Source organism: Coregonus lavaretus, assembly GCF_964263955.1.
Source record: "Coregonus lavaretus genome assembly, chromosome: 2".
Lineage (NCBI taxonomy): Eukaryota > Metazoa > Chordata > Actinopteri > Salmoniformes > Salmonidae > Coregonus > Coregonus lavaretus.
This window is the reverse complement of record NC_139989.1, coordinates 28,566,138-28,696,880: the sequence shown is the minus strand read 5'-3', so window position 1 is coordinate 28,696,880 and position 130,743 is coordinate 28,566,138. Positions and strand designations below refer to the sequence as shown.

The window sequence follows — 130,743 nt, the reverse complement described above, 5'->3', positions numbered from 1 at the left end:
AGACTGACAGTTGGACAGTGAGGTTTGTGCATGGTCGCCTGTTTTGAGTAACAGGTGTCATTGAGGATTCTGTAACTCTCCAGACATGCCCAAGGCCCCTTCCCCTCTTGTTCAGTATGTAACTCATATGTTCATCTCTTTATCTGTGTGGATTAAATATTAAACCTATTTGTGCGCTGAGAACCAGAGGCTATGTTGTCTGTCGTTCTCTTCTCTGTTGGTTGACTTATTTTCAACCTTATTAGTGATCTTTTTTTTATTTGACTTTTTGAATTAGGACCAGGATTCAATCTGATTGCAAGGCCAACCTATGCCGCATATAAAGATAATTTCCCATTGGCGTTTGCCGTGAATGCAGTCTCCGTGAACGCGGGAACATTACCTTTAAAAGGTGCATAGCCGACAAAATGCGATCAGATTAAGGACTCAAATTAATTTGTATCACAGATTGTGTGATTGAAATTTAAAGGTCATTTCCGATTGAGCAGCGTTTACTGTGAATGCGGTCTCAGCTAACGCGGGAACATTGCCTTAAAATGTCTATTTTAAGAAACTTCCGAGATACAGATTGAATTGAAAGTGTACAAATAATGTATGAAATGGCATCCTGTGAGACCAAACCCACTTTAAGTAACAAGGACAGTGGTTCAGATTCGGAAGAGTGAAGCTCAAGTCCATTTGGAACATTCCCTGTCAACTTTAGGCACCTTTAACAAATCAAATCAAATCAGAATGTATTTGTCACATGAGCCGAATACGATAGGTGTAGACCTTACTGTGAAATGCTTACTTATAAGCCCTTAACCAACAATGCAGTTCAAGAAAGAGTTAAGAAAATATTTACTAAATAAACTAAAGTAAAAAATTAAATAAAATACAAATAAAAAGTAACACAATAAAATAACAATAACGAGGCTATATACAGGGGGTACCGGTACCGAGTCAATGTGCGGGGGTACAGGTTAGTCGAGGTAATTTGTACATGTAGGTAGGGGTAAAGTGACTATGTATAGATAATAAACAGCGAGTAGCAGCAGTGTAAAAACAAATGGAGGGGGGAGGTGTCAATGTAAATAGTCCGGGTGGCCATTTTATTAATTGTTAAGCAGTCTTATGGCTTGGGGGTAGAATTATTTTTTTTTCTCACCCATCTACACACAATACCCAATAATGACAAAGTGAAGACATTTTTATAGAAAGGTTAGCACATTTATTGAAAATTAATTACAGAAATATTACATTTACATAAGTATTTACATGTTGCAGGTGTGGTAATTCAACCGCTGCAAACCCTCCCACTTGCTGGCCAACGGATTTTCTCATGGAGTTTTCATTCAATAGGATTTTCAGTACATTTATCTTAAGCCATCCCTTTAAATTCGGTGTACCTTTTAGTTTGAATTTTGTCGACAGACTCAATAGAATATATCTAGTTATATATATCGGGTTCAGAATATTAGGGATGAATGAAAGAAAGCCATCTAAATATATGCATATTCGTCTCCGTTTCAGCACCAATTGGTAGATTAAAAAATACTCTGATATTGTACACTGAACAAAAATATAAACGCAACATGCAACAGTTACTGAGTTACAGTTCATATAAGGAAATCAGTCAATTGAAATAAATAAATTAGGCTCTAATCTATGGATTTCACATGACTGGTCACAGATACCTTTAAAAAAAAAAGGTAGGGGCGTGGATCAGAAAACCAGTCAGTTTCTGGTGTGACCACCGTTTGCCTCATGCAGCGTGACACATCTCCTTCGCATAGAGTTGATCAGGCTGTTGAATGTGGCCTGTGGAATGTTGTCCCACTCCTCTTCAATGGCTGTGCAAAGTGGCTGGATATTGGTGGGAACTGGAATACGCTGTCGTACACGTTGATCCAGAACATCCCACACATGCTCAATGGGTGACATGTCTGGTGAGTATGCAGGCCATGGAAGAACTGGGACATTTTCAGTACATTACATTTTCAGTACATTATGTACAGATCGTTGTGACATTGGGCCGTGCATTATCATGCTGAAATATGAGGTGATGGCGGCAAATGAATGGCACGACAATGGGCCTCAGGATCTTGTCACGGTATCTCTGCATTCAAATTGCCATCGATAAAATGCAATTGTGTTCGTTGTCCGTAGCTTATGCATGCCCATACCATAACCCCATCGCCACTCTCTTCACAATGTTGACATATGCAAATCGCTCGTCCACACAACACCATACACGTCTGGCATCTTCCCAGCACAGTTGAAACCGGGATTCATCTGTGAAAAGCACACTTCTCCAGCGTGCCAGTGGCCATCGAAGGTGAGCATTTGCCCACTGAAGTCAGTTACGACGCCGAACTGCAGTCAAGACCCTGGTGAGGACGACGAGCACGCAGATGAGCTTCCTTGAGGTGGTTTTTGAGAGTTTGTGCAGAAATTCTTCGGTTGTGCAAACCCACAGTTTCATCAGCTGCCCGGGTGGCTGGTCTCAGATGATCCCACAGGCATAGCCGCGGGATGTTGGGTGCTGAGGGTGATGCAGCACCCCCTGAAAATCAGAATATTAGTTTTTTCTTCTTTTTAATCACGAAAGTAGTACACTGGGCCTTTACTAGTATTAGCGGACTGAAATAGACATCTGTAGTGCAGGCAAAAAACATGTTTTCATCATCTCTGCATTATAATTAAGAACAGTAACTTAAAGGATTCAATAGTTGGAATTGTAAGAGTTGTTGCCCTGTCCCATTATCTGCGATTGTCATTCTAATGGAATCCAGAGACAACGAAACCCTGTCCTCAAACATTTACATCAAAAGGTGCAAAGTTATGGGCAAAGACACAAAACTTCCACATCAAATTAAATATTTTTCTTGATCAAATAACATGGAAAACAACCACTTTTTGGGTAGTATTAATTTACCATCCTTACAAACCACTTAATGTAAATTTACATGACCTTTTTTTACATAGGCTGGTCATCTAGGTTTGTACCTGTAGACTTTTCATCACCATGAAGAAAAACAATGCACAATACAGTAATTGAGCACATTCAGACATCAAGTGGTTTGTGATGATGTGATGTGATGATGTGGCTCAGTTGGTAGAGCATGGCACTTGCAATGCTAGGGTTGTGTGTTTGATTCCCACGGGGGACCAGTATGAAAATGTATGCACTCACTACTGTAAGTTGCTCTGGATAAGAGCGTTTACTAATATGGAAAAGGAATGAATAGACCAGTTCAGTTTTCACATAGAAATAAGCTGCATTTGCAAAGTATTTCAAGAAACTGGAAAACATAGTGTATTCAGACCCCTTGACTTTTTCCACATTTTGTTACGTTACAGCCTTATTCTAAAATGGATTAATTCATTGTTATGATGAGTTTCTCTGGTATCAAAGGAATTCAATATGCAAGAAGATATTTAACACTTAGATGGAGAGTTGATACAATGTATTTAATAGGTACGGTACCGGATTCAGCATAACAATCTGCATGTGGGTTGCCTATTGCTATCTGAATGATAGACATAGAAAATCTCTCAGTTTATATACTGCTTTGCAATCCAATTCTAGCCCACAGTTGCCAACCATTATTGGGTGTCACTCCCAACTACAATAGTATCATCTTGCAACCCAGTCAGCTTGCACCCCAGTCAGGACATTCCATCATGTGCTCATTCTAAAATTAACACAAGTGGGCCCCCTAGATCTCCTGGCTGGCAGACCTTCTGGCACCCACCAGTGACATAAATAAATGGAATGTCCTCATCATCAAAATCCTATGTAACACGTAATATCAAACACATTAAGAAATCCTGTGTAAAACACGTCATATCAATCTACACACAATACCCCATAATGACAAAGCAAAAACAGCTATAATGAAATATCAGTATTCAGACCCTTTACTCAGTACTTTGTTGAAGCATCTTTGGCAGCGATTACAGCCTCAAGTCTTCTTGGGTATGATGCTACAAGCGTGGCACAACTGTATTTGGGGAGTTGCTCCCATTCTTCTCAGCAGATCCTCTCAAGGTCTGTCAGGTTGGATGGAGAGCGTCGCTGCACAGCTATTTTCAGGTCTCTCCAAAGATGTTAGATCGGGTTCAAGTCCGGGCTCTGGCTGGGCCACTCAAGGACATTCAGAAACTTCTCCCGAAGCCACTCCTGTGTTGTCTTGGCTGTGTGCTTAGGGTATTTGTCCTGTTGGAAGGTGAACCTTCGCCCCAGTCTGAGGTCCTTAACTCTCTAGAGCAGGTTTTCATCAAGGATCTCTCTGTACTTTGCTCTGTTTATCTTTCCCTCGCTCCTGACTAGTCTCCCAGTCCCTGCCGCTGAAAAACATCCCCACAGCATGATGCTGCCACCACCATGCTTCACCATAGGGATGGTGCCAGGTTTCCTCCAGACGTGATGCTTGGCATTGAGGCCAAAGAGTTCAATGTTGGTTTCATCAGACCAGAGAAACTTGTTTCTCATGGTCTGTGAGTCCTTTAGTTGCCTGTCATGTGCGTTTTACTGAGGAGTGGCTTCCATCTGGCCACTCTACCATAAAGGCCTGATTGGTGGAGTGCTGCAGAGATGGTTGTCCTTCTGGAAGGTTCTCCCATCTCCACAGAGGAACTCTGGAGTCTGTCAGAGTGACCATCAGGTTCTTGGTCACCTCCCTGACCAAGGCCCTTCTCCCCCGATTGCTCAGTTTGGCCGGGCGGCCAGCTCTAGGAAGAGTCTTGGTGGTTCCAAACTTCTTCCATTTAAGAATGATGGCCACTGTGATCTTGAGGAACTTCATTGCTGCAGAAATGTTTTGGTACCCTTCCCCAGATCTGTGCCTCGACACAATCCTGTCTCGGAGCTCTACGGACAATTCCTTCAACCCCATGGCTTGGTTTTTGCTCTGACATGCACTGTCCAATGTGGGACCTTATATAGACAGGCGTGTGCCTTTCCAAATCATGTCCAATCAATTGAATTTACCACAGGTGGACTCCAATCAAGTTGTAGAAACATCTCAAGGATGATCGATGGAAACAGGATGCACCTGAGCTCAATTTTGAGCCTCATAGCAAAGGGTCTGAATACTTATGTAAATAAGCTATTTTTGTTCCACAAGTATTATCAGATTAACTGTTTTGTACATATAATAATCAGACAAGTTACAAATGCTGGTAAACACTCAAATACATTTAGTTTAAAATGTTTTCACAAAAGTAGTGTTCTGGGGGGCCTTTACTAGTCCTGTATTAGTGGATCAATATAGACATCTTCAGCGCGGGCAAAAAAATGTGCACCACCCCCAAACTACTTCCCGCGGCTATGCCCACAAGTGAAGAAGCTGGATGTGGCAGTCCTGGGCCGGCGTGGTTACACGTGGTCTGAAGTTGTGAGGCCGGTTGGGCGTACTGCCAAATTCTTTAAAACGAGGTTGGAGGCGGTTTATGGTAGAGAAATTAACATTCAATTATCTGGCAACAGCTCTGGTGGATATTCCTGCAGTCAGCAATGCAATTGCACACTCTTTCAAAACATGAGAGATCTGTGGCATTATGTTGTATGACAAAACTTCACATTTTAGAGTGGTCTTTTAGTGTCCCCAGCACATGGTGCACCTGTGTAATAATCATGCTGTCTAATCAGCTTCTTGATATGCCACACCTGTCAGGTGGATGGATTATCTTGGAAAAGGAGAAATGCTCAATAACAGGGATGTAAACAAATTTGTGCACAGCATTTGAGAGAGAGAAGCTTTTTGCACATATGGGATATTTTATTTCAGCTCATGAAACATGGGTCCAACACAGCAATCTGGCCCGTATGATGCATTTTGCATCATATGATGCTAAATGCATCATACGGGCCAGATTTCTGTATTTTCAAAGTCAGATATCTTAAAAACTTGATTGCTGACATGCAAAACCTTTTGGGACTAGAACAAATACCAAGACATAGTTTTTCGGTGGAGTTTTTCTTTAAGTTCAAGGTCAGAATAAGCAGAGAGAGAAGTGCATAAAAAGTGAATTATGTTCCATTTAAGAGCTGTATGCACACATGACTGTAAGTCGCTTTGGATAAAAGCGTCTGCTAAATGGCATATTATTATTATTATTATATTATATTATTATTAATACTTATCCAAGATATATCAGTGTTGTATTTTTCATGAATATTTGTACATATGTTAGAATTTCTTTCACTTTGACAAAAGTATTTCGTGTAGACCCCCCCAAAAAAAGAAACAAAAAAGACAATTAAATCAATTTTAATCCCACTTAGAAAAACAAAATGTGGAAAAAGTCAAGGGGTGTGAATAATTTCTGAAGGCACTTGGGTGGTCTACAAGTGGTGTGTGTGTTATCACTTGTAGATCCAGTGTCTTTGATAACTTGTGGGGTTGATATGACCCACAATTCAATGCAAACTGTAGTCACGTGTCAAACTCCGGTGGCCGCGAAGTGCCAAATTGACTCAACAGGGCTGCATTTTTGGCATATGTGCCAAAATTATGATGCTAGCTTGCTAAAAAATATAGATTACATTGATTTTAGCGTTGGCAAATGGGGAATGACGCTCATATTGGCTTAGTCTTGTGAGGAGCCTATAAAACTTAACTAGCTTCATAAACATATTTTGGGGAATTTTGAAATGTATTGGAATAAAATAAAACTAGCTATGGGTAACTGTAGCTAGCTACGTACATTAATAGCTTTAGGTTGGTTGAGTTTAAGCTCAACTTCAATACATTTACATTACATTTTAGTCATTTAGCAGATGCTCTTATCCAGAGCGACTTACAGTTAATGAGTGCATACATCTTTTTGTGTATTGAGTGTATTGAGTGCAAAACATATTTTTGTCTAGACAAGAAGGAGGTGTTTGGTGAAGACGCAGTAAAGGCATGTTTCTGTCTTCCGACAAATCGTGCACATTTATTGTGTCATTGTGTGAATTGTTTAGGCTACCCTTTGTTTGTTCATGTTGATCAATTCCCCGTTATACACTGCTCAAAAAAATAAAGGGAACACTTAAACAACACATCCTAGATCTGAATGAATGAAATAATCTTATTAAATACTTTTTTCTTTACATAGTTGAATGTGCTGACAACAAAATCACACAAAAATTATCAATGGAAATCAAATGTATCAACACATGGAGATCTGGATTTGGAGTCACACTCAAAATTAAAGTGGAAAACCACACTACAGGCTGATCCAACTTTGATGTAATGTCCTTAAAACAATTCAAAATGAGGCTCAGTAGTGTGTGTGGCCTCCATGTGCCTGTATGACCTCCCTACAACGCCTGGGCATGCTCCTGATGAGGTGGCGGATGGTCTCCTGAGGGATCTCCTCCCAGACCTGGACTAAAGCATCCGCCAACTCCTGGACAGTCTGTGGTGCAACGTGGCGTTGGTGGATGGAGCGAGACATGATGTCCCAGATGTGCTCAATTGGATTCAGGTCTGGGGAACGGGCGGGCCAGTCTATAGCATCAATGCCTTCCTCTTGCAGGAACTGCTGACACACTCCAGCCACATGAGGTCTAGCATTGTCTTGCATTAGGAGGAACCCAGGGCCAACCGCACCAGCATATGGTCTCACAAGGGGTCTGAGGATCTCATCTCGGTACCTAATGGCAGTCAGGCTACCTCTGGCGAGCACATGGAGGGCTGTGCGGCCCCCCAAAGAAATGCCACCCCACACCATGACTGACCCACCGCCAAACCGGTCATGCTGGAGGATGTTGCAGGCAGCAGAACGTTCTCCACGGCGTCTCCAGACTCTGTCACGTCTGTCACATGTGCTCAGTGTGAACCTGCTTTCATCTGTGAAGAGCACAGGGCGCCAGTGGCGAATTTGCCAATCTTGGTGTTCTCTGGCAAATGCTAAACGTCCTGCATGGTGTTGGGCTGTAAGCACAACCCACACCTGTGGACGTCAGGCCCTCATACCACCCTCATGGAGTCTATTTCTGACCGTTTGAGCAGACACATGCACATTTGTGGCCTGCTGGAGGTCATTTTGCAGGGCTCTGGCAGTGCTCCTCCTTGCACAAAGGCGGAGGTAGCAGTCCTGCTGCTGGGTTGTTGCCCTCCTACGGCCTCCTCCACGTCTCCTGATGTACTGGCCTGTCTCCTGGTAGTGCCTCCATGCTCTGGACACTACGCTGACAGACACAGCAAACCTTCTTGCCACAGCTCGCATTGATGTGCCATCCTGGATGAGCTGCACTACCTGAGCCACTTGTGTGGGTTGTAGACTCCGTCTCATGCTACCACTAGAGTGAAAGCACCGCCAGCATTCAAAAGTGACCAAAACATCAGCCAGGAAGCATAGGAACTGAGAAGTGGTCTGTGGTCACCACCTGCAAAACCAGTCCTTTATTGGGGGTGTCTTGCTAATTGCCTATAATTTCCACCTGTTGTCTATTCCATTTGCACATCAGCATGTGACATTTATTGTCAATCAGTGTTGCTTCCTAAGTGGACAGTTTGATTTCACAAAAGTGTGATTGACTTGGAGTTACATTGTGTTGTTTAAGTGTTCCCTTTATTTTTTTGAGCAGTGTATGTACATCACCACCAGTAAATGTTCACCGTTAATTCCCGCCTTTATAATATACAATGTTGATTTGCGATAATTTCTGTCAATGCAATTCAAACTGCTACTACACTTGATCAACAAGTTTTGTTTTATTTCATAACATTTACAAATTTTGTCAATTTCTTTATTGTCTTTTGTTTGCATGTTTGCATGTCTTTTTTGACTGTCCTGTCAATGTTGAGTGATCATGCATGCATATAAGTAGGCTACTTTGCCTGTTTGCAAATGTGTGCTAAAAGTGGGATGTTTCATAGTATTTCTGATTATCTTAACTCACCACCATCAATTAACATATATATTTTTTACAGTAAACCATGGAACCACCACTGCAATAGGCCTACACTCTTAGGAAAAAAAGGTGTATCTAGAACCTAAAAGGATTCTTCCGCTGTCCCCATAAGATAACCCTTTGAAGAAGCCTTTTTGGTTCGAGGTAGAACCCCTTTGGTGCCTAGGTAGAACCCTTTTGGGTTCCATTCCACAGAGGGTTCTACATGGAACCCAAAAGGATTCTTACTGGAACAAAAAATACTTCTACCAGGAACCAAAAAGGGTTCTCCTTTGGTGATAGCCAAAGAACCCTGTTGGAACCTCTTTTTTGATGTGTCCTGTGTCCTCAACAAGTTCAACCTGTACTCAACAAACATCTGCCTGGGATTCAAGGTAACATGCAACATAGCACCACCACCTTTTAAGGTTTTCGTCAACCTCTGCTCAGATTTAAATAGCAGTTCCAAGAACCTCCACCAGGGTGACTGTAGCATCCTCAAATGGACAAAAAGGAGACACAAGAGGCCACCCCACACTAATTTTAGATCTCAAGGGCCAGGATCCGGCACCTCTCAGTTTTGGACTCGTTTCGTTCTGGAACCCATTTGCCAGGATCCGGTCCCTCTCGTGGCATGATAAATACTTTTCACTGTTTGCAATGTAAAAAAGGTATAATAAAAGCATCAGAGTTAGGCTAATTCAAGTAGACTCCTCTGTAATTCTCCTCGCTGCCCCCTAAAAAACCTAATCTTAAAACGTGCCTGATAATTGATTTGTGTTGGGCCAGACCGGGTTTATGATTTGCCCAACATTGTAGCCTGTATAGACCAACGTGTGGCCATTGCTGTTCTGAGAGAGAGAAGCGTGCCTGTATCTCGCACAGAACTAGAATGAGATTCACTTTCTATGATATCTCTCCCTCTCTCTACTCTGATAGACATGAGCCTGCAACTCTCATCTCTCAAGCATTGCACTTCATCATTTATTTCCTTATAGAATAATAGCCGCGCGAAGGGTTCTGGAGGTGCAGCACCCCTGATAAATTGAAATACATTTGCCAAAGTTATAGAATTACTGCTGTCTGTTCAGAAATAAATGAAATAACTCAGAATACTACACCAGGAGTAGGCCTATAATTTAGCCACAGATGATCAATCGTTTATTTTTCTAAAAATTGCCTAGCTGTGGATTGTGTGTAGCCCAATCATGAGGCATGCCTACAGTCGGGAACACGCGACAAATCTGTCAGTGAACAGCATGCAGCCAAAACAGGCTTTTACCAAGTAAAACAAGAGATAAGCTTTTGGCACGAGCACAATGTGCTTGAAGATTAGGCACTTGAATTTGAGGCGGCATTTTGAAAATTGGCTGCCGCCCTCAGGCGCCCTTGATTGGCTGCTACACCGCTGACAGCACCCCAGCCACCAGCTCATAGCGTTGCTGCAGTTCCCGCCCTCACCCCATTCCCGCTTCTCCCGAAGTTCACTCCCACTATCCTTGGTTGCTATGGTGATGTGTGTGTTTATATGGGATTATCCAATTGTGAAACATTAATAAAAATTAATCTGCCAATTAAATGATTGTTTTGTTTTTTATGTTTGTGTATGACGAAGACGATTAGTGATTAAGGCAGTAGCCTAACCTAGCCTGTTAATGTTTGCTAGCTACTACTAGTGGATATAATTTTAACTAAAAGTAAACTATAGAGATCTGAAACAATTTGCTACCATGTCTAAGAGATCATCTATCAGGAAGCGAATATTTTAAAAAACGAATGAGAAAAGAGCCACAGTCTTTAAACCAAAGAAATTCACTGCTGAAATGTATCAGCGTGCAGCAATGTCCATCAGCTGGTGTGGAGAATGACAAGCCTCCGAGGCCATTCATTCGCGGAGAACAACAAGCCCCTGTTCGCTGATTCTAGCAGCGAAGAGGGCAAACCGTAGGAGTCCGAGCCATGCATTTCCACAGATGATGACAGCTCTCTGGCTGGACAAAAACAGGTGGTTGCACCAGGCCTAGCCACACCTCCAAACAATGCCGGCGAAGACCCTACTATCTTGGACCCGGACTCAGATTCATCGCTCCCCGTCCCCGATGACAGTGGTGGTGCTGCTGCTAAATCCAACTCCCAGACAAAAAACATAAAAGATCCCGGTGAGTGGCCAAAATATATGAATGGATCTTTACGGGATATGTTAGTGCAGGCTGGGCCACATCAGGATTAAGAGGGGAATTTTCCAAGAGATGAGGGGCAACGAAAGTTTTCGGTGGCCCACTACAATAGGAGGATGGCGAACGGGGAGAGAGTGGTGTGGGGATCTATTCTCTTACAACTAGATGTGATGCCTAGCTTAGAAAGAATACATTAATGATTAAACATAATAGGTTTGTGCTGTACTGATATAGATTGTTTAACATAACAAGCTGTAATTGATGTGAGTAACCGTTAGGGGGTAGGCTGAGATAGGCTTGTGACTCACACACACACACGCTGCCTCTTTGTTAAACTGCTCAAGGACATGTGTACTGCTACAATGAAGAAGAACAAACTATGTCTGAGGTTGCTGACTCGAGACAAGTTGTAAAGATAACAACTAATGCCCGGCAACAGTGAAGCGCCAAGGGGCTGGGACCAGCCTGAGCGCCAACGATAGGTTGGGTAAGTTTAAACCACACCCAGCCTCTATTCTGACAGGCCCAGCAGGGAGCGGGAACTATCTCTGTCAGAGTATTTAAAGAAGAACTTATAACAATAGCTCAGTTCTCTGACTGCCCTGCGTGGTGTTTCAGTGAGCCCGTATATACGAACATCATATTTACCATTCAAGTGTTTGCATTAATTAAAATACTAGTCTATTTTAGAAGACGTGTATTGACCTCTTTTTGTTCCTATACCAGATTTGAATTGACGCAATTTGACAATTGGTGACCGCCGACGTGATCTGGTAGAAGGGACTTCGCTGGGAATTGTCCGGCCGATTGGACATCGCTGTCATTGGACGGTGTGTTTCACAAAGAGTCCAGACAACTAAAAACAGGTAAGCAGACACCTATTGTTATATAACTAAAGTTCTGCACATTGGCTTTATCCAAATTAATTTTGTGAAACACCTGTTTAATGTAAATGAACTAAATTATGAATTATTATACGAATTATTATGAGTAGATAAGCACCATATTGTGACATGCAAACCTTTGGTGAATGTGAGTGTTAAACCATGGTACCATAGAGTATTGTTCCACCGGCAAGGTCCGTAACTACGAGGGTACGGCTAGGACCAGGGAAATACTGAAATCCTCAGGCTAGGACCACCAGGGGAGGGAGCTGGGGGTATAGGGAATTATTGGATTAAAAGTGTTGCGCTACTGGCAAGGATCAGAGGGACACTTAAAATGTTAGATAGTGTTGCGCTATCGGCAAGGTCCGTAACTAGTACGGCTAGGATCGTAGGAGCACTTTAAAGTACACTATAGTGTTGCGCTTCGGCAGGGAGTTGTACTTGGGGGTACAACCCAGATCGGAGGAGCACTTTAAAGTATAGGGTGTTGTATGAATGAGAGTGTGAATGATCCCAGTGTAATAAAAGAGTGATTGCAAATGAAATAAAAGAGTGAATGCGGGTTATTAAATTTAATAAACCTGTATACCTTGATAGAAAACTAATTAGGAGTTAAAGAAGTCTGTGGTTGCTTAAACCGTATAACCCGTTAATAACAATTGGGAATAGATATACTAGGGTAGAGAAATTAAAATAAAATCTATATTAAAAGTGAGACATAGAATCATAGCCTAAACATTTTAAATTTCTAAAATAAAGATAAAAAGAAAGAAGTGTCGTGTACATAAATATGGCGGGACACGCAGAGGCGGAACTGGTGCTGAAAGTACTGAAGTCCACCCTTGAAACAAACGGAGGAAAAGATGGAAAGGAATGGAGCAGGCGAGGAGAGAACTCTATAAGGAATGGATAGAAGATGGTTGTATACTATCCCCCGATGGAGTGCCTGTAGGAGGCGAACCAGGGAGAATACTGGAAACGTTGAAGCGGAAAACCCAGAAAACAGAGGGGGAATGGAAGAAAGAGGGAGAACCCAGAAGGGGTAAAATCAAGGAAGCAATGGAAAAAGCAAGGCTGAAGGAAAGAATAGGACTAGCAGTGTTGGGAAAACTTAAGAAAATATGGGAAGAAAAACAGAACAACGAGGAGAAGCAGGACAAGAAAGAAGAATCCAGATTGCCTACGGCTCCACCCCCGCCCAGATTATACCCAGAACTGCCTACGTCACCACCCTCATACGAGGCACCAAAGCTAATGGCTCCAACACTGGATATTGTGGGGAAAGTCGAATATCATAAGCGACCAGAAGAGGAAGAAGGAGAAAAATGGGTGAGGGCTTGCGATCTGGGCGATCGAAGACAGGAAGTAGGGGCACTGCTAGAAGCAGCAAGAGCTATACGAGACGGGGTTGAGAACATGTCCAGATTACAGGAAGAAGAAAGTCGTATGAGCCTGACGGGTGACGGCGACAGGGGAGGCCTGGTGCTTGGTGGGGGGTGGACCCAGACCAGCGAGTTAGATTGAGCTGTAAGATTTCAAGTAGAGGTCTAAATACTTGACTGGAAGGCAGTGCTTTGATAAATTCTAATTGTTATTACTTTATTCGATAGGTTGCTTAACACCAGTGGTGTATGCAAATAGTTGGTGAATTCTAGAACGATAATTTATTTTCGTTACGGGGACCAGGGGATGCAAGGAGCTTTAGCTATTATGCTGAGGGAATAGCACCAACCTATAGTGGGTTCTAGATTTGTTAAATAAACAAACTTATATTTTAAACTAAAGTAATGCAATAGGCTAGAATTATAACATTATCAGAAAAAGGCACAATTTAATGTGAAATAGTTATTACAATTATTATTAATAGTTATTACAATTATTATCATTGATCCAGTAATGATAGAAGGAGAGTAGAGGAAAGGCAAGGGATTAAATCTCATTTAGGGAAAGCAGAAGAGTATGAAGATATATTAGGGAGAAAATACCATTAACTTAGGGATATAAAACGTTTAGCTGAAAAAGACAACAGGAATAATTTACCTTACACCCTAATATAGACATTAGACCACACCAGAAGTAGAGATGGCAGGATCACCAGTAGCAATCATGAAGAGAAGGTTCCCAGAAAATAGTGAAGATATTGGTAATATCTCTAACAAATGAGAAAAAGGACCAGAAAGATAGTAACTAAATGGCCAAAGGAGGGAACATTTGATGTAACCGTGATTGTATTGGCTAAAAAATGAAATATGACATTTACAAGGGGGACAGGAACAATAGAAGGGGAGACAGATTTTCCTAGGGGGTTGATCAAATAATTGATAATGGATCATTTGAGATGAGATCACATGTAGCAGATTTAGGGTAATCAATTAAATAATCATTGTATACTCGAGGAATTTTGAGTTGTTTTATGGATTAGTTATGAGGAATTAGATTGATACAAACAATTATTGATGGGTTAGGACTGGGGATATCTGTATCATGTTTTGTGTGTACTACCATCTTTAGATTACTGATGGTAATTGAAGGTTAACAAAATGTATAACCAGGAGAAAGAGATTAGCTTATCTCATTGGAATGTTGCCCAGGGCTAGGGGGAGCAGTAGTGAAGTTAGGCAGTATTTAGGTCATAAAAGTGAGCTACCAAATTAAGTGGGGCCAGGCTATTTGTGGTTGTTGTTTTTCAAATTGGGTTTTTCAAATAAAAAACAACACACCTAGTATGATGGTTATAAAGGGTTGTTATGTTAAATTTAGAGGGTTTGTGTTAAGTTTGAAAGATTTAAGTATGGACCTGTCATGACCAACCATCAGTCTTCAGGTCAAGCCCGGGAGAGCCGGGGTAGAACAGAGTTTGAACTAAACATGAGTGTTTTTACAAGATAAGGGATTGATTGATTGGATTACTATTGATTCTGAACTGAATGAAAGTCGAATTTAGCCGCCATAAAAGACAAAGGAAGTGTGAGGAGCAATGAAGAAGCAAGGGACAGTCTAAAAAATAAGAATAAGGGATGGCAGTGTCGACGAAACGGCCTGGACCGACAAAAGCACCTGCGGATGGGCCCAAACGGCGGAAGATGCTACCTATCTCAGATAAAGTTAAACTTCTGGACATGCTAAGGGAAGGTAAATGACAAAGCCACAAAGCGACGATGAAAGAGAAGAGGGAGAAGAGGACACGAGAGATGAGGAGGAAGGACTAACGCTTGGTCGCTTAGCAACCATGGTGCGAATGGCCACTGAACTTAAGCGAGTAGCTGAGGAATGGGACCCTTTGATGAGCCGTTCATTACAGTTCTCCAACGTAATCGATGGTGGCATGTCGGTGTACAAGGATCTTTTTGCAAAGAAGAAAAAAGAGCGACAACAGCTGCCTATCACTATGTTCTTCTCCCGAACAAACACACCTGCACCGCGGGCTTCAGAAGAAGAGAACACTGCAGAGCGCAGTCAGGATGCAGCGGCCCAGTCTGAAGAGCAGTGAAACGGCCTACACGTGAGTCACTGTATTTGTATACATGTAATAGTTGCTAATTGTAAAAAAAAAAAGTTTTCTATTTCGCGGATTTCACTTATCGCGGGTCATTTTCGGAACGTAACCCCCGCGATAAACGAGGGATTACTGTATATACGAAGGAGAGGACAAAATAAAAAAAATAAAAAAAAGAATTAAATAATAAATATATACAAAGGAGAGGACAAAATACTTTAAAAAAAAAAGTTTAGATACAGTCTAGAAAGAGAATGCAGTCAGAAATAGAAATTGAGAGCTGAACACGTGTGAAGATAGTTTATTAACCACACCCGTATGTCAGAGTTTTTGTGCCCCACAGGTGAACTAAAGGAGAAGGTGACCCACTCTATCTAACCAGGTGACTGGTGAGCATCCAGTCCCTAAAGAAGAAAAACTGGAAGCAGGCCTGTTGGGAAGGGCCCTATCAGGTTATATTGGTCACTGCCTTTGCCATTAGAATAGCAGAAAGAGCAACCTGGGTCCACGTTACCCACTGCAAAAAGGTAAGAACACATGCAAGCACCACTGAACACATGCAGAGTTAGAGAGAAGAACTGGACCAATAGGGTCTGGGGATCACCTCTGTTAACTAAGATCTCCTACCCCGACCTATCATCACTGTAGTGTGTTCTCAGGGTGTGAGTATGGGGTAGTACCAAGCAGAAAGACTGAGGACAGGAGAGGGTTGGCGGTTTTTGGGAATATGGATAACTTGAGTTGCATCATAGTCTCGGTAATGGTCTTGATATGTCAAGATCCACCACCAATTGTGCTAAGCCCTTACCATTGTTAAGAAGTAAAAGAGAAGAGAAGCGACCCGACATACTGACCGTCAAGGACGAGTGGCCTACAAAATGGGAGTCAGAGAAGGGCAGACTGTCAGATTCAGAATAAGGGTTAGGGACGTAGCCAATGGGTGGGGTACATGTCAATAAGCAAATTGGGATTATAAAATCCCATTATATTCGTGTTCGGCCCCCACGGCGGATTGTTCCTAGACTCATGTGTTTAAACACACTTGGGGATGGGGATATGAGACCGGGCGGGACTGAACATCCAGATGGGGGGTAAAGAGAAATAAAGACATCACCAATTATCAATTGGAGATAGTAGTAATGTGACAGACTTAAGTTCGGAAGCACAGGAGAGAATTTTGAACCTTACAGCCCCTGTTACCGATGTGTGGTGGGCGTGTGCCAGTAAAGGCAGTATAAGGCAGAGAATTCCAAAAGGGTGGCTAGCTACGTGCGCCCTGGTTCTACTGGTTCAGCTAGTTAGAATTAGTCACCAGGAACCAAGGATTAAACAGATGTAGGAGGAGTTTTAACAAGAAGGAGAATAGCCCTATTTAGATGGATGCGATTGGGATATCAAGGGGGGTATCGGATGGATACCGAGCTATGAAACAATTAGGGGAAGGGTTTACTACCACATTCTTTTGATGGGTGACAAACAAAATTGTGGATTGGATTAATTATATATTTTACGACCAACAACGATTTATTGGCTAGACTAGGGATGCAACAAAAGGGATCTTTGAACAATTATCCGCCATCTCACTCTTATGACTTAGTAAAAAGAGGTTGGCTCTAGATCAGGCAGAAAGGGGTGGTGTCTATAGAATGGTAAGCCATTGTTGTACGTTTATCCCGAACAATACCAGTCCTGACGGAAGTATCTCTAAAGCCCTAGTTGGTTTAGATAACTATCAGCTGAAATGAAGAGCATGGCTGGAATGGAGGGAAACGGACTGTTCTCCTGGTTGGGGGAGTGGTTTGGTAAGTATGCTGCACTGGTGGTTACTGGATTTCTGACCCTAGTAGTTGTGTTTCTAATATTAATGTGCTGTGCTGCCTGTGTAATTCCTTGTTTGAGAAAGTATGTTACAGATGTCGTGCATACGGCTGGTATGATGCCCCTCCTAGGGGCTCAAGAAGGAGATGCAGACACTGAGATAAAGCTGACTGAGGATGACCCTTGGTTTGCTATTGGTGAGGTGGTGGAGTGACACCCTAGTGGGTGTCTAAAGGGGGAATCAAAATTCCCTGTTTGTGTTTTTATGTTTTATAAATCCATTTTAACTATTGTGAATGTTTGTCTTTCCTTATGTGAAGGTTTGAAGTTCCTGGGTGGCTGGTAGCCAACCTAGTACAAGTTAGGTGTAGATGGAAGGACTGAAGGCCTTTTTATTATCATTATTGCCTATTAATAAAAGTGTGATTATTTTTGTTTGTATTGTATTTTAATGAGTGACACCCTAGTGGGTGTCAAAAGGGGGAATCCTACATTTCCCTGAAATGTCTTATTTTGGGTTCACACCCACTGGGTGTGAAAAGGGGGATTGTGGGGATCTATTCTCTTACAACTAGATGTGATGCCTAGCTTAGAAAGAATACATTAATGATTAAACATAATAGGTTTGTGCTGTACTGATATAGATTGTTTAACATAACAAGCTGTGATTAATGTGAGGAACCGTTAGGGGGTAGGCTGAGATAGGCTTGTGACTCACACACACACACGCTGCCTCTTTGTTAAACTGCTCAAGGACATGTGTACTGCTACAATGAAGAAGAACAAACTATGTCTGAGGTTGCTGACTCGAGACAAGTTGTAAAGATAACAACTAATGCCCGGCAACAGTGAAGTGCCAAGGGGCTGGGCGCCAACGATAGGTTGGGTAAGTTTAAACCACACCCAGCCTCTATTCTGACAGGTCCAGCAGGGAGCGGGAACTATCTCTGTCAGAGTATTTAAAGAAGAACTTATAACAATAGCTCAGTTCTCTGACTGCCCTGCGTGGTGTTTCAGTGAGCCCGTATATACGAACATCATATTTACCATTCAAGTGTTTGCATTAATTAAAATACTAGTCTATTTTAGAAGACATGTATTGACCTCTTTTTGTTCCTATACCAGATTTGAATTGACGCAATTTGACAGTGGCGAGACCATGGCTTGTCTATTCCAAGCAAAACGATGCAGCCTTCTGTTTTTGCTGCAAACTTTTTTCACACGAGTGCAAATCTGCCCTGGTCAGGGATGGAACCAGGGAAGAATCTGTGCCACCTCCTCAGCTCGCATGAGAAGTCGCATGACCACCTAGATAGTTTCCAAAGGTGGAAGGAGCTGGAGTTCAGGCTGGTGTCCAAGCAAACTATCGATGCCCAACGGGCTTTTGACGGAGAGACTCTCCACTGGCAGCAGGTGCTGCAGAGGCTCATAGCCCTGATACGTGTAATGGCCACCCAGAACATTGTGTTACGTGGGACCACCGATAGGCTAAACGAGCCAAATAATGGGAACTTTCTGAAGTTTGTGGAAATGCTGGGTATCATTGATGGAATCATGAAGGAGCATGTAAGGAGAGTACAGTCCAAAGAAACACATGTGCACTACCTCTGTAAAAGAATCCAGAACGAAATCATTGACATGCTGGCACAAGAGATCCAGCAGACAGTGTGCAGTGATCTAAAAGCAGCCAAATATGTTTCTATAATTTTGGACTGCTCACCAGACAAGAGCAAAACAGAGCAGATGACCAATGTGGTGCGTTTTGTTTCAACCGAGGATGATGGGTCAGTGCGCACGAGAGAGCGCTTCCTGGAGTTTAGTGAACTGCTTGACGCAATGAGGGCGGGCATGACCGAGTTGCTCATCTCAAAACTACAGAAACATGGCATCGCCATCATGGACATGAGAGGGCAGGGATATGACAACGGGGCGAATATGCGGAGGCGGCACAGCGGAGTTCAAAAGAGAGTGCAGGATATCAATCCGAGGGCTTTTTTTGTAACATGCAGCGCGCACTCGCTGAACCTGGTTCTCTCTGATGCAGCATCGTGTTGTTTGGAGGCGGCTGAGTTTTTTAACACCATCCAAGAGATTTATACATTTATACAAGGTTGGAGGCAAACAGCATTGCCGCCAAGATGAACAACTTTGGCTTCATGTGCGCAGTGGTCATTTGGCATGACATCTTGTTCGAAGTGAACATCACCAGTAAGAGTTTGCAGGCGGTGAGTTTTAACATTTCACTAGCAGTGGAGTACATATCCAGACACCAAATGGCCTCCTTGTATCCCGGAGAGTTCTTCTCACACTCCCGGTGACAGTGGCAAGTGGAGAGCGCACATTCTCCAAGCTCAAACTCATCAAAAACTACCTGTGCTCTACTATGAGTCAAGACAGACTCAATGGACTCGCCACCATATCATTTGAGCCCGAGTTGTCTTACAAAATCAACCTCCAACAAGCAGTGCATGCTTTTGCTGCCAGGAAGGCCAGGCGAGTCAACTTGTCTTTGAATAAAAGGTAAGCGTTGATCATACACTCACATTAATTTCTAAGATTACTCAATTATCTATCACCTGTTTACTTTTGTATTTTTTAGATTTAAATAGACTACATCTTAATCTCGCTCTCTCACTCTCTTTCTCTCTCTCCCCCTCTCTGTTTCTCTCAGATGATTTGATTTCAGGACCATGGACAGCTACCGAGAGAAAACATCGCTGGAGAGGAAAGAGGCCACTCTAGGCGGAGACTAAATAAATAAATGCTGAAACTGATGTTGGACAATCAAATTCGCTATGTAAATAAACGAAATTCGTTAAGGCTGGGACATTGACATAAAGCTTATTTTACACTGCTCCAGTGAAATGAGGCCCGGCATGCATTTATGAAAGCACTTGTTTCTAAAGCTCAAATGATCTTACTATTTTTTACAGTTCTACAGGAATATTAAAATATATGTTAAATATGTTATATAATAGTGTTATTTTTATTGTAATTGTAACAATTGTGGGATCGTGCCATGTGGGATAACAGGTGGCATATTATTGATCAGAAACTCGGTTTCCTACTATAGGTAGTTGGCTGAAAAGTGATAGCAACATTGTAACTCTCCGATGCAGAGGTTAAAGTAAAATTCCCTTCTGCCAGGTAATGTCGGTATAGGCAAATACTCCAATACTGTCGCATGCACTGATTAAATACCTCGGCTTGGTGTGTTTGTCTATACCGGGCTCGAATTGAGTGAGGGTATCACATACCCTTTGTTAAAGAAAAGGGCAAAAAGGATATCTATTGTTTGCTTTATATTTTGAAATAAATGCATAAAACGTATCCAAATTATATCAAGCATTCTATAATAAGGATGCTTAACTCGGTGATGCTTTATAGTAGAAACAAGCTCTAAAATGCCTGCGAAAGACGTGACTCCGATGCATATGAGGATATATTGATTCCTCTCTATGACATTCCGAAGCTGAGCTGCAGCCTATAATATTTGAGGAGATAAAAAAAATTGACATTGAGAAACATGGGGGGAGAGGGGGGCATATTTTTTTCTCGCCTAGGGTGGCAGAACGTCCAGGGCCGACCCTGGCTGAGCATCAATGGGTGAGTCAGTGAAACTGGAAAGCTTTTTTAGGACTATAATTGTACAATATGTGTGTCTCCACACACCTACAGTAGGTCTAGGCTATTGATGTATTGAAGACAAGGTCGTTTTTATTGATCTCAGATTCTCAGTTTGTTAGTGTCAAATTAGCCTGTCATTTCAATCATTTGTGAGTTATTAAAAAAATATTCTGCTAAAGTCTCCAGTCATCTAAAATTATGTAGAATTGCATGAAATGCATTTATTAAGGCCACATATTTCCCGAACCCTAGGCTATAAGCATTTTCCCCATGTGTGCAACTTCTGCAAGCGCCTCTACTGATCTATGCTGGTATGCAAAATAAATGATAATGCATGCAATGCTTTATTTTAAAGTAGATTTTTTTTATGCGTTCTGGTACCTCAGCGCACACTGGCTCACCCCCCTCGGGCTCACTTTTTGTTCCAGCACCTCCCAATTTACAAATTAAGCACTGCCAAGGGGTCTTTATTTTCATACGCTCTCACTCACATCACTATCTCCTTTTCCATCTTCCATTTATGGCTTTTCAACATTGACACAGAGGGGCACATCACACTCATGTATTTTCTGGGAACTCCATCCATAAACACACACACACTACTGTAGCATCTTGTTTACATTTATCAAATTTAGGCACCCCATTGACATGGGCACACCGGTATGTACAGTCCTTTTCTGTGTGGCGGCAAATTAGTTGAACAGGAGAAGAGGATGTGATTGCTTGTGGAGGGAGAGTGGTGGGGGTGGTGGGTTGAACAGCTGCAGTGAAGCTGATTGGTTGCTCTAGCTATCACATCGTCTTGACTAAAAGAAAGACAGATTTAGAAATTAGTTCGACATTGCCATAGTTCAACAGCTGAAAAGCCTTCATTAACATGCTCCCAAAGATAGCAAGACATTCAGTTTTCACTGAATGAAGTAGCCTACCCATCCCCATTTACGATTTCATTCTTCAATTAAATAAATGATACTATAGCACATTCAATGACTCATGATTATTATTGTAGACTATAGCCTACTCCTGTATCTACCTTGTACAATACTGTAATCATTGAATGAAGTGTCCATCCACATTTTATTGATCAATTAGATAAATAATGCTAGCACAGTCATTATTGTAGAATAGGCTACTGCTGTATCCACTATAATAGGTTACCGTTATGATACTGGTGTGATTTTAGGTCTTCAATCGAAGTTGTATGTTGTACCTCGTTTCCGTCCTTCGGTGAAAAGTAGTTATGCATCCCCCATTCAATTCAGTGCAGGTGTGAATGTCCCATAGCTCCAGCACACAATGGCATGTAGGGGTAGTGTATTACAACGTACCATTTGTTGTTTGAAGTAGGGCCTTGTAAACAAAAAGAGAGTGATGTAGAGATCTACAGGTCTTTAGCGAAGTCCATCCAACCTTTTGACACAGGATGCAGTGATAAGTATCAAAACTGTCACCTGTAACAAAACCAAGGTCACTAAATGATGGCATCCCAAGGTTTAAGAGTAGTAGAAGCTGCACTTTGATAAATAATATAACCATAATCAAGAACAGATAAAAAGGTTGACTGAATAATCTGCTTCCTACTGTTTTTTTTCCCACCTTTATTTAACCAGGTAAGCCAGTTGAGAACAAGTTCTCATTTACAACTGTGACCTGGCCAAGATAAAGCAAAGCAGTGCGATAAATAATAATAATAATAATATGCCATTTAGCAGATGCTTTTATCCAAAGCGACTTACAGTCACGCGTGCATACAAACAACAACACAGAGTTACATATGGGGTAAAACAAAACATAAAGTCAAAAATACAACAGAAAATATATATACAGTGTGTGCAAATGTAGCAAGTTATGGAGGTAAGGCAATAAATAGGCTATAGTCAAAAATAATTACAATTAGTATTAACACTGGAATGATAGATGTGCAAATAGAGATACTGGGGTGCAAATGAGCAAAATAAATAACAATATAGGGATGAGGTAGTTGGGTGGGCTTAGAGAAAGGCACAATCTGTTTTTAAACGTCAAATCCATTTCAATCCATATGCCTAAGTATTTATATGTGGGAACAAGTTAGATTGGAGAACCATCTAACGAGTGAACATGTAGTTAATCGGAAACATTCTTATGTGTTTAAAAACATGTATTTAGTTTTGCCCGTATTAAGCACAAGGTTATTATTTGATCTAATATAAGTTTCGTAATGCTTAAATTGTTACGAGTGTACTGATATGAGTAGGACACGTGACATCCCGACAACTTTGATAAAAAACACGTTATATCGGAGTTGACAAGATGACTACGCATATTCATGGCATGAGGCTAGTAGCATAGCATCTCTCTCCATTGAATACAGGCGATTGACATCAACAACCCTCATTGAATATTCAAAAAAGGATTACAATAATGAGATGTATCCACCAATCCAAAGTAAGGCAGGAGCTAGACAGGCCGCCGTGCCGCTTTATGGGCGACTCCCAATGTTAGGGCGGAGAGACATGTACAGTGGGGAAAAAAAGTATTTAGTCAGCCACCAATTGTGCAAGTTCTCCCACTTAAAAAGATGAGAGAGGCCTGTAATTTTCATCATAGGTACACGTCAACTAAAACAGACAAATTGAGGGAAAAAAATCCAGAGAATCACATTGTAGGATTTTTAATGAATTTATTTGCAAATTATGGTGGAAAATAAGTATATGGTCACCTACAAACAAGCAAGATTTCTGGCTCTCACAGACCTGTAACTTCTTCTTTAAGAGGCTCCTCTGTCCTCCACTCGTTACCTGTATTAATGGCACCTGTTTGAACTTGTTATCAGTATAAAAGACACCTGTCCACAACCTCAAACAGTCACACTCCAAACTCCACTATGGCCAAGACCAAAGAGCTGTCAAAGGACACCAGAAACAAAATTGTAGACCTGCACCAGGCTGGGAAGACTGAATCTGCAATGGGTAAGCAGCTTGGTTTGAAGAAATCAACTGTGGGAGCAATTATTAGGAAATGGAAGACATACAAGACCACTGATAATCTCCCTCGATCTGGGGCTCCACGCAAGATCTCACCCCGTGGGGTCAAAATGATCACAAGAACGGTGAGCAAAAATCCCAGAACCACACGGGGGGACCTAGTGAATGACCTGCAGAGAGCTGGGACCAAAGTAACAAAGCCTACCATCAGTAACACACTACGCCGCCAGGGACTCAAATCCTGCAGTGCCAGACGTGTCCCCCTGCTTAAGCCAGTACATGTCCAGGCCCGTCTGAAGTTTCCTAGAGTCCATTTTGCTGATCCAGAAGAGGATTTGGAGAATGTCATATGGTCAGATGAAACCAAAATATAACTTTCTGGTAAAAACTCAACTCGTCGTGTTTGGAGGACAAAGAATGCTGAGTTGCATCCAAAGAACACCATACCTACTGTGAAGCATGGGGGTGGAAACATCATGCTTTGGGGCTGTTTTTCTGCAAAGGGACCAGGACGACTGATCCGCGTAAAGGAAAGAATGAATGGGGCCATGTATCGTGAGATTTTGAGTGAAAACCTCCTTCCATCAGCAAGGGCATTGAAGATGAAACGTGGCTGGGTCTTTCAGCATGACAATGATCCCAAACACACCGCCTGGGCAACGAAGGAGTGGCTTCGTAAGAAGCATTTCAAGGTCCTGGAGTGGCCTAGCCAGTCTCCAGATCTCAACCCCATAGAAAATCTTTGGAGGGAGTTGAAAGTCCGTGTTGCCCAGCGACAGCCCCAAAACATCACTACTCTAGAGGAGATCTGCATGGAGGAATGGGCCATAATACCAGCAACAGTGTGTGAAAACCTTGTGAAGACTTACAGAAAACGTTTGACCTGTGTCATTGCCAACAAAGGGTATATAACAAAGTATTGAGAAACTTTTGTTATTGACCAAATACTTATTTTCCACCATAATTTGCAAATAAATTCATTAAAAATCCTACAATGTGATTTTCTGGATTTTTTTTCTCATTTTGTCTGTCATAGTTGACGTGTACCTATGATGAAAATTACAGGCCTCTCTCTTCTTTTTAAGTGGGAGAACTTGCACAATTGGTGGCTGACTAAATACTTTTTTTCCCCACTGTATCTTGTCAGTATATCCATAATCTTTGTCGTAGTCAGCCAGGTGACTGAAGAATGCTTGATGGCGCGCCCTCTCCTGTTCAGCCACGAGTTTCAAAGTCACCCGGACCAATTTGTCATCTATCATGCATGGAAGTGGAATAATAATTGCTTTTACATGGGTGGGAGAATAATAAAAACTATCTTAACCCAGCCATCCAATGAATCCGGTTTAATAAAAACTAAGAGTGCCCATTCTTTTCACAATGTAGTATTATATTGTAATATTCACAATACAAACACACAAGCATCACATCACAATATGCGTAAGAGTCACGTGCCAGTTGTGGAAACCTTACAGCAAGCTGTCACTCATGTCCATCTGATGATCCAAATTCTTTCTATACAGAATAATTGTTAAAGAAGGCTGATATGAATGTAAAAGAAACGGCTATAGCAGCGGTCCAATTCTCTACCCTTCTCCTGAGATGTGCACTCTTACACCCCCTCATGGATTTAAAAGGAATGGATTGGTGCAAAGGATATGGTCGAAACTCCCTTCATCCATGCTTGCAACATTTCAATGCTTTTGGACGAAGGGTGTAGGATCTATCCATGTTGACATCACAGTCCCTTGTAGGTAACCTTTCACCTCTTTTCCTCTTGACCCCTCTCTCACACTGCTGTCTCCTCCTGCCTCTCCCTCTCTTTCTCCTGACTTCTGAAGTACTCTTTGCTTAGTAGGACATCCCTCTTCAGGGGTAAGGTTGGTTCCTCAGCCGCCGCCCCTAGTTCATCTTCCTGCCGCTGGGCGAGGAGCATGGCACGGAGCAGGGGCGGGTACGACACATAGCGTATGGGGGGCTCGGGAACAGGGTTGTAGAGTTTGAACTGCTCCTCCTTGTGTTTGGGCACCAGACGCCAGTCATGGTACATCACCTTGTCCATCTCCTTCGATTCACTCACCTGCTTGCCTTTGGAAAAAAATAATACACACAATGTTGACTTGGTCATCTTTTCCTAATCTCTTTTCACAACCACTGCTGTGATAAATGTCAAATCACAGTAATGCGGAGAGAGCCTCGCCCACCAGCCAGCTCTCTCTGTCGAGACGGGACTTGACTGGGAGTCTATGGCAGGAGCGGCGAAAACAGTCAACGGTTTTAATTGGCTGATTGGCAACTCTTCCCCAGGTCCTTAGTGTACAAGAGAAAGTAGTACACTGTTTTCCGTCAATATACCCGGTAAAATAATTGTTAATAAACAACTCTAAGCCCTATAAAAAAGTTTTTTTCCCAAAATTCAGTTTTATTTTTCCTGGTATTATATTTTGTTTGTTTTTTACTCTCAAAATTACAATTGTTTGGGGCCTCCTGAGTGCAGCAGCGGTCTAAGGCACTGTATCGCAGTGCTAGAGGCGTCACTACAGAACCGTGTTCGATCCCGGGCTGTGTCGCAGCTGGCTGCGACCGGGAGACCCATGAGGCGGCGCACAATTGGCCCAGTGTCGTCCGGGTTGGGGAGGGTTTGGCTGGCTGTGATGTCCTTTTCCCATCGCGCATTAGCAACTCCTTGTGATGGCCGGGCGCATGCACGCTGTCTTCGGTCGCCAGCCGTTATAGATGATTTTCAAGTACATATGTTGTAGAATTAAACACCTATATGCCTTAAAATGTTTATGGATTGAGAACCAGTTGAAGGGTTAATACAGAGCAGGGACATTTATGTGTTTTTCATAAACTCCCTGCAGCTGGTCTGGGTATGTCAATGACATGTGATGGAGATACAACTCCTCGTGATGGCTGTGTGGAGATTGGAGTAACAATGGAACTAGTGTTATCATTTCTTTGTGCTTATGACCTTATGACCTGACACATGGCCACATGCACATAATCTCAAGGGCCAGGGAGGATGGTAAATGATAAATGTTTAAATGTATGTGGTTGAGAATGGGTTATGGATGACATGTTTAAATCATGTTTAAGTATTAATGGTTATGTTTTATAATGTGTTATGAAATGATAATGGTGAAACAGAATGAACATGATTGATACTTTGTACTCCAGATGCATGCCTGGATAATGAATATAGTCAATACAGAGGGTGATTGTTCTTTAACGTACGTATGTACATAATTTTTTGAGTCATGCCACTAATAAGATACAGAGGCCCCACTTAGAGAAGCGCAAATAGCCCTCGTGAGTAGCCAACATGTGATACTGAAAGATGTTATTCATTCACATAGGGAGGAACTATCAGCTGTATCAGTGTGGCTATGCATGTGTCTGTATAAAAAGGAGCACTCCGGTTCAGGACAAGCAGTTGTTGCTCCATGGAGCAAGCTCGGCTTTGTTATGCAAATAATAAGAGTCTAAATTCACAAGTTCCAGTCTCTTGAGAAATATTTTTAAGTTGACTACTTTTTTACTTTTTGAGTCAAATATTTCTACGACATATTTGGCGAGCTTTGCCAGGAGTTGACAACAGGGGCCAGAGACAGTGTACACCTGCAGTTGTGAAACGGCTTGGACGGACCATACAAACAAAAGCGGCCGCTTTTAACAGGTAAGCCAAGTTCTTACTTATATAGTATAAACGTTTGTGTGGTCCGATCCGTGGCACGGCATCAGCTGCAGAAATACCAAGTAGGTCTCTCCAAATTTAAGAACCAGAAAATTTGAGACTAGGAGCTTTTGAATTTAAGAATACATGTCAATGTCACTCTGTTGTTTGTCTGAACCGTCTGTTCAATTGATTTGATTCATTTGATTCATCCTGCTGATCGCTTTGTCTGGGTCATTTCGGCACGGGCGGTTGTCCATCTGGTTGAGCGATCAGACAATAACATGTTAAGTCCTGCGAATACCGCTATAAACGTGTAGCGGAGGTGTATCGTTTATAGGCTGCTTAGGTAGGCAGAAATCCTGTGTAATACCGCTTCTTTTTCTGTGTCGAGGAAGTGTAACAGAAAAAATAGGGCAGAATTTACAGGTCGCTTAGGAAAGCGTAGTAGAAGTCCAGGTGTGTTGAGGAAGTGTATCACCTAGGGGGCTAAATAAATAGAAATCCTGTGGATACCGCTTTGGAGAGCTAAAATTAGCGCTCCAGAGGGCTGAACGGGCAGGTGGCTAGCTAAATTTGGGACCTACGGTTACCGCTCTAATGAGGAATTCATTGTTAGAGGTCTGCTCAGGTAGGTGGGGCATCATCCTGTGTTGTGGTGATGCCAAAGTTAGGTAGGGTCGATCAGGTAAAAAAGTTAGGTCATCCGGCGTAGGTGACAGCGGTCATCCTGAGTAGGTGAACGGGTTAAATAGTCACAAGGGCTTCAAAATATAGAGAAAGTGTTAAATAGAGTAGGTCTGCTCATCTTGTGTGGTTGAGTGGTTTGCTTGGGCGGCTGTGAGTCATTCAACTGTCTGATTCATTTGGGCACAAGTGGCTGTTCATCTGTGTGAGTGAGAATAATAAGAAATCCTGCAAGTAAATAGCCTTCCTGTAAGGAAAGTAACAAATATTTGAGGTCGTTTGAAGCTTCTGTCTGATGGAAAAAGGGCGTGCCCAATCTCACATTAGGAAAGAGAAGAATAAATGGTGCGTGGATATTCATTGACCAACTGAGTGTAGAAAATTCACGTTACCAGGAGGGGTAGAATAAATCCTGTTGGAGGAACAGGTCACGTGTACCGGTGTGATCATATGACGTCTATGCATTATATTTTGATCAATCTTTTAGGGTATGTTTCTGACATTATATTTAGAAACTTTAGAGGTGATGTAGTATTATGATAAATTGACTACAGTAAAATAATAACTAGGATAGGGTTAACATTCCAAATTTGGGCCCTTTGATAGAATAAAATATTCCTGTAGGTTATACAAATAGTAATTAAGCGCGTTTGAGGACAACATTGTATAAATATGGTATAAAAGTGGTATAATGGTGTAAATTAGTCGCACTCTGAAGTTTGAATGATGAGATATAGAGGTGTGTATGATAATTATATATACGTTGGAATAACATTTTCTTGTAAATGATATCTTGGAATTTTGTACAACAATGCCTGTCATAGAATTTTGTAAGATCAGGGAATAGTGACCAGCATATATGATTCTGGGAGGATTCTATGACTGAGGGGAAGGATTTGGGTAATTTGTTGTTCGTTCCGCTGAGACTAGATTGTGATCAACTGATTTGTGGCAATAAAGAATCATTAGAAACATGAATGGTTTGGTTGATGTGAATATATTAGAATAGAATGAATTTGATGGGAGTGTAATTTATTACAAGTCATTGGATAACATTATAGGTGTTGACTTGCACGCCCAAACACGTACAGACGTACGTGGGGATGGGAGAAAGTACATAGAGCATGTGGTGGAATTAAGCATTATAATAAACTATTATTTCAGAAGCAGAAGTAATATAGTCAAGGAATTTTAGTATATTAGGGGGAAAATATAATTCATTTGGTTAGGTCGTTAGATCTGTTTCCAAATCAATGAATGTGGGGTTTGACTCGTTGACTGCTAAGTTGTTTACGTTGAGCGTGTGAGATCTGTGTCCTTCAAAGCTATTTTCTGATAAAGTGTGGTATGTGCCAGATACTAAAACTACTGACCATTATCATTGAAATAAAGGAGGATTAACTTGTCTTTTCAATAAAGCATAGATTCTGCATTGCTGATCAGAGTCTAGGTTTTCTAAGTATAGTTTAACTATGGTTGTGGGTTGTTTAGATTGACGGAACAGTCAGGATAAGACTGGACGATTTAGCAGCCTGCGTCTTTTCAGACTGAAGGACTCACTTATTCAACTGGAAAGAAGGAGGAGTGTCTATAGTCTAATCAGAAAAGACAGTTACATACATTTGAATAGCGGACTGGCAATTTGGATAGAGTTTTGGCCATAATTTGAATTGTTTAGGTAGACTGGAATGAAAGTAAGGTCTTTTAATAATATGAATATAAATATATTATTAGTTATTGTTGGGATGTGAATAGACTTTACTCATGCCATGAACTAGTTTCCGGGTAAAAGAGAGTCATACTTGTTTGACTGTATCGAGCTGAAAGATATTTGAAGCAAGTTTCAATAGTTGGATGGAAAGCATTTATTTGACACATTCTAATTGTTATTACTTTATTCTATAGTTTGTGTGAAACCAGTGATGTATGCGAATAGTTGGTAATGTTAGATAGTTGAATAGAATGATAATGTATTTTCCTTACGTGAACCAGGGGATGCAAGGAGCTTTGGCTATTATGCTGAGTGAATAACACCAATTTATAGTGGGTTCTAGATTTGTTGAATAAACAAACTTATATTTTAAACTAAAGTAATGCAATAGGCTACAATTATAACATTATCAGAAAAAGGCACTATACGCTCATCTGTGGTCCTCTGTAGCTCAGTTGGTAGAGCACGGTGCTTGCAACGCCAGGGTTGGGTGTTCAATTCCCAAGGGGGGCTAGTATAAGTATAAAAATGTATGAGCTCACGAATTGTGCGTCGATTGGAATGGGAGCATCTGATAAATGACTAACATGTAAAAATGTTAACGGAGAGTACGTGGTAGTAATTTTTTTGTCATTGAATAAGGTTTTGCTAGATTAAACGAGTGACAATGGTGGAATATGTCTATAAATAAATTGGATTGTGATAAATGGATGATTTCAATATATGATGGTAAACTACAGCAAGTGTTTGGTGTTACTTGTAGCTTACTTAGAAAGGATAGATTAATAGATCTCATTCATTCTGTAATGGCGGGGTGATGGTTTAATTGCGTGGCTATGATTTTAGTTGATTACAAGAGAAATAGGATATAGTTTACGACGCATGGAGAAGTGAATGTCTTATATGGTAATAGATCAACTGAACCAAACATGACGTTACTATGGAAATGTAGCATGGTTAATGTTGTTAAGTTCGTTTTTAAACCGTATGATAGAGGTAAATGCAGAACGCTGTTTGAAAGTGTGTTTTATTAGGTCTGCTAGTAAAATGGAAGAATTTCAATTTTTGTCTGTGGGTGTTAAACATTGGGGCTTGCTGAAACGTGAGAGCGCTATAAGGGACATTATGGGTTAATTTAGGCGTACAAGGATCGCGTATTTTGTAGGAAGTCGTAGGATGTTGAATATTATCGGCAGGAAATTGCTAGCTAGTTAGCGGTGAGAGCTAGTGCGGTTTTCGTTGGGTGACGTCACTTGCTCTATGAACTGGAAGTAGATGCTTTGTGTGGCATTTGTGGAGCGACGGGTAACGGTGCTTCGATGGTGAATGTTGTGGATGTGTGCAGAGGGTCCCTGGTTCGAATCCAGTAAGCGACAGAAAGTAAATCTTTTACATTGATGTTATTGATGTGAATTACTGGTTTCATTGATAACATTATAGGAAAGATGTTGTCCTACCAATCCATGTCGGATAGGATAACATAGTAATTAAAATTGCATATTGGTGAATTGGATGTTTTATTGGTTTTTACTATAAATATAAAATCATTTGTCATCTGTTGAGGTACCGTTATGAGGGAAATTAGCGGTAGAGTATGATAGATATTGTAGAGGATTTAAAAAATAAGTTAATTGGGTGATGAGACAGGTTGACTTGATGTTGAATGGGATTGTTTAATAGAAGTAATTATTTCTATTTAGGAGAATGAGAATATGTTATTAGGTAGTATTGCTTTGTGGAGACGATTTACTAATGAAGAACATGTCTCGATAGTTGAATAAGGAACGATATTTGATAATTGATCATTTTATTATGACATTATATAGTTTGTTTAAACAGCAGTGAGTTATGACAATGGTTTATTACTTCAGATAACGATATTTGTTTATAGTACGTTGAATGATGGGAGGTAGTTGTTGCTGTTGGCTTGATGGATTAAGTAGACATCCTTTTATGGGTTTTGGATTATGAAACAATAAGTTTATATATATTTTAAAAAAACATCAATGCAACAGTTTGCGACGTTTAAATTACTAAAAAGGGGTTATAGGTTTATAGTGGAAGGTGTAGTTAACTTAATAAAACGTGTTATTATCTAGTGTCTTCTAAGTGGGAGTTTCTTTTAAGGATTGATGGGAGTCTCCTATAATATTATGTTAGGGGTAAAGTAGGACACGACGTATCAAACAATTTTAAATCGATGCTGGGGTTAATGATTGTTGATGAGATAGGACTGGGGATATATGTATGATGTTTTGTGTGTAATTACCATCTTTGGATTGTTGATTATATGTTAACGACATGTATACTTTCTCTTCCAGGAACATGGGGATTTCTTTATATCTCATTGGGAGGTTAAAAAAGTCTGTAGGCTAGGGTGTAACTAGTTAGTAAAATTAAGTAGTTTTATTTTTAGGTTGTCATAGGGAGCTACCAAAATAAATAAGGCCTGGCCATTTTTGTTTGTTTATTGTTTTACTATATGGTGTTCGAATAACCACAAACAAACTACTTAGTATGAAATGTTAGCTGTATAGGATTTTTTTTTCTATTTTGGGTTTTTTGATGGGATGGAAGTGAAATATCTTAAAGGGGCATACACATGTAATTTGGGTTTTATTTACTGAAGTGATAAGTAAATATGTGTGATTTATTTTGAAAAGAGCTGTACTAAGGACTTACTGTACACTCGGGATACAACATTTATGAAATGTTTTGATGGTTATTAATGAGTAGTATACTATTGGATGAAACAATTAATTGAATGATTTCAACGACCTCTGAAATCTGTCCTGGCTTTATAGTGTGACCTGATCACCCGCACTATAAATTCTAGAGGCATGCTGTATTAGGGGGTTAGATATAATAAGGATAATTGTGAAGAAGTTTATAATTTCGACAAAATCCTATATATATATATGTCACGGTTTCGGCCGAGGCTGCTCCTCCTCCTGGTTCGGGCAGGCTTCGGCGTTCGCCGTCCCCGGAGTACTAGCTGCCACCGCTCTATGTTTCTGTATTTGATTGCTTTTGTCTGTCTGTCACACCTGTGTCTGTTTGGGTGTTGATTACGTGTCTTATAAGTTCCTTGTTTTGCTCTAGGGTAATTGTGTGTTGTTGTTTTGTTGCCACTTTGTCGATGCTACGTGCTTGTATTCCGTTTTGTTTCATGTTTAGTGTTTTACGCGTGTGCGTAATTTTCCCTCGCCACTTCGTGTATTTTCGAGGTCAGGGTTTTTCCACTCGTGTTATTTAGACTATTAAAGTCTTGTTGGACTAACCTCTGTTTCCTGCGCTTGACTCCTCCACCACATCCACATCGGTTTAGTGACAGAACAACACACCATCATGGAGTCAGCAGGAACAGCGGCGGCACCCGAATCCCTGCTGGACCGGATCAACTATCAGGACGCCATGATCCGGCAACTCGGGACCGCCATGGACAACGTGTCCAACACTCTGTGCCGATTGGTGAATCAAGAGGTGGCCAAGGACCCTTACAACAACTCATCACCAACGGCCAGTCCTCCTCTCTCAGCACCGGAACCCAGTGGCATTCGGCTCTCGCTCCCGAGGGCATATGACGGTTCTGCAGCCGGGTGTCAGGGATTCCTCCTGCAGGTGGAACTTTACCTTGCCACCATACACCCGGCGCCCTCGGGATACGAGAGCGTCTCCGCCCTCATCTCCTGTCTCTCCGGCAAGGCGTTGGAGTGGGCCAACGCCAAATGGAGGGGAATAGACGCCGCAACCATCACCTACGCGGAGTTCTCCCGCCGCTTCAGGGCTGTCTTCGATCATCCACCTGAAGGGAAAGCGGCGGGAGAGCGTCTATTCCACCTCCGACAGGGGAAGAGGAGCGCACAGGAGTTCGCACTGGAGTTCCGGACACTAGCGGCGGAAGCGGGGTGGAATGAGAGGGCCCTCATCGACCAGTACCGGTGTAGTCTACGAGAGGACGTTCGTCGGGAGCTGGCCTGCAGGGACACCAATCTGTCGTTTGACCAGTTGGTGTACATTTCCATCCGTCTGGACACCCTGCTGGCTACCCGCGGACGTCCCGAGTGGGGGTCGTCCAGTCCACCCTCCAGCAACCCCGAGCCGATTCCCATGGAGCTCGGGAGTGCTGGCGCTAGAAAGAGGAGGAGGGGGAACCCGAGGGGGGCCATCCCCTGCACCACCTGCGGTCGTGGAGGACACACTGCGGCCAGGTGCTGGGGAGGGTCTCCTGGGAGAGGTGACAACAGGCCACGCACTGGGGAGTCATTTCAGGTGAGTAGGCGCCCCACTTACCCAGAGCTCTCTGTTGGTCACATGAGTATTCCTGTGAGGTTTCCACAGGTGGCACCTCATTCCCAGCATAAGGCGCTAGTAGATTCAGGCGCAGCTGGGAACTTTATTGATCGGGCATTTTGTAGTAGGTTAGGAATTCCCCTTCGGCCGGTAGAAGCTCCATTTCCTGTCCACGCTTTAGACAGCCGGCCGTTGGGGTCGGGCCTGATCAGGGAGGTCACAGCACCACTGACGATGACGACGCAGGGGGGTCATGAGGAGATCATTCAGTTTTATCTGATTGACTCTCCTGCGTACCCCGTGGTGTTGGGCCTTCCCTGGTTAGGCACCCATGATCCTACTATAGCGTGGCAACAGAGGGCTCTTATGGAGTGGTCTGCCCAGTGTGTAGGGAGATGTCTAGGTGTTTCCGTAGGGGCGACCTCGGTAGAGAGTCCGAACCAAGTGCCCGCACTGCGCATTCCCCCCGAGTATGAGGATTTAGCACTCGTGTTTAGCAAATCGAGGGCAACACGGCTACCTCCTCATAGACAGGGGGACTGTGCGATAAATCTCCAAACAGGAGCGGCTCTTCCACGGAGTCGTGTGTATCCCCTGTCTCAAGAGGAAACAGCGGCTATGGAGACATACATAGCCGAGTCCTTGGCACAGGGATACATACGGTCCTCTACTTCCCCAGTCTCCTCGAGTTTCTTCTTTGTGAAGAAGAAGGACGGGGGATTGCGCCCGTGTATTGATTATCGTAGTCTCAATCAGATCACAGTTAAATACAGCTACCCACTTCCACTGATTGCGACGATGACGGAATCATTACGCGGAGCGCGGTTCTTCACAAAGTTGGATCTCAGGAGCGCGTACAATCTGGTGCGCATTAGGGAGGGGGATGAATGGAAGACAGCATTTAGCACCACCTCGGGTCATTACGAGTATCTCGTCATGCCATACGGGTTAATGAATGCTCCTTCAGTCTTCCAATCCTTTGTTGACGAGATTTTCCGGGACATGCATGGGCAGGGGGTAGTAGTTTACATCGACGACATCCTAGTGTACTCTGCTACTCGAGCCGAGCATGTAGCCCAGGTGCGCCGAGTGTTGAGAAGACTGTTGGAGCATGACTTGTATGTCAAGGCAGAGAAATGCCTGTTCTTCCAGGAGTCCGTCTCCTTTTTGGGTTATCGGTTGTCCGCGTCTGGCGTGGAGATAGAGGTAGACCGGGTATCGGCCGTGCGTAATTGGCAAACTCCAACCACTGTAAAAGAGGTGCAGCAGTTCTTGGGTTTTGCTAATTACTACCGGAGGTTTATTCGGGGTTTTGGACAGGTTGCAGCTCCCATTACGTCCCTGCTAAAGGGGGGTCCGGTTCGTTTGCAGTGGTCGGCTGAGGCGGACAGGGCATTTGTCAAACTGAAGAACCTGTTCACCTCGGCTCCGGTGCTGGCGCATCCGGATCCCTCTTTACCATTCCAGGTTGCGGTAGACGCGTCCGAGACCGGTATTGGGGCAGTCCTGTCACAACGGTCCGGCGCGCCACCTAAACTCCGCCCCTGTGCTTTCTACTCTAAGAAAATCAGCTCGGCGGAGCGCAACTATGATGTTGGGGACAGGGAGCTGTTAGCCGTAGTCCAAGCCCTAAAGGTGTGGAGGCATTGGCTTGAGGGGGCTCAACACCCTTTCCTCATTCTGACTGATCACCGTAACCTGGAGTACATCCGGGCAGCTAGGAGATTGAACCCTCGTCAGGCTAGGTGGAATATGTTCCTAACCCGGTTTGTTTTTAAGATCACATACATCCCAGGGTCCCAGAATGGTAAGGCAGACGCCCTGTCCCGGCGGTATGACACGGAGGAGAGGTCCAACGAGCCTACTTCCATATTGCCGGAGTCTTGTTTGGTGGCTCCGGTGGTATGGGAGGTCGATGCGGAAATCGAGCGGGCACTGCGTACCGACCCTACTCCCCCCGAGTGTCCTGTGGGGCGGACGTACGTTCCGCTCGAGGTCCGTGATCGTCTTATTTATTGGGCTCATACATCACCCTCCTCTGGACATCCAGGTATTGGCCGGACCGTGCACTGTCTTAGCATGAAATACTGGTGGCCAACGTTAGCTAGGGATGTGAGGGTTTATGTCTCCTCCTGCTCGGTGTGTGCCCAGTGTAAGGCGCCTAGACATTTGCCCAGGGGTAAGCTACATCCCCTGCCCGTTCCACAACGACCATGGTCCCACCTATCGGTGGATTTCGTAACAGACCTACCCCCCTCCCAGGGGAATACCACCATATTGGTCGTTGTGGATCGGTTTTCCAAGGCCTGTCGTCTCCTCCCCATGCCGGGTCTCCCTACTGCCCTACAAACCGCTGAGGCCCTATTTACCCATGTGTTCCGGCACTATGGGGTCCCCGAGGATATTGTGTCTGACCGAGGTCCCCAGTTCACTTCCAGAGTTTGGGGAGCGTTCATGGAACGGTTGGGGGTCTCGGTAAGCCTTACCTCGGGGTACCACCCAGAGAGTAATAGGCAGGTGGAACGTGTCAACCAGGATGTGGGTAGGTTTTTGAGGTCCTATTGCCGGGACCGGCCGGAGGAGTGGTCTAGGTTCATCCCCTGGGCAGAGATGGCCCAGAACTCTCTCCGCCACTCCTCCACCAACTTAACACCTTTCCAGTGTGTTTTAGGTTATCAGCCGGTCCTGGCACCGTGGCACGAGAGCCAGATCGAGGCCCCTGCGGTGGACGAGTGGATTCGGCGCTCGGAGGAGACGTGGGACGCTGCCCATGTCCATCTGCAGCGTGCCATCCGTCAACAAAAGGCGAGCGCCGATCGCCACCGCAGTGAGGGACCGGTGTACGCACCGGGAGATCGAGTCTGGCTCTCGACTCGAAACCTGCCCCTCCGCCTGCCCTGCCGGAAGCTGGGTCGGCGGTTTGTGGGGCCCTTCAAAGTCCTGAGAAGATTGAACGAGGTGTGTTACAGGTTACAACTGCCTATAGAGTATAAAAATATTAACCCCTTGTTCCATGTGTCTCTTCTCAGGCCGGTGGTAGCTGGCCCACTCCAAGAAGATGAGATAGGAGAGACCCCTCCGCCCCCTTTGGACATCGAGGGGGCCCCGGCGTACCGGGTCCGGACCATCTTGGACTCGAGGCGCCGGATGAGTGGTCTCCAGTATCTCGTGGAGTGGGAGGGGTACGGTCCGGAGGAACGGTGCTGGGTGCCCAGGAGGGACATACTCAATCCATCCCTCCTGACTGAGTTTCACCGTGGGCATCCCACGCGCCCGGGTCCGCGTCCTCCTGGCCGTCCGGGGGGGTACTGTCACGGTTTCGGCCGAGGCTGCTCCTCCTCCTGGTTCGGGCAGGCTTCGGCGTTCGCCGTCCCCGGAGTACTAGCTGCCACCGCTCTATGTTTCTGTATTTGATTGCTTTTGTCTGTCTGTCACACCTGTGTCTGTTTGGGTGTTGATTACGTGTCTTATAAGTTCCTTGTTTTGCTCTAGGGTAATTGTGTGTTGTTGTTTTGTTGCCACTTTGTCGATGCTACGTGCTTGTATTCCGTTTTGTTTCATGTTTAGTGTTTTACGCGTGTGCGTAATTTTCCCTCGCCACTTCGTGTATTTTCGAGGTCGGGTTTTTTCCACTCGTGTTATTTAGACTATTAAAGTCTTGTTGGACTAACCTCTGTTTCCTGCGCTTGACTCCTCCACCACATCCACATCGGTTTAGTGACAATATATATATATATATATATATATATATATATATTAGTTCAAACAGGACAAGGATGAAGTGAGAGAGTTAGTCCTGAAGGAGAGGTATTCCTTGAATAGTGTTATGGGATATAGTTAAGTAAAGATATGCTCAAGGGTTGTCATTTTCAGTTTAGTTATTATTTTTGGTTTAATAGGCAATATTGTTGTTGTTTTGTTTTTTTGAACACATGAATCAAATCAAATTTATTGGTCACATGCGCCGAATACAACAGGTGCAGACATTGCAGTGAAATGCTTACTTACAGCCCTTAACCAACAGTGCATTTATTTTAAACAAAAAAAGTAAGAATAAACAACAACAAAAAAAGTGTTGAGAAAAAAAGAGCAGAAGTAAAATAAAGTGACAGTAGGGAGGCTATATATACAGTAAAATAAAGTGACAGTAGGGAGGCTATATATACAGGGGGGTACCGTTGCAGAGTCAATGTGCGGGGGCACCGGCTAGTTGAGGTAGTTGAGGTAATATGTACATGTGGGTAGAGTTAAAGTGACTATGCATAAATACTTAACAGAGTAGCAGCAGCGTAAAAAGGATGGGGTGGGGGGGCAGTGCAAATAGTCCGGGTAGCCATGATTAGCTGTTCAGGAGTCTTATGGCTTGGGGGTAGAAGCTGTTGAGAAGTCTTTTGGACCTAGACTTGGCACTCCGGTACCGCTTGCCGTGCGGTAGCAGAGAGAACAGTCTATGACTAGGGTGGCTGGAGTCTTTGACAATTTTGAGGGCCTTCCTCTGACACCGCCTGGTATAGAGGTCCTGGATGGCAGGGAGCTTTGCCCCAGTGATGTACTGGGCCGTACGCACTACCCTCTGTAGTGCCTTGCGGTCAGAGGCCAAGCAGTTGCCATACCAGGCGGTGATGCAACCAGTCAGGATGCTCTCGATGGTGCAGCTGTAGAATTTTTTGAGGATCTGAGGACCCATGCCAAATCTTTTTAGTCTCCTGAGGGGGAATAGGCTTTGTCGTGCCCTCTTCACGACTGTCTTGGTGTGTTTGGACCATGATAGTTCGTTGGTGATGTGGACACCAAGGAACTTGAAGCTCTCAACCTGTTCCACTACAGCCCCGTCGATGAGAATGGGGGCGTGCTCAGTCCTCTTTTTTTTCCTGTAGTCCACAATCATCTCCTTTGTCTTGGTCACGTTGAGGGAGAGGTTGTTGTCCTGGCACCACACGGCCAGATCTCTGACCTCCTCCTTATAGGCTGTCTCATCGTTGTCGGTGATCAGGCCTACCACTGTTGTGTCGTCGGCAAACTTAATGATGGTGTTGGAGTCGTGCCTGGCCATGCAGTCATGGGTGAACAGAGAGTACAGGAGGGGACTGAGCACGCACCCCTGAGGGGCCCCCGTGTTGAGGATCAGTGTGGCAGATGTGTTGTTACCTACCCTTACCACCTGGGGGGGGGCCCGTCAGGAAGTCCAGGATCCAGTTGCAGAGGGAGGTGTTTAGTCCCAGGATCCTTAGCTTAGTGATGAGCTTAGAGGGCACTATGGTGTTGAATGCTGACAGAGGTTTTAATGTTTTATAATGGTTTTGTGGGAAAATATGCAAGGTGTATTAAGGATATGAGCAGTAGTAACAATCTGTTATGGGTTAGGTTAAATCTTTTTTGTTTTTGTGATAGGAGGCATGAAATAAGTGGACTACAACAAGCTGGAAGCAGGTGTGCTTCATAATTTCAAGGCTTCTCTTGACGGATGAGAGGACATAAGTAGCATACTGTGTCTCACCTAACCTAACAATGTTCTTAAGATTTTATTTTCATGGGTGAAGATAACTCTGCCCAACTGAGTAGGAGAATCTGAGTATTTTCTGTGCCCTAGAGACTATGTGATGGCAAAAGACTACAGAAGAAAGAGCTGGAAAGACCCTATGTGGAGGGGCCTGTACCAGGTGTTGTTGGCTACCTTAATGATGGTAAAAATGGTGGAGACAGATGCTTAGATCCATGTTTCCCACTATAGGAGTGTTCCAACCTCAGCCATTGGGTAGCATTGTTGTCTTTTGTGTGTGTCTGTGCTTGTGTCTTTGCAGCAGTAACTCCGAGCTTCCCTATGGGTAGGCTGATAGAAGGACACTCATCGCAGACCGATGTCGATAGATTGAGAGGGACTCTGGCTGATCCGGAGACCCTAGTGATGGGGAAGGTTAACAGCTAAAGGTGTCCATACATCATCGTCCAGGTTACACCAACAGCGGTACGGATAGAGGGGAGCGTGATCGGGTGTCATCTAAACCATTGTACCAGAGTGAGGGAACTGATGACTAGGAGACCACAGAGACTTCCAAGACCTTCCAGACCGCCGAGAGATTCCAGACCGCCGAGAGATTCCAGACATTCAAGATGTTATTACAGATGGCGTTGTAATGCATAGTAGAAATAATTCGGTCCAGAGCGGTGTGAACCTCAATAAAAACCGAAAAACCTCTACCCGGCTGAAGAGGAACAACAAAGGCGTTGAAGACGTTCCTGTCCGACACCACCTCTGCCAGGAGACCTGAATCCAGCATCAAATCAAAGCAATCAATTGCCTTCTCTTTTGTGCCTTTTCTCTCAGGAATGTGACAGGAGTCCATGTGGAGTGAGCAGGAAGAGAGAGGTCTATGCAAATGCAACGTTCTTCATAGGGTATGCTGGTTTGCAAATTGACAAAACAGAATGATGGTGGAGGTGGGGCGGCTCAGGTGTGACATTGGAATTGGGACATTGTCATGGGCAATCCAAGATGAACTATGAAGCTATCTGAAGAACATAATGAAGACGCCAGAAGATTGAGTGCCGGTAGAGTAAGGGAGTGTTAGTTAAGGTAGTATGTTAATTAAGGAGGTATTATACACTGCTAAATTTATAGTAATTTAGACTAGGAATGTATTAAGATAATGATCTGTTGTAATTCTTGTTATGAGGAAGTTAATGCTAGAATTATGATAGTATAAATATACATTCTGCCAGTGTCAATATGTGCCAAGGTGAGAGATTTAACTTTGAATGATGGAACCAAAGTGAATAACTAAGAATTGTCATTCTAAATTTGTTTTGGGTAATTAATCTGATAATGACTATGAATTATAAGGTGACTGATTGATTTGAATAAGTTATTAATATGTTAATAACTAATGTTGACATTGCAATGAATGGATTAGATATTGATTCCTTTGATTGTTATAATAATTGTGATATGGGTAAAAAAAAAGGTTATGTAAGCTAAAGATGTTGACACTATTCTTAACATGTCCTAAATATTATGGTTAAAACATAGTTGCATTTATTTCTTATATATTTTGATGTGTTAGGATACTACCACGTATATTGGAAATACAACAAAACAAAAAGGGGAGCAATGGTTACAAAGCTCAACAGCAACAATTGGAGGTTAGCTTAGAGGGAAACCTTCAAGACTTGTAACCAATACCTGACTGGGCTCCTTGTCCTCATCAGGATGGGTCAGACAATGAGGAAGATACATTGGTTTGAATATATATTCTTATAAAATGTAACCACAGATGGCAAGGCTAAGAATAAGTATATGCACATGCTTACACTCATTTTATGTTATCTTTTGTTTTATTGGTTGGGACTTAAAAGTCCCAGAGGGGGGAAATATATAGATGATTTTCAAGTACATATGTTGTAGAATTAAACACCTATATGCCTTAAAATGTTTATGGATTGAGAACCAGTTGAAGGGTTAATACAGAGCAGAGACATTTATGTGTTTTTCATAAACTCCCTGCAGCTGGTCTGGGTATGTCAATGACATGTGATGGAGATACAACTCCTCGTGATGGCTGTGTGGAGATTGGAGTAACAATGGAACTAGTGTTATCATTTCTTTGTGCTTATGACCTTATGACCTGACACATGGCCACATGCACATAATCTCAAGGGCCAGGGAGGATGGTAAATGATAAATGTTTAAATGTATGTGGTTGAGAATGGGTTATGGATGACATGTTTAAATCATGTTTAAGTATTAATGGATATGTTTTATAATGTGTTATGAAATGATAATGGTGAAACAGAATGAACATGATTGATACTTTGTACTCCAGGTGCATGCCTGGATAATGAATATAGTCAATACAGAGGGTGATTGTTCTTTAACGTACGTATGTACATAATTTTTTGAGTCATGCCACTAATAAGATACAGAGGCCCCACTTAGAGAAGCGCAAATAGCCCTCGTGAGTAGCCAACATGTGATACTGAAAGATGTTATTCATTCACATAGGGAGGAACTATCAGCTGTATCAGTGTGGCTATGCATGTGTCTGTATAAAAAGGAGCACTCCGGTTCAGGACAAGCAGTTGTTGCTCCATGGAGCAAGCTCGGCTTTGTTATGCAAATAATAAAAGTCTAAATTCACAAGTTCCAGTCTCTTGAGAAATATTTTTATTTTGACTACTTTTTGAGTCAAATATTTCTACGACACCGTACGGTGTTTCCTCCAACACATTGGTGCGGCTGGCTTCCGGGTTACACGTGCAGTATGTCAAGAAGCAGTGCGGCTTGACGGGGTCTGTGTTTTGGAGGACACATGGCTCTCGACCTTCGCCTCTCCCAAGTCCGTATGGGAGTTGCAGCGATGGGACAAGACTGTAACTACCAATTGGATATCACGAAATTGGGGAGAAAAAGGGGTAAAAAGTACCACCCAAAATAAAAGTACAATTGTTCGTGGAGAAACAACAAAATTGATGTTCTGAGTTAATGTGAATGCTTAAATCACATCTGAAGACAATTGTTTTAGGCCTGCAAGAAAAAAAGAAGGGAAAAAACTGTAATTCCCCTTTAATTGTGCACCTGGCCCTTTAACTGCGCATCTAGCAAGTAGGGAATGTGCCATCGAATGTTCCAGTGTAGTGATGGTTCTGTACTGCTGCAGCTCATTTCATGGCAAGTTTGCGAATAACAAATAATAGATACAAATGATATACTTACTCATGATATACTTCTGCCAGGTAAGCCTAATTTGCAGTTAACATTTAATGAGAAGGTTTTGACAGTTTTGTGGTGGAACACGTGAAAATTGCATGTACTTTCAGAAATGTTTGGCAAGAATTGTTTGGCGAGTGCCTTCGGAAAGTATTCATACCCCTTGACTTTCTCCACATTTTGTTACGTTACAGCCTTATTCTAAAATTCACAGTACCCCATAATGACAAAGCAAAAACAGTTTTTTTTCTAAATCTTATATACTAAGTTATTAAAAATAAAACACTGAAATTTCACATTTACATAAGTCTTCAGACCCTTTACTCAGTACTTTGTTGAAGAACCTTTGGCAGCGATTATAGCATGGAGTCTTCTTGGGTATGATGCTACAAGCTTGGCACACCTGTATTTGGCGAGTTTCTCCCATTCTTCTCTGCAGATGCTCTCAAGCTGTCAGGTTGGATGGGGAGCGTTGCTGCACAGCTATTTTCAGGTCTCTTCAGAGATGTTCGATCGGGTTCAAGTCCGGGCTCTGGCTGGGCCACGCAAGGACATTCGGAGACTTGTCCCGAAGCCACTCCTGCGTTGTCTTGGATGTGTGCTTAGGGTCGTTGTCCTGTTGGAAGGTGAACCTTAGCCCCAATCTGAGGTCCTGAGCGCTCTGGAGCAGATTTTCATCAAGGATCTCTCTGTACTTTGTTCCGTTCATCTTTGCCTCGATTCTGACTAGTCTCCCAGTCCCTGCCACTGAAAAACATCCCCACAGCATGATGCTCCCACCACCATGCTTCACCATAGGGATGGTGCCAGGTTTCCTCCAGACGTGACGCTTGGCATTCAGGCCAAAGAGTTAAATCTTGGTTTCATCAAACCAGAGAATCTTGTTTCTCATGATCTGAGATTCTTTAGGTGCCTTTTGACAAACTCCAAGTGGGCTGTCATGTGCCTTTTACTGAGTAGTGGCTTCCATCTGGCCACTACCATAAAGGCCTGATTGGTAGAGCGCTGCAGAGATGGTTGTCCTTCTAGAAGGTTCTCCCATCTCCACAGAGGGACTCTGGAGGTCTGTCAGAGTGACTATCGGGTTCTTGGTCACCTCCCTGACCAAGGCCCTTCTCCCCCGATTGCTTAGTTTGGCCAGACGGCCAGCTCTAGGAAGAGTCTTGGTGGTTCCAAACTTCTTTCATTTAAGAATGACAGGTGTGTGCCTTTCCAAATCTTAGACCACTGCGCCACTCGGGAGTTAACATACACTAAGTTGAATGTGCTTTTAAACAGCTTGGAAAATTCCAGAAAATTATGTCATAGCTTTAGAAGCTTCTGATAGGCTAATTGACATCATTTGAGTCAATTGGAGGTGTACCTGTGGATGTATTTCAAGAACTACCTTCAAACTCAGTGCCTCTTTGCTTGACATCATGGGAAAATCAAAAGAAACCTCAGAAAATAATTGTAGACCTCCACAAGTCTGGTTCATCCTTGGGAGCAATTTCCAAACGCCTGAAGGTACCATGTTCATCTGTACAAACAATAGTACGCAAGTATAAACACCATGGGACCACATAGCCGTCATACCGCTCAGGAAGGAGACGCGTTCTGTCTCCTAGAGATGAATGTACTTTGGTGCGAAAAGTGCATATCAATCCCAGAACAACAGCAAAGGACCTTGTGAAGATGCTGGAGGAAACAGGTACAAAAGTATCTATATCCACAGTAAAACAAGTCCTATATAGACATAACCTGAAAGGCCGCTCAGCAAGGAAGAAGCCACTGCTCTAAAACCATAATAAAAAAGCCAGACTACAGTTTGCAACTGCACATGAGGACAAAGATTGTACTTTTTGGAGAAATGTCCTCTGGTCTGATGAAACAAAAATAGAACTGTTTGGCCATAATTACCATTGTTATTTTTGGAGGAAAAAGGGGGTTCTTGCAAGCCGAAGAACACCATCCCAACCGTGACGCACAGGGGTGGCAGCATCATGCTGTGGGGGTGCTTTGCTGCAGGAGGGACTGGTGTGCTTCACAAAATAGATGGCATCATGAGGAAGGAAAATTATGTGGATATATTGAAGCAACATCTCAAAACATCAGTCAGGAAGTTAAAGCTTGATCGCAAATGGGTCTTCCAAATGGACAATGACCCCAAGCATACTTCCAAAGTTGTGGCAAAATGGCTTAAGGACAACAAAGTCAACGTATTGGAGTGGCCATCAAAAAGCCCTGACCTCAATCCTAAGAAAATGTGTGGGCAGAACTGAAAAAGCGTGTGCGAGCAAGGAGGCCTACAAACCTGACTCAGTTACACCAGCTCTGTCAGGAGGAAGGGGCCAAAATTCACCCAACATATTGTGGGAAGCTTGTGGAAGGCTACCTGACACGTTTGACAATTTAAAGGCAATTCTACCAAATACTAACTGAGTGTATGTAAACTTCTGACCCACTGGGAATGTGATGAAAGAAATAAAAGCTGAAATAAATCATTATCTCTACTATTATTCTGACATTTCACATTCTTAAAAGAAAGTGGTGATCCTAACTGACCTAAGACAGGGAATTTTTACTAGGATTAAATGTCAGGAATTGTGAAAAACTGAGTTTAAATGTATTTGGTTAAGGTGTAAGTAAACTTCCGACTTCAACTGTAGAAGAGGTGTTTGCTGTGGGGTGGGAGGCTGCCAGTCTCAGAAAGGGGACTTAAAGAGGGAGACTGCAAAGTCCAGGCACTGCTGTTCTCTTTGTCCTGAGTGTTTGCAGTGCTAGTGTTTTTAGTTAATCTGTGTATCTCTCATATTATGTCCCCAGTATGATAGAGCAAGAAAACTTTCTTAGAAGATAATGACAACATGACAATAACAGTAGCTGTAGATGATGTAATGAAAAATTGGAGGGTGGTTGGTAATGGAGGACATTAGGTGGATCCACATCTGGGTGTTGGGCAGAACCCCTATGTCCTGGAGAACAGAAGTAGAGTTAAAGGGAACAGGGTAGGAGACAGAGATGTAAACAAGCAAACACACAGGTTACACTTTACTGTGAGAAAATTTGATGATTAGTGCAGTGTTATAAATGGGAGATATGTACTTTTCAACCGTTTTTGGAAGGTATAGCCTACCTCGATGGCCCCCCTCCGACTCAGAACACAGAGAATCAAACTGATCCGAACTCACTGGCTCTGGTGGATGGGATACCTCCTGGGGGGCTCGGACAGTCGATGGTCCTAAAGTCATTTGGAGAGGTAAATTGAAGAGGTACATTTTTATAAACTCAGCATAACTACCATTTCTTGCTTTCTCAAATGTCAACCAAAGCTTAACATACTTTGTCTATTGGGCTTCACCGAAGTTTAGGGCATAAGGGCTTTCAGTGGTCGATCGTCCAACTGGAGAAGATTGTTGGCTTCCACGGAGGTAACCCAAGGAAGACGAAGTGAAAAATATCAGTGTTAGGGAAACTAAACCTAGCATCAGGTTATTTTGTGTGCAAATGCAAATAGTTATCTGCGATTTTTTATATTCACATTAACAGATGGTGACCCCAGCTAGGAGCGAAAGAGCAGCGAGGTTTCCCAGCTCTCGCCTTCCTTTCGTCCTTCTTCCAAACAAAGTAATTTGTCCGTATGTCGAAGCGCTTGGTTCCCTTCTTGATTCTCCTTTGTTAGCTCTCCATCTGTTTCTCCTGCGCCTTGTCGATGTTCAGTCTCACCTTGATTGATAACAGGAATAAATGCAATTATATTTCATATTACAAATACATTTCTTACATATCTCTTGGAGGGCCTGAAAATAAATTAACAGCGGACAATAATTTTTACCTGGTTAAAAACCTCCACATCCTTCTCAGTCCGTGCCTGAAGTTGGTCCTCGAAGGCGTTCTGATCTGGTTCGACAACTTCCACCATATGAGGTGGGGTTTCAGTGATCTGAAAGTACGTTATACAAAAATAGCAATAGACAATCACAAATTTGAAAGACTACAGTATATGCAATAATTGTATATAGGCTTCTGTCCGTACTCGGTGGAGGCCTGGACGCTGCTGTTGTGTGCAAAGAGAATTACCTTCAGGTTGTTCTCCCACCGTTCCTGGTACCCATTAAGGGACTTGCCCATGGCCATTCATTCAAACCTGGAGTAGGAAAGCGATATCTATTGACAATGTAAGATATTGAAATATGTCTGATTATGTACCATGAAAAAAATAAAATATATATATATATGTAAAAAACAAAAACAACATTAGTGACAGAATATAACCTATAACATCCCTACCTTGTTCCAGCATTCATGACCTCGGTCACTCAAGATGACCTCAGGAGAACCGTTGGTGTTGAAGATGTCCATCATCGCCTTGGAGGTGGCCTCGCCAGTCTCGTCCTTGATGGGTATTTTTAGGAGTTGATGTTATTCTTCAATAACACAGACCCCAAAGCAAATCAGGGGGAGAAAAATATATTTATTCAAAGAGAACAAATCATAGTTGTTATGCTGGAAAGTAGATGGTAGATGTTCATTCTTCCCTGTTCTCAATGTTTCTCCACTGAACAAAGAGACAGGATGTAGTTTATAGCCTCAAGCCTAGCATGTGGCTGACCAATTAGAATTCCTTGCACTAAAATTGGGCCAATGGCCAAATACCAAGTATCTTGTTTCAGGCTCAATGTATAGACCATTTGGACCAATTAGAACTTGCCACATGTAGCTATGAGTAGCTGGTTGGAACCAATACAAAGATTCAAAACAGATGTTGAACTGAAAAACAACTACTTCCATTGATCGTTAATTCCCTCTTGACCACTAGTCCCCTGCATTGTGTATATTTATCTTTGAATATTCTTACAAAAATCTATTTTTGGTTCCAAGCACCATTTTTAATGGGTTACAGAAGGGAATTTAGAGTTAAGCACGTACTCTTCCTTTACTGACCTTAATGGGTATTACCTCCACCCACTTGGTAGAGGTGATCGGTCGCCGTCAGACACCAGCTGTTGCCATACCTGAATTTCGTGAAGGGTCCGATGAGGTCCACTTACCGATCATGTGCCATGGTGAAACAACTTTGATGGGCTTCAACTCCGGTGCCAGTCTTCACCCTCTCACAATTCTGGCAGGGTAGACAGGGTACTGAGCTTTAAGCACTGTGACAAATTGAAACATTGTGTGCTCTCTGATATGACATTCATTGAAATCATAATACTTTCAGATATAATAGAATGTGATTGATAAACAAAAGGTTATTTCACTTGCCCAGCTGTCCACCTCCTTGACAATTCCACATCAGTAGGTAGGTTGATTTTGGCATTAATGCGCTTCACTCCGAAATGGCCAGCATGCATCTCGGTCAGTACGGCCTCCTCCTTCGTAAAAATCACCCTCCTGTGTGGTTGGCCATCCTTCCCCCGTAGGTACATGTGATTGCCTAACAAGTTGGAAGAGAAGAGTTGTTGAAATACTCAAGTCTAAGTAAATTTGCACTGCTGTCATTCTCTCTCTGTTTCTTTCTCCATCTCTCTCTCGCTTTGGTTCGTTACGTAGGCCGGTCAGAAATGTGCAAGGGTCTAGCAATAGTAGGCCGTCATTGTAAATAAGAATTTGTTCATAACTGACTTGCCTTGTTAAATAAAAATAAAATAGCACTAGCAACAGAAGCGATAACTCATCGAATCCAATTGTGACGCGAAGGGGGTACTATTTGGCAGAGCGACACTATTTGGCATCACAGGCCCAAAATCGGTCTTCTCCAGCAGGTGCCGTTTTTCTTTTTTTCTTTGCTCTCCAAGCGAGGAGTTTTTGTATGGAGATGAATGAAAGTGTTGAATTTGGTTAACTAAAAAGTATATTTGCTTATTTGATACGTGTGGCATATTTGATTGAATATATGTTTCGTAATGCTTATGTTGTTACAAGTGTACTGATATAAGTAGGACACGTGACATCCTGGCAACTTTGAGAGAAAAAAACTTTCGGAGTTGTGCCTGTTGTTCACACGCGTATCTGCCCTCTCATTGGCTAGAATGGTCCCACCTGATCTTACCTCCTCCAGACTGCCTTCCATTTTTGAAGACATTTATTTTCATTGTTAGAGCGGCAACTTGAGCATCTGGTTACTATAATGCTGGGCTGACAAACTCATTCCATGAAGGGCGAGTGTCTGCATGTTTTTGTTTTTTCCTTTCAATTAAAAACAACCAGGTGAGGGGAGATCCTTACTAGTTTGTGGCCTTAATTCATCAATCAAGTACAAGGGTGAATGGAAAACCCGCAGACACTCGGCCCTCCGTGAGATGAGTTTGACACGTGATATAATGGATAATCTGTGGCGCTGCCCATGCTCTCAAAGACGCCATACTGGGACAGATACAATGATGCGATGTCTATCTATGTCTATGGGTTAGCTACACAGGTAGCTAGCTAGCTAACATGGAATTGGATGGGGAAGGAAAAAATGGCTTCTAGATAATCTCTCCCAGTGCAAGATTTAAACTGTCCTGTGTGCTGTGACAAGGATCCTATCATACGGTCACAGTTTCTAAACATACTGTACAGTCGTGGTCAAAAGTTTAGAAAATGATACAAATAATAATTTTCACAAAGTCTGCTGCCTCAGTGTTGATGATGGCAATTTGCATATACTCCAGAATGTCATGAAGAGTGATCAGATGAATTGCAATTAATTGCAAAGTCCCTCTTTGCCATGAAAATGAACTTAATCCCCAAAAAACATTTCCACTGCATTTCAGCCCTGCCACAAAAGGACCAGCTGCCATCATGTCAGTGATTCTCTCGTTAACACAGGTGAGAGTGTTGACAAGGACAAGGTTGGAGATCACTCTGTCATGCTGATTGAGTTAGAATAACAGACTGGAGCTTGCTCAGGAATGGCAGCAGGCAGGTGTGAGTGCATCTGCACGCACAGTGAGGCGAAGACTTTTGGAGGATTGCCTGGTGTCAAGAAGGGCAGCAAAGAAGCCACTTCTCTCCAGGAAGAACATCAGGGACAGACTGATATTCTGCAAAAGGTACAGGGATTGGACTGCTGAGGACTGGGGTAAAGTCATTTTCTCTGATGAATCGCCTTTCCGATTGTTTGGGGCATCCGGAAAACACCTTGTCCGGAGAAGACAAGGTGAGCGCTACCATCAGTCCTGTGTCATGCCAGCAGTAAAGCATCCTGAGACCATTAATGTGTGGGGTTGCTTCTCAGCCAAGGGAGTGGGCTCACTCACAATTTTGCCTAAGAACACAGCCATGAATAAAGAGTGGTACCAACACATCCTCCGAGAGCAACTTCTCCCAACCATCCAAGAACAGTTTGGTGACGACCAATGCCTTTTCCAGCATGATGGAGCACCTTGCCATAAGGCAAAAGTGATAACTAAGTGGCTCAGGGAACAAAACATCGACATTTTGGGTCCATGGCCAGGAAACTCCCCAGACCTTAATCCCATTGAGAACTTGTGATTGATCCTCAAGAGGCGGGTGGACAAACAAAACCCCACAAATTCTGACAAACTCCAAACATTGATTATGCAAGAATGGGCTGCCATCAGTCAGGATGTGGCCCAGAAGTTAATTGACAGCATGCCAGGGCGGATTGCAGAGGTCTTGAAAAAGAAGGGTCAACACTGCAAATATTGACTCTTTGCATAAACGTAATATAATTGTCAATAAAAGCCTTTGACACTTATGGAATGCTTGTAATTATACTTCAGTATACCATAGTAACATCTGACAAAAATATCTCATAACACTGAAGCAGCGAACTTTGTGAAGACCAATACTTTTGACCACGACTGTACTGTCTTTGATACTGTGTTGTAGCCACAGCTTCTCCCATACAGAAAAATAATATTGGAATTAATACAAATAAAATATTTAAATATATTTGGAAAATGTATTTAAATAAAATACAGTACATTTGGAAAGTATTCAGACCCCTTGACTTTTGCCACATTACAGCCTTATTCTAAAATTGATTAAATTGTTTTTTTCCCTCATCAATCTACGCACAATACCCCATAATGACAAAGCAAAAACAGTTTATTAATTTTTGCAAATGTATTACAAATAAAAAAACTGAAATATCACATTTACATAAGTATTCAGACCCTTTGCTATGAGACTCGAAATTGAGCTCATCCTGTTTCTACAACTTGATTGGAGTCCACCTGTGGTAAATTCAATTGATTGGACATGATTTGGAAAAGGAACACACCTGTCTATATAAAGGTCCCACAGTCGACAGTGCATGTCAGAACAAAAACCAAGCCATTAGGTCGAAGGAATTGTCCATAGAGTGCAAAGACAGGATTGTGTCGAGGCAAAGTTCTGGGGAAGGGTACCAAAAAATGTCTGCAGCATTGAAGGTCCCCAAGAACACAGTGGCCTCCATCATTCTTAAAATGGAAGAAGTTTGGAACCACCAAGACTCTTCCTAGAGCTGGCCACCCGGCCAAACTGAGCAATCGAGGGAGAAGGGCCTTGGTCAGGCAGGTGACCAAGAACCCGATAGTCACTCTGACAGAGCTCCAGAGTCCCTCTGTGGAGATCGGAGAACCTTCCAGAAGGACAACCATCTCTGCAGCACTCCACCAATCAGGCCTTTATGGTAGAGTGGCCAGACGGAAGCCACTCCACAGTAAAAGGCACGTGACAGCCCACTTGGAGTTTGTCAAAAGGCACCTAAAGCACTCTGACCATGAGAAACAAGATTCTCTGGTCTGATGAAACCAAGATTGAACTCTTTGGCCTGAATGCCAAGCATCACGTCTGGAGGAAACCAGGCACCGCTCATCACCATCCCCCCTAAGGTGAAGCATGGTGGTGGCAGCATCATGCTGTGGGGATGTTTTTCAGCAGCAGGGACTGGGAGACTAGTCAGGATCGAGGGAAAGATGAACGGAGCAAAGTATAGAGAGATCCTTGATGAAAACCTGCTCCAGGGTCTGAATACTTATGTAAATGTGAGATCTTATTTTTATAAATTTGCTTTGTCATTATGGGGTATTGTGTGTAGATTGATGAGAAAAAATAACAATTTAATCAATTTTAGAATAAGGCTGTAACGTAACAAAAGGTAGAAAAAGTAAAGGGGTCTGAATACTTTCCGAATGAACTGTATATACAAATGCTTAGATGCATAAAATCAACATTGTACAGTGAAAAAATAATAACACAGATTATAATATGTGGATACCCCTTTTCTACCCCCTTTGCCTTTATTCAGTACACTGTCTGCAGCCCAACCATTGGATGCACAGGGGTTCCAACCAAATGCACGTGACAACAAAATAAAATGTCTGTCTGACTAACAGACACAACGAGTCAACCATAAAGCAGAAGGAGAGCATTACAGGGAGGTCAGTATAAGAACGGTGGGTGACAACTCACAGTTCAACAGAGTATGTGTACCAGTCATCACTCCCCCAACCCATATCTGATACGACAGTAGTATTGAGTGATAAATAAAAAATTAATCAGAACCCCCCCCCCCTAAACATCTAGTAAAATAAAATAAAAAATGATGCCATGTCTGGTGTCGATATGACAAAAATAATTCAGGGGAATACATTGTCAAGCTGATCTAAATAAAATAATAAACATTGTTCCTGCTCCGAAACAAATCTGTTTATTAACAACAAAATAACTTTGTTTCACTGAGTATTCAAAACTGTCAAACGGATTACTCGAACTGCGTATTCTTGAAGAGCAAGAACAGACATTTTCCAAAACTTTGATTGAATTCCAGTGTTACTGCCAGCCTAATGAAGTTATGATTTCAGAAGAGAACAGCTGCTGACATACAAACGCAAGCTCTCGCCAAATTGCATCACTTTAACCATTGGTCAGACAGACTCCATCGACATTGATCTAGGGACGGTCTTCCAGCTAGGATAGTTGTTGAATGTCATATTTTACATGCAAGAAATCTGACCAAGACCACCTCCTAAGCAGGCCTTTTCTCCTATTTAGAAAATGTCCAAATTTTCGTGCCAGGACCAGACAAAGGCACAACAAAGAGGGAAGAAAAAAGTAACAAATAAATGTTGCCTTGGAGACGTGAAAGCGCAACCAAATTGTGACAACTCTCTGGACTCAACTTTCATTTGTCGGTCAGCTAAAACAGAAACTTAAAATAGGGCCTTACGGGCCACTCCTATAGCAATCCAACCAGCCTTTCATGTACAAGGAGAAAGCGTGGTGACAATCCACATAATGCTGCACTTGTTCTCTTTTCATTGATTCCATGTCATCATTGTTGTTGCATATACTGTTAATGTACACTGAAATTTGGCCATAGGTCTTAGTGCCACATTTGTTTGATCTTGATTAAATGTTCCCACAACACTGTCCCCAGGTCCTGGGATCACCCATTAACGGTAACGTGTGTGCATGCGTATATGTGTGTGTGTAAGGGGTTATAACTTGAGTGTGTCTCAGGGAGGGGGCAGGGATCCAGTCCAGTTCATGGCTGCATCCAAATGGCACCCTATTGACCAGAGTCCTATGGGCCTTTGATCAGAGCCATATGGGCCCTGGTCAAAAGTAGTGCACTATATAGGGAATAGGGTGTCATTTAGGACGCACCCCATGTGTTTATATTGGGGGTCACGTCGGATTCCCGTCACGTCCAACGACATCTCTTCCTCTGACACGCCTCCGGGTCCGACGAACACCCCTCAGAGTCATCGCTTTCAGAGGACAAGGCCCCGGCCAAGGGGGGCGCAGGGGGCGAGTCAGACCCCAAGGCCCCCCCTCTCCCTTCCTCCCCCGCTGGGGCCCTCAAGAGGCCGTTGTTGAGGCTGAGGACCCAGCCCAGCTTATTGTGTAGCAGGTGGCGCAGGCCAGGGGGCAGCGGCAGTACGCTCAGGGTGTCTGGGCGCTCAGGGAGGAGCTGGCGGAGGCGGGCACAGCACAGGTACTGCAGGGAGGTGGGCGTGAAGCAGGAGCGGATCACCTTCATGCTGCTCTTGGCTGCTGTGGAACACGCCATGGGGTAGAAACGCTTGTTCTGTAGCTCCGTAGCCGCCACGCCTGCAGAATAGAATATACACTTTAATGTACAGTTTAGAATGGAAATTGATCCATTTGCTGTCACATTACCCAACGTCACACACAAGCAAATGGCTAGGCGCAGCACTTGGGTAACTAGCTGGGTACATGCAGAGGGGGAATATGAGAAGTCCTAGGTAGGTTCCATGTTAATTAGGTCTAGAAGGGATATATAGGGCCGGTTTTCCCATCCCAGATCAAGCCTAGTCCTGGACTAGAAATCACTTTGAAAGGAGATTTTCCATTGAGCATGCATTGTGGCCCAGGACTAAGCTTAATCAGTGCCTGGGACACAGGCCCCTAATGCCCATCTAGTTACATACTGCCCAACTAATATGCAGTGTTGGGGAAGCTACCCTGAAAATATAGTTTACCAAGCTACCAATTACTTCACACTGGAGGAAGTTAAGCTACCCTTAAAGGAAAACTCCACCCAAAAACCGATCTCACCGGCAGTATTTCTGTAACTTGATTGCTGGCATGCTAAACATTTTGGGACTATATCAACAATGGACTAATCAAGCAAATACCAAAATATAGTTTGAGTGTAATTTTCCTTTAAGAAAAATATAGTTTACTTAACTAAAGTTACTTTGAAAAAGTAGTTCACTGCATCCAAACTACTTTGTGATAAATTATATCTAAATCTGAAATGTCAGACTACAAATTGCAAGAACAGTCAAATGTTAACAGAATGTGTAATTTAGCCTATTATTAACAAAAACTGTTTCAAGTGAGAATTAGGCATGTCTGATGCCGTAAAAGAAAAGACATTCTTGCCTACTTTTTCTTATCTTTTTGCCAAAAAAGTAGTGTGTTGTTCCAGTAGTTAGCTACAACACTACATGGTAAAAAAGTAATTAACTACTGAAAACGCTACCAAGATTTGAATTTAGTTCAACTACCACCAAGCTACTGCAAAACATAATTAAATTACTAGTTGAACTATATGTAAATCACTACTCCCAACACTGCCTCACCCCACCTGGTCTCCTTGACCTGTGACCCCTGTAATTACCTATGCACTTGCGGTTCTTAAAGAAGGTGAGTGTTCCGTGCCATGTGTCCAGGTGCACTCCGATGATGGAGCCCTGGCCGAAACGTGACGAGAAGTTCACCTTGTCTCCTTTATGATGCAACAGACCTAGAAGAAGATGACCATATTAGCATTATGACCATAAGGGCAAAACAAAACAGGCTCACACATCATTATTTCATGTTTAAAACTATTTCTTTATCCAGATGAAGGGTACTATTATGGGATCCCCAATGGCTCCTAGTTATGCTAATTTGTATGTGGGTTACATGGAGAAACAGTCAATTCTCAACCCTCTTAAAAAATAACATTTTTTGCCCAACATTATTATTTGGAAATGGTACATTGATATCTTTGTTCCACTCTGATTTTCCATTCCAGTTCGCTCATCATCAAATGCCAACTAGCGTTAGCACAATGACTGGAAGTCAATGGGAACAGCTGCTTATCCTGTAGACTTTCAGTCAGCATTGGCTCGCGAAACTACCTACCTTGACACAGCTTTTGTCAAATTGACATCAAAAGTGTTTTTTTTTTTGTTGCGTTTTTGCTAACCCTAACCCTTTTCCTATCCTTAACCCAATTCTCCTAACCTGCTACGAAAAGTCAAATCTGACAAAAGCTGTATTCTTTCTAGTCAAAACCATACTGGACAAAGAGACATAAAAATGATATCCACGAGTTCATCGGACTCTGGGGAAGTAGATAAAAGGTCTTCATTGTCAAAATCCCGAAGTATCCCTTTAACTCTTGTTCGGAGCACCAACGATTCATTATGCAACCTGACACACATCAAATCAGTTTCCTTGATATTTTGCTTATTTGTGAGGTTAATGTCCTACACACAGATCTTTACAAGAAACCCACTGATCATAACAGTTTGCTGAGGGCTGATAGCTGTCACCCCCATCCCTTGAAAAACGGTTTGCCTTACAGGCAATTCTACAGAATCAAAAAGACACATCAGACTTCAAAAGAAACACAGATGCAAAGAAAATTCTATGAAAGGTGGTACAAAAATGGTCAGATCAATACTGCCATCGTGAAAATCCAAAACAAAGAGACGTGATCTCTTTCTAAGACAGTCTCGCAAAAATAATTATTATTACTAAGCGCTACTCAAAATGCTCGGAACAAATAAAAGTTATCATTCACAATCTTTGGCACATTCTGAGATCAGTCTCGGTAAGTCATTAGCTCCCGGCAGAAGAACGGCACTGCAAATGGACAGCAGCTGTTTTACGGGCTCCTGACAAACTACTATTTTGTGTGTTGTTTTGCGCTGATCTTAACTGTCTTTGTACATAATGTTTCCGCCATCGTTTCCTATGACTTCTGGACATTAGAACAGCGATCACTAACCTAGATTTGGATGAAGATTTCTACTTCAACGAGTTGGAGGCGCAGGCCATACTGTTCAACCCGGACCAGGCCCTAATCCCTGAGACTCGGAAAGGTGGTGGCGGTGTAAGAGAGGCCGACGTGCCGACTCCCTGACGAAACTACGTTGGTGAGTACATAAACTGCCTCTACCCTCCGTTCTATTGGCAAATATTAAAGAAGTCTCAAGGTTCTGCTCGAGTTAGAATACCTCATGATAAACTGTAGACCAGGGTTCCCCAACTGGTGGCCCACGGGCCTAATTTGGCCCATGGGTGGTTTTATGTGGCCCCTAAAGTTTTCTGAGCCAAAACAACATATTTTTTTTGTTGTGAACATAAGACGAAAAACACCAAGATATCTGCTCCAAATTATTTTAATTTAAGAAATCTGTTCCAAAGTATTCCCAAGCAGAATAGAGACACGTGATCGTATACAAATGTAAACAAGGTTTGAAATGATTATGTTTTAGTCAAACAACATATCTGTTTGGGCTTCTTGCGGTTAATTTGCAGTATACAAATTATTTGTAATTATGTTCCGGCCCCCCGACCATCCGCTCAAGAAATAAATAGGCCCATGGCTGAATCTAGTTGATGATCCCTGCTGTAGACCATACTATTTACCAAGAGAGTTTTCATTGTCTGTCTATTTACCACCACAAACCAATGCTGGCACTATGAATGAACTCAACAAACTGTATAGGGCCATAAGCAAACAAGAAAATGCTCATCCAGAGGCGGCGCTCCTAGTGGCTGGTGATTTTAATGCAGCCAAACTGAAATCTATTATCTAATTTTTACCAGCATGTCACTTGTGAAACTAGATCACCTCCACACAAAGAAACGCATTCAAAGCTCTCCCTTGCCCTCCATTTGGCAAATCTGACCATAACTCTGTCCCTCCTAGTTCCTGCTTACAAGGCAAAAACTCAAACAGTAAGTTTAAAAGTTAGCAAAAATAGATAAGATCTTACTACCATGGAAAGGAAAATACCTGTCAATTTGTGGAAAAATCACACTGATTAACTCTTTAGTATTATCCCAGTTTACCTATTTGCTTATGGTCTTGCCTACGCCTAGCGAACAGTTTTTTAAATTATATGAGAAAAAAATTTTCAATTTTATTTGGAACGGCAAGCCAGACAAAATTAAAAGAGCATATTTATATAATGAATATGAATTCGGAGGACAGAAATTATTAAATATTAAAGCATTAGACCTATCACTAAAAGCTTCAATCATACAAAAGTTATACTTAAATCCGAACTGGTTCTCAAGCAAATTAGTAAGATTGTCTCACCCAATGTTCAAGAAAGGCCTTTTTCCCTTTATTCAGATTACAACCTCTCACTTTCAGTTATTTGAAAAGGAAATAATCTCCCAAATGTCACTATTTCTAAAACAAGCTATGGAAAGTTGGTTGCAATTTCAATTTCATCCTCCAGAAACGACAGAACAAATAATGCAACAAATATTGTGGTTAAATTCAAATATACTAATTAACAAAAAACCTTTATTTTTTGACAGAATGTTTAAAAAAGGTATAATCTTCGTAAATGATATCATCGGTAGGACTGGTGGAGTTATGACGCACATGCAGCTAACAAAAACATATGGAAATGTCTGCTCTACCCAAAATTACAACCAAATAATTGCAGCCTTACCGCAAAAGTGGAAGAGGAAAGTGGAAGGGGGAAAAAGTAAGGAACTTGTCTGTCGGCCTTGCATTAAAGAACATAATTGGTTAAGGAAAACTGTGATAAATAAAAAAGTATATCAGTTTCACTTAAGGACCAAAGGATTGACAGCCGTCCCATATAGATTGCAAAATAGTTGGGAAGAGATCTTTGACGTACCGATCCCATGGCATAGTGTTTATGAACTGACACGCAAAACGACACCGGATTCAAAAATTAGAATCTTTCAATTTAAATTATTATATAAAATTCTTGCTACCAATAGAATGTTATTTATATGGGGGATACAATCTTCCCAGCTCTGCAGATTTTGCTGTGAAGAGACAGAATCATTAGATCATTTGTTTTGGTTCTGTCCATTTGAAGCTTGTTTTTGGACACAGGTCCAGGAATGGCTAAAGGATTGCAATATTTACCTGGAACTAACCTTGCAGATAGCATTACTGGGTGATCTGAAAAGTCATAGTCAATCAATCAATAATATAATAATACTTTTAGCAAAAATGTTTATTTTTAATTCACAATCTGTAGAAGCAATGAGAATAGAAAGATTCAGAACTTTTGTAAAACATCCCAGTACGGTTGAAATATATATGGCAAATAGAAATCCTATATGGATGGTGTTAAGAGATAGATGGGAGGTATTGAATAGAGTTGAAGGTTGGGACTAATAACAAATAACAACAAATAATAACAAAGATAGCTAATAATGTAAGCATACTGTGTCCATAATAAGTATATAGGTTGTATGTTGGGAGCTTTTGGGAAAGAGCACAGTTAGAAAGATATGGCATATAGAAGCAAACCGGATGGACATCATGAAAATGATCGGAGAGGATGAGAGTAGAAGTAGTTCAGGAGCAAAAATAAATAAATAAAAATAAATAAATATATATATAATAGAATTATTGTAAAATTAACTCTGTCCATAAGGTGTAGATACTAAGTATAGACCGGAAGTAGAGGCCTGGGCATTGTTGTTCACTAATTTACTCCAAGTAGGGAAAGGATGGTGGGGTTGAAAAGTAATAAAGGGGAGTATATATATAAAAAAATAAAATATATAAAAAAACATGGGGGATTGGAAGTGATGCAGACAATTACATTGATAGAAGATACAATCTATCTGCAATATTAAGCTGATCCATTCCCCCCAGAAAAAAAAAAATATATATATACAGTGGGGAGAACAAGTATTTGATACACTGCCGATTTTGCAGATTTTCCTACTTACAAAGCATGTAGAGGTCTGTAATTTTTATCATAGGTACACTTCAACTGTGAGACACGGAATCTAAAACAAAAATCCAGAAAATCACATTGTATGATTTTTAAGTAATTAATTTGCATTTTATTGCATGACATAAGTATTTGATACATCAGAAAAGCAGAACTTAATATTTGGTACAGAAACCTTTGTTTGCAATTACAGAGATCATACGTTTCCTGTAGGTCTTGACCAGGTTTGCACACACTGCAGCAGGGATTTTGGCCCACTCCTCCATACAGACCTTCTCCAGATCCTTCAGGTTTCGGGGCTGTCGCTGGGCAATACGGACTTTCAGCTCCCTCCAAAGATTTTCTATTGGGTTCAGGTCTGGAGACTGGCTAGGCCACTCCAGGACCTTGAGATGCTTCTTACGGAGCCACTCCTTAGTTGGCCTGACTGTGTGTTTCGGGTCGTTGTCATGCTGGAAGACCCAGCCACGACCCATCTTCAATGCTCTTACTGAGGGAAGGAGGTTGTTGGCCAAGATCTCGCGATACATGGCCCCATCCATCCTCCCCTCAATACGGTGCAGTCATCCTGTCCCCTTTGCAGAAAAGCATCACCAAAGAATGATGTTTCCACCTCTATGCTTCACGGTTGGGATGGTGTTCTTGGGGTTGTACTCATCCTTCTTCTTCCTCCAAACACGGCGAGTGGAGTTTAGACCAAAAAACTACATTTTTGTCTCATCAGACCACATGATCTTCTCCCATTCCTCCTCTGGATCATCCAGATGGTCATTGGCAAACTTCAGACGGACCTGGACATGCGCTGGCTTGAGCAGGGGGACCTTGCGTGCGCTGCAGGATTTTAATCCATGACGGTGTAGTGTGTTACTAATGGTTTTCTTTGAGACTGTGGTCCCAGCTCTCTTCAGGTCATTGACCAGGTCCTGCCGTGTAGTTCTGGGCTGATCCCTCACCTTCCTCATGATCATTGATGCCCCACGAGGTGAGATCTTGCATGGAGCCCCAGACCGAGGGTGATTGACCGTCATCTTGAACTTCTTCCATTTTCTAATAATTGCACCAACAGTTGCTGCCTTCTCACCAAGCTGCTTGCCTATTGTTCTGTAGCCCATCCCAGCCTTGTGCAGGTCTACAATTTTATCCCTGATGTCCTTACACAGCTCTCTGGTCTTGGCCATTGTGGAGAGGTTGGAGTCTGTTTGATTGAGTGTGTGGACAGGTGTCTTTTATACAGGTAATGAGTTCAAACAGGTGCAGTTAATACAGGTAATGAGTGGAGAACAGGAGGGCTTCTTAAAGAAAAACTAACAGGTCTGTGAGAGCCGGAATTCTTACTGGTTGGTAGGTGATCAAATACTTATGTCATGCAATAAAATGCAAATTAATTACTCAAAAATCATACAATGTGATTTTCTGGATTTTCGTTTTAGATTCCGCCTCTCACAGTTGAAGTGTACCTATGATAAAAATTACAGACCTCTACATGCTTTGTAAGTAGGAAAACCTGCAAAATCGGCAGTGTATCAAATACTTGTTCTCCCCACTGTATATATATATATATATATATTTGTTCCGGGATTCATTCGATGGCATTGAGGAGTTTACCACATCAGTCACCGTCTTCATTGATAAGTGCATCGACAATGTTGTCCCCACAGTGACCATATGGAGCTTGAATATTACAATAGTCTACACATCATAGAAATACAATGGAATTTACACAGCATACTACGATTCCCAGACTGCATTTCACTTCCCAGGGCTACTGTCTGGCTACCGGATACTGCTAGCAAGCCCAGACAAACGCAAAGTAGTCTAAATATATTGCTATCAAGTTATGAGTGCATTTCACATTAATTTTGGGTTGTGTAATCATATTATAATACTCACATGAATGTCATGCTGAATATACAGTGTATTTGGAAAGAATTCAGACCCCATGACTTTTTACACATTTTGTTACATTACAGCGTTATTTCTAAAATTGATTAAATAAAAAAATACCCTCATTAATCTACACACATTACCCAATAATGACAACTGTATTAAAAATAACAAAATAGAAATACCTTATTTACATAATAAGGATTCAGACCCTTTGCTATGAGACTCAAAATTGGGCTCAGGTGCATCCAGTTTCCATTGATAATCCTTGAGATGTTTCTACAACTTGATTGGAGTCCACTTGTGGTAAATTGGACATGATTTGGAAAGGTCCCACAGTTTACAGTGCATGTCAGAACAAAAACCAAGCCATGAGGTCAAAGGAATTGTCCATACAGCACCGAGACAGGATTGTGTCGAGGCACAGATCTGGGGAAGGGTACCAAAAACTGTCTGCAGCATTGAAGGTCCCCAAGAACACAGTGACCTACATAATTCTTAAATGGAAGAAGATTAGAACCACCAAGACTCTTCCTAGAGCTGGCCGCCCGGTCAAACTGAGCAATCGGGGGAGAAGGGCCTTGGTCAGGGAGGTGACCAAGAACCCAATGGTCACTCTGACAGAGCTCCAGAGTTCCTCTGTGGAGACAGGAGAACCTTCCAGAAGGATAACCATTTCTGCAGCACTCCACCAATCAGGCCTTTATGGTAGCGTGGCCAGATGGAAGCCACTCCTCAATAAAATGCACATGACAGCCAGCTTGGAGTTTGCCAAAAGGCACCTAAAAACTCTCAGACCATGAGAAACAAGATTCTATGGTCTGATGAAACCAAGATTGAACTCTTTGGCCTCAATGCCAAGCGTCACGTCTGGAGGAAACCTGACACCATCCCTACAGTGAAGCTTGGTGGTGGCAGCATCATGCTATGGGGATGTTTTTCAGCGGCAGGGACTGGGAGACTAGTCAGGATCGAGGCAAAGATGAACGGAGCAAAAGTACAGAGCGATGAAAACCTGCTCCAGAGCGCGTAGGACCTCAGACTGAGCCGAAGGTTCACCTTCCAACAGAACAACAACCCTAAGCACACAGCCAAGACAACGCAGGAGTGGCTTCGTGACAAGTCTCTGAATGTCCTTGAGTGACCCAGACAGAGCCTGGACTTGAACCCCATTGAACATCTCTGGAGAGACCTGAAAATAGCTGTGCAGCGACACTCCCCATCCAACCTGACAGGGCTTGAGAGGATCTGCAGATTAGAATGGGAGAAACTCCCCAAATACAGCTGTGTCAAGCGTGTAGCGTCATACCCAAGAAGAATCAAGGCTGTAATCGCTGCCAAAGGTACTTCAACAAAGTACTGAGTAAAGGGTCTGAATACTTATGTAAATGTGATATTTCAATTTTGTATTTTTTATAAATTTGCAAACATTTCTAAAAACCTGTTTTTGCTTTGTCATTATGGGGTATTGTGTGTAGATTGATGAGGGGAAAAAACAATTTAATCAATTTTAGAATAAGGCTGTAATGTAACAAAATGTGGAACAAGTCAAGGGGTCTGAATACTTTCCGAAGTAGTCCAGGTGCGACAAAACTAGGGCCTGTAGGACCTGCATTATGTTGATAGTGATGTTAAGAAAGCAGAGCAGCACCTTTTTAATGGACAGACCTTTCCCCAGCTTAGGTACTGTGGCATCAATATGTCAGGCGGAGGAGGTAAAATACAGAAGTCCAGAGTTTAATGCGTTCACATATATCAAATGCCCCAAGCGTCAAAAGGAACAAGTTCAAGGGAAAACATCCACCTTGGTATAAATACAATGTTGAGTAGCTCAACCGAGCTAACATGCTCTCACAATAAACAATCACTCACAAAGACAAGGGGAACAGAGGGAACACTTACAGTGGGGAGAACAAGTATTTGATACACTGCCGATTTTGCAGGTTTTCCTACTTACAAAGCATGTAGAGGTCTGTCATTTTTATCATAGGTACACTTCAACTGTGAGAGACGGAATCTAAAACAAAATCACATTGTATGATATTTAAGTAATTAATTAGCATTTTATTCCATTACATAAGTATTTGATCACCTACCAACCAGTACGAATTCCGGCTCTCACAGACCTGTTAGTTTTTCTTTAAGAAGCCCTCCTGTTCTCCACTCATTACCTGTATTAACTGCACCTGTTTGAACTCGTTACATGTATAAAAGACACCTGTCCACACACTCAATCAAACAGACTCCAACCTCTCCACAATGGCCAAGACCAGAGAGCTGTGTAAGGACATCAGGGATACAATTGTAGACCTGCACAAGGCTGGGATGGGCTACAGGACAATAGGCAAGCAGCTTCGTAAGAAGGCAACAACTGTTGGCGCAATTATTAGAAAATGGAAGAAGTTCAAGATTACGGTCAATCACCCTCGGTCTGGGGCTCCATGCAAGATCTCACCTCGTGTTGCATCAATGATCATGAGGAAGGTGAGGGATCAGCCCAGAACTACACGGCAGGACCTGGTCAATGACCTGAAGAGAGCTGGGACCACAGTCTCAAAGAAAACCATTAGTAAAACACTACGCCGTCATGGATTAAAATCCTGCAGCGCACGCAAGGTCCCCCTGCTCAAGCCAGCGCATGTCCAGGCCCGTCTGAAGTTTGCCAATGACCATCTGGATGATCCAGAGGAGGAATGGGAAAAGGTCATGTGGTCTGATGAGACAAAAATAGAGCTTTTTGGTCTAAACTCCACTCGCCGTGTTTGGAGGAGGAAGAAGGATGAGTACAACCCCAAGAACACCATCCCAACCGTGAAGCATGGAGGTGGAAACATCATTCTTTGGAGATGCTTTTCTGCAAGGGGACAGGACAACTGCACCGTATTGAGGGGAGGATGGATGGGGCCATGTATCGCGAGATCTTGGCCAACAACCTCCTTCCCTCAGTAAGAGCATTGAAGATGGGTCGTGGCTGGGTCTTCCAGCATGACAACGGCCCAAAACACATAGCCAGGGCAACTAAGGAGTGGCTCCATAAGAAGCATCTCAAGGTCCTGGAGTGGCCTAGCCAGTCTCCAGACCTGAACCCAATAGAAAATCTTTGGAGGGAGCTGAAAGTCCGTATTGCCCAGCGACAGCCCCGAAACCTGAAGGATCTGGAGAAGGTCTGTATGGAGGAGTGGGACTAAAATCCCTGCTGCAGTGTGTGCAAACCTGGTCAAGACCTACAGGAAACATATGATATCTGTAATTGCAAACAAAGGTTTCTGTAACAAATATTAAGTTCTGCTTTTCTGATGTATCAAATACTTATGTCATGCAATAAAATGCTAATTAATTACTTAAAAATCATACAATGTGATTTTCTGGACTTTTGTTTTAGATTCCGTCTCTCACAGTTGAAGTGTACCTATGATAAGAATTACAGACCTCTACATGCTTTGTAAGTAGGAAAACCTGCAAAATCGGCAGTGTATCAAATACTTGTTCTCCCCACTGTATACACATACTAATTAGGGGAATGAGTACCAGGTGTGTGTGATTGACAAGACATGACAAGTGGAGTGATGAGAATGAGATCGGCAGTAGCTAGTACTCCGATGACGACGAACGCCGAAGCCTGCCCGAACAAGGAGGAGGGGCAGCCTCGGTGGACATCGTGACACCAGGACAGTTTACAATCCAGGGTTACTCCAAGCAGTTTAGTCCCCTCAACTTGCTCAATTTCCACATTCATTACAAGATTTTGTTGAGGTTTAGGCCTTAGAGAATGATTTGTCCCAAATACAATGCTTTTAGTTTTTGAAATATGTAGACTAACTTATTTATTGCCACCCATTCTGAAACTGACTGCAGCTCTTCGTTAAGTGTTGCAGTGATTTCACTTGCTGATGTAGCTGACGTGAATAGTGTTGAGTAATTAGCATATACAGACACAGGTTTTACTCATAGCCAGTGACAGGGCAATAGAAAAGATTGAACAAAGTAAGGGGCCTAGACAACTGCCCTGGGGAATGTCTAACTACCTGGATTATGTTCGAGAGGCTTCCATTAACACTAGAACCGCCATAGGCCAGTGGCCACTGATGTTTGATTTTGGAAATATTTTGCCCAAAAAAAAGCTGTCCTGCTCCTTCCCGGACTTTTCCTAAATGTTTGTATTTTACACTGCTCATCTGTCAGACTTTTTAAATACAAACAGAAAAGTATTGAGCCTTTTTAGCTGTTTTTCACACCTATTCCCAATTTAACCGGCCAAGACAATGTGCTGCAGGACGTTGGTACGCAGCCAGGTGCTAATGCTTCTCTCTCTCTCCTCATTGAATGACAAATGGCTGAATGGACGATAATTGTGCACCTTACCACAATTTAATTTATATAAGCCTAACAATGATGATGAGGGTGAAGAGGTTGATTTAATTTAGACAATAGTGTAATGCTGAGTTTGTTATGCCTATTTATCAGCAGCAAATAATTGGACCGCGCACCTTGCGGGATGATACAATTCTCTGTTACGTTTTATTTTCGTAAAAATAAGCTGTTATGGGACTGTTTAATTTACTATAACTCTATTACTAATCAAATGTATTGTAAGGGAAACAAAGAACATGCTACATGTTGCAGTAGTTTAGAATAATGCAAAACATATCCATGACTCTATCCAGTGAAGCAAACAATGCCAGCCTACAATGCCTGCCTACTGAATGACAAATGGATGGAATAGGCGATAATTGTGCAAGTTACTAACATTTACATTTTAGTCATTTAGCGACTTACAGTTAGTGAGTGCATACATTTTCATACTTCACAATCTAATTTAAATTAGGCCTAACTGAATGATGAGGGTAAAGAGGTTGATTTAATTTAGAACAACAATAGTGTAATGATGAGTATGTGTTATGCCTATTTATCAGTGTTGGCGCACATGTTAATAATTTGACCGTGCCGCACCTTGCTGGTTGATACCATTCTCTTTTACGTTTTACTTTGTAAAAATAAGTTGTTACAGGACTGTTTTATTTACTGTAACTATTACTAATAACATTTATTGTAAGGGAAACGAAAACAATGCAAAACGTATCCTTGACTCTATCCAAGTTGATGAGCGGGAAACAAAGAATGCCAGTCAGCCTGCACAGCCGGCCCATCGAAACTACACCTAAACTAATTTCACACATAAGAGTTAGCCTATAGACAATATTAAATTGACAATCTGATGAGTGACAATATTAGGCCTATCAGTTGTCAAATTGTACATGAAGAGATGGGCACACATGGTAATTGACAGATGCAGGGTAAGGAGCATCACTTTATCAAAGCCTCCTTCAGTCATATGCAGGTAAAACATTTGTATTTATATATAGTATCAAAAGGAGCATATTCTGCAGTTTCTATGACACTTACCTTTGTCAAATTACACAAAATTCAAGGAGGTGCAGCTCTATTTCGAAATGTCACTTTTCCAAGAATATCTGAGCTGTCCATGCATTCAGCACATGGCCACTTGTGCAGCAACATTGCTCTGGCTACTAAGCAAAAACGAGTAACATAATAAATGTAAAATTTGAATATGCTATTCTGTCATCAATGGATGAATGGGCGATAGAAACTGATAATGGTGCATGTGACTTCAATGAACTGAATAATGAGGAGGGTTAAGAGGCTGACTGAATTTGATTGATCTGAATGATGAAGGTGAAGAGGATGATTGAAGAGAACAATAGTGTAATGATGAAGAATTGTGGGCGGTCTAATTATTTTATTATGAAAGGCTAGAAATGGTATATAAATTTCCCCTTGGAGACTCAAATCAGACACGGAGTACAACATACAATGTGTGTAGTACACAATTGTGAGCCGAACCAAACGAATGGACGCACTGACCTCATTGCAAATGCTGCAGAATTTAGATGAGTTGGAGTTGGATGGAGGATCGGATATTGAGCTTGAAATCGATGTTGCCAAGTCTTCATCTGATTGTGATGAAGACTTCGAGCCTCCACCTCCGATGCCTGAACCTCGTCACAGAAAAAACAGAACAGAGCCAACAGACTGTGATCCCAACTGCAAAGGTGAGACAGGAGTCTGGGAGGGATGTCACCGTTTGGGTAGAAAAGAGTGACGAGTTTATGTGAAATGCAGATGTTACAGAACAGAGTTCTGTTGCTCATGCGCACAGAAAAGGAAACAGCACGTGGGACGTCTATGGATGAACTCAAAGCATTTATTGCATGCTTGTACGTCCGCGGGGCATACAGCAGAAAGAGCATGGATGTGGAGTCATTTTGGTCTGATAGGTATGGGATGGACCTTTTCAAGAGACCATGCCATGCAATCGCTTCACAGATTACGGGACACCTGCCGCAGGTGCACACGAAACAAGGCCCATGAAAACTGTGTGCAGTGCAACTGATTTGTTTGTGGGGCTTGCAAAACAGCTGCCACAATCTTTTTATTATCAATTTCTCTCAGCCAATCATCAGTCATTTGTGTAAGTGCCATACATGTTGAATGCCCTTCCCTATAAGCGTGCTGAAAATGTGTTGTTAATTTGTTTACTGTGAAATAGCATTGAATCTGGCCATTTTATTTCTCCAAACGTTTACTAAGGGTTAGTAAACGTTTGGCTCTGTCGCAGCCGGCCGCGACCGGGAGACTCATGGGCGGCGCACAATTGGCCCAGCGTCGTCCAGGGTAGGGGAGGGAATGGCCGGCAGGGATGTAGCTCAGTTGATAGAGCATGGCGTTTGCAATGCCAGGGTTGTGGGTTCGAATCCCACGGGGGGCCAGTATAAAAAAAAATATGTAATCACTAACTGTAAGTCGCTCTGGATAAGAGCGTCTGCTAAATGACTAAAATGTAAATGTAAAATGTAACAGGGTGATTAGTTGGCTGTTTGGGTGCTTTACTATTCTTGGGTAGCGGAATGACTTTTGCTTCCTTTCAAGCCTGAGGGCACACGCTTTCCTGTAGGCTTCGATTGAAGAGATGGCAAATAGGAGTGACAATATTGTCCGCTATCATCCTCAGTAATTTTCCATCCAAGTTGTCAGACCCAGGTCGCTTGTCATTGTTGATAGACAAAAATAATTTCACCTCTTCCACACTCACTTTATGGAATTCAAAATTACAATGCTTGTCTTTCATAATTTGGTCAGTTATACATTAATGTGTTGGTTCAGAATTTGTTGTTGGCATGTCATGCCTACATTTATTAATCTTGCCAATGAAAAAATCATTAAAGTAGTTGCCAATATCAGTGGGTGGGTTTTGTGATGAATGAGCCATCTGACTCAATGAATTATGGAGCAGTTTGCCCGTTTGCCCAAAATTTCATTTAAGTTGCTCTAAAGCTTTTTATTATAATTCTTTATATAATTTCTTTGTTTCATAGTACAATTTCTTCTTTTGTTCAGTTTAGTCAATCTACAGTATGTTTGCCAAATCAGATGTGCAGCCAGACTTATTTGCCATTCCTTTTGCCTCATCCCTCTCAACCATACAATTTTTAAGTTCCTCATCAATCCACAGGGATATAACAGATTATAGCATCCCCAACGAAAAAAAACAACTTGTTCAACCGAGAATAGTCTGTTCTTTTGACCAAATCAACCGAGAATAGTCTGTTCTTTTGACAATTTTTAACATGTATTTTTCCATGTACAGTGGGGGGAAAAAGTATTTAGTCAGCCACCAATTGTGCAAGTTCTCCCACTTAAAAAGATGAGAGAGGCCTGTAATTTTCATCATAGGTACACGTCAACTATGACAGACAAAATGAGAATTTTTTTCTCCAGAAAATCACATTGTAGGATTTTTAATGAATTTATTAGCAAATTATGGTGGAAAATAAGTATTTGGTCAATAACAAAAGTTTCTCAATACTTTGTTATATACCCTTTGTTGGCAATGACACAGGTCAAACGTTTTCTGTAAGTCTTCACAAGGTTTTCACACACTGTTGCTGGTATTATGGCCCATTCCTCCATGCAGATCTCCTCTAGAGTAGTGATGTTTTGGGGCTGTCGCTGGGCAACACAGACTTTCAACTCCCTCCAAAGATTTTCTATGGGGTTGAGATCTGGAGACTGGCTAGGCCACTCCAGGACCTTGAAATGCTTCTTACGAAGCCACTCCTTCGTTGCCCGGGCGGTGTGTTTGGGATCATTGTCATGCTGAAAGACCCAGCCACGTTTCATCTTCAATGCCCTTGCTGATGGAAGGAGGTTTTCACTCAAAATCTCACGATACATGGCCCCATTCATTCTTTCCTTTACACGGATCAGTCGTCCTGGTCCCTTTGCAGAAAAACAGCCCCAAAGCATGATGTTTCCACCCCCATGCTTCACAGTAGGTATGGTGTTCTTTGGATGCAACTCAGCATTCTTTGTCCTCCAAACACGACGAGTTGAGTTTTTACCAAAAAATTCTATTTTGGTTTCATCTGACCATATGAAATTCTCCCAATCCTCTTCTGGATCATCCAAATGCACTCTAGCAAACTTCAGACGGGCCTGGACATGTACTGGCTTAAGCAGGGGGACACGTCTGGCACTGCAGGATTTGAGTCCCTGGCGGCGTAGTGTGTTACTGATGGTAGGCTTTGTTACTTTGGTCCCAGCTCTCTGCAGGTCATTCACTAGGTCCCCCCGTGTGGTTCTGGGATTTTTGCTCACCGTTCTTGTGATCATTTTGACCCCACGGGGTGAGATCTTGCGTGGAGCCCCAGATCGAGGGAGATTATCAGTGGTCTTGTATGTCTTCCATTTCCTAATAATTGCTCCCACAGTTGATTTCTTCAAACCAAGCTGCTTACCTATTGCAGATTGAGTCTTCCCAGCCTGGTGCAGGTCTACAATTTTGTTTCTGGTGTCCTTTGACAGCTCTTTGGTCTTGGCCATAGTGGAGTTTGGAGTGTGACTGTTTGAGGTTGTGGACAGGTGTCTTTTATACTGATAACAAGTTCAAACAGGTACCATTAATACAGGTAACGATTTGAGGACAGAGGAGCCTCTTAAAGAAGAAGTTACAGGTCTGTGAGAGCCAGAAATCTTGCTTGTTTGTAGGTGACCAAATACATATTTTCCACCATAATTTTCAAAAATTCATTAAAAATCCTACAATGTGATTTTCTGGAAAAAAAATGCTCAATTTGTCTGTCATAGTTGACGTGTACCTATGACGAAAATTACAGGCCTCTCATCTTTTTAAGTGGGAGAACTTTCACAATTGGTGGCTGAGTAAATACTTTTTTCCCCCACTGTATAGACATATCCTACGTGTTTTAATCAAATCATCTATTTCCACTGAGCTTGTCTAATGATTTAAGAGCACTGTTTGATGAAATAATAAAGACTCACAAATGACTAGCGGGAGTCCGACCACAATTGATTTGATTGGGCCGGGCTAAGAGTGACTGACTAGCACCCGTTGTCCCTCTCCCCTCCCTGCTGCAGCGACCACCACAGAACATCAACAGTGTTTATCGCGCTGTCCATGTCGCTGAAGCTGCAACCTAATTACAGCCTTCTGACTGAAAAGTTACTGTTACCGAAATCCCTCATTTGTTTAGAAAAAACATTCCCTATTCCCTCAACCCTTGCTCTCTTTATGTGACATGTATACAATCGCATGCACATGACCAATTGGGCCTGACCTATGGCATATCATAATCACATCAATAAATGGATTATAACAAACTCAGACCATCTTAACACGTGACAGCAAAATGGATGCGGAGGACGTGAAGGGGAAGTCAGATGTGTGGATTAAATTTGACTAGTGGAAAATACTGGAGATCAAGAAAAATCATGTAAGGAGCAAGCACTGCGTGCTCTGTGCCAAACAGATGCTGTTAGATTACAATATAATTTTTCTGACCATTTGGAACAACGTAAACACTAAAATTATAAGCGATATACCAGAGAATGCTGCTATATACTAAGCCTACTAATTATAATGACAGTTATTATAATAATGATGATCATAATAATAACAAGAAGGAGATCAAGAAAAAGGATATAATTATAAATATTTCTGACAATTTGGAACAGTATAAACACTAAATACATTACAAATAATATCAAAGGCTGTTCTAACAAACAAAAGTGTAAAGCCTTTATTACAGCATAGCAAAGATTAAAAACAGCTGAATTTGTGAAATTGTTTGTTTATCCGACACGTGGTTACGTGAGGCTTGGTACTCACGGAATCAGTAGGCTATTAAACAAACACTCAAAACAGGCAACAGAAGCGGGATCCTTATTTCTGTAGATACAGTGCCTTCAGAAAGTATTCAGATCCCTTGACTTTTTCGTTAGGTTACAGCCTTATTCTAAAATGTATGAATTAGTTGTTTTACCCTCAATCTCCACACAATACCCCATAACGATGAAGCAAAAACAGTGACATTTTTGCTAATAAAAAAAACAAACAAAAAAACACTGAAATATCACATTTACATAAGTATTCAGACCCTTTACTCAATACTTTGTTGTAGCACTTTTGGCAGCGATTACAGCCTTGAGGCTTCTTGGGTATGACGCTACAAGCTTGGCCCACCTGTATTTGGGGAGTTCCTCCTATTCTTCTCTGCAGATTCTCTCAAGCTCTGTCAGGTTGGATGAGGAGCATTGCTGCACAGCTATTTTCAGGTATCTTCAGAGATGTTCGATTGGGTTCAAGTCCGGGCTCTGGCTGAGCCACTCAAGGACATTCAGGGACTTGTCCCGAAGCCACTCCTGCGTTGTCTTGGCTGTGTGCGTAGGGTTGTTGTCCTGATGGAAGGTGAAACTTCGCCCCAGTCTGAGGTCCTGAGCGCTCTGGAGCAGGTCATCAAGGACCTATGTACTTAGCTCCGTTCATCTTTGACTCGATCCTGACTAGTCTCCCAGTCCCTGCTGCTGAAAAACATCCCCACAGAATGTTGCTGCCACCAGGTTTCCTCCAGATGTAACGCTTGGCATTTAGGCCAAAGAATTCAATCTTGGTTTCATCAGACCAGAGAAACGTGTTTTTAGGTGCCTTTTGGCAAACTCCAAGCGGGCTGTCATGTGCATTTTACTGAGTTGGCCAGGTGGCCAGCTCTAGGAAGTGTCTTTGTAGTTCCAAACTTCTTCCATTTAAGAATGATGGAGGCCACTGTGTTCTTGGGGACCTTCAATGCTGCAGAACTTTTTTGATACCCTTCCCCAGATCTGTGCCTCGACACAATCCTGTCTTTGAGCTCGACGGACAATTTCTTCGAGCTCATGGCTTGGTCTTTGCTCTGACATGCACTGTCAACTGTGGGACCTTATATAGACAGGTGTCTGCCTTTCCAAATCATGTCCAATCAACTGAATTTACCACAGGTGGACTCCAATCAAGTTGTAGAAACATCAATGATGATCAATGGAAACAGGATGCACCTGAGCTCAATTTCGAGTCTCATAGCAAAGGGTCTGAATACTTATGTAAATAAGGTATGTTTTTTTATTTTTAATACATTTGCAAACATTTATAAAAAACTGTTTTCACATTGTCATTATAGGGTATTGTGTGTAGATTGATGATCATTATTTAATCCATTTTATAATAAGGCTGTAATGTAACAAAGTGTGGAAAAGGGGAAGGGGTCTGAATACTTTCCGAATGCACTGTATAGCCCAACGTTTGTATTTTTAATACATTCTAAGGCTGCATGATGTGACTAATGATGATTTGAAAAAAGTTGCATGAAAGGCATGAGCTCGGCTTTATTTGCGCAGGCTGCATACATTTGACCAGTCTCTCATTCACAATTTGACAAGCACTTGATAATGCCTTGAATTTCCCGGTGGCATCCCCTTTGTGTGGCCGTAATGCCCCCTAAAAAAATCCATGCCTTTTGCGGCCAGTGGCCGTTGTGCCCTTGGGCTGAATAATAATAATAATAATAATTAACTTCTCCCGGCTGCGTGCTCCGAAGCACCTCTTACTCACATGGCTCTCTCAGATAGCTCAATTCTTATTAGTGATCGGGTCTTTCTCCAAGGCTACAAGTGAAGACACATCTGGAACGCAACTACATGCGTCCTTATCCAATTCCGAGGCACACATTGAAGATATTGGAAGAACTGTTGACATTTACTTTGTCAGTCAACAAGATGAGTAGTTCTAACGAACAGCAAAAACAATAGCCTATCAACTTTTGTACTTTAGGGGAATAGTAGATTGACATAGGCTGCCTAGGTCAATCTACTATTCCCCATAGTACAGAAGTTGACCTATTCTTTTCTGTGCGAGAAAGAAATATTCCAAACATGTTGTGAGATGCGATAGACCCCAAATTAATACAACCACTCGCATAAAAAAAAAATGTTTTAAGCAATGAGGCTGACACAACAGATCAGAACGTTTAGCTTAAAATGTTGATAAACTATTAGGCTATTTCTTCACATTATAAGTTCAGCAATGCGCACACGGCAGTAGGCTATAAGCGCAAATGTTCCAAAATGCAATAAATTAGCGGGAAAAAACAATTCTCAAAAGTGACCTCAAATGAGATTATGCATGTATTGCTTTATTATAAAGGTGCATTTGTATGGTGAAGAATGACAGTTAGGCTCTCCACTCATTGTAAAGCAGATTAATGTGCTTAATTTTAAGAAGTTATTTGGCCACTTGAGTTGTGATACAAACCTTATCAAAACATACAGGCCTATGGGCTAGGCTACATGAGGTGTGCGACTATGATTTGAAAAAGTTGCCCCAAAAAGAAGATATGTGCTGTTTCTTGCCTTACTGCATGCAAGCTGGGCATCATTCACAAGTGATAATATATCATTCACAAGTGATAGGCTAATATTATCACCCATCAGACTGTTCTTGATTTAATCTTGTCTTTATATTATTTAGTAAATGAAAACTCAGCAAAAAAAGAAACGTCCTCTCACTGTCAACTGCGTTTATTTTCAGCAAACTTAACATGTGTAAATATTTGTATGAACATAACAAGATTCAACAATTGAGACATAAACTGAACAAGTTCCACAGACATGTGACTAACAGAAATTGAATAATGTGTCCCTGAACAAAGGGGGGGTCAAAATCAAAAGTAACAGTCAGTATCTGGTGTGGCCACCAGCTGCATTAAGTACTGCAGTGCATCTCCTCCTCATGGACTGCACCATATTTTCCAGTTCTTGCTGTGAGATGTTACCCCACTCTCCACCTGCAAGTTCCCGGACATTTCTGGGGGGAATGGCCCTAGCCCTCACCCTTCAATCCAACAGGTCCCAGATGTGCTCAATGGGATTGAGATCCGGGCTCTTCGCTGGCCATGGCAGAACACTGACATTCCTGTCTTGCAGGAACTCATGCACAGAACGAGCAGTATGGCTGGTGGCATTGTCATGCTGGAGGGTCATGTCAGGATGAGCCTGCAGGAATGGTACCACGAGGGAGGAGGATGTCTTCCCTGTAACGCACAGTGTTGAGATTGCCTGCAATGAAAATAAGCTCAGTCCGATGACACACCGCCCCAGACCATGACGGACCCTCCACCTCCAAATCGATCCCGCTTCAGAGTACAGGCCTCGGTGTAACGCTCATTCCTTCTACGATAAACATGAATCCGACCATCACCCCTGGTGAGACAAAACCGCGACTCGTCAGTGAAGAGCACTTTTTGCCAGTCCTGTCTGGTCCAGCGACGGTGGGTTTGTGCCCATAGGCAACGTTGTTGCCGGTGATGTCTGGTGAGGACCTGCCTTACAACAGGCCTACAAGCCCTCAGTCCAGCCTCTCAGCCTATTGCGGACAGTCTCAGCACTGATGGAGGGATTGTGCGTTCCTGGTGTAACTCGGGCAGTTGTTGTTCCCATCCTGTACCTGCCCCACAGGTGTGATGTTCGGATGTACCGATCCTGTGCAGGTGTTGTTAAACGTGGTCTGCCACTGCGAGGACAATCAGCTGTCCGTCCTGTCTCCCTGTAGCGCTGTCTTAGGCGTCTCACAATATGGACATTGCAATTTATTGCCCTGGCCACATCTGCAGTCCTCATGCAGCATACCTAAGGCACGTTCACGCAGATGAGCAGGGACCCTGGCCATCTTTCTTTTGGTGTTTTTCAGAGTCATTAGAAAGGCCTCTTTAGTGTCCTAAGTTTTCATAACTGTGACCTTAATTGCCTACCGTCAGTAAGCGGTTAGTGTCTTAACGACCGTTCCATAGGTGCATGTTCATTAATTGTTTATGGTTAATTGAACAAGCATGGGAAACTGTTTAAACCCTTTACAATGAAGATCTGTGAAGTTATTTGGAATTTTACGAATTATCTTTGAAAGACAGGGTCCTGAAAAAGGGACGTTTCTTTTTTTGCTGAGTTTGTGTGAAATTTATTTTGATTTTGAATGGACCATTATCATGCACCCGTCTCGAAACAGGGGCAGGGGGAAAAAAATACGTCACCTATGCACTTAAATAGCGAATGGTGGACGCTTTTCCCGTGGTTCATTTTCATGCCAGCCAGGTAGGCTATACTCCTGTTGTAAAGAGAAGCAATGTGCTTAATATTAGGAAAGTTGAGAAATAAATATAGTAGGCCTAGCCGGGGCGGCAGGTAGCTTAGTGGGTAAGAGCGTTGTGCCAGTAACCGAAAGGTCGCTGGTTCTAATCCCCGAGCCGACTAGGTGAAAAATCTGTCGATGTGCCCTTGAGCAAGGCACTTAACCCTAATTGCTCCTGTAAGTCGCTCTGGATAAGAGCGTCTGCTAAATGACTAAAATGTAAAATGTAAATGTAGCCTATAGAAAGCTGATGGGATCCTCTTTTTATATAGGCCATCACTCACTGTTTTCTCACGCAATTGCATAGCCTATAGAAATGTTGTGCAACATTAGCACATTGGCTCTCATGATGTGTTTGATTCGATTTTTTAATCACATTTGCATTGATGTCAGAGTGATTAGAGGGACAATAGAGTGCTGAGTACCAGGCAGTTGGCAAGTTTGGTATGCTACTAATGACCAGCAGCAGCATCAGAGCTTGGAAAAGCCTAATTACCGTGCCTAAACAGTCACATGGAATTTGACTGCAGTCATGACTCGTGACAACCAGTGTGGCGGTAATACTGTCACCGTAACAGCCCTACTTGCACCCATTTCAGCAAGAAGTTAGTACCCCGCTTTATATAAAGCAAACCAAAGCCAAAGTTTTCAATGATTTGGCCAATGCACCCTGTGTTGCGCTTACTTAACAGTGACAGCCCATCACATTACCCCAGAGTGGGAGATGTAGGCTTTCCGTGCTACAGACCCACATCTGGCACTGAACTGAAGGAGGCAGTGTCATGGTGCGTTTGTAACCAAGTGAGAATTTACCACATACGACTGGGGAAGAATCCAATGGAACGGCCCTCAAACTAGTAATTACTGGTGGGAAACTCGCCTATCATCCTGTGCACCCACTTCTCCCAGTTGGTGACCTCTGACGTCACCTACTAAGGAAATGGCCTCTAACAGTATTGTCGGCAGTTCAATGTAACAAAACATTATTTATAAAAAGCAATCTATTAATGTGTTTTTTTAACTCTATAATTTGTTTACAAGCATGATAGCTTGTAGTTTACGGTTGACACAGCTTGTTGGCCATTAGCCAATCAGGGTTTCTCACGAGTTCAAATCAAATAATAACTCTACCCACATGTACATATTACCTCAACTACCTCAACTAGCCGGTGCCCCCACACATTGACTCTGCAACGGTACCCCCCTGTATATAAAGCCTCCCTACTGTCACTTTATTTTACTTCTGCTCTTTTTTTCTCAACACTTTTTTTGTTGTTGTTTTATTCTTACTTTTTTTGTTTAAAATAAATGCACTGTTGGTTAAGGGCTGTAAGTAAGCATTTCACTGTAATGTCTGCACCTGTTGTATTCGGCGCATGTGACCAATAACATTTGATTTGATTTTATTTGAAATAATGCAGCCAACTGAAATTTACGACTTTACAACTGGTAAATTCCCATTTCCCACATGGTAACAAACGCAGCAGAGTGGAAACTTGAGAGGCCCAAATAAGGCTGTGGCGGTCATGTAATTTTGTTATCTGGTGATTGTCAAGGAAATAACTGCCGGTCTCACGGTAATTGACCGGTAATTAACATAAACACATTTAGCATCTCGGGTTCAAGCCTACAAGCCACTGATGCAGACCTTTGGAACATCTACATTTAAAAAAGTATAATAAATCCATGTAATATAGCCTACACCATCACAATAAATACATGATCAATTTTAGACAGGTCTAAAGAAACATGATATGAAGAAAACAGAAAGTTGATGGGATCCTCCTCTTTTTAATAGAAGCAATCACGCCGTTTACTCACGCAGTTGCATAGCCTACAGAAATGTTGCGCGACATGAGCTCAAGGGCTCTCATGAAGTGTTTGTTTAGATTTTCGATCACATTTGCATTGATGTCAGAGTGATTAGAGGGACAATAGAGTGGTGAATACCAGGCAGTTAGCAAGTTTGGTAGGCTACTAATGACCATCAACAGCATCAGAGCTTGGAGAAGCCTAATTACCATGTCTAAACGGTAATGTGGAATTTGACTGCCGTCATGACTTGTGACTGCCGGTGTGGCGTAATACATCACCATAACAGCCCTAGGCCCAACATAACAATCTGGTCACAACAGAAAATGCAAGGAACATTTTGAATGCTGAACATTGTGTATGGCATTTACATTTCCCCGGTGTACTGAAACCGAACATTGACCCCAAAACCGCAATACGTACCAAACCGTGGGTTTAGTGAACAGTTACACCTTTAACTACAAGTGTAATAACTGTGCTCAACGCAATGGCACTTACAGATAAAGAACCTTTAAAAAAAAACAAAAAAAAAACTGGGAAACAGATCCCAATCAAAGGCATTATTAAGTGCTCCACTAGGGCAGTTAGTAATTGAACAATTTTCCCTTGTGGTAAATATGATGTGGGAAAGATTTTGCCATCTATTGTAAATACAATTGCGTACTTATATACAGTCCCTTCAGAAAGTATTCACACCCCTTGACTTTTAACGCATTTGGTTGTGTTACAGCCTGAATTTAAAATGGATTACATTGAGATTGTGTTACTGGCCTACACACAATACCCCATAATGTCAAAGTGGAATAATGTTTTTAGACATTTTTACAAATTAATTAAAAATGAAAAGCCTCAGAAATTGCAGGCCAAATAAATGCTTCACAGAGTTCAAGTAACAGACACATCTCAACATCAACTGTTCAGAGGAGAATGCGTGAATCAGGCCTTCATGGTCGAATTGCTGCAAAGAAACCACTACTAAAGGACACCAATTAGAAGAAGAGACTTGCTTGGCCAAGAAACACGAGCAATGGACATTAGACCGGTGGAAATCTGTCCTTTAGTCTGATGAGTCCAAATTTGAGATTTATGGTTCCAACCGCCGTGTCTTTGTGAGACGCAGAGTAGGTGAACGGATGATCTCCGCATGTGTGGTTCCCACCGTGCAGCATGGAGGTGGTGGTGTGATGGTGTGGGGTCTGCTGCCTGCAACATCCTCCAGCATGACTGGTTTGGCGGTGGGTCAGTCATGGTGTAGGGTGGCATTTCTTTGGGGGGCCGCACAGCCCTCCATGTGCTCGCCAGAGGTAGCCTGACTGCCATTAGGTACCGAGATGAGATCCTCAGACCCCTTGTGAGACCATATGCTGGTGCGGTTGGCCCTGGGTTCCTCCTAATGCAAGACAATGCTAGACCTCATGTGGCTGGAGTGTGTCAGCAGTTCCTGCAAGAGGAAGGCATTGATGCCACCTCATCAGGAGCATGCCCAGGCGTTGTAGTGAGGTCATACAGGCACATGGAGGCAACACACACTACTGAGCCTCATTTTGACTTGTTTTAAGGACATTACATCAAAGTTGGATCAGCCTGTAGTGTGGTTTTCCACTTTAATTTTGAGGGTGACTCCAAATCCAGACCTCCATGGGTTGATACATTTGATTTCCATTGATAATTTGTGTGTGATTTTGTTGTCAGCACATTCAACTATGTAAAGAACAAAGTATTTAATAAGATTATTTCATTCATTCAGATCTAGGATGTGTTATTTTAGTGTTCCCTTTATTTTTTTGAGCAGTGTATATATTTTTAAAGAGAAATGCCATGGCGGCCGCGGTGCAACTTAGAAATTGCCCAAAAACCCGCGACCAATACATTTTCACCCATGACAGTTTTCAAAGTAGCCAAATTTGACGGGAAAACCGCAAACATGGCAATACTGCAGAGACGAAACAACCTCTCTAGTAATACATGACCGAATAGTGCTATATATACACACACACACACTACCGTTGGGGGTCACTTAGAAATGTCCTTGCTTTCGAAAGAAAAGCAATTTTTTTGTCAATTAAAATAGCATCAAATTGATCAGAAATACAGTGTAGACATTGTTCATGTTGTAAATGGCTATTGTAGCTGGAAATTGCTGATTTTTAATGGAATATATACATAGGCGTACAGAGGCCCATTATCAGCAACCATCAGTCCTGTGTTCCAATGGCACATTGTGTTTGCTAATCCAAGTTTTTCATTTTAAAAGGCTAATTGATCATTAGAAAACCCTTTTGCAATTATGTTAGCACAGCTGAAAACTGTTGTGCTGATTAAAGAAGCAATACAACTGGCCTTCTTGAGACTAGTTGAGTATCTAAAGCATCAGCAATTGTGGGTTCGATTACAGGCTCAAAATGGCCAGAAACAAATAACTTTCTTCTGAAACTCGTCAGTCTATTCTTGTTCTGAGAAATGAAGGCTATTCCATGCGAGAAATTGCCAAGAAACTGAAGATCTCGTACAACGCTGTGTACTACTCCCTTCAAAGAACAGCGCAAACTGTCTCTAACCAGAATAGAAAGAGGAGTGGGAGGCCCCGGTGCACAACTGAGCAAGAGGACAAATACATTAGCGTGTCTAGTTTGAGAAACAGACGCCTCACAGGTCCTCAACTGGCAGCTTCATTCAATAGTACCCGCAAAACACCAGTCTCAACGTCAACAGTGAAGAGGCGACTCCGGGATGCTGACTTTCTAGGCAGAGTTGCAAAGAAAAAGCCATATCTCAGACTGGCCAATAAAAAGAAAAGATTAAGATGGGCAAAAGAACACTGGACAGAGGAAGATTGGAAAAAAGTGTTATGGACAGACAAATGGAAGTTTGAGGTGTTCAGATCACAAATAACATTTGTGAGATGCAGACCAAATGAAAAGATGCTGGAGGAGTGCTTGATGCCATCTGTCAAGCATGGTGGAGGCAATGTGATGGTCTGGCGGTGCTTTGGTGGTGGTAATGTGGGAGATTTGTACAGGGTAAAAGGGATCTTGAAGAAGGAAGGCTATCACTCCCTTTTGCAACACCATGCCATACCCTGTGGACAGTGCTTGATTGGAGCCAATTTCCTCCTACAACAGGACAATGACACAAAGGACAGCTCCAAACTATGCAATAACTATTTAGGGAAGAAGCAGTCAGCTGGTATTCTGTCTATAATGAAGTGGCCAGCACAGTCACTGTTGTGGGAGCAGCTTGACCGTATTGTACGTAAGAAGTGCCCATCAAGCCAATCCAACTTGTGGGAGGTGCTTCAGGAAGCATGGGGTGAAATCTCTTCAGATTACCTCAACAAATTGACAATTAGAATGCCAAAGGTCTGCAAGGCTGTAATTGCTGCAAATGGAGGATTCTTTGACGAAAGCAAAGTTTGAAGGACACATTTATTATTATTTATATTAAAAATCATTATTTCTAACCTTGTCAATGACTACATTTGCTATGCATTTTGCTATATTTCCTATTCAAACTCATGTCAAGTATGTTTTCATGGAAAACAAGGACATTTCTAAGTGACCCCAAACTTTTGAACGGTAGTGTGTGTGTATATATATATATATATATATATATATATATACACACACACACACACACACACACACTTATACACACACACACAAACGACCCGCAGTGTTTGACTACCCTGCATCGGAGCTACTCGATAGTGTGCAGCTTTTCTTTTTAAAGAAAACAAAACAAAACAGGCAACACTGGGTGATGAACACTCCTGCTGATGATTTCACTGTGTATGTTTCGTGATCAGGGGCCTGGGTTCAAATTGTATTTTTATTTTAAAAACTTCGAGCTGTGCTTGATTGAGCTTGCCTGATACAAATGGGTTAGCTCCAAATATGAAAACCCTGTCGAGCAGAGCAGGAACCACTCCAGGCAGGCTCAATCAAACGCTGAACATATGTGAAAGAAAACAAATACTATATGAACCCAGGTCTGTTTGTGATAAGGATTATCTGATGGATTATATGGTTTTACCAGTGTAGGAGAGACCCCAGCTGTCGTCATCTTTCCCCAACAGGCTGCAGAAGGTATGTCGGTACTTATCTAGGTTCACGTCACAGGTTCCGATGCCTACCATCTACACAACATCAACATAGAAGAGTCTTCATTCAACATGTTCACCTTAAATCACATAACATCAAAATAGAACCGTCATCAACATGCTCACCATCACACAACATGCAAAAGGTTCACAAAATAAGCTTTAGGAAAGAGAAACCACTAAACTTCCTAAGGTTTTACAAGCCTCAGCCCCAACCCACATCAGTGGAGGCTGGTGAAGAGAGAAATTAGAGGACAGGCTCATAGTAATTGGCTGGAATGGAATGAATGAAAACTGTTCCATTCATTCCATTACAATGTGCCCGTCCGCCGATTTAAAGTGACACCAGCCTCCACTGATCCTCACAATCCTGTCTCCTGAGTAATGATGGGCGGCGCCTCACCATATCTGTCCCGTACACTGGTGATGTCATCTTGATCTCCCAGAAGTGTTGTCCATCTGCCAGCTCCTTGGAGCCTCTGATGGCTGCTGTGCCGCAGCTGTACTCCGTGTGGAAGTTGACTTTGCGGTTGTCGCAGGTCATCAAAGTGGCCGTGGAGCGGTTACTGTCGTCCCACACCCAGTCGAAGTCTGCAATGTCAAGAGGTCAGTGGATCCAATGACAGTTGACTTCCAACATTTCAGACACTTAGATATTTGAATAAGCAAATAATGGTGAGTTTCACTTTGGGAACTCCCTGATACAGCCTGGGAAGAAAACCCGCAGAAAGTGTGAAATACCTGGAGGGACTTGACCAATAAAAAAAACTCATTTTCCACTTCAAATCGTTTTGCTACAGTGTGCCCTTCTGAACACAACCCTGGTTTCCCCACCCTGCCCCTCCCGTCCTCACCCTGGTCTTCCTCTCCACAGTGGCAGTCTTTGATGCGGTGGAAGCCCCGGAGACGTGGGTTGTAGCTGGGCTCGGCCTGGGAGTCGCAGGTGCAGTACGACTCTCCGGTAACGGGCACGGCACTGGGGACCGGCGGCACCACGGGCCTGTAGTCTGGTTCAGAGTCTGAGTCACTGTACTGTAGAGGCCACAAACACAATTTACAAACAGTACATAACAGTGCTCAAATATGTCAGCTGTGCTTGACTCCGCTTTTCTGGCACAATGGAACCCTCTACATCACAGGTGTCAAAACTCATTCCATGGAAGGCCAATTGTCTGCGGATTTGCACTCCTCCCTTGTACTTGATTGATCAACTAGCCTAAGGTCACTGATTAGTTAGGAACTCCCCTCACCTGGCTGTCTAGGTCTTAATTGGACACAAATTGAAAGGAAATAACAAAAACCAGAAGACAATCTGCCCTCCATGGAATGAGTTTGACACACCTGGTCTACGTCCGTCATAAACGGACCCTATTTAAAAAAAAATATATTCATTGAATATTTAAAATATACAATATACTTGCAGTGAAGCCGCTCAACAAGTACATCACATTAGTCATCTAACAGACTCCAATTCCAGAGTGACACACAGAAGCAACCAGGGTCAACGCCCTGCTCAAGGGCACGTCGACAGATCTCCCACAAGGTCAAAAATGGGGACCCGAACCAGCGATCCATCAGCCACCGGCCCAAGCTCCCAACCGCCAGGCCACCAGCCCTCCAAGAACCCCCCCACAGTTCCCCATGAGCTGCCCCTCAACCATCCGAGACCAATGTAGATCAATGTTATGCATTTTCAGCCATTCCTGAACCAGAGACCAGAAACAGGCTACCTGAGGGCAATACCAAAATAAATAGTCTATTCATTTTGTATCCTCACAACAAAATCTGCAGAGCTTCGATGATTGTATATAATAATTTTAGCTGAAAAGCACGAAGTCTTGAACCTTGCGTCGTTTTATATAAAAAATCTCTTCCCATCTATTTTGCAATCTGTATGGCACAGCTGTCAACATCCTGGTCCACAAATGAAAATCGGTATACAGTAATCCCTCGTTTATCGCGGGGGTTACGTTCCGAAAATGACCCGCGATAAGTGAAATCCGCGAAATAGAAAACTTTTTTTTTTTACAATTAGCAACTATTACATGTATACAAATACAGTGACTCACGTGTAGGCCGTTTCACTGCTCTTCAGACTGGGCCGCTGCATCCTGACTGCGCTCTGCAGTGTTCTCTTCTTCTGAAGCCCGCGGTGCAGGTGTGTTTGTTCGGGAGAAGAACATAGTGATAGGCAGCTGTTGTCGCTCTTTTTTCTTCTTTGCAAAAAGATCCTTGTACACCGACATGCCACCATCGATTACGTTGGAGAACTGTAATGAACGGCTCATCAAAGGGTCCCATTCCTCAGCTACTCACTTAAGTTCAGTGGCCATTCGCACCATGGTTGCTAAGCGACCAAGCGTTAGTCCTTCCTCCTCATCTCTCGTGTCCTCTTCTCCCTCTTCTCTTTCATCGTCGCTTTGTGGCTTTGTCATTTACCTTCCCTTAGCATGTCCAGAAGTTTAACTTTATCTGAGATAGGTAGCATCTTCCGCCGTTTGGGCCCATCCGCAGGTGCTTTTGTCGGTCCAGGCCGTTTCGTCGACATTATGGGTTTAGGAGATGTTCGAAATTACAAGATAATTTGGCCAACTTAATGTAAATTTGCCAAGCTGTTTTATGTACGTACACATAACTGCACGAGACGACAAAATGATAGCACAATTCGTAGCATGTTTTGATACAAGAAGCGGGAGTGAGTTTTTAGCGAATCAGAATGCAGAGCACAATGCACCAAAAAAAAAAAAATGCATTATGAAAATCCGCGAAATAGCGAATCCGCGATAAGTGAACCGCGAAGTGGCGAGGGATCACTGTACTTTCCTATTCATGCTATTTTTCTTCCTCCGCCAGTTTTGATCCTTTATATTGGGCAGACAGACCAGTTCCCTACCTCCTCCCACTGCCACCTACCTCCTCCATTTTTGGGGTAATGCTGTAATCAATTGGTTGTAATCTTGGATTGTGCAGACCTTCCCATACAATTATGATAACTCCACGAAAGACATAACTACCATTCAATATAATTTAAAAACAAAATACCTTTTCAAACATACCTTTCCAATAAATACAGGTATTTTATCAACCAGCACATTTGAGTTTAGCCATAATATTTTTTGTAATATTTGTTCCATCTTTTCAGGGGGATGAAATTGAAATTGTAGCCAGCTCTGCAATGCTTGTTTGAAAAAGAGAGATACAGTGCCTTGCAAAAGTATTCCCCTTGGCATTTTTCCTATTTTGTTGCATTACAACCTGTAATTTAAATGGGTTTTTATTTGGATTTCATGTAATGAACATACACAAAATAGTCCAAATTGTTGAAGTGAAATGAAATAAATAGCGTTTCAAAAAATTCTAAAAAATAAATGACAGGAAAGTGGTGCGTGCATATGTATTCACCCCCTTTGCTATGAAGCACCTAAATGAGAACTGGTGCAACCGATAAAAATAAAAATAAAGTTAAATTAATCGAAAATGAGACATGGCAATCTGCACAAAGGCAAAAAGGCCATTTTTAAACAATGGATGAGCTTTTCTTAGTAATCTACTTGAGAACCATTTAGGGTTCAAGTAAAACTTTTGAATAAGTGATGCTTTTAGAGAGAGGTTTAGGGCTTTTATGTTTAATAATCTCAACCCACCCAATTCATATTCATTATATACAGTGGCTTGCGAAAGTATTCACAGCTCCTTGGCATTTTTCCTATTTTGTTGCATTACAACCTGGAATTAAAATTGATTTTTGGGGGGTTTGTATCATTTGATTTACACAACATGCCTACCACTTTGAAGATGCAAAATATTTTTGTGTGTGACACAAACAAGAAATAAGACAAAAAAACAGAACTTGAGGGTGCATAACTATTCACCCGCCATCCATCATTCCTTCAATTCTGACCAGTTTCCCAGTCCCTGCTGATGAAAAACATCCCCACAGCATGATGCTGCCACCATGGATGGTGTTCTCAGGGTGATGAGAGGCGTTTTCCTTGATGGCCAAAAAGCTCAATTTTAGTCTCATCTGACCAGAGTACCTTCTTCAATATGTTTGGGAAGTCTCCCACATGCCTTTTGGCGAACACCAAACATGTTTGCTTATTTTTTTCTTAAAGCAATGGCTTTTTTCTGGCCACTCTTCCGTAAAGCCCAGCTCTGGAGTGTACGGCTTAAAGTGGTCCTATGGACAGATACTCCAATCTCCGCTGTGGATCTTTGCAGCTCCTTCAAGGTTATCTTTGGTCTCTTTGTTGCCTCTGATTAATGCCCTCCTTGCCTGGTCAGTGAGTTTTGGTGGGCGGCCCTCTCTTGGCAGGTTTGTTGTGGTGCCATATTCTTTCCATTTTTTATTAATGGATTTAAATGGTGCTCCGTGGGATGTTCAAAGTTTCAGATTTTTTTTATAACCCAACCCTGATCTGTACTTCTCCACAACTTTGTCCCTGACCTGTTTGGAGAGCTCCTTGGTGGTGCCCTTTGCTTAGTGGTGTTGCAGGCCTTTCAGAACAGGTGTATATACTTACACTGAGATCATGTGACAGATCATGTGACACTTAAATAAAGTCCACCTGTGTGCAATCTAACTAATTATGTGACTTCTGAAGGTAATTGGTTGCACCAGATCTTACTTAGGGTCTTCGTAGCAAAGGGGGTGAATACATATGCACGCACCACTTTTCCGTGATTTATTTTTTAGACATTTTTTAAACAAGTTATTTTTTTCATTTCACCTCACCAATTTGGACTATTTGGTGTATGTCCATTACATGAAATCCAAATAAAAATCCATACAGAAATCCAAATAAAAATCCATACAGGTTGTAATGCAACAAAATAGGAAAAACGCCAAGGGGGATGAATACTTTTGCAAGGCACTGTAGATAGGCACGCTTTATCTTGTCTGGTTTAGCATCCCAGATAAAGCTAAATATGTTTTTGCTCATATGATTTGAAAAACGAATCATCAGGAGTAGGCTTCGCCATAAGTAAGTGAGTAAACTGAGATATGACTAAGGAGTTAAATCAGGGCAATTTTCCATAAATAGACAGGTATTTACCTCTCCAGGTTGCAGGATCTTGTCAATTTTTACAAGTGTTCTATTGAAATTAATTGTGGAGAGCTCATTTATATATTTTGTGATATGAATACCAAGTATGTCTACTTCACCGTCAGCCCATTTTATAGGTAAACTGCAGGGTAATGTAAAAGTTTTATTTTTTAAAGATCCAATACGTAATATTGTACACTTATCATAATTAGGTTTTAGTCCAGAGAGTCCAGAAACGTTATCTAGATCTTCAATGAGATATTGCAGGGATCTAGCATGCGGACTTAATTTAAACTTGAGTCATCGGCATACATGGACACCTTTGTTTTTAAGCCTTGGGATTTCTAATCCTCTAATGTTATTTGATCTGATTTTAATAGCTAGCATTTCAATGGCCGTAACAAATAGATATGGATAAAGCGGACACCCTTGTTTAACTCCTCTTGACAATTCAAAAATCTCAGAAGTAGCCGCTATTTACTATTTTACACCTGGGGTTGCTATACATTAATTTTACAAGAGAATCAAAGGTCTTTTCAAAATCCACTATACAGTGGGGAAAAAAAGTATTTAGTCAGCCACCAATTGTGCAAGTTCTCCCACTTAAAAAGATGAGAGGCCTGTAATATTCATCATAGGTACACGTCAACTATGACAGACAAAATTAGAAAAAAAAACCCAGAAAATCACATTGTAGGATTTGTAATGAATTTATTTGCAAATTATGGTGGAAAATAAGTATTTGGTCAATAACAAAAATGTCTCAATACTTTGTTATATACCCTTTGTTGGCAATGACACAGGTCAAACGTTTTCTGTAAGTCTTCACAAGGTTTTCACACACTGTTGCTGGTATTTTGGCCCATTCCTCCATGCAGATCTCCTCTAGAGCAGTGATGTTTTGGGGCTGTCGCTGGGCAACACAGACTTTCAACTCCCTCCAAAGATTTTCTATGGGGTTGAGATCTGGAGACTGGCTAGGCCACTCCAGGACCTTGAAATGCTTCTTACGAAGCCACTCCTTCGTTGCCCGGGCGGTGTGTTTGGGATCATTGTCATGCTGAAAGACCCAGCCACGTTTCATCTTCAATGCCCTTGCTGATGGAAGGAGGTTTTCACTCAAAACCTCACGATACATGGCCCCATTCATTCTTTCCTTTACACGGATCAGTCGTCCTGGTCCCTTTGCAGAAAAACAGCCCCAAAGCATGATGTTTCCACCCCCATGCTTCACAGTAGGTATGGTGTTCTTTGGATGCAACTCAGCATTCTTTGTCCTCCAAACACGACGAGTTGTGTTTTTACCAAAAAGTTCTATTTTGGTTTCATCTGACCATATGACATTCTCCCAATCCTCTTCTGGATCATCCAAATGCACTCTAGCAAACTTCAGACGGGCCTGGACATGTACTGGCTTAAGCAGGGGGACACGTCTGGCACTGCAGGATTTGAGTCCCTGGCGGCGTAGTGTGTTACTGATGGTAGGCTTTGTTACTTTGGTCCCAGCTCTCTGCAGGTCATTCACTAGGTCCCCCCGTGTGGTTCTGGGATTTTTGCTCACCGTTCTTGTGATCATTTTGACCCCACGGGGTGAGATCTTGCGTGGAGCCCCAGATCGAGGGAGATTATCAGTGGTCTTGTATGTCTTCCATTTCCTAATAATTGCTCCCACAGTTGATTTCTTCAAACCAAGCTGCTTACCTATTGCAGATTCAGTCTTCCCAGCCTGGTGCAGGTCTACAATTTTGTTTCTGGTGTCCTTTGACAGATCTTTGCCATAGTGGAGTTTGGAGTGTGACTGTTTGAGGTTGTGGACAGGTGTCTTTTATACTGATAACAAGTTCAAACAGGTGCCATTAATACAGGTAACGAGTGGAGGACAGAGGAGCCTCTTAAAGAAGAAGTTACAGGTCTGTGAGAGCCAGAAATCTTGCTTGTTTGTAGGTGACCAAATACTTATTTTCCACCATAATTTGCAAAAAAATTCATGAAAAATCCTACAATGTGATTTTCTGGATTTTTTTTCTCTCAATACTGTCTGATCAGGATGAAAAATACCTGGTAAAACCTTATTAATTCTGAGTGCTATGCATTTCGCTAGTTTTTTTGCATCACAACATTGAAGTGTAAGAGGCCTCCAGTTTTTAAGTTAGACTGGATCTTTATATTTGCCATCTGGGTCTTGTTTTAATAATAGTGAAATCAGACCTTCCTGCTGAGTACCTGACAGACTACCACTCCTATAGGAGTAGTTAAAACAAGCTAACAATGGAGCTGTGAGTATATCAAAAAAGGCCTGGGGCTTTTCCACACTGAAAGGATTGAATAGCCTCAAAAAGTTATTCCTCTGTAATTTGGCCTTCGCACTTATCTTTCTGTACATTTGTTAATTTTCCTTTTTTTTGTGGAAAGAATTCCTTACAGTAATCGTCATTCAGTGGGTGAGGATGAAACAGGAAAAGAGAACATCTGCTTAAAATATTTAGCTTCCTCTTTTAAAATATAATTCTGAGAATCATAGATGACTCCGTCTTCAGTAACGAGTTTCTGTAAATTCTTTTTATTAGCGTTCCTGTGTTGGAGATTCAGGAAGAATTTGGTGCATTTTTCTCCATATTCCATCCAGTTTTAGTAATAGATTACATTAGATTGTTCTTGAATAAGTTCCTTCAGTTCTTTACTTTTTCCTCCAACTTATTTTGTATCGCTGTAGTATCATTTTTATTGCTATCTACCTGTACAATTAGTTCATGTATTTCCCTTGTTAGTCTTGTCTCTTTAGCCAGAAACTGCTTTTTTCTTATTGATGAATATTGAATTGAATGACCTCTGAAGGTACATTTAAAAGGTATCCCAAACAATAAGGGGATTTGCTGAACCTATATTGTACTGGAAAAATTCAGTTATTGTAGTGTATTAAGATTATGTCTTTGTTAAATGTTTTTCATGAAGAAATGGAATGTTGGTTATGTTAGTATCAAAAGGCAATGTTTAGTATAATGTCACATATAATAGACAGGAAGTGTGTTGTAAACTGGTGATTGGCCAGAAGAGGGAGCCCATCTTGTTGCATTGTTTATAAATAGGGGTACACGAAGAAGATAGGGCAGAGCAGCCATTAGAATGGGAGGACACTGCTCTCCAGACCTCGCGAGTCTGTTACTCATGCTGAAGCTTGTGGTCTGAATAAACCTTATGATCAACGTTCAGTATGAGCAGACTCCTTTTGTTCATCAGCAATAATTGCCACCACTCACTCGATACGACAAATGGCGAGCTTGCCAGGAGGGATTATGCAATCCTTCTTTGCTGCATTTGGAGTCGCTAAGCTAACTCAAGCTAACTTCGGTCTGGAGTCATGACCCGACTAGACACAGCTAAGTTGTTAGTTTTGTTACTGCTTGTGTACACTGGAGGAATGTACCCTTATGACCGTGCCTCAGGTGGTGTTTTTGCTGATGACTGGGGTCTGGCTAATCATTATACAAATTTTAAAAATAGCGCAAAAGTGGTTAGAGTTTAGGGATTGTTTATAGAGATGTGTTGCTTGAATAGTAAGTCAAGAACAGTCGGGGCCAAGATATGTATACAATTTTAGAGCATTGCAGGTTTAGATAAGCCCTCGTGACGAACGGGGCGACCAACAGGGTGGGCCAAAATCCTGGCAACGCATTATGAGTTTCAGGTTCAGTCTGGGACTGGGGGTTGGTGGGACATTTCTTGGGGATGGCTTACTCAACTTCTGTTCGACGGGATAGTTGCATTGGGGGGGATCGCTCATAGAAATAGCCATACCCACGGCAAAATAAATTTAGGACAAACGAAACAGTACTCAATTAAAGACGCAATGCGGGTTTTGTTACATGTTGTAGGCCGCAGTTAGCTAAAGGCTAATGCTAAATGCTAAATGTGTTGCGTGCTACATGATAACTTCAACCTTAGAGGTCCACTGCGATGGATTCAAGCCTCTTAAACTTGTTTGTATGTGGTGGAACTGAAAGTTCTACGCAAATGTGAGCTCTGTTATGTGTAATTGTGTGAGTATAAGGTATAAAATAGTGACGCTGTAGCGTAATGCTATCGTTCTGTTGTGTGGTAAGCATGGGCTTGAATGGATGTGCGCATGTGCATGATTTTACGGGGCTAAAACTACGACATGCGATTGTGCTCAGCCTACAAAACAAAATGGTGGCGTAAGGTCATAGGTTTTTTTGGGGTTTCCTTTCAGGGGTGAAATAGTTAGTTACAGAGAAAGGAAGGTGGACACGAATCTTTTAAAATCGTTAAAGTAACTGTTATTCGAACGTGAAACTATTTGTTGAGATGTAGTAAATTTATACATTAAATATATGTTGGCGAAGTATAATGAATTGAATTAATTGAATTAAATGACGGATTAAAATTAAATTAAAATGTTTTGAGCGATCTATTTATTCCTGGGTTCAGTTTTGTAGCAAATATGAGTGGGGAATATTGAATGTGGATAACTTGGTTAAGTGTATAAACTTTGAATGCTTGTCTGTACTGTTTTCTTTCCTTGTCATATGAGCCTATAGAACGGAGCAAAGGAGAGAGAGGGGGGCTAACGTGTGCGTGACGTGACGTGACAAGGTGTGACGAGGCAGAGTCAGACGAGAGGATCAGATCAGGCTAGTGCACAAAATCATCCTAACAAAATATGTGATGTTATGACGATTTTACATAGGCTTGGCAAATGATTCATTAAAAATTGCATTTTGGAAGCTCTGTGTATCACTGGGGTTTGATTACAGATGTGTTGGGAATCGAAGACTGACATTCTTCTGTAAATTTATGATAATTATGGGTTATAGAGCAAGGGGTTACAGGCTTTGTTTATGGGTATTTTAGTCTGAAGATGACTAACTTGCATTTACTGGCAGTTGATGGGTTGTGGTAATATAGCCAACACTAATTGATAAATTGGTGACATAGGAATAAAAATTGGTTTTAATTATTCATGATTTTTAATTGATTTATTTGGATTTATTTGGAGTTGTTTAGGGTTGTATTAATAATTACAGGGGGGAAGCCTTAGGCTATACAGTCTAAAATAAGCTAGTTCACAATAAAGGAATATAAAAGGGTTGATGTGTTAGGAGAAACTAATGGCAGATGTTAGTACACCTTTCTCACATACGGATTCAGCAAAAAGTACAGCTTAGGGAGGTTTATCCTCAGCTTTCAGTGATCATCCAGCAGGGTGATTATGGCATCAGAGATGAAGACGAATAATAGATAGAGGACAAGCAGAAATGACGATAAAGATGAATCCAGAACTCCAGAAGGAAGAAAATGTGATGTCTGGAAGAGAAGAGTGAACTTAAAGAAGATGAGGATGATGAAGATGAGAGTGATGATGAAGAGGTCATGGGTGGATATGACTGTGATCAGAAGGAAGTTGGCAAGAGAGAAACGAAGAAGGATACACGAGATTTGATCTCTGATGAAAGTTGAACGAAGAAGGGGACAAGAGATTCGAGTTCTGATGAAGAAAGCGATGAAGATTTGGAGACGAAGGGGGGTGCATTGCTGAGAGCATCGATTAGAGAAGAAGAGAAAATAGCTAACAGTTGAAACAACCGGCCATTAGAAGTGATAGTGAATAGGGGAAAAACTTATTTGGGTTCAGCCTAAAGAGGTTAAACATCTCACTAATTGATAACGAATTAGGATAGGGATTTGAGGTAGTAAAACAGTTAATTACTCTTAAGATACTAATATTAGAAGAAACTGTTATGGCAGTGTTGGGAAGAGATGCATTGTTTAAATTGAATTGTACAATAAAATGTACACTAGACGACTGTCTATTAGACAATCTGTCTGAAAAGTTAAAAGGGGTGACTGTTTATTCTGGGTGACATTCTTACACTAAGAGATTTCAGGCTAGGCTAAAAGGTGTTTAGACATTTGCCAAGTCTGTGTGTAATGAGTCAGAAGCAGGTGGGGAACTTTCCCAATCACATATTCTAAACATTTGGTGGTAAGGGATTGTGTGAAAATCAGGGGGAAAAGTTGTAAATGTTATGAGAGAAAAGATTAGATTAAAATAAGTTAGGAGTAGATTAGGGTTGAAGGAACTCTGAGACAGTAAGCTAAGTTTCAAAGTTAGTAATAAGAGAGAGAGAGAACAGTGAGGAAGGACATTTTAAAGTTTAGTGGGAAGATATGGTAGGAGTTTAAATCGGTTAGGAGCAGATGCATTGAGAAAGTATGTGTTGCTGAATGATAAGAAAAGATTGAGGGTGATTGAGTATCTATAGTTACAGTTCCCAGCAGGGAGATCAAGGTAATTATAGGTGTATTTTGTGTAATCACAAGTTTGAAAGTCAGGGATTAGGGAAAGGACTGAGATTTGGGGAAAAAGTGACACTAGTGGTGATAGATGGAAGTACAAGCAAAGACAACTTTTTTCTTTGGGGAAAAACTAGGAACAACAATAAGGACATCAACACGTGAGTCTATTATAACAACAGTGAGAAGCAATTTAACTCTTTCAACATTGATAGTTATTAAAGCCATAAATATATCGCATTTGATTATAAGGGAACCAATACAGCACCAATGTTAGGGAAAGAATACTTATTAGGGTTAGGATGGTGACGTTCCTCCCATATGGAGAGATAATTATGGAGAATAAGTATGGTTATCAGGACCAGGACTAGAAGTTGTTGCACCTAGTCAAAGGAGGGATAGTTTGTACAACGATATGAAGTGGAAGAGGTTAGGAGTGACTGTTCACTTATTTGGCGTAATGTTACAGAGAAAGGTCAGGGAGAATATATGTATACTTATCTAGTGCAAGCATTAGAAGTTGTTCCGGTTAGGAATTATTGGTTAAAGGGCTATGTAATTCATAAAGTAACGCTTATAATGGAAGAGTTAAGGTCTGTTGAAGCTTCCGCAGTCATCGAGGGAGTTCAGGAAGAGTAGATTATAGTAGTCACTCCAACAGTAGATAATACACAGAGGATAATGGGAACTTTTGCACTAGAAGTAATTAGGGTTGATACAGTAATACATCAACTACTTTAATGGTAACTTTGGAAGGGATTAGTGATACGATGGCAATAGCAAAAGAGGAAGTATGACATCGACAACAACTTTTCTGAAATTAAATGGGGAATTTTAGACTCATGGGTTATGTTACGGATGGAGAGTGCTGTCAATGATAGTACGAATGGGGTTAAAATAGGAGAACAGATAGTAGTAGAGAGAATATAGATTCATCATGGAGGACAGGATGAGATCTTTGATTTTGATGACAGACAAGGAGAGGTATCTGATCAGTACCGCTTGTTCTTCTGTTGTGGAAATTAGAGATAGATTAACTCATTCTGTAAGATCAGTGAGGAATCTTGAGGGTCCATGTCTGTTGAGAATTCCAGCACCAAACATGTTAGACGGTCGCGCAGCCTCTATCAGGTATGGGTCAGTCTTATGCTTTGTCATGACTGTGGTATTAGCAACAGTCATTGACAGATAAAATAATGTCGTTGTCAGAGCAGTGGTTTAAGCCTAGGTTTAAGTGTTCTTGGTTAAATGAATTACCCTATGGGAATTGTTAAATGGGAAAGGAAAATCAGGTAACAACGGAACTCTGAAGTATTCAGGTCAAACATTGAGGGCTAAAAGTTGTTTTTGTTCTAATAAAACATATGAGGCAAAGGGGATGTTTATGGGAAGATCAGATTGGGATGTTATATGATGACTTTGGATAAGCATGACATTAAGGGTAGTAATGAGAAATATGTTACTTTTTATGTACCAGGTAGTAGGAACAGCAGGACTTTGAGGGTTAAAATATTAGCTTTTGTCTGACAATGTGACTATGGAGAATTTTAGAGATATTTGGTGGGTTTGTGATGATAAAATATATATTCTTACATTATGGATGGACAGGATTTGGTTACATGTCAACGTTGAAGCTTCCATATGAGGCTTTTACTATTAAAAGAGGAGTAGCACCGAACACAGATCAATTTGAAACTAGAGTTCAAAATAGGATGAAAAGGGACATGTCATAGGCTTCAAGCCTATCATTGAAGGATAAGTCTAAGGGAGAAGGGGGGACTTTATTCATGGTATGGTGTAACATTTGGGAAAGATCATAGTGATAAATATTAGTTATACTTTCAGATAATATCACTGGGGTTAAATAAGGGATGCATTTGGAAGACTTGGTTGCAAGATCAGTTAGGCCAGTAGGGGCAGTGATGGGTCAGATTTTAGTTTCAGCTTTGATAACACTGTGTGATGTTTGTAATTTGTTACTGACCTTTGAGAAAGCTTTGATATTGAGATAGGTTGGAGAGTGATTCCTGGAGACAACACTCAGATGCCGGTGTTGACTGTTCCTGATCTGGATAAAGATGGACCAGTGGAACTGAATGGATAAATATCATTTTTGATTATTGGATGATTTTTTTTTTTTTTTCAATATTGAGGTGATGTTGGTATAATTTATGAATCAAAGGGGGGAATAGGTTTATGTGATTCATGCATCATTTATATATCATTGTTATATTCCTAGTGGATATTGATGTTTAATTTGAAAGGGTTGTTTTGCAAAGGATACTGTTTGGTCGTTTCTTTTCTTTTCATTCCAGAAGCATTTGGGAGAACATGTGGAGATTGAAATACTCAAACAAAGACAATATGAAGGGACAATATGACTGGAGGAGATGAAACAAGGAGGGTGTGGCCGATTCCATCATCAACAGTCCATTGGAAGAGAGACTACAGGGAGATGAAGTGTAGTGGACTACATTCCAGTGTCTGCAAGGAAATATAGACATGTGTAATACATAATTGTGTAATAGTCTCAGGTATTAATTTTTGTAGAATGATGATTGATGTTATTGAATACATGTGAGGATCTTAGATGTTTTTGTTTATTTCGGTGAATGTTTAGGGACAGAGAGGCTAGGAAGGGAGAGATTCATTGTACGATCCGATGGGTTGACCAGCCGTACAATGGATGTTATTGGATAGGATTTTGTTTGCAGGGGCTTACATGTGTATTTAGTTGCATCATACTTTCAAATGCATTTACATGAGTTATGAGGTTATCTGGAGTACCGACGGTGGTTGCCTGGGGCAGAGGGACCGTGAGAGAATTTTACTGTCTTGATTGATGGATGGATATCTGAAAAGATGGCTGCCGGACAGTTTTTCGCTCTTACACTCCATAGAGATTTCTTCATATTTCATAGTAATGTATTCACACTTCATAAACAGTTATTTCATAAGAAAGGTATTTACACTCTAGAGAAGAATGTTTTTGGTTTAATGTTAAAGATACTCAATAAGATAAATGGTTACTAGTCATAATCTTATTCTGTTTGTTTTCGAGACGTTTAGTTCGTCTCGAAGGGGGGAATATGTAGTGTATTAAGATTATGTCTTTGTTAAATGTTTTTCATGAAGAAATGGAATGTTGGTTATGTTAGTATCAAAAGGCAATGTTTAGTATAATGTCACATATAATAGACAGGAAGTGTGTTGTAAACTGGTGATTGGCCAGAAGAGGGAGCCCATCTTGTTGCATTGTTTATAAATAGGGGTACACGAAGAAGATAGGGCAGAGCAGCCATTAGAATGGGAGGACACTGCTCTCCAGACCTCGCGAGTCTGTTACTCATGCTGAAGCTTGTGGTCTGAATAAACCTTATGATCAACGTTCAGTATGAGCAGACTCCTTTTGTTCATCAGCAATAATTGCCACCACTCACTCGATACGACATTATCAATTATTTTGTCTTAGTTTAAAATCCCAGTCCACATGGACATTCTAAGAGTTATGTGAAGGCCAATTAGATGATGATCCGATCGCATTCTGTCTCCTATTAAAACTTTTTTAAACATCTGATGCATGAGAGAAAGATATAAAGTAGTCAAGACGACTAGCTTGATTAAGTCTCCTCCATGTACAGTTGAAGTCGGAAGTTTACATACACTTTAGCCAAATACATTTAAACTCAGCTTTTCACAATTCCTGACGTTTAATCCTAGTAAAAATACCCTGTCTTAGGTCAGTTAGGATCACCACTTTATTTTAAGAATGTGAAATGTCAGAATAATAGTTTTGAGAATGATTTCTTTCAGCTTTTATTTATTTCATCACATTCCCAGTGGGTCAGAAGTTTACATACACTCAATTAGTATTTGGTAGCATTGCCTTTAAATTGTTTAACTTGGGTCAAACGTTTTGGGTAGCCTTCCATAAGCTTCCAACAATAAGTTGGGTGAATTTTGGCCCATTCCTCCTGACAGAGCTGGTGTAACTGAGTCAGGTTTGTAGGCCTCCTTGCTTGCACACGCTTTTTCAGTTCTGCCCACAAACGTTCTATAGGATTGAGGTCAGGGCTTTGTGATAGCCACTCCAATCCCTTGACTTTGTTGTCCTTAAGCCATTTTGCCACAACTTTGGAAGTATGCTTGGGGTCATTGTCCATTTGGAAGACCCATTTGCAACCAAGCTTTAACTTCCTGACTGATGTCTTGAGATGTTGCTTCAATATATCCACATAATTTTCCTTCCTCATGATGCCATCTATTTTGTGAAGTGCACCAGTCCCTCCTGCAGCAAAGCACCCCCACAGCATGATGCTGCCACCCCCGTGCTTCACGTTGGGATGGTGTTCTTCGGCTTGCAAGCGTCCCCCTTTTTCCTCCAAACATAACAATGGTCATTATGGCCAAACAGCTCTATTTTTGTTTCATCAGACCAGAGGACATTTCTCCAAAAAGTACAATCTTTGTCCCCATGTGCAGTTGCAAACTGTAGTCTGGCTTTTTTTATGGTGGTTTTGGAGCAGGGCTTCTTCCTTGCTGAGCGGCCTTTCAGGTTATGTCGATATAGGACTTGTTTTACTGTGGATATAGATACTTTTGTACCTGTTTCCTCCAGCATCTTCACAAGGTCCTTTGCTGTTGTTCTGGGATTGATTTGCACTTCTCACACCAAAGTACGTTCATCTCTAGGAGACAGAACGCGTCTCCTTCCTGAGCGGTTTGACGGCTGTGTGGTCCCATGGTGTTTATACTTGTGTACTATTGTTTGTACAGATGAACGTGGTACCTTCAGGCGTTTGGAAATTGCTCCCAAGGATGAACCAGACTTGTGGAGGTATACAATTGTTTTCTGAGGTCTTGGCTGATTTCTTTTGATTTTATTATTATTATTATTATTAATAATAATAAGCCATTTAGCAGACACTTTTATCCAAAGCGACTTACAGTCATGTGTGCATACATTTTTACGTATGGGTGGTCCCGGGGATCGAACCCACTACCCTGGCGTTACAAGCGCCATGCTCTACCAATTGAGCTACAGAGGACCACATTTTCCCATGATGTCAAGCAAAGAGGCACTGAGTTTGAAGGCAGGCCTTGAAATACATCCACAGGTACACCTCCAATTGACTCAAATGATGTCAATTAGCCTATCAGAAGCTTCTAAAGCCATGACATCATTTTCTGGAATTTTCCAAGCTGTTTAAAAGGCACAGTCAACTTAGTGTATGTAAACTTCTGACCCACTGGAATTGTGATACATTAACTATAAGTGAAATAATCTGTCTGTAAACAATTGTTGGAAAAATTACTTGTGTCATGCACAAAGCAGATGTCCTAACCGACTTGCCAAACTATAGTTTGTTAACAAGAAATTTGTGGAGTGGCTGAAAAACGAGTTTTAATGACTCCAACCTAAGTGTATGTTAACTTCCGACTTCAACTGTATATCTCACTAGGTCGGGGTTTTTTAGTCTCCAAATAGCCACTATTCCTAATATGTCCATAATATTTGTGATTTCCTTAAGGGCACGTTGATGATAGTTTATAGAGTGATTCCATTTACGGTCCATTGAGGTACTTAACACTGTGGTATAGTCTCCCACCATAATGATTTGATCATTTGTTGCCTGTAAGTTCAATAAATTGGTATAAATATTTTCGAAGAAGTATGGATCATCCTGATTTGGACCATATAGATTAATGAGCCAAATCAGTTTTTCATCCACTTTCATATTAAAAAAAGATCCACCTTCCTTGCGAATCATTCCTATTTGCACATTCAGATCGACATTTTTGTTAATTCATATCATCACACCTTTTGAGCTCCTTTGTCCATGACAGAAAATTACTTCACCACCCCATTCCTTTTTCCACGCAACTTCATCTAAGGATGTACAGTCGTGGTCAAAAGTTTTGAGAATGACACAAGTATTGGTCTTCAAAGTTCGCTGCTTCAGTGTTATGAGATATTTTTGTCAGATGTTACTATGGTATACTGAAGTATAATTACAAGCATTCCATAAGTGTCAAAGGCTTTTATTGACAATTACATTATGCAAAGAGTCAATATTTGCAGTGTTGACCCTTCTTTTTCAAGACCTCTGCAATCCGCAATCACTTCTGTGCCACATCCTGACTGATGGCAGCCCATTCTTGCATAATCAATGCTTGGAGTTTGTCAGAATTTGTGGGTTTTTGTTTGTCCACCCGCCTCTTGAGGATCGACCACATGGGATTAAGGTCTGGGGGGTTTCCTGGCCATGGACCCAAAATGTTGATGTTTTGTTCCCCGATCCACTAAGTTATCACTTTTGCCTTATGGCAAGGTGCTCCATCATGCTGGAAAAGGCATTGGTCGTCACCAAACTGTTCTTGGATGGTTGGGAGAAGTTGCTCTCGGAGGATGTGTTGGTACCATTCTTTATTCATGGCTGTGTTCTTAGGCAAAATTGTGAGTGAGCCCACTCCCTTGGCTGAGAAGCAACCCCACACATGAATGGTCTCAGGATGCTTTACTGCTGGCATGACACAGGACTGATGGTAGCGCTCACCTTGTCTTCTCCGGACAAGGTGTTTTCCGGATGCCCCAAACAATCGGAAAGGGGATTCATCAGAGAAAATGACATTACCCCAGTCCTCAGCAGTCCAATCCCTGTACCTTTTTGCAGAATATCAGTCTGTCCCTGATGTTTTTCCTAAAGATAAGTGGCTTCTTTGCTGCCCTTCCTTACACCAGGCCATCCTCCAAAAGTCTTCGCCTCACTGTGCGTACAGATGCACTCACACCTGCCTGCTGCCGTTCCTGAGCAAGCTCTGCACTGGTGGTGCCCCGATCCCGCAGCTGAATCAACTTTAGGAGACGGTCCTGGCGCTTGCTGGACTTTCTTGGGCGCCCTGACGCCTTCTTCACAACAATGGAACCTCTCTCCTTGAAGTTCTTGATGATCCGATAAATGGTTGATTTTAGGTGCAATCTTACTAGCAGCAATATCCTTGCCTGTGAAGCCCTTTTTGTGCAAAGCAATGATGGCACGTTGGTAGAGCATGGCGCTTGCAACGCCAGGGTTCTGGGTTCGTTTCCCACGGGGGGCCAGTATGAAAAAATTAAATGTATGCACTCACTAACTGTAAGTCACTCTTGATAAGAGCGTCTACTAAATGACTAAAATGTAAGAAATGTAAAAAGAAGAACAATGATTTCAAGTACCACCCTCCTTTTAAAGCTTCCAGTCTGTTATTCTAATTCAATCAGCATGACAGAGTGATCTCCAGCATCGCAGTGCTAGCTGTGCCACTAGAGATCCTGGTTCGAATCCAGGCTCTGTCGTAGCCGGCCGCGACCGAGAGACCCATGGGGTGGCGCACAATTGGCCCAGCGTCGTCCAGGGTAGGGGAGGGAATGGCCGGCAGGGATGTAACTCAGTTGCAAGAGCATGGCGTTTGCAACGCCAGGGTTGTGGGTTCGATTCCCACGGGGGGCCAATATGAAAAAATTAAATGTATGCACTCACTAACTGTAAGTCGCTCTGGATAAGAGCGTCTGCTAAATTACTAAAATGTAAATGTAAATGTCTCTAAAGTAATGCAAGGTCTCTTTCATGATCATGTGAAACGTAAATTGCTATGGAACTGCTGGGATGTGTTTTTCTATGAAAATGATGTTAAAGGTAATTATGATGCAACTATGATGGTGATACGATATGGATTACAATTATCATCCTGAATAGTAAGGCTATACTCACTTCATGTTACACACAGACACTCAACCATGCAAATTGTTTGGGTTATTATTTATTTGGACATCACACATTATAGTCTTACTCTTATCCAGACATCATACACACTCACTAAATCACATCCGATATCATACATATCAACCTACTCAGATTTACTTCATGCATAATATCTTGACTCAATTTTCTAACATCTGTAACATTGGCAAACAGGCAAGGGAATAAAACAAATATTGCTAGAACCTGTTTCTTGTATTCTAAATATGACATTTGAAATCTTAAATTTTGACCATCTCTAATGGCAGTAACTTTACAAGCAATAATTAAGGTCAATTTAGACTGAGAATAATATCTAGTTATGGTAAGGGGTGAAATAAGTATAGCCAGTTATAATTGTAACGGTTTAGCAGATTATAAAAAAGGTCAGTCTTTACGTGGCTAAAAGAAAAGGAATAACATATACCGTTTACAGGAAACTCAATCTACAGTCGTGGTCAAAGGTTTTGAGAATGACACAAATACTAATTTCCACAAAGTCTGCTGCCTCAGTTTTGATGATGGCAATATGTTATTATTCCCCAATGTCCCTGTTCTGATATCTTCCCCTTGCTTGTTGTAAACATAGAAAAGATAGACAAACAAAAAACATTAAATTATAGAAAAGTTCTCAACAATAGAGAGGGAGAGGGGAGAGAGGGTGAGAAGAGAAGAGAGAACCTGTAAGCGTTCGTAGCCCCACTCCTCGCTCTCTGAGGCCAGTACCAGCGACCGGGAATCAGCGTCTCGCCGTATTCCACTCCACACGTAACGCCACGCCCGGCTGTTCCTGCTACGCCTCGACATTGCAGCAGGACACCTGGGGGATGGAGGAGTCAGGGTTGGATGGACAAAGGTTGCTTCCAAAATGGCACCCTGTTCAGCGCATTACTTTTGACCAGAAGTTGACATTTTTACAATGTAGGCAAAGATATGATATACAGTGCATTCGGAAAGTATTCAGACCCCTTGACTTTTTCCACATTTTATAACATTACAGCCTTATCCTAAAATTGATTAAAGTGTTTTCCCCTCATCAATCTTTACCCCATAATGACAAAGCAATAAATAAAATAACTGAAATATAACATTTACATAAGTATTCAGACCCTTCACTCAGTACTTTGTTGAAGCACCTTTGGCAGGAGCAGTGGAAACCGTACTTCTAGACCGGAACCCTGGCCCCTTGGTCCATTCTCCCTTTCCTCTCAGTTCCATTACATTACACATAAGAGTCATTGGACGAAGGCGTCTTCTACCTTGGGGAGTTTTGTTAAGGGCCCCGACGCTCGGTCTGAACATTAACATGCATCGCTTGCGGTACGGTTTTGGAAGCATAAGGACCTTATATTTCATATCAGTGAGAAATAATTTTCAAAAAACAAAAATACATTGATACACACGCCTTTATAGTGTAAGTGTTCCCACACCGCCATCTCCATGTTACAGCGTGTGTTTACGGAAGACACAGGGACCACCTGTGCTAATTAGCTATCTAGCATGCTCCTAACACCTGTGTGTAAAGGAAGAAGGCCGCCAGAAACGTGTTGTCACTGAAAAACACTGTCGGCTACAACAGTGATAAAGCCGGTTAAAACACTGTATATTTTGCATTTGTGAAATTATATTGATGTGATATGAAAGTAAAGGGCTTTATGTTTCTAGAACCATATCGCAATTTAGAATAAATTCACGTTTAGATGGAGTATTTGGGTGTTTTGGCTGCCAGAGCCAGTCTACCTCTGAAGATACTGTATCATATAAGGTCCTTGTACCTTATGGAGTAACGGTAGGCTCCTTAACCTCTAAAAGTCTATGCCAGGGATCATCAACTAGATTTAGCCGCGGGCCGATTTTTTCCTGCGTGGATTTGTAGACTGCAAAAATTCGCTAGCTAGCTAACCAACAACCGTAACCATGTATTTGAGAGACAACAGGTGGTCACTGTGCAAATGTATTTATGTTTTCAATAAACATTGGAGACGAAATACAGTTTACATGTTGTCAACAATCTAAGCCAACCCTGTCTGTTTTGCCCCATAGTTTCACACGCGTTTGTTTTGTTGCTAAACAACCAACCCATCTATTAGTTTGTAGGCCAAACCATTTGAACACTACAGACGCATGTTTTTGTGAGAAGACCGATTTTCTGGATTTCTCCTGGTCTGACAAACAATGCTGTAGCTCTGCCACATTCCACAGCAGATGCAGAAGTCCGACATAGGCGGATGCGGTGTATTGAGCCTACGTAAAAAAAACATATCACTAGCTTAAACATATGGATTTTGATAGGGACATTTTTATTATGTTAGACTGATGCACGGGTGCGTCAATCGACTTGGGGGTTAAGAGTACACCTTGGGCTAACTGACCAAAAAACCTAACCAAAAATTATGGATAAATGAAGATCTCCCACTCAGGCCGTTTATCATTGAAAGAAATTGTCACAGTTCCGGTCTGCTTAAGGGGCACCAATGCAATGGATATTTCACCGGATGTATAAATGTTCAGCATCTGTTGGCGTTTCCACTTACTACCAAATATGGTGATGAGAGGAAGCCCAGTGGCCAGCAGTGTGAGAAGATGGAGCGAGATGGATTTTGGCCGTCATTCTGCTAATTTTCTCATCGATTAAACATTTGATCTCCATACAGTTTTTTGTTTCCAAAAATAACATCTGTAACAAACAGAGTGGACTGTGTTTTGTAGACTTTACCCTTTGCCAAAGTTTCAAAAAATTGCATTGTTTAGAAGGAGTGCAAGGGCGAATTGAGTTATTGCACAGCGTAGGCGTTCCCAAACGGAAATATGCAAATAAATGCTAGAACGCACCAATAGGATCTCACTAGCTCGTGCTTGGCTCTGCCTATCTCCTCGCTTGTTCTGCCCACTATGATTAATTTGCTCCCATTGGAAAACTGGTGGTGCACGACTCCAGGATTTTTGAAGTCGACTTCGACTCCTGTGATTGGAGTCGACTCTTGCTCGGATGCGCACACACCATCTCATTATTGCAGTCCTACTAGGATGACTACATTTTCGTTCTAGAGGACTGACATGAGCATGATGCTGCCCACTTGCCTATAAAAGGTACATTTTGTTTGAATATAGAAGGTGATGTGTAGGAACTAGAATATTTCAGTGATATTTCTGCTGTGTGCAGCCTTGACTGATCCCATGGGATGATACGCTGATAAACCTGTTCTTTGTCATGTTATAGCCCTATTCGATCATGTATTACTAGAGAGGTTGTTTCATCTTCCGTCTCTGCAGTATTGCCATGTTTGCGGTTTTCCCGTCAAATTTGGCTACTTTGAAAACAATCATGGGTGAAAATGTATTGGTCGCGGGTTTTTGGGCAATTTCTAAGTTGCACCGCGGCCGCCATGGCATTTCTCTTTAAAAATATATACACTGCTCAAAAAAATAAAGGGAACACTAAAATAACACATCCTAGATCTGAATGAATGAAATAATCTTATTAAATACTTTGTTCTTTACATAGTTGAATGTGCTGACAACAAAATCACACAAAAATTATCAATGGAATTCAAATTTATCAACCCATGGAGGTCTGGATTTGGAGTCACCCTCAAAATTATAGTGGAAAACCACACTACAGGCTGATCTAACTTTGATGTAATGTCCTTAAAACAAGTCAAAATGAGGCTCAGTAGTGTGTGTGGCCTCCACGTGCCTGTATGAACTCCCTACAACGCCTGGGCATGCTCCTGATGAGGTGGCGGATGGTCTCCTGAGGGATCTCCTCCCAGACCTGGACTAAAGCATCCGCCAACTCCTGGACAGTTTGTGGTGCAACGTGGCGTTGGTGGATGGAGCGAGACATGATGTCCCAGATGTGCTCAATTGGATTCAGGTCTGGGGAAAGGGCGGGCCAGTCCATAGCATCAATGCCTTCCTCTTGCAGGAACTGCTGACACACTCCAGCCACATAAGGTCTAGCATTGTCTTGCATTAGGAGGAACCAAGGGCCAACCGCACCAGCATATGGTCTCACAAGTGGTCTGAGGATCTCATCTCGGTACCTAATGGCGAGCACATGGAGGGCTGTGCGGCCCCCCAAAGAAATGCCACCCCACACCATGACTGACCCACCGCCAAACCGGTCATGCTGGAGGATGTTGCAGGCAGCAGAACGTTCTCCACGGCGTCTCCAGACTCTGTCACGTCTGTCACATGTGCTCAGTGTGAACCTGCTTTCATCTGTGAAGAGCACAGGGCGCCAGTGGCGAATTTGCCAATCTTGGTGTTCTCTGGCAAATGCCAAACGTCCTGCACGGTGTTGGGCTGTAAGCACAACCCCCACCTGTGGACGTCGGGCCCTCATACCACCCTCATGGAGTCTGTTTCTGACCGTTTGAGCAGACACATGCACATTTGTGGCCTGCTGGAGGTCATTTTGCAGGGCTCTGGCAGTGCTCCTCCTGCTCCTCCTTGCACAAAGGCAGAGGTAGCAGTCCTGCTGCTGGGTTGTTGCCCTCCTAAGGCCTCCTCCACGTCTCCTGATGTACTGGCCTGTCTCCTGGTAGCGCCTCCATGCTCTGGACACTACGCTGACAGACACAGCAAACCTTCTTGCCACAGCTCGCATTGATGTGCCATCCTGGATGAGCTGCACTACCTGAGCCACTTGTGTGGGTTGTAGACTCCGTCTCATGCTACCACTAGAGTGAAAGCACCGCCAGCATTCAAGTGACCAAAACATCAGCCAGGAAGCATAGGAACTGAGAAGTGGTCTGTGGTCACCACCTGCAGAACCACTCCTTTATTGGGGGTGTCTTGCTAATTGCCTATAATTTCCACCTGTTGTCTATTCCATTTGTACAACAGCATGTGAAATGTATTGTCAATCAGTGTTGCTTTCTAAGTGGACAGTTTGATTTCACAGAAGTGTGATTGACTTGGAGTTACATTGTGTTGTTTAAGTGTTCCCTTTATTTTTTTGAGCAGTGTATTTCACTGTGACCTGCTGCTGACTGTCAGGCAGTGAGGCAAGCTGATGCTGAGTGAGTGATTGGTGGGGAAGGCCGGAGGGGGTTGTGTGTGTTTGTTGAGAGAGCACTACAGTTATTGGCTGAGTCACGTGAGCGAGAGAGCAGCACGCGTGTACTTTGTGACAACTTTTTACCAGTTGTAGGTAGGCTATTTAGATTGGAAATGATTGTCTCCATATTGACAAACTTTTTCCCATAAAACATAATACGCTAGAACTGATGCACATCAAGAAATAATGGAGACAAAGTGTAACAGGTGTAAAATTTTATTTGTATTTCACCGAAAATCCATCATTTATTTTCATTTATTATTTTAAAGGTTATTTTGAGATGTATTACACTACTTTCAAGAGTGAACTATTTTATTGTATTTCTTTCCTAAATTGTGATTTCATCAACGGGAGCCATGCTTTTACTCCTCAGTTTGCTCAAAGCGTGATGAGGAGAGGTATGTGTTTATGTATACTCGTCTTCTGAATGTACAGGTTAGCAAATGTTAAAATGGAGGGAAATCAAACAAAAAAAAAATATATATATATATATATCATCATCGATTTAGTGTTGTTGCACTACTGTTGGAAGGAATATATATTAGCGTGAATGGGGATAATTTTAGAGTGCAACTTTGATTGCAATTTTGCAAGGCTAGCCCAGCTACCATTAGCTTTGGGTGTGGGAGAGGGTCTCTTTCAGGTACAGACAGCGTGAGTTTTTTGACGATTTTCTCACGGGCATTCTGCACTCTGTTTTCAGGCAAATATACTTGTGTATGAGAGTCCAGATGGCAGCATTAACGTTTGCCAAGCATTTGTATCAATTCCATGCAGGTATATTGTGAAATGTGAGGTTTTTGTATTTCATGTTTAATGTACCTAGTTAGCTGTCGTTCATTTTGTTACCTGTCCGGTCATGTCAGGAATGGCGTTGTTGCCGCATTAGTATGCCTCGGGTATAATAGTACACAAAAATAAATATTTAGCACTTATTAGCAAATTATTAGTGTATTGGTGTACAACGTTTATAAAATGAAATTTTAGACTTTTGAAAATATTTTTGTTTGTTGTTGATGCGGGTTTGCTCAAAGCGTGATGAGGAGAGGCAAATATACTCATCCAGACAGTAGCATTATCGTTTGCCTTGCATTTGTATCCATTCCATGCAGTCATTAAAAGAGAGACAACCCGCAGAATTGTGTCCAGAGCTTTCCCTTCCCTTCCACCTACACCTCACCAGAACACAAAGCAGAAAGGTACCAGTACAGAACCGGTTACAAAAGCACTGGAAAACAACTTTGGGCGCACTAGAGCGCATTACATAAATTCACTCTGAGGTTAAAACTGCATTCTAATGTTGCCTGCTTAAAGAAAAAGTATCAAGCGAAGTGCTTTATGAATGCTCAGTTCTTGGGTCTCGGGAGCTACCCGAATGGAAATTTGAAATGGAAGTCATGGAACTCCCTCACGTGGTTATTTTGATGGGGTAAAGTTCTCAATGAAACTGACATTAGGCTAAATGTGGAGAATTATACATTTGCCTCGGTTGGCCATCAAGTAGCCTATTAATGTATATGCCATTGTAGGCTACCATTTGATACAATAAATATGTTGAAATGACGATGTCATTGCAAATCAATTTGTGCCACTTGTGTAGCCTACCTGGAGCTGGCAAACCAATGTAATAAATAGCCTATGACTTCAGTTTGTTGTTGTAGCCTTGTGTTATTATGAACGCATTAGAAAAACAGATTTAAAAAACACCTTATGGAACAGCGGGGTCTGTGAAGCAACACAAACATAGGCACAGACACATGCATACACACACACGATAACATATGCACTATACACACACGTACACATGGATTTTGTACTGTAGATACAGTTGAAGTCGGAAGTTTACATACACTTAGGTTGGAGTGAGTTTTTCAACCACTCCACATATTTATTGTTAACAGACTATAGTTTTGGCAAGTCGGTTAGGACATCTACTTTGTGCATGACAAGTCATTTTTCCAACAATTGGTTACAGACAGATTATTTCACTTATAATTCACTGTATCACAATTCCAGTGGGTCAGAAGTTTACATACACTAAGTTGACTGTGCCTTTAAACAGCTTTGAAAATTCCAGAAAATGATGTCATGGCTTTAGAAGCTTCTGATAAGCTAACTGACGTCATTTGAGTCAATTGGAGGTGTACCTGTGGATGTATTTCAAGGCCTACCGTCAAACTCAGTGCCTCTTTGCTTGACAACATGGGAAAATCTAAAGAAAAAAAAATGTAGACCTCCACAAGTCTGGTTCATCCTTGGGAGCAATTTCCAAACGCCTGAAGGTACCACGTTCATCTCTACAAATAATAGTACGCAAGTATAAACACCATGGGACCCCGCAGCCGTCATACCACTCAGGAAGGAGACGCGTTCTGTCTCCTAGAGATGAATGTACTTTGGTGGGAGAAGTGCAAATCAATCCCAGAACAACAGCAAATGACCTTGTGAAGATGCTGGAGGAAACAGGTACAAAAGTATCTATATCCACAGTAAAACTAGTCCTATATCGACATAACCTGAAAGGCCGCTCAGCAAGGAAGAAGCCACTGCTCAAAAACCGCCATAAAAAAGCCAGACTACGGTTTGCAACTGCACATGGGGACAAAGATCATACTTTTTGGAGAAATGTCCTCTGGTCTGATGAAACAGAAATAGAACTGTTTGGCCATAATTACCATTGTTATGTTTGGAGGAAAAAGGGGGAACTTGCAAGCCGAAGAAAACCATCCCAACCGTGAAGCAAGGGTTTGGCAGCGTCATGCTGTGGGGGTGCTTTGCTGCAGCAGGGACTGGTGTACTTCACAAAATAGATGGCATCATGAGGAAGGAAAATTATGTGGATATATTGAAGCAACATCTCAAGACATCAGTCAGGAAGTTAAAACTTGGTCGCAAATGGGTCTTCCAATTGGACAATGGAAGACCCAAAGTTGTGGCAAAATGGCTTAAGGACAACAAAGTCAAGGTATTGGAGTGACCATCACAAAGCCCTGACCTCAATCCTATAGAACATTTGTGGGCAGAACTGAAAAAGCGTGTGCGAGCGAGGCGGCCTACAAACCTGACTCCGTTTGACCAAAGTTAAACAATTTAAAGGCAATGCTTCCAAATACTAATTGAGTGACCCACTGGGAATATGATGAAAGAAATAAAAGCTGAAAGAAATAATTCTCTCTACTATTATTCTGACATTTCACATTCTTAAAATAAAGTGGTGATCCTAACTGACCTAAAACATGGAATATTTACTAGGATTAAATGTCAGGAATTGTGAAAAACTGAGTTTAAATGTATTTGGCTAAGGTGTATGTAAATATCCGACTTCAACTGTATGTGGTAGTGGTGGAGTAGGGGCCTGAGGGCACACAGTATGTTGTGAAATCTGTGAATGTATTGTAATGTTTTTAAATTGCATAAACAGCCTTAATTTTGATGGAACCCCATTGGCAGCAGCTAATGGGGATCCATAATAAATAAAAAAAGTTGTCAGATTAGGCTACAGGTAAAACAAATTCAAAAGAAATAAACACTGGCTGTTGTTGACACGCATATTCAGTTCATATACATATTAGTAATATTTAATTCAGTGATTGAAATTTTGACCCCATCATCAGCAGTAGCCTATTCCAGCAGGCTATTGGGAAACAAGCACTTCTTATTACGAAATCGCCTCGCTATTCATGAATATAACAGTACAATTGCCAGAAAATAGCCTAACAGTTTTTTATGTTCATCCAAGTGTTTCTTGCTCAGAGATTTCGAGATCCTCTGTACAACTTTCATCACTTAAACTCTCCTATCTGATTGAGCTATAGTTATGCATATGCACAAAGGGGATTTATTTACATTTATAAACCATGTTCGAGCCCTGAATGCTGATTGAAAGCCGTGGTATATCAGGCCATATAACATGGGTATGACAAAACATTACTTTTTACTGTTCTAATTACAGTGGTAATTGCAATAAGAGACCCCGGGGGTTTATGGTATATGACCAATATACCATGGCTAACGGCTGTATCCAGGCACGCCGTATTGTGTCATGTTAAGAACAGCCCTTAGCAGTGGTATATCGCCCATATACCATACCCCTTGCGCCTTATGACATAATAAAGGAAATGTGGCAAGAGAAAATATAATTCTTAAACTCGGCAGATCATTTTCCATCAATGGATGTCGATTTAACTCGTTTGACTACTATGATTAAGCAATGTCATAGCATGCAATAATTATTATTTTGAGGAAACACGAAATGTACTATGTTACTATGATATTCCTTCGTAACTGGCTCAATAACGTAACGGAAAAAGGGTTTATTTCTAGAGATATGGCAACTCCTTTCTTGCTGTAAAAATAAATAAAAATGTGGCTAGTTTTTCAAGCCTTTTGAGCGGGTTTTGAGTGGTAACCTTTTAGTTTCACCTGGCAACTGTACACTTCACACACCGTCAACTGTCATGCCCAGATTATAACTAGCGACATTTTACTTACCTAGTTACTGTGCATAAAATATCTGTTAAAATTAAGTGACTAAGCCACGCAAATATGTAGACTAGGCTACTGATTAGATCATGCAATCAATCATCTCGTGCATTTCGTAGGGTACGTTTTGGGCCTAGCTGGCTCGCGAACAGCCCTAGCGTGCTGCAACACTTTTTCAATTTAACTAACGTTAACGGGCTAGCTGTGCCTCCTTGGTCAAGGACTAAACATTTACATCATGGCAAAAATGTAGGAAGTAATATGCATCATAAATAGTTACATATATCTACAGTTTGTAACCTTTCTCCAACAACATGTTGTTTTTGTTGACGTTAGCTAGCTTGCAAGTACCTAGCTAGCTACAGTTGGCTGGCTAGATAGCGTTAGCGCGATTGCTAATTTACCTGTACTGTAACGTTACCAGCTTGCCAGTCGTCCGTTTCCTGTCCGACACTTTAAAATAAGCCCTCCGTCTTCGTTAAATGTCACAGGACTGTGTATAGGCCAATATATTTATCAAACATGTGCAGCGAAGAACTTTCTTTACTAACATGTTAGTCTCCCAACTAGCTTAAGTCACTCTCTATCACAGAGTATGACAGTTTCTAAACCCAGAGGCGGAACATCGCGAGACATCCGGGAACGCTTGCCAAGCAGACCAGGCCGGGGTTTGAAACCTCAATGAGATACGTGAAAAATGATTCCTTAGTTGTTAATTTTCTCAAAATCTGGGCACAACCTTGATTCGAGCCAATGTTTTAAGTAGCTCAACATGTTATTATTCCAACCTCATGAAAGTGAGAAAATGACACGTGTTCATTTTCGTCAAATATTTCTTTATATCTAAGGAATGCCTTTGATTTGACGGTCTACACATGCGCAGTTTGGCGCGAAACGACCGTTACCACGATTCCGTGTTTCTACGCATGCGTTTAGATAGCCAACGTCGCCATGACGTCACCTACAAGTGTGATCCGGGATTTCTATTGGAGAAGCAGTTTCTTCCCAACTTCATACCTAAGATTTTTTTTAAATAACTAACCCAAGATAGACTAGAGCCTGTCGTTTCCAATGATAGTAAATTAATCCTAGTGGGCAGAACAAGCAAAGAGGTGGGCAGAGCCAAGCACCAGCTAGTAAGATCCTATTGGCGCGTTCTAGCATTTATATTTCCAAGATTTCCGTTAGGGAACGCCTACTCTGTGAAGTGTGCAGTAACTCAATTCGCCCTTGCACTCCGAAACAACCTTTTTGAAACTGGCAAAGGGTAAAGTCTACAAAACGCAGTGCATCTGTTACAGAGTGGGAAATGTTTTCTCTCCAACTATAGTGCAGTTGCATAGAGGTGAAGATGGTGAACGCAAAGTATATGTATAGTGCTGCTGTAGAAACATGAACATGGCTTAACATTCCTACACTACTTTTATTTCACCTTTATTTAACAAGGTAAGCCAGTTGAGAACAAGTTCTCATTTACAACTGCGACCTGGCCAAGATAAAGCAAAGCAGTGCGATACAAACAACAGAGTTACATATGGGGTAAAACAAAACATAAAGTCAAAAATACAACAGAAAATATATATACAGTGTGTGCAAATGTAGCAAGTTATGGAGGTAAGGCAATAAATAGGCCATAGTGCAAAATAATTACAATTAGTATTAACACTGGAATGATAGATGTGCAAGAGATGATGTGCAAATAGAGATACTGGGGTGCAAATGAGCAAAATAAATAATATGGGGATGAGGTAGTTGGGTGGGCTAATTTCAGATGGGCTGTGTACAGGTGCAGTGATCGGTAAGGTGCTCTGACAACTGATGCTTAAAGTTAGAGGGAGATAAGAGTCTCCAGCTTCAGAGATTTTTGCAGTTCGTTCCAGTCATTGGCAGCAGAGAACTACAGCACATATAGGATCAATTTCATACATACCACCACTTGCTTGTTGCTGGAACGAATTACATAAGGCTGACAGGAGACATTGGCTGCGACTGAGCCTGCATCTGTAGTGCTGGCAGTGTGGCAATGGCATCAATATCCAAATCCATGTGCTACTTACTGCCGTTGAACACCCCCCCCCCCCACCACCACCCCCCAGAGGTAATGCTACGCAAATGACCCTGTGCTGCTTCTGGGTTGAGTACTAGAAAATAAGTGAATGTACAATTTCAGTGCAAATGGATAAAGAGCTATTCTTCCATTCTAAAATTGTTTCAGAAAATCATTAAATAATGCAAGGGAAAAAATGTGGTTTGGAGGTTGAGATTTAATTGGAAATTAGACAGACGAGGCCTGACAGTGAGCAACTGCAACCCCACGGCTGGGGTTGTCATAACGTCTTGCAATGGAAACAGTTTACGACCAAACGGGGGGGAACCTACCTGAATCTGTCCAATAGAATCTGTCTAGTTTTCGTTTGGAGTAATGATAACACCCCAGTACTACAGGTCAACCGTACGAATGAGTGTTGAGAATGACGTATTAGTGTTAAAACACACACACTTACACAGCATACACACGCACGCTCACATGCCACACACTTTTACATGCCCGCCGCATAAACACACAGTTAACGCCCACATCTGGACATCAGAGACAGTCTCCATAGTAACCCTAGCTACACACATTCATTACATCTCTCTCTCATTGGGAACTCGATAAAGACTTTGTTCCATTTAAAACAGTTTTATTAACATTTCAAAATCGTCATAAATAATTAGTGAAAAAAACAACAAAACAAAAATATAGTTTCCATGTCCTCGTATTAGTTAGGTCCTTTAATGTGAAAATGGTCCCCAGAAAAAAAAAAAAAAATGATTTGTCCAACAGTCAGTTCTTCAGACATTAAAACAAAAAACAAAAACAAAGGAACAATAATAATAAAAGCAATTTAGCAGACACACACAAATGAGAGGAAATTGGGAGGAAGGAAGGACGAACGCGTCACTACATTTACAAGGGGTTGACTACTGGACTCAAGGACGACTGTACAGGAAAAGAGATACGACTGGAATAGAGGAGACGCTTTTCACTTCCCTCCCAATCCCAAATCAACCCCATGTCGTGTCCCAAATCGCACCCTATTCCCTATTGAGTGCACTACTTTTGACCAGAGCACTATGGCCCATACAGCTCTGGTCAAAAGTAGTGCACTATGTAGAGAATATGGTGCCATTTGGGGCACAGCCCATAACACCTCAAGATGCCTCCCTCGTAGATCTGACAGGCATGATTAAGGAATGTAGGTAGGTAGGGGGTAGGTATGTGGCTTTACTATTACCATATTGCTAACACTTATTCATACCTATTAGATCTACAAAGGACCATCAAGTAGTGTCACTAGGAAAGAAGTGGCTAAAGGGAGTTGATTTGGAACCGGGCGTAAAGGCATGCTCTCCAATTTCTTCTTTATTTCTTAGTTGTTTATATATGGAATGGATGACGTAGCGTTGACTAGACGTACACGGACGGATGGAAGGACTTTGTTATTTTCTTTATTTCTCTACTTCGTGGAGAGGATGAGAGCCACGATAAGACCGTAGAGCCCCAGGACCTCTGCGAAGATCAGGATGAGGATCATGCCCACGAAAAGCCTGGGCTGCTGGGCGGTGCCCCGAACGCCTGCGTCACCCACAATGCCGATGGCGAAACCAGCCGCCAGCCCGCTCAGCCCCACGCTCAGCCCAGCACCCAGGTGGAGGAAACTCCTACAGGAGAGAGTGGTGACGGATAGAGCGAGATGGAGAGAGGATAGAAAGAGTGAGGAGGAGGGATGGAGATGGGTTGGAGAGAAGGAGAAAGAGATGGGGAGGGAGAGAGAGAGAGAGGGGAGATTTAAAACAATAGCAGTCATAGCATCCCAAAGAGATTGCAGACCATCAGTTTACAGATGTAGTAGTACATCGCTAATACTTCTGAAAAACAATATGGTGAAAAATCCACCAATCCTATCAAGTGGAGCCAATACCATATTACTACCAATCAGATCGTTTCAGACATGCAGTGCCTAGCGGTAGACTTGAGTATGGGTAACTAGCGTCTGCACTGTCTGAGCTCTTACTTGTAGAGCGTGACTTTCTCTGAAATGTTGTTGGCGATGAGCACCGCCACCACCAGCCCGTAGATGGCGATGATACCCGCCATGACCACAGGAATGATGGACTTCATGATGAGCTCCGGCCGCATCACCGACATGGCAGCGATGCCCGTGCCGCTCTTAGCCGTGCCATAGGCCGCCCCCAATGCTGGAGGAGAGAAGGAGAATTTAGAATTTCAAAAAAGACCATCCTATTTGGTCAACAGAACACACTTGTTTCAAGTTTTAAAATTGTCTGTCTCTGCGTCCAGTATGAAGGAAGTTATAGATACATTCGCGAGCCAATGCTAACTAGCGTTAGCGCAATGACTGGAAAGACTGTTCCCATAGACTTCCGGTCATTGCGCTAACGCTAGTTACCAATTGTGCTAACTAACGCTAGTTAACAATTGTGCTAACTAATGCTAGTTAACAACTCCCTTCAAACTGAACGCAGACATAAAAATGGTATCCACTAGTTCATCTGACTCTGGGGAAGTAGATAAAATGTCTACATTGCCAACATCCCGAACTATCCCTTTAACTCTGAGGCTCGCACCATCTGTGATTGCAAAGGTTCCTAAATTCTTGAGCCTATATGGCTGCCTTAATTGCTTAAAAATCAGTCCTTTTCTCCCTTTCAACTGTACTGAAAGACTTGACAGCTATAAACAATATGGCGATAACTCAGCTCATCATTAGGATGGCTTTCACCTGGTCAGTTCTTTCAGCGAGGAGAGGATTTAAGGAAAAATTATTTTTAAAAAGAGCCACGGAGAGAAAGACTCCAGATGTAGCCAGAGAAAACAAGGTGTGTGTCCCAATAATATATCCTTTCTCCTGAAGTGTACACTTGTTCATTACTTTCCACAAATCTAAAAAAGCATTGGCTTGATATGGGCATGGGCAAGAGGTATACTGAACAAAAATATAAAACGCAACATGCAACAATTTCAAAGATTTTACTGAGTTAGAGTTCATAGAAGGAAATCAGTCGATTGAAATAAATTCATTAGGCCCTAATTTATGGATTTCACATGACTGGGCAAGGGCGCTGCCATGGGTGGGCCTTGGAGGGCATAGGCCCACCCACTTGGGAGCCAGGACCACCCACTGGGGAGCCAGGCCCAGCCAGTAAGAATTAGTTTTTCCCCACAAAAGTGCTTTATTACAGACAGACAGACATACTCCTCAGTGGCCTCCCGAGTGGCGCAGCGGTCTAAGGCACTGCAACACTACAGACCCAGGTTCGTTCCCAGGCTGTGTCACAACCGGGAGTCCCATAGGATGGCGCACAATTAGCCCAGCATCGTCCGGGTTAGGGGAGGGTTTGGCCGGGGGGGCTTTACTTGGCTCATCGCGCTCTAGCGACTCCTTGTGGCGGGCCGGTTGCCTGCAGGTTGACTTTGGTTGTCAGTTGAACAGTGTTTCCTCCGACACATTGGTGGGGCTTGCTTCCGGGTTAAGCTGGTGGGTGTTAAGGAGTGCGGTTTGGTGGGTCATGTATCAGAGGCCGTATGACTCAACCTTTGCTTCTTCCGAGCCCATTGGGGAGTTGAAGCAATGAGACAAGATTGTAATTGGATCGCAATTGGATATCACGAAAATTGGGAGAAAAGGGGAGTATTTTTTAATTTTTTATGGCCAAATTCTCTGGCAACAGCTCTGTTGGGCAGTCAGCATGCCAATTGCACGCTCCCGCAAAACCTGTGGCATTGTGTTGTGTGACAAAACTGCACATTTTAGAGTGGCCTTTACTGTCCCCAGCACAAGGTGCACTTGTGTAATGATCATGTTATTTAATCAGCTTCTTGATATGCCACACCTGTCAGGTGGATGGATTATCTTGGCAAATGAGAAATGCACCTTCATACAGTTGAAGTCAGAAGTTTACATACACCTTAGCCAAATACATTTAAACTCAGTATTTCACAATTCCTGACATTTAATCCTAGTAAAAATGTCCTGTTTTAGGTCAGTTACGATCAAGAATGTGAAATGTCTGAATAATAGTAGAGAGAATTATTTATTTCAGCTTTTATTTATTTCATCACATTCCCAGTGGGTCAGAAGTGTACATACACTCAATTAGTATTTGGTAGCATTGCCTTTAAATTGTTTAACTTGGGTCAAACGTTTCCGGTAGCCTTCCACAAGCTTCCCACAATAAGTTGGGTGAATTTTGGCCCATTCCTCCTGACAGAGCTGGTGTAACTGAGTCAGGTTTGTAGGCCTCCTTGCTTGCACACGCTTTTTCAGTTCTGCCCACAAACGTTCTATAGGATTGAGGTCAGGGCTTTGTGATGGCCACTCCAATACCTTGACTGATGTCCTTAAGCCATTTGGCCACAACTTTGGAAGTATGCTTGGGGTCATTGTCCATTTGGAAGACCCATTTGCGACAAAGCTTTAACTTCCTGACTGATGTCTTGAGATGTTGCTTCAATATATCCACAATTTTCCTTCCTCATGATGCCATCAGACGAGAGGACATTTCTCCAAAAAGTACAATCTTTGTCCCCACGTGCAGTTGCAAACCGTAGTCTGTCTTTTTTATGGCGGTTTTGGAGCAGTGGCTTCTTCCTTGCTGAGCGGCCTTTCAGGTTATGTCGATATAGGACTCGTTTTACTGTGGATATAGATACTTTTGTACCCGTTTCCTCCAGCATCTTCACAAGGTCCTTTGCTGTTGTTCTGGGATTGATTTGCACTTCTCACACCAAAGTACGTTCATCTCTAGGAGACAGTACGCGTCTCCTTCCTGAGCGGTTTGACGGCTGCATGGTCCCATGGTGTTTATACTTGCGTACTATTGTTTGTAGAGATGAACATGGTACCTTCAGGCGTTTGGAAATTGCTCCCAAGGATGAACCAGACTCGTGGAGGTCAACATTTTTTTTCTGAGGTCTTAGCTGATTTCTTTTGATTTTCCCATGATGTCAAGCAAAGAGGCACCGAGTTTGAAGGCAGGCCTTGAAATACATCCACACCTCCAATTGACTCAAATGATGTCAATTAGCCTATCAGAAGCTTCTAAAGCCATGACATCATTTCCTGGAATTTTCCTAGCTGTTTAACGGCACACTCAACTTAGTGTATGTAAACTTCTGACCCGCTGGAATTGTGATACAGTGAATTATAAGTGAAATAATCTGTCTGTAAACAATTGTTGGAAAAATTACTTGTGTCATGCACAAAGTAGATGTCCTAACCGACTTGCTAAAACTATAGTTTGTTAACAAGAAATGTGTGGAGTGGTTGAAAAACGAGTTTTAATGACTCCAACCTAAGTGTATGTAAACTTCCGACTTCAACTGTACATCCTTTACGTGTCATCATATCTAAACAGCAATACAACAGGCGTAAGCTTTCTATCAAAAAATATGAAATTCTTAAATATCTCACGTCTACTAGTGAACCCAGCTCTACGCTTCTCTTCCTCGGGTGTCGATGGCTTCTGTACACTAACAAATTTGAGATAAGCTTTTTGTGCATATTGAACATTTCTGGGATCTTTTATTTCAGCTCATGAAACCAACACATTGCATGTTGCGTTTATATTTTTGTTCAGTGTAAATAGCCAAGAGACAAGGACAAAGTCTCACTTCAGTAGAGTTTCGTTTCAAGTAAATTAGACCAACTTATGTGTGTGCAACGCTTCTAAAAATGAATCTTTCAACTCAGCTCTTCATGTGCAGTGTTGAAGCGCAAGGTGGAATAGGCTATAGGATTTGTAGTTCCTTGACTGTGCAATTAAATTTACCAGCTATGAAACAAAATGGTAGAAATACTTTGAAAATAGCTACTGCAGAATTAATTTTTCTCTAAATGTGATCATACTTGACTATTTGTATTCACAAATGCGAGTGAAATGTAACTGTGGAGCCTGACCACCTGCCAACGTGGCTGGGGAATTTGACCCGCCAATGCCAAAATCTACCCGCATTTGGCAGGTGTTCATTTTAGTCCCTGAATGAGAGATAATGGGGACATGCAGTGCTGAACCCCGAAGGCAGTAGAGCTAGCCTAGCCAAACTGAAGTGAAAAAATCCCAGAGAGCGAGGCCAACAGTCAGTCTGGTTTAACCAGCCTATCGTCCACACTACTCTAATTAGCCATGTAGCCTATTTTCACACCTCCTCCACAAATATCAGTGTGGGGCACGCACACAAGGGGTTGGACTTGGGCGGTATCCAGATTGTCATACCGACATTGTGCCATTCCGAGATATTCAGTAATATAGTCACAGATCACAAGGGGCGCTATTTTCAAACCCCACTGAGACGCTTAATCAGAAGGTTAGCAATGCTAACAAGTCCATGTAAAATCACAGAAAATGCTAACTAAATGCTAAGGAGCGCACTGCGGATATTTTATACAGTCTCTGACCTAAACTATTTGCAAGACAGACATTCCAGCTCAAAGTTTTACAAGTAACTCAAAAATGCTACTCACAGTTTGGTGCACGCACAAAACAAATATTAGACAGCAAGGCTTTTGATCCAGGAGGGGATTCTCTGCTGTTACCAAGCTAAGCTTGATTTTGGAAGAAGCTAACCATTTAGCTAGATAGCTAACAAGCTACTAAATTTGCAAACTAAATGCACAACTGCAGAGTGTCGTGACGTGACTTACTTTAATGTATGACTGTTATTTATCGAATCACCTAACTATATTTAATTGTCACTCTATTAAATTAATCATGTAACAATTAACTCATTAGGAATTTGGGGCACCACGGAAGAAGTTGTTTAACGAGTTGCCATCTCCCGAATTAATCTCTTAGAAGATATATATCGATAAGTCACTTATTAAATAATGACCTCTTATCAGTCTCATTCTGAACGTCGCATAATCCTTGAACCTGCAAAAACCCTAACCTTATTGATGAATCAGCAATACACAAATTGGCTTAATTATTTATTTACTAACTAAATAATAACAAACACACATAGGTTATTGATTACTAATGTAATACAATGAAAACAGGTCCCTAGTGGACTGGACTAACATTAGCATGAATGGTTGGGTAGTGGAGGGGTCAGAATGGAAGGGAGAGAGAGATTCAAACTATCGTGGTTACTTTGGAGACTATGCTCACAGTAATCATAATACTTATGCACCCTAATAAAGCTCATTCGGAATAGAAATGCAACATGTATTTACGTGTAGCTATCCTCGATTGTCGAGTTGATGTAGGACTCTGGTTTGCCCACCAGAGATCCCAATGTCCTTGGTAGAGTTTCTGGTCATAGTGCTGGTTAGAATGGATACTTCAGATGTACCAGCGGTTCTCAGAGGGATTGTCCTCGATCTCGTGTCTTTAGTGAATGTTCTCTAGACGACTATACATGCCAGCTGCAGACTGAAATAAGGTCTAGTGCATTGTCTTCTTCACCTCGTGTAGAGGTTGAGAGTTTCTCCATTTCAAAAGTGTGGTCTAACGTGTTTTGGTCTTTCTAGTCTAACCATTTTGTAACATGTAGCTTCAGCTTCACGCTTCTTGATCTTGTAGAGTGTCAACCATTTTAAGCCGTGGGGCTTACTGGTCTGGTAGAAATTCAACCGTTTGCAACTTTAGGCTCACGCTTCACGTCTGCTGGTCTAAAGGTTGATTTGTTTTTCAAGGCTTTTTATGCACTCGGGGTAAAAGGGGCGTTCCATCATGTGGTCCTCTGTAGCTCAGCTGGTAGAGCACGGCGCTTGTAACGCCAAGGTAGTGGGTTCGATCCCCGGGACCACCCATACACAAAAAAAAAAAATTATGCACGCATGACTGTAAGTCGCTTTGGATAAAAGCGTCTGCTAAATGGCATATTATTATTATTATTATTATTATTATTATTATTATTATTATTATACAAGATCTCTGATGTCACTCGGGGCGTGGCTATTCACTGTGCATAGTTTATATGAAAAACTATTATCTCATTAGAAGACTAAAATCACATTCCTATCTTCACCAAAATACTCTCATACTTAACCATATACAGTGGGGGAAAAAAGAATTTAGTCAGCCACCAATTGTGCAAGTTCTCCCACTTAAAAAGATGAGGCCTGTAATTTTCATCATAGGTACACATCAACTATGACAGACAAAATCAGAAAAAAATTCAGGAAAATCACATTGTAGGATTTTTTATGAATTTATTTGCAAATTATGGTGGAAAATAAGTATTTGGTCAATAACAAAAGTTTTTCAATACTTTGTTATATACCCTTTGTTGGCAATGACACAGGTCAAACGTTTTCTGTAAGTCTTCACACGGTTTTCACACACTGTTGCTGGTATTATGGCCCATTCCTCCATGCAGATCTCCTCTAGAGTAGTGATGTTTTGGGGCAACACAGACTTTCAACTCCCTCCAAAGATTTTCTATGGGGTTGAGATCTGGAGACTGGCTAGGCCACTCCAGGACCTTGAAATGCTTCTTACGAAGCCACTCCTTCGTTGCCCGGGCGGTGTGTTTGGGATCATTGTCATGCTGAAAGACCCAGCCACGTTTAATCTTCAATGCCCTTGCTGATGGAAGGAGGTTTTCAATCAAAATCTCACGATACATGGCCCCATTCATTCTTTCCTTTACACGGATCAGTCGTCCTGGTCCCTTTGCAGAAAAACATCCCCAAAGCATGATGTTTCCACCCCCATGCTTCACAGTAGGTATGGTGTTCTTTGGATGCAACTCAGCATTCTTTGTCCTCCAAACGCGACGAGTTGAGTTTTTACCAAAAAGTTCTATTTTGGTTTCATCTGACCATATGACATTCTCCCAATCCTCTTCTGGATCATCCAAATGCACTCTAGCAAACTTCAGACGGGCCTGGACATGTACTTGCTTAAGTAGGGGGACACGTCTGGCACTGCAGGATTTGAGTCCCTGGCGGCGTAGTGTGTTACTGATGGTAGGCTTTGTTACTTTGGTCCCAGCTCTCTGCAGGTCATTCACTAGGTCCCTCCGTGTGGTTCTGGGATTTTTGCTCACCGTTCTTGTGATCATTTTGACCCCACGGGGTGAGATCTTGCGTGGAGCCCCAGATCGAGGGAGATTATCAGTGGTCTTGTATGTCTTCCATTTCCTAATAATTGCTCCCACAGTTGATTTCTTCAAACCAAGCTGCTTACCTATTGCAGATTCAGTCTTCCCAGCCTGGTGCAGGTCTACAATTGTGTTTCCGGTGTCCTTTGACAGCTCTTTGGTCTTGGCCATAGTGGAGTTTGGAGTGTGACTGTTTGAGGTTGTGGACAGGTGTCTTTTATACTGATAACAAGTTCAAACAGGTGCCATTAATACAGGTAACGAGTGGAGGACAGAGGAGCCTCTTCAAGAAAGAGTTACAGGTCTGTGAGAGCCAGAAATGTTGCTTGTTTGTAGGTGACCAAATACTTATTTTCCACCATAATTTGCAAATAAATTCATATAAAATCCTACAATGTGATATTCTGGATTTTTTTTCCTCAATTTGTCTGTCATAGTTGACGTGTACCTATGATGAAAATTACAGGCCTCTCTCATCTTTTTAAGTGGGAGAACTTGCACAATTGGTGGCTGACTAAATACTTTTTCCCCCCCCCACTGTATATCTACTGATGGTTTTAAATCAGGTTTCCTGGATATAACGAAAGTTTTCCCGCAGGGGTTGATTATGGGTCCTGTATTTTTTACTGTTTACATTAATAATATCGACTTGTCTGTAAAACACTGTAACCTGCACATGTATGCCGATGATACTGATGTGTATGCTATTGCCCACACGGTTTACCAGATTATCTGAACCAGTGCCGTTTAAGATGAGGGAGGACAATTGTATTTTCTGTGAGCATGGCCTTATTTCTATTACAGCATATTGGATGACTGTCATTCATATTCCATTTACCCAGCTCAATGTAACAGCGATAGGTTTAGACTACTACATGACACTCAAATTTTCCATATACCCATCATGAGGTTGCTACATCCTAGCCTATGAATGAAAGTTTACAACGTAGGTGCACAAAGGTCGAGAGAAACGTTTGAGGTGACAGACAGTGACACATGGACAGACAGTGACATTCAATACCGCCTTGCACACTCTTGCCTGGATCTAGCTGATATAGGGTGTAATCATTAGTCCAACAGTTGCAAATGAGTGTTAAATATATTTTATGTTTGAGATTCTTCAAATAGCCACCCTTTGAATTGATGACAAAATACGAATACAGAACTTGTTTTTGCGTGGATTCCACGATGCAGATAGCTTTTAACAGCTAGGACTGCCATTTCTTGTCCCGGAATCCCGCTTAAGAGACAGGTTGAAGCCTGCTTGACAGAGACGCTAAGCTGCCAGCCATCAAGCTAACGAAGTTGGTACCAGATGAGTTTTGCAATGGAGCCCTCTTTGTCTGGAGTACTAAATGAACAGTTCCAGCGCTGTAGGAGCTTTCTATTACGCATTGTTTCGGGACAAACCGGATCACTCGGAATTCCAATGCAGCAATTGTTTACTTGCCGAGGATTATAGGCTTGAGGTGGCTTCCTTGATCACGCAGGTTGCCAGCCTACGTAAGAAACTGGGGAAAACGCAGAGTGGAAGGTTTACATATTCTACGCCAGTGGCTGGAAGGCGTTCACGCTTGTTGGATGCATCTCCGCCTTGTCGTTTGTCGTTATCCGACTGGCCGGTGTTGCCCGGAGCTCCCCCATCTGGCCGTCGAAGGAACACAGCATGAGGAGAAAGGCAATCAATCAACGATGGTCACATGTCACGAGCCGTGGAAGCCAAAGACAGTGACCTTGCGCAAAGCAGTCTACACTCCCAACGAGAGGCCCGGAGCGAATACAAACAACGAATAGTTTCGCCGTCCTGGAGTCTGATCTTCCTGCACCTTCGTCGCTGGGGGTGCCTGTGTCTGCGGCAGCAGTGCCTACAACTACGATTTCGAAGTCGACGTCGGCAACCTTCCGTCCCTGCTCTGGATCGAGCGGGGATTCTCCATCTGTCGGATGCCTGTATCATGTGAAGCGTGGAAGTGGGCGGATTTCCTCGTCCATCTCGCCAGCCAAGATTTTGGGCAGCTCCATGGTAAGAAATGTGACCGTTCCTGTTGCAAAAACAATGTACTAACCCGGAGAACGAGTAAATGACATTACTAAGCTGCTCCCGAATGTATTACGTCAGGACATGGAAATCGATTCTATTGTAGTCCATGTGGGTTTTATTGACATTATGAAGAACAGCTCTGAACAGTTGAAACTGAATTTAAAAAGAGATGATTGACTCTGTTAGAAACTAACAAAAAAAACATATCTGGCCCTGTGCCCTCTATGAATCGTGGCATTGAACACTTTAGCAGGATTCTTGCTCTTCACAACTGGCTACGTGATTATTGCAGCTCAATGGGTGTAACTTTTGTTGACAATTTAAATACCTTTTGGAAACAAAACACGTTTTATAAGGAGGATGGGATCCACCCAAATCATTTTGGTTCCTGGATCCTTTCACAGCATTATAAGTTTGCGTTGAGACAATGACTTAGCAATGACCCCAGCTCAGCTAATCCCTACCATTGTGATGCAGAGTTGTCAAAACGCTTCTGCAAATGTACATTACATCAGGGGCGTCGGTAGACAACGTGGGTAACCTGGTTTGTGTCCCTCTAGCTGCCCTGGGTGCCTCTGCTGATCCTGCAGTGATCATGTGCCTAGGAACCAGATTTATACTGTTAGCACTGAGCCGGTGTGCCCGAGGAGGCAGTCCACAGTGTGCAGCTCTCCCTGCACTAACATAAAGAACATGACCACATCTACTGCTGCTAAGCTGAAACTCACTTAGATAATACCGTGGTAGCAATACAAGGTTATAACATTTACAGAAAATATAGAAATGCCAATGGTGGTGTTGCTGTTTATATTCAGAACCACATTTCTGTGAAGATTAGAGAGGATCTCATGTTAAATACTGTTGAAGTAATATGGCTACAGATTCATCTGCCTCACCTAAAGCCAATTCTGGTGGGAAGCTGCTATAGACAACCAAGTGCGAACAGTCTGTATCTGGATAACGTGTGAAATGCTTGATGCAGGGCGGCAGGTAGCTTAGTGGTTAAGAGCGTTGTGCCAGTAACCGAAAGGTCGCTGGTTCTAATCCCCAAGCTGACTAGGTGAAAAATCTGTCTGTGCCCTTGAGCAAGGCACTTAACCCTAATTGCTCCTGTAAGTCGCTCTGGATAAGAGCGTCTGCTAAATGACTAAAATGTAAATGCATAATGTATGTGATATCAATAGCGAGGTATACTTTCTGGGTGATTTAAAGATTGACTGGCTTTCATCAGGATGCCCACTCAAGAGAAAGCTTCAAACTGTAACCAGTGCCTGCAACCTGGTTCAGGTTATCAGTCAACCTACCAGGGTGGTTACAAACAGTACAGGAATTACATCATCAACATCCATTGATCATATCTTTACTAATGCTGCAGAGATACCTAATATTGTGTATAAGAGGTATCCAATACGTTTTGTAGTGATTCCTATATTGTTGATGTAAAGAATATATGTTGGTCCGTGGTGTGTAATGATGAGCAGACAGACACTGCACTTGACACATTTATGAATTTGCTTATTCCAGTTACTAATAAGCATGCAACCATTAAGAAAATGACTGTAAAATCTGTTAAATCCCCATGGATTGATGAGGAATTGAAAAATTGTATGGTTGAGAGGGATGAGGCAAAAGGAATGGCAAATAAGTCTGACTGCACAACCGATTGGCAAACGTATTGCAAATTGAGAAATCATGTGACTAAACTGAATAAAAAGAAGAAGAAACAACACTATGAAACAAGGATAAATGACAAAGAATGATAGTAAAAAGCTTTGGAGCACCTTAAATGACAATTTGGGAAAAAAGGCAAAACTCAGCTCCACATTCATTGAATCAGATGGCTCATTCATCACAAAACCAACTGATATTGCCAACTACTTGAATACTTTTTTCATTGGCAAGATTAGCAAACTTAGGCATGACATGCCAGCAACAATTTCTGACACTATACATCCAAGTATATCTGACTAAACTATGAAAGACAAGCATTGTAATTTTGAACTCCGTAAAGTCAGTATGGAAGAGGTGAAAAAATTGTCTATTAACAATGACAAGCCACCGGGGTCTGACAACTTGGATGGAAAATTGCTGAGGATAATAACGGACCATATTAACACTCCTATTTGCCATATTTTCAATTTAAGCCTACTAGAATGTGTGTGCCCCCAGGCTTGGAGAGAAGCAAAAGTCATTCTGCTACCTAAGAATAGTAAAGCCCCCTTTACTGGCTCAAATAGCCGGTTACCAAACCTTAGTAAACTATTGGAAAAAATTGTGTTTGACCAGATAAAATGCTATTTTACTGTAAACAAATTGACAAACTTCAGCATGCTTATAGAGAAGGACATTCAACAAGCACAGCACTTACAAAAATGACTGATGATTGGCTGAGAGAAATTGATGATAAAAAGATTGTGGGGGCTGTTTTATTAGACTTCAGTGCGGCTTTTGACATTATCGATCATAATCTGCTGCTGGAAAAACTTGTGTTATGGCTTTACACCCCCTGCTATAATGTGGATAAAAGAGTTACTTGTCTAACAGAACACAGAGTGTGTTCTTTAATGGAAGCCTCTCAAAAATAAACCAGGTAGATTCAGGAATTCCCCAGGGCAGCTCTCTAGGCCCCTTGCCTTTTCCATCTTTACTAACGACATGCCATTGGCTTTGGGTAAATTTGGATCAAAACAGTCACTAAACTTCAACTACAGTTGAAGACGGAAGTTTACATTCACTTAGGTTGGAGTCATTAAAACTTGTTTTTCAACCACTCCACAAATTTCTTGTTAACAAACTATAGTTTTGGCAAGTCGGTTAGGACATGTACTTTGTGCATGATTTTTCCAACAATTGTTTACAGGCAGATTATTTCACTGTATCACAATTCCAGTGGGTCAGAAGTTTACATAAAGTAAGTTGACTGTGCCTTTAAACAGCTTTGAAAATTCTAGAAAATTATATCATGGCTTTAGAAACTTAGGCTAATTGACATCATTTGAGTCAATTGGAGGTGTACCTGTGGATGTATTTCAAGGCCTACCTTCAAACTCAGTGCCTCTTTGCTTGACATCATGGGAAAATCAAAATAAATCAGCCAAGACCTCACAAAGGAAATTGTAGACCTCCACAAGTATGGTTCATCCTTGGGAGCAATTTCCAAATGCCTGAAGGTACCACGTTCAAGGCCGCTCAGCAAGGAAGAAGCCACTGCTCCAAAACCGCCATAAAAAAGCCAGACTACGGTTTGCAACTGCACACGGGGACAAAGATTGTACTTTGAGAAATGTCCTCTGGTCTGATGAAACAAAAATATAACTGTTTGGCCATAATGACCATCGTTATGTTTGGAGGAAAAAGGGGGGGCTTGCAAGCCGAAGAAAACCATCCCAACCGTGAAGCACGGGGGTGGCAGCATCATGCTGTGGGGGTGCTTTGCTGCAGGAGGGACTGGTGCACTTCACAAAATAGATGGCATTATGAGGAAGGAAAATTATGTGGATATATTGAAGTAACACCTCAAGACATCAGTCAGGAAGTTAAAGCTTGGTCGCAAATGGGTCTTCCAAACGGTCAATGACCCCAAGCATACTTCCAAACTTGTGGCAAAATGGCTTAAGGACAACAAAGTCAAGGTATTGGAGTGGCCATCACAAAGCACGGACCTCAATCATATAGACATTTTGTGGGCAGAACTGAAAAAGCGTGTGCAAACAAGGAGGCCTACATACCTGACTCAGTTACACCAGCTCTGTCAGGAGGAATGGGCCAAAATTCACCCAACTTATTGTGGGAAGCTTGTGGAAGGCTACCCGAAATGTTTGACCCAAGTTAAGCAGTTTAAAAGGCAATGCTACCAAATACTAATTGAGTGTATGTAAACTTCTGACCCACTGGGAATGTGATGAAAGAAATAAAAGCTGAAATAAGTCATTCTCTCTATTATTCTGACATTCACATTCTTAAAATAAAGTGGTGATCCTAACTGACCTAAAACAGGGTATCTTTACTAGGATTAAATGTCAGGGATTGTGAAAAACTGAGTTTAAATGTATTTCGCTAAGGTGTATGTAAACTTCCGACTTCAACTGTACATCTCGTAATGAATGTGGAAATTTAGCAAGCTGAGGAGACTAAACTGCTTGGAGTAACCCTGTATTGTAGACTGTCATAGTCAAAGCATATTGATACAACAGTAGCTAAGATGGTGAAAAGTATGTCCATAATTTAAGCGCTGCTCTGCCTTCTTAACACTATTAACAAGGCAGGTCCTACAGGCCCTAAATTTGTCTCACCTAGACAACTGTTCAGTATTTTCGTCAGGTGCCACAAAGAGGAACTTGGGAAAATTGCAGTTGGCTCAGAACAGGGAAGCATGGCTGGCCCTTAAAAGTACACGGAGAGCCGACATGCATGTCAGTCTCTCCTGGCTCAGAGTGGAAGAGAGATTGACTTCATCACTGCTTGTTTTTGTAAGAGGTGTTGACAAGCTGAATGTACCGAGCTGTCTGTTTAAACTACTATCACACAGCTCGGAAACCCGTGCCACTAGTCTCTTCACAGTCCCCAAGTCCAGAACAGGACTATGGGAGGCGCACAGTACTACACAGAGCCATGACTAAATGGAACTCTATTCCACATCAGGTAACTGATGCAAGCAGTAGAATCAGATTGAAAAAAAAAAAAGAAGGTAAAAATACACCTTATGGAACAACGGGGACTGTGAAGAGACACACACAAGGGTATAAACACATGCATACGCACACATTGTGATATTGTTGTATGGTGGTATTAAACATTTTGTATTGTAGATGGGTAGTGGGTGTAATAATATCATATGATGTACCGTTTTATATGTAAGTGGTTTAATATGTTTGGACCCCAGGAAGAGTAGTCCCCTAATGGGGATCCCTAATAAATACAAATGACAGCTTTGCGCCCTCTTGCCATTCTCTCTCTCTCAAAAAAAAAGAGTTAATTTGTGGAATTTCTTTCCTTCCTTCCTAATGCGTTTCAGCCAATCAGTTGTGTTGTGATAAGGTAGGGTGGTATACAGAAGATAGCCCTATTTGGTAAAAGACCAAGTCCATATAATGGCAAGAACAGCTCAAATATGCAAAGAGAAACGACAGTCCATCATTACTTTAAGACATGAAGGTCAGTCAATACGGAAAATCTCAAGAACTTTGAAAGTTCCTTCAAGTGCAGTCGCAAAAACCATCAAGCGCTATGGTGAAACTGGCTCTCATGAGGACCACCACAGGAATGGAAGACCCAGAGTTACCTCTGATGCAGAGGATAAGTTCATTAGAGTTAACAGCCTCAGAAATTGCAGCCCAAATAAATGAATGAAGTAACAGACATCTCAACATCAACTGTTCAGAGGGGACTGAGTGGATCAGGCCTTCATGGTCGATTTGCTGCAAAGAAACCACTACTAAAGGACAACAATAAGAAGAAGACACTTGCTTGTGTCAAGAAACACGAGCAATGGACATTAAACCGGTGGAAATGTGTCCTTTGGTCTGGAGTCCAAATTTGAGATTTTTTGTTCCAACCGCCGTGTCTTTGTGAGACGCAGTGTGGGTGAACGGATGATCTCTGCATGTGTATTTCCCACCATAAAGCATGGAGGTGGTGGTGTTATGGTGTGGGGGTGCTTTGCTGGTTACACTGTCTGATTTATTTAGAATTCAAGGCACACTCAACCAGCATGGCTATAACAGTATTCTGTAGCAATACGCCATCCCATCTGGTTTGGGCTTAGTGGGACGATAATTTGTTCCTCAACAGGACAATGACCCAACACACCTCCAGGCTGTGTAAGGGCTATTTTACCAAGAAGAAGAGTGATGGAGTGCTGCATCAGATGACCTGGCCTCCACAATCCCCCGACCTCAACCAAATTGAGATGATTTGGGATGATTTGGGATGAGTCGGACTGCAGAGTGAAGGAAAAGCAGCCAACAAGTGCTCAGCATATGTGGGAACTCCTTCAAGACTGTTGGAAAAGCATTCTAGGTGAAGCTGGTTGAGAGAATGCCAAGAGTGTGCAAAGTTGTCATCAAGGCAAAGGGTGGCTATTTGAAGAATCTCAAATATAACATATATTTTGATTTGTTTAAAACGTTTTTGGTTACTACATGATTCCATGTGTTATTTCATCATTTTAACGTCTTACCTATTATTCTACAATGTAGAAAATTGTAAAAATAAAGAAAAACCCTTGAATGAGTAGGTGTCCTAAAACTTTTGACCGGTAGTGTACATCAAACTGTATCAATAGAAATTGGCCAGCTTGTTTCGTCAATGACAACGTCATCTCCAGTCCGAATACCTACCCCCTCACATGACAGGTGTGATGGCCAGTTATCTAACAAGCAACCGCATCCTCCTAGTTTTTTTTTTTACTTGCCCGCTCCATATTCGACACAAAATTCCTTAGTAGTAGACATTTCGACCGAGAGTAATATAAGACCACACACACACACACACACACACACACACACACACACACACACACACACACACACACACACACACACACACAGAGCTTATGATTGAACGAGGCATATGAGACATATGATTAAACGAGGGTGTTGTGTAGTTAACTTTACCGCTGAAGACCATAGCCGCAGAGGCTCCCATCACTGCAAAGAACGGGGAGTACTCGGGGCTTTCTGACGACATTCTTCCACGCGCTCAGGGAAAAGCTACTGACAGTGAAAGCGCACAACCGTGTATTTCCTTTCTTTTAAACGTCAACGTTTCTGTCGATTCTCAAGACTTTCAATTGCAAGGCCTTTCATGCAACACAGGGACGACAAGAAGAAGCCACCTCTTCACAGGAACACCGGTGTAGCTGCAGAAAATGGCGACACGGAAAATGTCACATGATCAGTTCACTGGGCATGTCCCATTATATCGATGTAGGGGTGTCCAAAATATCCTGCGTGCCATTTCATGTCCATGTCGTTCGCGTAAGGATAAAAATAATACAATTTGTTGCCAAGAAAGGTAGACGTTGTTTGTAAATTATTTAATCATCAAAGAAATTAGATGATATCCCTAATTTTGTTGTCATAGTGGTATGGTCCGCTGCAGGCTGTCTATGGTATTTTCATGCCTGCCTGGTTGTGGCAGGGGATGTCCTACTACCCAAGTCTGAAAAAATAAATATGGACGAAGCCATCGATGACGTAACCACATTGTTTACTATGAGAAGCCTCAGTGGCGCGTTTGAAGATCAGGAAGTGTCATTTCAGCGTGTC

At 42.0% G+C, this 130,743-nt stretch overlaps 2 protein-coding genes and 1 long non-coding RNA gene across 3 annotated transcripts; all 3 read right to left on the bottom strand.

Moving 5' to 3' along the window:
* Positions 1 to 46,445: 46,445 nt before the first annotated feature.
* Positions 46,446 to 47,035, bottom strand: LOC311142822. Its single transcript, XR_014614388.1, has 3 exons — positions 46,971 to 47,035; positions 46,726 to 46,833; positions 46,446 to 46,616 (listed from the first exon to the last, which is right to left on the bottom strand). It is a non-coding gene; the product is annotated as an uncharacterized lncRNA (long non-coding RNA).
* A 5,056-nt stretch (positions 47,036 to 52,091) lies between these two features.
* On the bottom strand, positions 52,092 to 110,932 carry LOC311137918 (SPRY domain-containing SOCS box protein 3-like). The gene is made up of 7 exons (XM_084172532.1): positions 110,726 to 110,932; positions 101,456 to 101,594; positions 82,494 to 82,671; positions 82,043 to 82,230; positions 81,573 to 81,675; positions 54,979 to 55,104; positions 52,092 to 53,942 (listed from the first exon to the last, which is right to left on the bottom strand). The coding sequence occupies exons 2-7, from the start codon at positions 101,579 to 101,581 to the stop codon at positions 53,533 to 53,535; spliced, it is 1,131 nt and encodes a 376-aa protein (XP_084028658.1). The 5' UTR covers positions 101,582 to 101,594; positions 110,726 to 110,932; the 3' UTR covers positions 52,092 to 53,532.
* Positions 110,933 to 112,567: 1,635 nt separating this feature from the next.
* LOC311149792 (V-type proton ATPase 16 kDa proteolipid subunit c-like) lies at positions 112,568 to 130,376 on the bottom strand. The gene is made up of 3 exons (XM_084187019.1): positions 130,090 to 130,376; positions 114,380 to 114,563; positions 112,568 to 114,026 (listed from the first exon to the last, which is right to left on the bottom strand). The coding sequence occupies exons 1-3, from the start codon at positions 130,160 to 130,162 to the stop codon at positions 113,822 to 113,824; spliced, it is 462 nt and encodes a 153-aa protein (XP_084043145.1). The 5' UTR covers positions 130,163 to 130,376; the 3' UTR covers positions 112,568 to 113,821.
* Positions 130,377 to 130,743: the final 367 nt, after the last annotated feature.

What these genes read in the sequence shown, in the direction of transcription:
- LOC311137918 (XM_084172532.1), bottom strand. Translation starts at nt 101,581, where the DNA reads ATGTCGAGGCGTAGCAGGAACAGCCGGGCGTGGCGTTACGTGTGGAGT. An exon ending in CAGTGTACGGGACAGATATG is followed by an intron (nt 81,676 to 82,042) that starts GTGAGGCGCCGC and finishes GATGTTGTGTAG; the next exon opens with ATGGTAGGCATCGGAACCTG. An exon ending in TAAGAACCGCAAGTGCATAG is followed by an intron (nt 53,943 to 54,978) that starts GTAATTACAGGG and finishes TCTATTCTGCAG; the next exon opens with GCGTGGCGGCTACGGAGCTA.
- LOC311149792 (XM_084187019.1), bottom strand. Translation starts at nt 130,162, where the DNA reads ATGTCGTCAGAAAGCCCCGAGTACTCCCCGTTCTTTGCAGTGATGGGA. An exon ending in TGCGGCTATGGTCTTCAGCG is followed by an intron (nt 114,564 to 130,089) that starts GTAAAGTTAACT and finishes TCTCTCCTCCAG; the next exon opens with CATTGGGGGCGGCCTATGGC. An exon ending in GAGAAAGTCACGCTCTACAA is followed by an intron (nt 114,027 to 114,379) that starts GTAAGAGCTCAG and finishes TCTCTCCTGTAG; the next exon opens with GAGTTTCCTCCACCTGGGTG.